Source organism: Callorhinchus milii, unplaced genomic scaffold (assembly GCF_018977255.1).
Source record: "Callorhinchus milii isolate IMCB2004 unplaced genomic scaffold, IMCB_Cmil_1.0 Scaffold1, whole genome shotgun sequence".
NCBI lineage: Eukaryota > Metazoa > Chordata > Chondrichthyes > Chimaeriformes > Callorhinchidae > Callorhinchus > Callorhinchus milii.
The window spans coordinates 4,636,800-4,780,978 of NW_024704742.1; the positions used below are offsets into that span (position 1 = coordinate 4,636,800).

Here is a 144,179-nt window from a genome sequence, read left to right on the forward strand (position 1 = left end):
GCTGAGCCGGGGAAAGAGGAGTAGTGACCGTAGGCATGGTCCAAGAGGAAGTTCTTCAGGTGTGATCTGAAGATGGATAAGAAGGGGTGGGGTCGGGTGGGGTACAGCGGAGGAATCGAGGCAGAAAGTCCCAGAGTATCGGGCCGAGTGGCGGAAAGCACAGCCGCTGATGGTGGAGCGGAAGGGACGTGCGGGAGGCCGGAGACGAGTGAGCGAGACGTAGAGGAGTGGGGTGTGAGCAGGTTGGAGAGATCGGGAGGTGGCAGGGCGTGAAGTGATTTGCACGTGAATGTTGACGATGCTGAAGAGGGAGGAATGGCGGTCAAGAGAGAGGACGTCATCTGTGACTTTGACGAGTGCCGTCTGGTGCGATGGGCTGGGGAGAAACCGGCCTGAAAGGGCTGGAGTATGGAGTGGAGGGAAAGGTGTGAGCGAAGGTGATTGGCAACAACTTGTTCCAGGACTTTGGAGATGAAGGGCGAGTTTGAGATGGACTGGCAGTTGGTGAATTTGAGGGATCGAGCGTGGTGTAGAGGTGTGGACATCCAGTGTGATGGATTGGCAAGTCATGTTCAACACCTTGTGTCAGGGTTTCTCTGTGACAATTGTATTAACATTCAAACAGTTACCAAATCTTGTCTAATTTCTGAAAATGAGATGACATCCAAATTGGTACTGAGGAATCTCTAAATAAGAGACTGCAATTCACTGACAAATACTGTTTTACAGTAAAATCCTGCGAATCTCTTTGTGACGTTCATGTGACGAGGTGTATCAGATGCAAGTGTTACTGTGAATATCTTTAGAATCTGTGCAGTATCTGGCGGTGCAATATTGTTTGATAGAGAAGTTTACGATCGAAGAGTTAATCAAAACACTTATTCTTGTTCAAATAATCAAACTATGTGGAAAATTGGAACAAAAGAAACCAGGCTATTCCAGTTAATGTACTGGAGCCTGTCCTGTAAGCGTAGTGGCTATTCTAGTTAATAAAGTAGAGGCTGTATGTAAAGAGAGGCTGAATAAATTGAGGCATGGCAATGAAATACTGCTAGTGGCGAGCATTTAAAGCAAGCGCTGCTTTATAACATTGCACTGTTTGAAAACTGAATGGAACGTTTACTCTTTGTGCAATGATTTAGTTTGTGTCTGGAGTTCCAGACCATGTTGTTCACTGTGTGCATTGCTGAATACTGTGAACAGATTTGGTACATTGCCTGTGTTTAGCTTTCAGTATTCAGTAACTAGGATATAATTTGTCACAAGACACAAGTCGGGAAAGTACCTAGTCTATTAAATTAACTTTTTGAGATAAATTTGTGCGGTCAATATCAAATGCAGTTGTAATACTCATTAATTTGGGACTGTTCTAACACTTCCACAACAAATTTCAGTTGAGAATCAGAATGATTTCAGCTTAAGGCTTCCAACAGCTGTCTGTTACTCTCTTCCTACTTGTCTTTTAGCAGCGTTCAGTGGCATATACAACCACGCGTGTCAAGTAAACAAATGTACAGTATTTGGATGGAATAACTCGGGGCTCGCTCACCCATTCACCCACCCAAATCAGAATCAAGTCGGCCCTTTGGTGCAGGTCTCGGTGCTCATGAGCCGGGCCGTGCTGATGACAGACCAGCCAGTCCACCTCGTTGGCAGGATATGGAGGGGCAGACTTGTCATTGAGGGCAGGTATTCTTCCGAAGCCAATGCCACAACTGGTAGGACGGTCCCAGCTGGACAAGCAGCGGGAAGCTTTCCAGATAGTGCTCTCACTGGCAAGCTATGGAGTTTTAAGCTGGTTAGACCCCAACGCACACTCAGCTGGTCCCCAAGCCTTGTTGTCTTGCCAAACTGCTGCTGACGCTCTCCAGACTTAGGTGAGTGAGGTGCGTCCCCTCCAGGTAAAGAGCAAACAATACAGATATGAAAATGTCCTTGTGTGGGTGGCAAACGTGTGGAACTCTCAATCTGGTTTGGATACCCTGAAGCACGTTGATGGGTTTCTGCAGGTGTCGGATACAAGGCTGACCAAAAGAAATTTGGGGGAGAAAGATAACTCATGATGATACAAGTTGTCGCATCTACTTAATAAACTACTAATGTTTCTTAACCAGCACGTTCCCTGCCGTTTGAGTTGACAGCACGCAGCGAATTTAATTAAACCAGGTATCTTTTCTGATTTTCAGGAATAACCTGTCGCAAAGTGATTTCAAGTTAGTGTTACTGTCTGTTGGCAAAGGTATATGCAGTGATTAAAGGGACATGGCAATTGATTGTAATTATGAATTTAAGTAGAGTGATTTCAGACTGTTGTAAAGACTACATATTTCAGTGGTACTTCACTGCAGTACAGCGTTTCAAATTTACAGGATATTGTATTTGGAGATGTGATGATTTTAAATCATGAGGTCTCCTAAGTCTCATGTTGAGTTGTGTTTCCATTCCACCACTGATCAGCCTTTATTACTGCTTCAATCTGTTAAACGTCAACAGTGGCAGCAGTATAATTGAAGAAAACCGAAATTTCCTTCCTAAAATAGCATAGTAAAGAGGAAAATATGATGTCCAGAAGTTTTTAAAAGCCTTATGGCTGAACCATAGAGGGTTGGAAAAGCCATTGTTTCATAACAGATTTGATAACTATTGAATGCATTATAGAATCTGGAATAAAACATCACATTTTTCGCCCACAGTGTTAGTATTTGTCACCTGCTTTACCTGTCATCCACTCGAAGCCTCTGGTGCAAAACTAGTTATTAGGACGACCACTTAATTTTCATCATCCCCGAGAAACTTTCTGTTTCAAATTGCAGTCATGGAATGAATCAATTTGTAACTGTTGAGACTTGAGCTGATAATCTAGGCTGATATTTCCGTGCAGTATCAGGTGAACCTGTCGTCTGTTGGTTGAAACATTAAACCGAGGTGTTTCGGTGGATGTTAAAGATCCTATGGCTCCATTCAAAAAGAGAAGAGAGTTTCTCCTGGCAACTCTGGATTAATTGGTCATTCTCTGGCCAATTGTGGGACCAGCAGGGACAAATGGCGGGCACATTTGCCTGCAAGAAGGCAAATTACTTCAAAGCAAAAGGTAATTGCTTCAAAGTAATTACCCAATGATGGTGAAGGGGGCTGGAGAGGGCCAAAGACCAGGAACTCAACTGGCTTTCCCTTTCCCGGGAAGGCTGTGGGTAATTTATCATCCCCATGGAGCCCTGACTGAGATCAGCAAAGTTACACGGTAATTTCTTGTTTGTGTTGGTACTGATTCTCGTGCAGCAATGATAAAAGAAGAGCGCAAGTTAAGCGTGTAAGCGCCCGCCCTGCCTTGACATTTCAAACTATTTCTTTTAATGACAAACAATTACATTATTTCAATCAGAAGATAGATTGACTCCAGTCCCCTTACGTCGCTGGAAACTCCTTTGTTGGGTTGATTCAAAATATGCTATTGTACCTGGAATGTTGAGTAAACACACCAGGACTAAATATTACAATAAACGACTCCTACGGTGAACTTGCGGAACATCATTAGTTATCCAAATATCCTATAAACGTCAATGTTTGATGCATTGATGAATTTCATATTCAGCTCATGGTGGATTACGTCAGCGCAACGTGGACTCCTCTAGCTCAGAGATGTAGATCACTCCCCTCACAAGCGAGAGGATCCGGGTTCAATTCCCGGCAGGGTGAAATGTTGGGCAAGTTTCCTTACTGCACACGCCTGATAATAATCCCTCAAAAAAAAAATCCAATAATAAATTGGCCTCTGTTTATCCAGCAGTAAGCAGGAACCCGATTGTTAGGTGGATCGCTTTTCCGGGGGTAATAATTTCTTCAAAAAGATAATATTTGTCACTCAATCCACGACTGTTGTGGGACGCCTCTGTGCGCAATTGGCTGCTGCGTTTCGTCCACAAAATATACAGTCAATTCACTTTACAGTATATTCTGTGAAGCGCTTTGAGACGTCTCGAAGGCATGATAAGGCGCTATACCAAATGCAAAGATTATTTTCACAACATACCCAAGACACCATGCTCGGAAAGTTGGTAGGTTATTTGAGCGAAGGAAGTCTGAGAGGTAAGGAGTCCTAAATCTCGATGCCCTGAGAAAAAAATATGAGTTACTGAGCAACTGAGTTTTGATTTCAAATGAGGATGCTTTGGGACAGGAATTGCAGGAGCAATACTTTGGAAGATAAAGAGGAAAGTTTGGAAGATCAATGACCATGTCATATCAACAAAATATGATAACTGTTGCAGTGGAGCAAGAGAGGACCAAAGTCAGAGATAAGAAAAGAATTACTTATTAGATGACTTGCCATTTTCGTCCACAATACAGTGAAACCTCCCCAGATATGAGGGTAGTCTTCAAGTTTTGAATTAAGGTTGAGCTTTACAGACAATAAAGAGCCGTTAAAGAGGCAGTTTATGCTTGACATGAAAGAGATAATAGAGCTTGGAAATTGCCTTAGCAATGAAGAAGATGTGAAAATTCCACTTGAGGTCATCAGAGGGCAGTGAGGTCTAGAATATAGATAAATAAAGGATTAAGAGTGGTAGCTGTTGCCTTGATTTGCAAGAGATTTGAAGCAGCTTTGTCTTAGAGGAATTGAAAGATACAATATTTGTTGGCCCATCGAAGGGATCAATGTTCAGCAATTCAGCCTCTGAACTGAGTGATGGTTGTGCACCGTGGGAATACGCTATAAAGGATATTCTCACAGTGGACTGTTGAGTGCAATTATCAGCTGAAGAGTGAAGTCGATTGTTGATGTGGAGAAGGGAGAGAGACAGAGAGAGAGAAGAGAGAACCTCCAGTTTTTGGAAGAGGAGCTTGAAGAAGCCATACAACTGGAGTAATTTGATGGGGAAATGAATACCAAGAGCAGAGCTTGGCTGGAAGACTGTAAGAATCTGTTTAGAAGGCAGCTTGTTCAGGAGTGCATCGTTTCCGAGCTGTTATTCTATCAAGTGTTACAATAGATGCTATCGATCTAATGAAGTCCCTCTGTTGTTACATCGTCAATCTTGTTTGAGAAAGCATAAAATACCACTGGCAGAGCATTGCTGTTAAGCTTTCATTAAGCTCAACATCAAGTGCTCTGCGACATTACCCTGTGGGAAGGGCACTGTATAAATGCAAGTTGTTGCTGTTCATACCTGTCAGATTGAATAACATAATAATATTTAAGCAGAAAACACCAGGTGTGCAAATGAACCTTGAAGAGTTGCTTGGATGCAGCAGATCAGAACCATTTTAGATACAGAAACACAACACTGGGTGCAAGTTGAGGAAGGCACAATGCAAATGACAGACCTTCAATGTTATTGTTCAGTAGCCATGAAGTTCAAGTAATTTCATGGTCATTAAAATGAACTTGTGAAATATCAAAACCTGATCTGGACTTCTGGAGCTCATCTTATTATACCATATTCATCATTTTCCCATGTCTTCTTTCAAATTGTACGATTAATTAATCCCAGGGCCCTTGCTTTATAGATTGGATGTCTGATGCTACTTAATGCACCTTAGGTGACAACAGGGCTCACTTGACGGCACTCTCGCCTCCAAGTCAGAATGTTGTGGGTGCAAGCCCCACGTTGCGACTTTAAACTCCAGTGTAGGCTGACACTCCCATTGCATTGAGGTGCCGTCCTTCAGGTGAGGTGTTAAACCGAGGTTCCATCTTGCTGTTCAGGTGGACGTTAAAGATCCCATGACATTGTTTGAAAGGCGAAGGGAGTTTCTCCTCATGTCCTGGCCAACAATCTCCCAAATAATATTGGTCATTCACATCATGGTTGGTTGCCTACGAAATACAGTCACTGCACTTTACAGTACATCTTGTGAAGCGTTTTGAGCCATCCTCCTGAAGTGACACTAAATCAAATGCGAGGATTATTATTTTATTAATTGGCACAAAACATTTTTATTGCGGTTCTGAAGTCATGAAGTCTGGGATGAAAGTAAACCCAGTGTTTTTAGATGGCCTCAGAATACTGTGCGGAGCAATTGAAGTTCGGTAGATACGTGGACATCTTTGCATTATCTCAGTGAATCGAGGTGTATGCACACCTATCACCCCAGTCCACGCCAGACTCCATTATCTCCCTGTCTCCCAATGGATCAATTTCAAGGTTCTCACTCTCACCTGTAAATTCCTTAATGCCCGAGTATCTTTCTGTCTCTGATCTCCTACCCCACTCCTCTGCTTCTCTCACTGCTCAACTAACTCAGGCTTACTGTGTGTTTCCTTTCCCTTCTGTTCCACGAGTCTTTAGATACAGTACTAAACCTTAAATTTCTGGAACTCCCTACCTCCAATCCTCGACCTCACCCTCTCTCTATCTGACTTCAAATCCGACCTCTTTGATCATGCCTTTGGCCACCTTTCCCTTCTCTTTTGCTAGCTATCCTACCCCGTCATTGTAAAGCACTCCGAGACGTTCTCCTTCATGAAGGGCACAATATAAATGCAAGTTGTTGTGGATGGTATAAACCAATGAAAACATGCATGAAGATTTACTTCACAACCTCACATCTGAAGCTTATGAAATGAGTCAGTGATGTGATTCAGTGCTTTGGAAGTTAAACATTATTGGCACTTAAAAACATAACGCATTTGCATGCAGAGGCAAGCCGCAAGGTAAGGTGTAATGTAAAGCGACCCAATTTCCCAGCACTATGTTGTCCAAGACTGATTTGGACTCTGATCTCGAATTGCTTCCCACTGAGTTATCTCCATAATTAAGAGTCACAGCACCGAAGCGCAGTGAGTCCAGTTCTGCAACACATGCAGTGAAGTTTGAACACCTTTCCTATCGAGTGTTGAAAAGCCCTTCATGGGAAACACGCTTTGTTTATTTAGAGAATGTTTTTGTGATGGGAACTTTGGCAACGATAAGAACACTCGAGCTGTTTGGCAGGCTGCATCAAGGATAGATCAGAGATATCATCTGGATTAAACCTCGTGTTGTATAATTTTATTTAAATGGATGCAATTGATGTTTCGCTGGCATATTAGCAGACCGGTTAAGGTAAAGTTAGTGTACGGTTTAAAAATCGGGTCTATCTACTAATCTTTGCGAGGACTATTTTCCTAGTGGGGAAACAGATGGCAGCAGTCTCGTGATCACTTCAAACAAGGAAAATATTCTGGTTTTAAAAGTAGTCACTGGTGTATATATTCTGATGATTCAAATAAATTACCACTTGGTTCCTTACGTATAATTGTTAACAGAGAATAAGCAGATACGAGCTTTCTGAGTATAAGAAGAGCGCATAATATTTTTAATGTTCGTAACTAAGGACTGGAAAATCCATAACTCAGACAATATGAAGCTGAATGTAACTTAGGATGTGCACAGACTAGTAAAACTGCACAGTTGAAAGTCTTAAGGCTGAACTGTCAGTTGCACAACCAAGTTGCTTTGCTTTTAACCTTGCAGTCCTCCTGAATCCAACCTGTAATGTTAGTCAGTTTCCAGTGTGCACGTGTGATATCAGCCTCCGTTATCTCAGATCAAGCATGCGTTTGATTTTTAATGGCGAAAATATTTTAGATTCAAGCAAACGACAAAACTTTACAGAAGGTGGAAGGAGCCACCTGAACCTTCATTTAATAATAAATTGGTCAGTTCAAACCACGATGGTTTGTGTGCAATTGGCTGTCACGTTTCTCCCACAAAATAGACACTTTACAATATATTCTGTGAAGCACTTTGAGATGTCTTGAAGACATGATAAGGCGCTATATCAAATGCAAGGGTTATTATATTTATTAAATGAAAAATATTGTTCTTCAGTAATGCTTGCATAATAATTGTAAATGCTTAATTGTATTGTATTGTATTCTTCATCAATGTATGTATTGCCAAATAAGATACTACAAAATGTTTTGAAATTGCTGTATTGAAAGATGTTTATTTCTCTTTGGGATTGAATGTGTCGCCATTTTTTAACGAGACCCTTTAATGAAGAATCCAAGTAGAGACTGAAATCGCCAAGGATTAGACACTATTGTTCCTTTAATCAGTATTATTAATTCTCTCATTGCTTCTTCAGAGGCTTGTGGTCAGTCTATAATCCCTATTTTAAATTGCATTTTGTGTTATTCTGTTTCGCTTCATTTCTTTTCATTTCTTTTGCTTGTTTCTCAATTTAACTTTCCCTCAGTCCTTCTATAAATTATAATCCTTGCATTTTATATAGCGCCTTATCATGTCGTCGAAACATCTCAAAGCGCTTCCTAGGAATTTTACTGTGAAGGCTAGTGACTGTCTATTTCGTAGGTGAACACCACAATCAATTTGCACACCATAAATGCTTCACAAACGACCAGGAATTGAATAGCCAATTTTATCTGGTGGATTGCTAGCCAGGACATCAGGCGAAACTCCCTTCCCTTTTTCAAAGCGTGTCACGGGATTTTTAATGTAGGCAGATGAGTCCACAGTTTAACATCTCATCTGAAGGACAGCACCCCTAACAATATAATGTCCTCCCAGCTCTGCCTTGGGGTGGCACCTCGCCTGAGCTCAGGGCCCAACATGAGACTTGAATGCACACCTTTTGACTCTACGATTCCAACTAAGCCAGGCTGACAGTTTTACAGTATGTTTCAGGACATTTAAGGGAATTGTAAATTAATTTGCCTGAAGATCAGCTCGAGGAGGGGTGGGTTAGTGTGGAAGTAGGTCCCCGGGTTGATTCTTGCAGTTTTTTTTATTACTATAAAGGATTAATTTCTCTGGCGTGTCGATTTTTGCCCCCATGTTTGTACTTGTTCTGGAATAGAGACTTAACACAAATTGTATTTTACGATCTTTTTTCCTTATTGTGGGGGAAAGTTAACTTATTCTTGCACAATGCTCATTTTATAGGCGCCGTGGGTCCTGCCTTTCAGTACCACCTAACTCAGCATGACCTCCCTTTCAACGAAGACAGCGATAAGGTGAGTTTGAACCTTCTGCAATTTTATTCTATTCGGTGGAATCATGCACGACCTGGTCCAGTAGCTTGCTTTTTGGTCATGGTTAAATATTATTTATTCTGTTTCTTATATTGCGGCACGTTATGTCATCGTTTCTCAAGGATAGTTTAAGCAGAGTTATAAGGTTTCTCTGGTGTGCCGTTGTACCTCCCCGTAGACTGCAGCTCGAGTAGAGCTGATTGTGTCTGAACCACAGTATTTCACGTGGTACTCCGAAATGGGGTCGGAGTGCAAGTGGCTGTAATGTAACACAAGACTAAAGCGCTAACATGCAAGTACTATAGTGCACTGTAGAAAGATCTGTGTTTTCTTTCTCGCCCATGCTGAACAAGGTTTTAAAAGAAGTCAACCTTTTGCATCTCAAATTGGCCACACTTGTGTTGATTTTAATGGGAAAGAGTTTGATGTGATGCGTCATAGGAGAGGGAGGATTGAAAGCCAAGGGGATGGTGTGCATCGCCTATTTCACAAATAAATTAAATGCAGCTCGGTCAATCTCTTCTAATTGATGGACGTTTTCCTTTTCCTCTCCAATATCTTCATCTCCCACCTCTTGAAAGAGATTAACTGGTACTGTTTTTACAGTAGCGGTTCAGGAGGCCCGAAACCTTGGCACAATAAAGAAGGAAGCCGGCAGTATTTTTTTGATCTCTAGAGTCTGCCTATAACAAATGGCGGTGATCCGATAAAGAAGTTTATGCTCAAACCCCTGGATGTCGTTGCAATACTTAAGCATCTGCACGGGTGCAGTACATTGCGGAACTCACTCGAGCCCGGCTCACTAATGTCTTATTATTGAGTTGGAGGCAACGAGAGATCTGACTTGAGAGTTGAGTTAGCTCAGCAGGGACCAGGATTCAACTCTGCACCTTCTCCTAACCCCAACCAGTACGTCAGCAGAGAGCTCGAAAAGTAATAACATTGCCCACAACATTTTTTTTTAATTTCACATTTATGCTTTGTAATGGTCAGAGGTAGCCTGCAAGTGATCAATATACTGCGAGAGCATAATGGTCATCAGCAGAGTACAGAATTATCCTGATCTATATCAAAGCACATTGCTGTTGATATACCGCTGTATATCCTTCACTTACCTTTGCAGGTAATGATATTTTGGCAGGTTATACTTGTGAAGAACCTTGTGGGTACCATCGGTTAGATCTATGATACCATTCAGACTCTTATTCTCTTAGGAGAGAGAATATTGGCATCACAGTGTTATTTTTAATATGAATTGTAAATACCATAATGTATAATTCACTAATTGTGCTCGTGGCTTCCGATTATAAATTCAAATATGACACCAGATGTTTTGATTTACATTGACTCTCTGCCATTTTGGATGGGTTAGAGCCTTCCCATTATCTGTTACTGAACTGAAAGGCGCAGCATGTGTCTAATCATACAACATACAATGTTATCATTGCCAATAAATACTTTCCCTATGACATTGCTGTTGCAAAATTCAGCAATGTGATTGGGACCTGCTTGATATTTAATACGTATGTCTTGTCCCTGATTAAAACTGTACTCTCTGGGATCCTACCCTTCGTGAGGGGTGCTATATAAATGCAAATTGTTGTTTACATCTTCATTGTTCAAATGGACCCATCATCCAAATAGCACAGAATTAAACCCAATCTACTGGTGGGTGAGATTTCCTCTGGAGATGCATGAAAGGATGTTATAGAGAAGAGCTATAATTTACATATACGACTCCTCGGTCAACTTTTGGATTAAACAGCACAGAGACATGATCTATAACTCACTCAGGCACTGATCATTGCTCACTTGTAAGTGTCACTTGTGAGTTATCAGGTCAGCTCATCGGTGGGATATAAATGTTATCTCGCTGCTGATATGTAACATGCACTTCCATCAGTTATTCCCAGTGTTGTACAAAATAAGCAGAATGTTTCAAGGAAAATGAAGAATGTAACCACATTCTTTGTTAAACAAATCTGGTCTACATGTGGGACTGAGATTGGAATTGATTTTTGTGCTCACACAACCGTTGCCAGCAAATTCAGTCCAGCTCCATATTTGTTCTGTGGACTTGTATCTGATTTGGGATAACTTCAGCTTTTCAATCAGTTATATGGAGCATTTGCTGAAAGAAAGCATTTGGTGCATTAAAAAAAAACAACAAAAACTTCCTTCCTCACGTGTCCAAGGACGTAAGAACTGCAAAACTCAGGCGACAAATATCAGGGGAAATTAAATCAGGCAGATTTTTAACCCTTTGTATGCGTACACGAGTGGATGGTGCTGAAGAGGGGAGACTTCTTTGTTTATTTTAGTTTGCATCGGTATCAATCCTCATTTTTTTTTAAGGAAGCAGATCGTGTTATTCCATGTTGATGCTACATGGCTTATAATGAAAGCATAACCGACGACTTGCATTTATATAGCGCCCTTCATGCCAAGGCAGCATCTCAAGTTCATTTTTTACCATGGTAAAATATACATTTTACACCAAAGGTGCTCTAGTCTTGAACATACCAATACTTTCAATACCAGAGATCAGGTCTGCATGCATGTATTTACATAAGAAGCAGCTGGATAATGTAATGGAAACCTTGCTGGATGAATATTCTGAAAAGATGAAATTGAATGAGCTGAAGAGTTTCTTCATCCAAACCTCTCTTGTGATTTGCTGTCTTTCTTAAATCATTCTTAAATGTTTTTTTCTCAGTTGAAATTATTTGAAATAGCTTTTCAGTACTGCGATGGGGAAACTTGATTTTATTCAAATTTGTAGTGTTTTACTGTCTGTGGCTGCTAACATGGACATTTGTACGTGTTCATTGTGTGTGCATTTTGTAACTGTGATAAAAGCTATATTTTAAGTATAATTCAATGGGAGGTACTGCAGTCGTCCTGCTGGATGATGTTGTCAAATTATTATGATTCCATCTATTGTGCAATTGTTCCAACTCCAGTATCTCGAACAACAAATGGCTTTCTAGTTTGTAAATGTAAAACTGCCTATTTATTTGTTGGAAAAGCTAAAATGACAGTACACACCTGGTTATTGCTGTAATTCATCAGCCTATTCTTCATACATCTATTTGAAATGCATGAGCTGCGTTAGAATGGTGGGTTGCAAGACAGCTGTGCAACTAAGAACTATGAATGTGTTGAGAGATGTTTGAGAAAATGCTCACTTTATTATATAATAATAATAATCGATGGCCCATGTAGTACAATGCTCCCTGTATTCCAGCTTCTTGCCTCGTCTCTTCAGGTGTCAACCTAACACTGGCTGGTTTAGGCTTAGTTAGTAGCACCCTTACCTCTCAGCCATAAGGTTGTGGGTTCAAGCCCCACGTCAGGACTCCAGTGCAGTGCTTGGGAGTGCCGTCCTTTAGATAAACTGAGGTCCAGGGCTCCAGCTGCTTGTTCAGGTGGATTTGAAAGACCTCACCGTACTATTTGAAATTTCTCTACTATTTGAAATTTCACTGGGAATTTCTCCCACTGTTGTGGCCGGTATACAATTGGCATTCAGTGTGGCTGTTTGTGGGACATCATGTGCAAATTGGCTACTGGATTTGCTTGGTCACTAAATTTCACAGTAAACTCCCTTGAAGTGCTTTGAAATGTCTCAATGATGTGATAAGGTGCTACATCAAATGCAAGCCGTTATTATTACATTTTCCTCCCCAAATATTCTATTGCTTTCTTAAATCCCTTAACTGATTTCTCATCTTTGGATAACATTTGGTGCTTACGGATAATCTGCTTAAATAAATCTTGTTCCGCGTCATAATGTGTATTGTATTGTATTTAATGCTGTCAGTCATTGATTCATGCATACACATTACTATTTCTCAAACCTTTATGAATTGATTCTCCATTTAAACAGAATTACATAACGTAGTGGAAAAGGTCTTCCTTTGAGTATTCTTTCTGCTTATAGATCGAATAAACTGGGATTTGAGTGGATATTAAGAGCAACCCCAGAAATAGGTTTTAGAAGAATTTTGTTTGAAAACCATTCCAATCGGTTAGTTAGTTATCAAAGACTATTGCTTACACCGAGATAGTGGCTTTGAAGTACCGTTGCATTTTTGAGAGATTCTCAAGCACATGCTTTTTTTTTAAAATTGCACTCCAATTTTCTCCATTCATGATAATCTTGTCATCTCCTTCACTAAACCAAACCCAAAATGGCCACGATTGTGAGTATTAATTCAACCTCTGCAGAAGGGGTGGAGGAGCATCAGACAAGTCTGATGTTGTCCTCATCCCAATTAATACTCATTGCTAATTTATATTGTTTCACCTACCATATATTTTAGTTTTCCCAAGTCATATGCGTTTATATTCCACCTGCTCCAAGACCTTTGCTCTGAAAGCAGTTGCTGTGAGATGTTCAAGAACCATCCTGAATCTGGCTTTTCTTCGCTCTGGGGGATGTTTGATTTCCACTCAATCTTGCCAGTGATGTAATTGCAATTCATTGTGAGAGGAAACTCTAATCTTATTGTGTCAAACTCCTTCACACTGTCTGAGGTGCCACTCATACATCCATTTAAGTGTAGCCGATGTCAGAATTGATCCACCAAACCCCCCAAATAACTCTACAAAAGAGATGTGATATTTACAAACTTCTGTAACCCAATAGGTTTTTTAAAGAAGTGTTAAAAATGAGTCTTAACGGACGCCTGCAAATGCTATTCTACTTGAATTATTTTTTAAGATAAATTGTGGGGTAGAATTGATAACACTCATTATTACTAACTGCCAATTAAACATTTTATAATTACATTTTGACAATTAAGGAGTTGTTTGATTCTATGTACTGTAGTCATGATGGAAACAATAACAAGTGATTGTTACTCCTTGTCTTTCTGCTAAATGATTCTGTGTACAAGATCATGTAAGAGTTCAATAAGGAATTAAAACCACACAAACCATGAAGGTCCCTAGTTAGATTTCCCCAGGACGTTTCATTTGGGTTTCTGCTCCTGATCTTCAGTGAGCTCCCCCCCCCCCCCCCCCCCACCACCCCCACCCCGCAAATGAAGGTTGCTGAATAGTTTGCCAGTACTAAACACAATTGAAAGTGGACCAGAGAATAGAAAATTAACAAGTTAATGTAAGTTGCTTGTCCAAATTAGCGTTAATATCGGTTTAAAACTTAATGAAGGTGCAGAGAGAAAGCTACCCGAGTTGGAGGGAGTGCGAGTGGAACCTGCAGAGACCTGTCTCTATCTCGCTAGGACTGGTTGAACTTGCTTTTGGTATGTGGAACATCTGTTCAAACTCAATGACCTCTTCATCTTGCGGTTAGATATATGCCTGTCATATTCAATAGTCATACCTGTTCTATTCCATTGGACCTTATTTTCAACTAAATGAAAAAGCCAACCATGAATTCTTTTTCGTAATACTCTGGAGGGTGGAGTTAATGATGAGGTTAATGATGCATGTATATTTTCTTAAAGAACGTGTTGGTGGGATGTGCAATTAGTCCTCATTGGGTTGTAGTGAATAAGGTCATTTCTCTAGATGGCCCATTACAATATGTTGGAAGTATATTGATCCAAATGTTGGAAAAATATTGTGTATCTCAGTAACATTTGTCCTCTTCTCTCACAAGTAAATGTAAATTGTTTTAACTATTATCTCGTCAAAATTCTGATGAATGTGCAAAATCAAATAGCTTGTGATACCTATTGGAATAAGTAGGTAAATATATTTCTGTCTACATGCTGATTATAAATCATTAAATGCAATCGGTCTGTTTATATACATTTAATAATAATAATCCTGGCATTTGATATAGCGCTTTTCACGTCTTCTAGACGTCCCAAAGCGCTTCACAGAATAGACTGTAAAGTGAATTGACTGTATATTTGTGGGCGAACGCGGCAGCCAATTGCGCACAGCAATGTCCCACAAACAATCATGGATTGAAAATGACCAATTTATTATTGTTTGGGGTTTTTGGAGGGATTATTATTAGGTGTGTGGAGTAAGGAAACTTGCCCAAGGTTTCGCCCTCTGCCTGGAATTGAACTCAGGTCTCTCGCTTGCAAAGCGAGTGCTCTAACCACTGAGCTACAGGACTTATATACATTTCCTGTCAGTTGTACGAGTTGCTTAGATCTTTGAATAATGAGGGCATTTCTATAGGACTCAACCTACTGTACTTCTTTCTCCATCCTTGCTTTAGTTATCTTCTTGTAGATGATCCTTGGATTGTCTTGAATGCAATACACATCAATATGACAGCAATAGCTGGCAAACATATCAGGCAGGGAGAGGGGCAAGCCAGCAAATTAAGAGATGTTAAAGGAATGATTAGGATTACAAAAATAATAATCCTTGCATTTGATATAATAATAATAAGAGTTGCAATTGGCTGGGCATGGCTACCTGTGTTGAAACACCGGATGGTATTTTGTATTTGGGGCATTGTGTAATTGGTTTAAAAAAAATCAAAACACAAAATTAAATTGTGTCTGTCTGGGATTCTGTATAATTGGCGAATGAAAGAACATAAAAAATGAAGAGAAGTAGGTAGTAACAGAAGCTAAGTATGGGTAAAGGCACATGAACAGCAAAATCAAATTATGATAAGGAAACAGCAAAGAATTTTATAAATTAGTTTTCAATACCGTGAAGTACAAATTGGTGCTAGTTTGTGAACTGAGTTAACTACTCTAATCTCAATGCACTTCCCTTCATGTTCTTCCTCTTCAAATGTTTATGCAGTTCCTTAAAATGTTGTCATGATCTCATCCTCAAAAAAACACTGTGACAAAGTGTTCATATTTTTAATAATGTTCTGACAGAACAGGAAGATGCCTCAGAAGGAAGGAATACAAAGTAAACTACAGAAGTACAATCTTATGTTTGAACATTTGCAAGCATGAGAGAAAATAGTAAGTTTTGCTCTTTGTGTATGTGTCTATTTGCTAATAGCAAGGAAGGGTGATTTACTGGAAGTGTTTGATCAGGAGTTGGGAGCACTTCATTTTCCCCCAAAAAGGATATAACTTGCTTTTGTATGTTTGTGCCCGTAGGCAGACTTTTCCTGCCAAAAATACTGGGGCCTGGGTTACAGCCTTTAAAGTGACTGTTAGGACGAGTCTCCTCCCTCTTTGACTGAATGAAGTTGCACGATCAGTCCGCAGGGAATGGCAAAATCTATATGCGCTGCATTTAAACCCAAGCTAAACTCATTTAAACTCAACTGCGTATGCTTGATCATGACATCTGGGCATTTTCCAAGGATCCTTCTTGTGTTGGGACGCTGCAGTAAAGGTTTCGGCCAATAGATGTCCTCACTGAACGAGATACACACCAGAGCTCCCACTAGAGGCAGTTAATGTATACTACGTGTTTCTGTTAGTTTCTATGGACAACATGGATATTTCCAGGTCCCACATCTTTGGATATTTCCACTTCCAGTGGGAGCTTCATTCTACACAGTATTGAGACTGAATTGACTTCTGATTCTCTTTAGCCTTATACGGTGGCAGTTGTATAAACTGAATTTGTCAGCGAAATCAATGATAAGCTATTAGGTTTTTGCTGGGTAGACTCCAGCAGTACTCCAACGCACACTCTGTGCTCCCCACGCCTTGGCTCTTGCTAACCTGCGCCCAATACTTTCTGGAATTACGTACGCCGGATGCGTCCCTCCAGGGAGAGCTGAGCACTCCATTCCAACAATCTGTCTCTTGGATTTCCATGTATAGTTTGGATACTCTTAAGCGTGGTGATGTGTTTCCACATGTGTCAGACACCCAGCTGACCCCCCAAAAATGTATTAACTGAACTGCAACATATTTAATAAGCATTTACCATGGAGCAAACTGTCCATAAGCCTAATGGAGACTATTGCTGCCAGGACTTAAGAGGAAATCTCTTTCATGAGTGGTGCCAGGATCATAAGGGAATCTTTTGCCACCACTGCAACAGAGACCAAAAAGGAATTCAGTACCATCACTGCCAATAGGCACTGAGAGAAATGTTTCCCACTCACTGGGGACCTACAATCTAATTGTAGGTAGAATAATCTACTGCTCAAATAGATTTTAAAATGATTTATGCTGTGGAGCTAGCTACGGTGATGACTTTCAGTTTGGATTATAAGAGTGAAGCCAGAATTGCTGTTTCAAGGTCAAAGTTGAAGCTAAAGACAATTTATGAAAAGAATACATTTTAGTACTTTAGGCCATATATGTAACTTTTTTTATGTACAAGTATTATTTTAATTTCTAATTATTAGTGGTATCTTGGATCTTTTGGTTCCACAACTTCAAAGTCCGAGCATCAGGAAATGTTTGTTACAAATATAATAATCAGATGAGAGATCAGAGACTTAAGATTTTATAAGGTAACAATAACAACTTGCACTTAAAGAGCACATTTCATGAAGGATAATTTCTTGCAGCACTTTGACTGACTGGGAGCCTGAGTAATTTTCTTTTTTGGGGGGGATGGGGGGGAGGTATCTAAAGATACAAAGAATGAGTTTTCAGAAGGGGTTTGAAAGCAGTATATCTTGCCTTTTCAGATTATTTCTCAGTTATCTTTTTTAAAAAAAATAGTAAATTATTATTTAAGAATGTGCAACTGCTGCATTCGCACAGTAGCGCAATAGATGATTGATCACTGATGGTGAAAAATCTCAATGAAGACCAGACTGCAGGCAATCCACAAATTCACATGCAAATTATTAAAACAAAACTTTGAGGAATAAACTTATTTTTATAATGCTTATAATGTAGAAACATCTTGAACTTTGCTTCAAAGCAAAGATTATTGTCACATGTAATGACTTCTTTTAGACAAATGTGCAGCCATTTTGCATACAGCCAAGTCCCATGGACAGGCATGAGATGAATGACCAATTAAACTGGAGGATCATTGTTCAGGCATCAGCTTTCTCTTTTCAATTAATGTGTGGGATACTTAACAATGGCTTATCTATAGGATAGCACCTCCAACAATGCAATAATCTAGAGAACTGACGAGAGGGCTGACGACTAACTTATATAAGTATAGTAACATGTTGAAACATCTTGGGGCTTTTCGCACAATAATTTGCAGCCAATGAGATAAACAACTAATATTTGTTGGGGAATTTGAGTGCTATAGTTAAATGTTGGAACAATTTCTATGTTGTGTTTCCAACCCCTGATGTGTTCTGTTGATAAATTGTAAACATTAACCTCTGTGAAGACGAAACTGGGAATTGTCACCTCGAAAAAGTAAATGCAGAAATGCATAACAAGATGTCAGGGTAGCAAAACAAGAGGGTTCAGGGTTGTGAAGGACAACTGAATTGGTGGTTTACTACTTGTATTTGATATAGCACCTTATAATGTTAGTGAGAAGTCTCAAAGCACTTCACAGGATATACTATAAAGTGGTGTGACTGCATATTTTGTGATGAACCTGCATTCAGGGGAGTTTATATGAGCACAGGTCTTTTTTTGTAAAATTGCAAAGGTGGAGCAAAACTACCACAAAATACAATCCATGCGTATGGTTTATTATTCAACTCAATAATTCAGGGTTCATGGGGTTTATTTGGTGGGGGAGCTGGAAGTGTGTGAGTCAGGATTGCTTCTCAGTGATGCCATTTAGTGGCACATTTCGAGATTGGGTGATCAAACCTGTGTCGTTACACAATTTATCTGCAATGATGCATTCTTTTCAGTGCCTTGAGGTGTCCTCACATCGATCCACTTTATACTGAAGCACTTTGGGAGATCTGATGCGGTGCTACATTGACGTGATAAGGTCCTGTGTAACTTATTGGCCGGAGCGCGCTCGCTCTGGCCTCTGCCCCGACCTCACACCCAATGCTCCCGAGTCCTGCAGCTCAGCGGTGAGAGCACTCGCCTCGCAAGCGAGAGGACCTGGGTTCGGTTCACCGTCCGGGCGAAACGCTGGGCAAGTTTCCTTACTCCCCGCGCCTCTGTTTACCCAACAGCAAGTAAAGGACCCGGTCGTTAGTCGATTGGCGGATCGCTTTTCCGGCGGTGGGGGAACAAATAACGCCTTTTTAAAACAATAATAATTTGGCGGCTCGGCCCCGCCCCGGCCCGGCCCGCGGGACGCCGCGGGGGCGCAACCGTCCGCCGCCGCCGCCCTTTGCCCCGGCAAAACCCGCGGCCCCCTTTCGCTCTCCGGTCGGCGCCCGTCGCGCGGAGGGCTTCGAGGCGGCTCGGCCGGCGTGAGGCGAGGGCGCCGGATGGGATGCAGGGAATTATTACTAATATTATTATCACTACTATTATAACTATTATCATCTGGGAACATTGCAAAGCAGTCTCTCTCTCTCTCTCTCTCTGTGTGTGTGTGTGTGTGTGTCCCCCCTCGTCCCTCTGTGGGCGAGTCCATCGCGCTCGCGGGGGTGGAGTGGGGGGGGGGGGAGAGAGAGAGAGAGTGAGTGTGAGAGAGAGAGAGAGAGAGGAAGAGAGGAACCGAGCGAGAGAGAGAGAGAGAGAGGGAGAGCGAGCGGTGGCGGTGGTGGCGGACGCCCGGGGCTCGAGCAGGAAGGATGTGGAGGGAGAGAAGCGGCCGCCGCGACCCGAGTCATTTATATTAACAATAGGTACGAAAACAACAGCGGGAGAGAGAGAGAGGGAGGGAGAGAAAGAAGGAAAGAAGGGAGTGAGAGGGAGGGAGGGAGGGGGAGCGTTCGCTTGTGATGGTGCGGGGGGTTTGCTTTGTGGCCGCGGTTTGCGGGATCGGGCGGTGCGGTGCGGGGCGGCGGGAGTCGGGGCTGAAGCGTTTTGGGTGTTGAACCCCCATGATGTCGGGTGGGGAGGGAGGGAGGGAGGGGGTGTGTGTGTGTGTGCGGTGGGGGTTGGGGGTGGGGGGGGGGAAATGGAGGCAACTTCCCTGCCCTCCTTCCTCCCCGTTTGTAGGCAATTTCCTGTCGCCTCCTTCCCCCCCTCCTCCCGCCCGCCCTCGAGAGTCTTTAAATATTAAAAAAAAATACCACACGGAGTACATGACACGACAACAACCAAAAAAAAATTGATAATAAATTAAGTTGCGTGAAGAGAGCCTCGGCGGTGGGGGGGGGGGGGGGGGGAGTATTGAGAGTCGGGGGACTCTCTGCTGTGGACTCTGCCCGTGTTTTTGTGTGTGTGTGTGTGTGTAGAGAGAGATAATAATATATAATATATAATATATATATATATATAAACAGACTGTGTCGCTCGCTGTGCTGTCATCCCCGGGTAGTGGTGGTGGTGGCGGCGGTCCTGTCGGGAGGTGGAGCGGCCGCACCGTCTGTTGAGAGGGAGGTTTTTTTTTAAAAAAAACCAGTAACGGTCGCGGTGTGGAACGTGGCTACTGGTGGCGCGAGGGGAGAGCGGCGGTTGGGCGGGAGGGGGGGGGTTGGGGCGCGCGCGAGGGGGGAGGGCCCTCCCCCCCCACCACCGGCCGTCCAGACTGAGAGACAAAAGACCGCGCTGAGGGGCGGCGCCGCGGCAGGAAGCCCCGCCCACCGGCCGGCGCCGATTGGCGAGCGCCCCGCGGTGTCCCCCGGATGTCCGTGACGTGACGCGGCGGCGGGTGGGAGTGACGTGACGTGACGGTCCGGGTGACGTCACGATTCCAGCCCCGCCTCCTCCTCCCCGCAGCCCCTCCCCCTCACACACACACACACTGTGTTCTTTCCGGTGAAGGTTGACAGAGGTTTATGCTGATGATCATCATCATCATTAATAATAATAATAATAATAATAAAGAACTGTGGACCTCCGAAGTGTTTTTGTGCATGTTCCAGAGTTAGGTTTTGCATCGGTTTTAAATGCATTTCTTTTCTCTTTCGCATCTGGGGTCCCTCATCAAGACCTTCCTTCCTTCCTTCCTTCCTTCACCTCTGCCCAATAGCTCACCTCTTTGCCCGATCTCACGCGCAACGTGTTAAGTCCTGTGGCTCTCGGCGGTCAGAGCACTCGCCTGGCGAGCGAGAAACCCGAGCTTGATCCCCGCCAGCCAGGACGAAACGCTGAGCGAGTTTCCTCACTCACTCCGCGAGCACCCCGTTTACCTTGCGGGAAGTAGGAACCCGGTTGTTAGTCGATGGTCAAATTGCTTTTCCGGGGGGCAATCATTCCTTAAAAAAAAAAGAATAGATTGGCCACTCGGTACGCGACTGTTTGTGGGGACGCTGCTGTGCGCAGTTGGCTGCTGTGTTTCGCCCACAAAATATACCGTCAATTCACTCTGCAGTATATTCTGTGAAGCACTTTGAGTTGTCTCAAAGACGCGATAAGGCGCTATGTCAAATGCAAGGATTATTATTATTGCGCTCCCTCTCTACGCCACCATCGATGATTGAACCTTCAGTTTGAACCTCTGGACCTCCCTCCCTCTGTCACTCTTGTCTCTTTTTGTCTCTTAAGTCCCGTCTCAAATCCTACACACACAGGTGCTACAAAAAAGGCACTAAGTGCAAGTATCGTTACTATTTATTCTCCATATAACTAATTCCCTCGCATTCTAACTTTGTTCCATCTCTGGATGCGTTGGTCTGTTCCACACATTCACATAAATCTCAACTGCTTGAGTTTAAATCAACATTCCTTGCTATCCAAAATCTGACCCTGGTGATGTGTGTCGATTCTTCAAACAGTACACTTAGTATGATATGAGGTTATATTGTACTAACTAATACATTTAGGCCTATGATAGGTATTCCCCATTATAAAATCACATTTCCCTTGGCCTCGCCAAAAATAGACCGCAAAAATAAGATTGTCTGCTAAAGTTTGGATTTTTAAAGGAGGGAAATGAGCAAGTGGTCTAATACAAAAAAATACTTCACCAAACATTTATTTTCAGTACTGTAGAATAAAGAGCTGAGTACCTCAGTACCTGAGTACAGCATATCCTCAGGCTGGATATTCTTGTTTGGGATATTTTTGACGTGTTTGAGATTGCAGCTGAAGATGTCTTTTGGTAAATTTTAGGATTCACATGAGGGCATCGTGCATGGGCTGATTCACAGGATGTCGTGCTAATGAAAAACTTCCCCTTTCGTTAATTTAGATGTAATATGAGTGGAGAATCGTGGGGGAAAAACTGAAGTACAGCAGGCAGCAAACAAGCGTGTTTTTTTAAAAATAAGGTGTTATTAGGGTACTGTCTTTATTGAACGGTGCCTGGTGAATTTCTTTTCCTGTATTTGTTAAACCGTGCAAACCATGTCAAAATGTGATTTTGCTTGAAACGCTGTAATGCTTCACTTTCATGTGATACAATTGCAGCAAAAAGTCGTGTAGTTTCATCACTTATGTTTCTCTCCAGCCTTAAAGAGCAGGTTTCTGTAATCATTGCTGCTTTGCCTCTGGGCTGAACTGTTGTGCCTACTTTTCAGATGTAAACTGATGGGATCACACAGACATAAAATAATAGAAGGAAGTTGGAGAAATTATGATTCTAATTGTTCGACATAGTGCAGCTGAGTTTTGCCCAGGAGGATGTCACCTGAATGTTGCTCTGTTGGGTTAACTAATTGATTGTGCCTTGTGAACATTATTATTCATAATCTTACATTTGATACAGTTCCTTTCACATCAAGAGGATGTCTCCGAGTGCTTCGTAGGGTTTACTGTAACGTGTAGTTGCTCTGTATTTTGCAGGCCAACAAAATTCTTTCGTCAGTTTATCTGTGCCAGGAAACTTGGAGTAGTAACTTCTTTTTTTTTTAAAAAAAAGGGTTGGGGATCCTTTGTTTACCTCGCAATAAGTAGAAACCAGGTTATTAGTCGATTGGCGTTATGATCCCTTTAAAATAATAATAATTTGATCAATCAATTCAGGATTGTTTGTGGGACACTGCTTTGCACAATTGGCTGCTGCGTTTTGCCCACAAAATATAGTCAATTCACTTTACAGTATATTCTGTGAGGCGCTTTGAGACGTCTCAAAGGAATGCTAAGGTGCTATATCAAATGCAAGATATTATTATTATAAATCCAGAGTACATCAATCAGCATCTGAAAGAGGAAAAGTAGGCTTTACGTTTCGGGTGAGACCCTTCATCAGAACCCAAAACGTTAACCTATTTTTCTATTTCAGATGCTGGTAGAAATGCTGGGAATACATAACAGGTAAGGTTTTATTTTACCCTTACAGCATTCAGTTTTTCCTTTCAATTCTAGTAACCTCTAACTCCAGTATTTAGAGCTCGGTATAACTGCATAGAAAAATCAGTATTCTTTGAAATCAATAATAATAATAATAATGCGGCAACAGGTTTGCAATGTATTTGAGTTTGTTTACATTTGTAGAAATGTTTTCATTGATGTACAATAATTAACTTAATAGATTTCAGAAAGGGCGATCATTTTAGTTCTTAACAGGTGCTACGTGTTCTGGCCAGGAATCTTACAAACGTTCATGTTGAGATTTTACATATGCTGAGTCTTGTATGTGATTGATTTCTTGTAGTGAAAATACTGTAAATCAGTCATTTGTTTAACTAGTGCACAAGTTATCAGTGCAAGTAAATATTATTTACTTGTCCTGTAGCTCAGTGGTTAGAGGATTATTAGAGCACTCGCTTTGCAAGCGAGAGACCTGGGTTCGATTCCCGGCAGGTCAGGGCGAAACCTTGGGCAAGTTTCCTTACTCCACACAGAGCCTAATAATAATCCCGCCAAAACAAAACAATAATAAATTGGTCATTTCAATCCACGACTGTTTGTGGGACACTGCTGTGCGCAATTGGCTGCCGCGTTTCGCCCGCAAATATACAGTCAATCTACTTCACAGTCTACTCTGTGAAGCGCTTTGAGACGTCGAGAAGATTTGAAAAGCGTTATATCAAATGCAAAGATTATTATTATTATTATTATTATTTACCAGTGTATAAAATTTAGATATTGTGTTTTAAATTCTTAGGAGCATTTTTGTTCTGTTTTTAGGTGATCAATGGGTCAAGGCTGGGTAGTTAGAGTTGAGGTACAGATCCGCCATGATCTTATAGAATGACAGAACAGGCTCAAGGGGCTGAATGGCCTACTCCTGTTTCTATATGTTTTATGTTTCTAACAATGAGGGACATATAGGAAAATAGACTCTGGAAAAAAAGTATAACCATTTTACACAGAGGTTGAGTGGTTTAGAATGAATATATAATGCACATGTATTTTTATATATGTATATATCTCAAATTGGAGCAAAAGCCCAGACCCGATTCATTTATATTCTTACCCGTTTTAAATATGCCGGTTAATTCGTACAATCCTCTGGTTAATTCGGACAAAATGCTGTGATGGACGCGCTGAATGTACTCATTTATATTTGATCAATCAAATTCCAAACCAAGGTGACTTTTTTCCTTTTAAGTTGCATAATGTGATAGTAATAATAATCCTTACATTTGGTATAGCACCGTTCACATCAGGAGGACGTCCCAAAGTGTTTTTATTTTGGTCAGCCGGGTTCTGACACATGCGGAAACCCAACATCACACGTAAGAATGTCCAAACCAAACTGAGAGCTCCACGCGTCCCACCTACACATGGAAATGATCCATTCTGTAAACCAAGTGATCTTACTCCGAAGTCTCAGACTCGATCTGCTTCTCATCATCTCTGCAGCTCAGAAAGCGTTGGTGTAGATGGCGAGCTAGGATTGTCCTGGAGACCTGTGAGTGAGTAAACATTGACTGCTCAGAGCTCATCTGTCGTTATTTTATTTTGTCAGCCCGGTGTCTTGACACGAGTAAACCCATCACCACGCTTCCCCCTTCAGCTCTCGCAACCGGCTTGAGTGCTGAGGTTTGTCGTGGTCAGCCGGGCGTCTGACACGTGTAGAAATCCATCACTATGCTTAACGGTTTCGGGCTGACCGTAAAGACCCCAGCCAGGACTGTAAAGTTCTTTGAAATGTTCCCCCGCTGTTAAAGGTGCTGTATTAATGTAACTTGTACTGTTCCGGTTAATGGCATATGGTTTAAAATTTAAACCTGGTTGAGCTTTGCCATATTTTTGGCTCCACAAACGATTGATCAAATTGATCTTCAGATCCCGAGGCTGAATCTTTTGTCGGCTTCTGGAGGTTTATTTTGAGGAGTTGATAGTTTTTTGGAGGTGAAACACTATCCTTTTCTGAAGTACGCTAGGAATTATTTTACAGCAAGTATCATAAATATCTAATATAAATAATATATAATATACATAAAAAGCATTGTATTCAGAAAGGTTTTATGTAATATTTGAGTATTTGGTTGCCTCAGATTTTATGTTTCCACTTTTATCAAATCAAAACAAAACTATGTTCACACCTAGAATTTGATTTTTTTTTCTCTCTCTCTTGGTCGCAACAACGAGGTTGAAAGGGTATTTATCTAAATACATGTTTACATTTACCATATTAAAATTGTCATGTGTAGCTGCACAGCATTCAATAGTCTAAGATCAGAAAAGCGTTCTGTTCTGAGTTACCACGCGTATCGAGTCAGGGAAAACAGAATACTATTGCCTTAACTAGAGAGATTAAGTATAGGGGTGGGTTTCGTCGTCAACTTTGCCACTTCACTGTTGAGCACCTTTTTGAGCCAAACACACGGATGTATTTTCGCTAAGTAAAAAAAAATCGCTGAGAAAAATTGTTGACATTGATAAAGTAGTTTGGGACTACACCCACTGGAGTGATTGAAAGAAACATATCAAACTGTAGATGTCATGGTCCTCACCATTTGGAACCATGTGTCCACAAGGATGGAGACAGTGCAGCCGACTCGCTTCATTAACTGACAATCCTCCTTTGTATTAAGGTTGGATGGACTTTGGTTATAATGGTTACAGAGGTGAAAATCCCAGATCAAACAGCCTCGTGCTCCCAAAGACCAAATATAAAATATATAATGAATCATATCAGAGCTTCTCAGGCAAGTTTACATTTTCAGCCCAGCGTAGTCAACCCAAGGCTGGAAGTGAAATGCAGAGGTATCAGTCATAAAGGGATTAATTATGAATATCGAACCCAAATAGATACCCTGTGTATCTGATGGTTCTGGATCAATGGTCAGTGTTTTTTTTTGGAACAGTAATGAAAAGCAGCAGTCAGTACCTGTTTGACTGGCATCGTTCCCTTCGATTGGTTTTTGTTTAACGTAAATTTGGAACATATTTCTAAACATGAAGGTTTCTTTGTGATCTTTGTAATCTTTTGAGTCAGCCAGTACCGTAACCTCATCCAGCTGCGCTCGAGCTTCAGAGACTCGAGTGTGCATTTTTAACTTCAATCGTAACCAATGTTACACAATATTTGGGTCCTGTTTACTGGTTAGGGGACATTGCCCACAGTTCAGGAAAGCATTTTTATAGAATTTGTTGGACTAACCTTGCCAGATTAATCTTGGCCCTCGATCTGAGAATGGTACAGAGCCTTTCACTGCAACTACCAGTTAGTTCCTTTTCCTTTAGGTGAACGCAGTAATCCTTGACATTTACCACTTGTCTGAAAGGTCTTAAGAGGTATTAATATGCAAATTAAAATCCGCTCTATTTCACTGGGTTGAAAAATAAAACCACCACCTTAAGCAAGTGATTGGTCCTCCAGTAGGGTTACCTATGTTTCTTGCTGCCTTCTAGGTCTGTGTGTGTAATATCAAATTTGGTGCGAATCATTGCTTCCACTTTGCCAAAGTGCATAAGGCATTGCCGTACTGTATCTGTGATAGAACATTTCAGGGATTAGATACGCAGTAAGTTATTCTGCGGTTTCATCTTTAGAACCCGTAGTTGAATTCCAAGCAATGGAATGAAGGCTTTTTCAGTCCCGTGGGCGATGGATTAGGGCAATCTCAACCCATTTCTTGTTTGCAGGTTTCAGAGCGCAACATTGCCCTTAGTTCAGCACAAATTAGCACAAAGAGCCCACAGGGTGGCTGGTGTGGGGAGCAGAGAAATCCACACTGGCACAGCAGCAATCTCTTTTCTGAGGTTGTGCTTACGGCACATTATTTGTGGGAAAGTGGAGTAACTGGTCCATGTATGTTCTGTCCTGGGAGTGCTTGATGCTGACATTGAATGCCTGAAGGGGGAAACTATTCCATTTGCTAGTTCACTGGTAGTTTTAACCCCGATGAAGACAAGAATCATCCAAAAAAAAACTTCCTGCATTAGCATTGTATGACCACTTTCATAAGCCTTCTTCCCTTGTATTTGAAATCAGTACCAGCCCTGTTTTCAATCTCATGAGGATGTGGAATGTCCTACCAAGAATAGTGTTTGATGCCGAATCCATAACAGCCTTTAAAAGGGCATTGGACAAGTATTTTTAAAAAAAGAGAAATATATATTAGAAAGTATGGGGAATGGGGCAGAGACATAGGAATAAAATCATAGCTTAAAAAGCCAGCACAGTGCTGGCCAAATGGCATCTTCTGGGTTGTAAATTTCCATGATTCATAGCAGCCACATTTTTTTATTTCTTTGTTCTCTTACCAAAACTCAGAGCCTCTAGTCTTTGAGGGGTCAACTTTGTGCTTATGGAAGAATAAGTTCAGTAAACAGCTCCTCTTAACTATTCCCTGTGAATTAAAGATTACATGAATTCTAATAGAAAATAAAAGAAGGTCTATGCACTATTCCTGTGTTTTGTGGCTCTTCCTCTGTGCTTGTACCATACCTTCTGGCATATTAACGTATGGTTTTACAAATTCCCGTGTCGTCTCGGCTGGACTAATAGTAATTTTACCCATGATGTTAAGGGGATCAATTCAAAATTTTATATTATATTGGAAGCCAGGCAAATGACATGCACACAAATGATGTCTCACCCCTCCAGGTCATGTTAGCAGAACATAAACAGTCATGGCATACACTCATAGTAATGCGATTAGGAAAAATAAACTATAGGCTACAACCCAGGCAGATTTTTTAATGCTTCATAGGCATCATCTGTGCAGAACTGTTCAGGGATATGGGATGCTCGTGCAGCTCGCTATCTCAATATTCACATCTGTCGGCGATTCTGAATTCATGCAGTTTTAGAACTCAGCATCTTAATGATAATAATAATCCTTGCATATGATATAGTGCCTTTCACGTCGTCGAGGCACCTCAAAGCACTTCACAGGATATGTAAAGTGGTTTTGACTGTATTTTCTGAGTGAAACTTAGAAAAATCTTCCACGTCTGACAGACTAATGCTTGAGGTCCCTATATAGGTGATCCACAGTTTGACTGAATAAATGTCAGCAGAAGCAGATTACATTTCATAGAATCATAGAATTATACGGCACAGAAGGAGGCCATTCGGCCCATCGTGTCTGTGCCGGCTCTTTGAAAAGATCTATCCAATTCAATCCCACTCCCCCGCGCTCTCCCCATAGCCCTGCAAACTTGCCTCCCAAAATTTGTCAGTTCTTGCGTTATCTTATTCAGTACAGTAATGGGCACTTTGCTCTCACAAGTCTTCTTTAAACTGTGTGTTGGCCTTTTTTCGCCTATAAAATACAGTCACTACAATTCGCAGTGAAATCCTGTGAAGCGCTTTGAAATAGCCATTGAACCTGAAAGGTGCCACAGCAGGTATTATTTGTACTTGCTCTGCTTTGCCCTCCTGACTTTCTTTTCCCCTATAGTTTTACATTTTTTAAATTTTATCATGTTTTCCGTGGGGCACTGGGTGTTATTCTAGGACTGGTGCACCTTCTTATTGCCAAACACAAGGGGAAATTTAGATCTTAATTGCCTGTGATTTGCTTTGGGATTTTACTGATTGAAGAAATGGACCCGAAGGTTAGTGCTGTTCGGATACTGTTGTATTGCATCCGATAAAACTATTCCTGTAATATTGTATTTTAGAGGATTGTGGATACCGCTAAACAGAATCAGAGAACTTTAATCAAATTGAGTGGTTTGGATAACATCATGGACTGTGAGAATTATGTTTGGTGGTTAATGAACATGAGATTGAAACCTTAGATTTGATTCCAAAGTGCCTTTTTTGTAATAAATATGAAAATCCTTTGAAATTAACCTTCAGCTTGTTGCACTACATAGTCTGTCAGTTATGGAGCTTTATTTTATATTTTGAAGGTGGTAGTGGCGGATGACTTCGTGCAAACGGTATGGAATTGTTTTTTATGGCGTATGGTTAAAAAAAAGTCATACATTTTGAAAGCTATTTTAAAGTATTTAAAACATTGTTTTCATCATATATATTTGGTAAGCTAGTGCAAGAGGATCAAATGCACACTATTGTCCAAAATGTGTTGCTCTAGTGCCTAACATGTAATATTATGTTTGCTTGGAATATCAAATCATGACTGCGAGGCGTTAACTTCACATTCTGGGCAGTGTGAGGCATTGAGTGTATCCTGGATCCAATAGATGCAGACACCAGGCTGCGGTGTTTGCCACTGCACAAATCAACTTGAATTCAAGATTGCATTCGTTGTCATATTTGCGATATTGTTCTGGGGGGAGACTTTTATGATTTTAGATTAAAGCATTGCTCTTTTTTTCTCACCTCTGGGATTTGAGCTGGAAACCAGACTGATCACATGAAAGTGAATATAGTTCGTTTAACTCAACGGACATCAAACTGTTCATAAACGGCACTGTTACAGTCCATTAGAGGCCTTGGCATAGAAAATGGAAGATTCACACTGATGTTCTTAAGAGAATTGGCATAAAGACACATTGGAGCAGTACACGGGCACTTATTTTAACAATCATACTAATTGAATTTGGAGAATATTATTAAGCAATATATAATATTTAGACATTATTTCAAAGTTATTCTGCATTGCAGTGTGGTAGGGCTGATTGTTGATTGGAAGGATGCTTCAAATAAATATGTATGATTGATTTCAGTAGTATTTCAGTAGGTAAAGGCACTGTCCAGTGTTAAACTGAACATATAAATTGATAAGGATTCAGGTGCATTCTAAGTCTCTGCCGAGTTAGCCGACCTTAACCAGGAAAGCATTACGGGCACTTTAATTACCCTCAGCACTAAAGCAATAACAATTTGCATTTCTGTAACTCTGCAACACTTTTCACGTGAAATAAATGAAACAAAATATCTAAAACCCGCTTTGCAAAATTAGATTCATGATACATTAAGGGAATGTTATATAGACAAACAAGGCAGCTAATCTACGCCAGCATTGCCCCACAAAAATTGATGAGATGTGTAACCAATTAATTAAAATTAGGCAGTGAATTTGGGTGAGGAGGCAAATAAGCCAAGATAACAGGGATAAACGTCATTTAGGTAAGAGTGGGATGGAAAAAGCAACTACGGTTTTGACTCCTGAGCTCAAAATCCCTCTGGTCTTAACCTGTAATATTGTTTTATTTTAATTAAGATTGTGCAGTCAGTTCTTCCGTTCAGTCCTAAATTAGAAGCTGATTATCCACAGTTCTTCAAAGAACTAGATTTCAAATAAGGCTGTCGTGTGTGTGCGTGTGTGCGTGTGCGTGTGACGCGCACATACACACTGGAATAGCTTACAGATACTCATCGTCTACACCTACTCTTGGGGGAGGTACTGCGGGACAGTCCGCGCATATAGATCCTTACCCAGTAACGTGTGTGCCTTCAGGAAGGGAGAGGGTGGATTTGGGTCCAGGGCGAGAGAGGAATTGTGTCCAGGAAAGGAATCGTGTCCGGCAGCGTGAGCGGAGTGGGGGGAGGGAGGCTCGTGTCCAGGAGGAGAGAGAGCAATAGGTTGCATCCAGGAAGAGAGAGAGAGAGAGAGGGAGAGGAATTGAGTCATTTATTATATGGCTCCGTGATTAATTTGTGCATTTTGAAAGTTCTGCACCTATTCAGTGTTTGGTTCATATGAAAAGCTCAAAAACTAGAACAAACATTAAAATCTCAGGTCCGTGACATAAATCTAAGATAACGAATTGCAAATATCAAATCATTGATTTTTTAAAAACAATATATTAATACATTACGCGGAGTGATTTTTAAAGTAGGGCAGTTAACTACTTTTAACAGATTTGCATGGCTCGTGTTTCAAAGACTGTAATTTAATATCACTTCACATTTATTATGTAAATGGTTGTGCATTGAATCTTTCTTCACTGGTTTTGTCTTGGGTACGGTCGGAAGATAACAGATTAATTTTCCCTTGATCTAATGGAAATTGCATTGAAGGAATTTAGTGTGTTAAGGTACATGTTTCATCCTGTCTTATTCTCTGTGTTTACCTATGGCTCAAAATGAAAATGTTAGGTTCCGTCTGTGCATTGCGTACAAATGATTTTTTTTTAGCAGAAATAGAACGTGTTAATTGTTGGGGATTGGGAATACAGTACACTGCGTTAAGATTTTACAGCGTGCAACATGTTTGTAGTCGATCTCTGCTTTGCATTTGATTGTGTGTTTTACATGCATCTGCTTCCTTTGAGATGTAAATACTGTAATATTTAAATTTTACTTTGACAGACTTTGATGCTGATTTTAATTCTTCGGTCCTTGCAAGCATCTCATCTTTTCTGGTTAGCATTACAAAAGAATGCGAGCCTTTTAATTGCTATCAAACATATCCCATGCTTGTATAGTTTACCGAATGCAAATATGGATTATTAAGCGTTTGTGGGGGAAAAAAAGGCTCAACCTCATTGCCAGCATGCGTTTGATTAGTTAGAGCAAATCAATTAAAGCAAATGCAGTTTTGATTTTTTTTTTAAAAAAAACTATTGTGCAAATGTACGTGTGATGAGTCTTGAAATTGAAACTTTGGATTATTGATTTTCGTACTGACGTTTGGGATTCTCTGCTCTGCATTATTAAAGTGGCTGCACATTCAGGTAATCAAAAGTCTGCAGATTAATCTTTGAATTTGTAAAGAATGAATGGAACCACAAACAGTAGGTAACCGAATCTGGTACTCCATAAAGCTACAAGCTTTGCAACTTCAGTCATTTATTGTTGCCGAGTTGCTGTCAGATTTACAGGTTAAAGCAACTGTAGTTTCCATTTATAATTTTTTTGGTTCCATTTATAATATTTACAATATTTGGTTGTCAATTACTAAATTGATATTTACCATAATAGCCCCTTGAAGATGAGACCAGCAGTAAATATTTGATTCTACGGTAAATGTTTAATATTTTGAGTATTAAAAGATTTCTTTGCATTGAATTGCTGTCTCCTTCACCCTATTTTATTCTGTAGGTCCCCAAAACAGAAACGTTTGCTTCACAGCTTCCTTCGTTGCTCAACAAAGATTTGGACAAGGAAAAGTCATTTACCCCAAGAGATTTATTTCTTCCACATAAACACAAGAATCACCCTTTTTTACCTACCTTTTCAACCTTTCTTTCTCAAACTACGTAACCTATTTTATTCTGGACTCTACCCAATCCTTTTAATCTCGAAGTGAAAACTCTCCCAATACCCGAAGACAACCGAGCAACATTCAATAACATGGGTCTACACTTCCCAACCCTGGAATTTAACTCTCGAATGACTTCACTGGCCACGCAGAAGCTATTATTTCTGCCTTGTGGAGTATTTGCTTATCTCGGTGTAATGTTTACAACCGGATAGTATTTTTTTTTGAGTTCATTGAAAAGCCATCATCAGCTTTTCCTCTGACTCTTTTCCAATATAGATCACTATATGTGGGCTGGGATTAGGACAGGGTCTATGCTACGTTTCCATTAGTGTGGGTTGGGAAGGGGAGAATGTTCCACATATCCATCACTGCATTGAGAGGAAGGGGTAGGATTTGAGGATATCCATCATTTTATGTGAGTGAGGGTCTGTATTGCATATCCATTACTGTTTATGGGAGGGCTGCAATTCTAAATTTGTGTTGCCTTTGAGGCTTATTTTTAGAAGACGTGTAAAGCGCTATATCAAATGCAAGGATTATTGTTATTATTATTTATTCTAAGCCTGTGTCCTCTTGTTAGTTACAAGGGATAAGTCAGGCTGCTGAAAAGCCTCTCAGCATTTTAAAGACCTGAATTGTATTCACCTCAATTTTCTTTCCTCTAATGAGGACCATTCTCGTAATTTAGAATCCCAAGTCCCATCTTTCTTTCTTTTTCTCTGAACTCTGTCCAACACACCGTTTGAAGGTAGAGTGATTCAGCACTGTATTCGGAACGTGGCTTCATCAGCAATCTATACGAGGTTTGGAATAATTTAATTCATCTTATTTAATTCAAATGCACTCAGTATGTATTTGACTATCACAATCCAAATCTGCCTCAGCTGCACTTTTGCTGTCGCTTTCCCCACCCCCAGAATCTACTATTATAAATAGAACTTCAGAGATCCTCTTGTTCATTGTACCAACAAACCCAAACCTGAAAAAGTGGCTTTGCTATGACTGTAATTCTATTATTGTATGGTTTATGTTTTGCTTCCTCCTCTCTGAGCATCTTTGCACTGTAATCCCTTTAACCTTTTCTGAAGCTTGAATTGAATACTGTGGATGAGAGAAATCAAACTCCTTACCATTGAACCACTAGCGAAGAAATCCCAACTACCGTTCGCGCATAAAGATGAAACAACGTGTGGAGAATGAGATGCCTGTTGCCAGAATAACCTGCCGTAATCTTCGGTGATTCTCACGTAATTTTGGCATTTTCTTGCAGACTCGTGGTTTGACTATTTGTATTGCTTTTGGTTGCTGGATGCATGGGGCATGTGGTCAGGAAGCTTTCCTGTCTTCCAATAAAATGGAAAAAAAATTTTTCGGTCTGCAGTTTTTGCATTACATCATTGAACTCGTAACAGAATTAAGTAAACTGTTCAGATTTCTGTGTGCATTAAATGCGGTACAGACAACAAGCCACACATGTGATCAGCGGTGGCTCTAAAGCAATCCTTGCATGAAAATAACAATAATATATTTAATATAATTGTAGGTTTGGGTTTATAAGCGAAATCTGATTTCATAAATATCATTGTATCATAAATGATGAGATTGTTATTCATGCTGGAGCCCTCTTTGACCTACTGGCCGTGTATTTTGTTTAAATTATTTTGATGCATTTCATCAAAAGGTTCTACGCAACACTTTTCTATTTGATCAGGCTTAAGTGTTCTTTTCTAAGGCAGTGCTACTTGGTGCGTGAGAGATAAATGAACTTTAGCTGGAAGAAGAAATGTAATTAGCTTGAATAAGGGGTTATTTATCAGCAAATGATATTGTAATTGTTTACAAGAAAAAAAGCTATCAGAAAGATTGATCACTATTTAATCAAGTCAGTTTTGTTCATAAGGTGCACACATGTTAGCTTGTGCATCTTGAAAACAGGATTGTAATTTCATTGCATCTTTAATAAATAAAGAGCGCCATATAATGTTAATAGAAATTCCAGGTTCAATTTAGTAATTGAAACGTATAAAACTCATTCAGACTATTCATTTACATTTGCATTGGCAAATGCGCTCATTCTTACCTAAAAGTGTCTTTAAAAAAATTTCTTCTCATCGCCCGCCATCGACAATCCAGTTTGTTTTAATCAAAATAACTTTCCTTTTAAAATAATGAAATGTAACTGCAATTTTTAAAATGTGCCTTTCGTGCAAGGGTAATTGTGCTCTTTGTCACTGGCTGTTAAAGCTGTACCAGAAACATGTCCAGGATTTTGTTTTCTGTGCTCAGGGACCTGTAAATCACAGCTGACTTTAAAGATTGCAGGAAACCGGGATTGTAAAATATCACTTTTCAAACATAAAGAGAGAAATAAAAGGCGATTGCACAATCTTAATACAGATAACTCTGTATTGCTACATCTCACATATAAGACCATAATGTTTTAATTGTTTTGTCGAATCCAAATGTTTTTATTCAATAACCTGCAATTAAAAATATTTGAAACTTTGTTTAATCTGTAAGAAAAATATTCTGATAAGGATTCTGTTCTTATAACTGGTTGTTTTTTGATTGAACACTGTAAATATACTGAAATTCTTTGAGCCCAGTCTCATATTTCTGCTGCAGAAAAAACATGCAGTAAAGCTATGGTCATATTGGCTCATAGGAACTGAGCTTCAGCTCAATATTTCCTGTGATCTTAGATGAAAACAAAAAAGTAGGTTTGGTCTCAGTCTTCACCTTTTGGAGTTCTTGTGGGAACACAATATAGTATGTATTAAACATAAATATAATTTCCAATTGAACATTTTCATGACAGAGTAGAAAACCCTGGAAATACATTTCTATGAACATAATTTAATTCAAGTGAAAAACAATTGCAACATGTTAAGGCTTTAACCAATTTCTGTTTTCTTAGTTGGCCAAAATCTGGTGGATCGAATTATGGGTTTTACAGACTGCAACTTTTAATATAACAGGATTACCTTATTCTTTTTTTTTGTGAAACCCATATATAGATTTTCATTTTTAGAAATGTACATAAAACATATATCTTATGTTTTTTCTCGTGTTCAACAGTGAGATAGATTTCTGTCGGATCTTGCTTTTTCATGGTATACATTATTTCATTTACCTGCAGTGGCTGTTGGACGACGGAAATTGTCTGATTTTCAGTTGAGAGGACAAACATTCTTCAAGGAAGCTCTAGTCGTCTGTCTTTGGGGCACATTGGTGTAGTAAGCCATCGAATTTAACTGTAGAGCATTAGACGGGTTTATTTTGGGAGCATTCTCCCAAAAGGCATTGGAAAGGATGGGTGATCACAATAAAGTTTGTCACTGTAGCCGGTGCCTCCACATTCCACAGGCAGAGGTTTTGTCAATAAACGTGCCACTGGGTGGGGGTGAGGGAATATTTTGAGACTGGGGTTAAGACACATTGTTGGTGTAGATTTGATTCTGCATCTGACCATGATGCTGTACTTGACCTTGGCGTCCTTCACTCTGAAACTGGGTGCAAATAGGTGTGAAATATTCCATTCCTCCATACTGGCAGCTCTTGCCTTGTGCCACACAAGATTAATTTAAAATAAAATGAATCTAAAATCGACTTACTTGTTTCTCCAATTAAATTAGTAGGAAACAGGCTTGTAAATCTCCGTATGTTAGTGGTGATAATGGCTATACATGCCGCTGCTGCCGTGGGAATTATTTTACCAACTCATCCATTTGGCCTTTTGTTTGTATAGCCTTCATTTGGTGAATCTGATGAAATCCCAGTATCTTTGGGTTACAAAGGTTAATTGATTTAGGTTAGGTGCACATTGGCTGATTTTATAGTCTACAATGAAAGCAATTCAAGGGAACTGCCTTGACAGTTTTGTTGTCTTTTCAAAAATATTGCTCAGTTCTCTTGAGAATGAAGTAGGATGTAGGATTCAAGTGGGACAGACCCTAAAGTTCGGAGACTTTATAATAGGAAAATAATTGAGTGGCAGTGGGAATGGTAATACATTCTTTGTACTTGAGCCACTTTATACGAGTGTGACAACACAGTAAATCCTTCAGTGTATTGAGATACACAGATTCAGACTTGCTTGACGTTCAACTGAATTGCAAGTTGGGTAATTTACGAAAATTCAGACTATTGTTGCCTGCAGGAATACGCATAAGTGTAACATACGAATTTAATAAGATGACGGATTGGTGTGGTGGCGAGTTGGAGTCCCGGTGTACCACGCTGGACTTGAAAGCCGCGGTTTCAAATGCGTGATCATTCACAAAATTACCGAGAGGCATGAGGAAGAGGCCAGATACTTTCCACAGGGAAGAAGGTAAAGGCGGCCTAGGATGGTCTTGAACGCCTCAGAATGACATCGATGTAAGACCAGGAACTGATTTGCTGCCTGTCCCCCAGAGGTGCTGAGTGACGTGGGGATGTAGGAAAGGAGAAATACTTTCACATGTAGAGCCTCCACTTGGAATCTGTGTAAATACACTTTTAAGATTGTGGTACATTTTACGCCAAATAAAAAACATGCCGTAGCAAGATTACACAACTGCGATATTTTAGAAGCCTATTCAGAGAATAATGGATATTCATGTCACGAGGATTTTATTAAAGCGTAAGGGTAGATGCCATTCTTAGGTTCCACTATTTATGAAAACCACCATTCAGTACAATTATACATGAGTATTTGTCTTCCACATTTAGATTTTGTCTAGAGGGGACATTTTGAGTTGTAGAACATTCCACTGACGCACTGTGGCTTTATGTTTGTCACTTAGTCATGAGACTATTTGTTACGTGTATAGACAAATTATCTTTACAGGAAGTATAGCGCACAGCATTAAAGTTTGACTGTTTTTAAATAATGATATTGGTGTTAAAGCTACATATGCCTGCAAATGATGCCAACCGTGCCATTCCATAATATTTTCCTATTCTGCAATATAATTTAGCGATGCTGGGATTTCTGTAAAGCACAGTGATAGCCACGTGAAATATTTGCACAGTTGCACTGAGGCTGTGTTTTCACTTGGATTTCAGTAAAGCTTAATGGTGGATGTGTGAAGTCTATAATTATACATCCAACAGTACAAATATAGATTTTATCCTTTTCAAACTTGAAGCTGTAAAGAGAGCTATGTATCACTTGGTAAAGATGAGAATTTTTTTGTGATTAATTAAAAAGCATCTCAACATTAGAGTGTAGTGGCTTAAGTGTTGTTTTTCTTGTAGCTTATTAGTACCAATATGCTATTAAGGTCTAGTGTGAACTGAGAAAAATCAATTTTTGCAGATATGATTTATTTGTTTTCTTTAAGGGAGTAATTTGAAAGTCATCATAGACATTCAGTACTGATAGGGCTAAAGTCAGTAATGGATTTTTAGACCATTTACATTAAATCTGAAGCTCTACTCAGGCAAAAACAGACAGCAGCTTGATTATACTGTTGGATGCTCTCATTTTTGTAAGATGTGTAATATACAGTCGTCATTTGAATTATGTTTCAAAATAGCACGTTCATTTTGTTTTACAAATATTTCTTGCAAACTTGTTGGTGTGTGTGTGACGGAGAGAACAGAGAACACAGAGAGCTCTTGTGATAAAAAACAGAAGTCGCTGGGAACACTCAGCAGGTCAGGCAGCATCTATGGAGAGAGGAAAGTGAATTAACGTTTCAGATCAATGACCTTTCGTCAGAACACTGGATGCTCCACATTAGGAAGATTGTCAAGGATAAAGAGAGGGTTCAGAGGAGATTCACTCAGGTACTCTTGGAAACGAAAGGCTAGAGAAACTGGGGCTGTTTTCACTAAGTTAGAGAAAGAATGAGAGGAGGCCTGATGGAGATGTTCAAGATTGTGACGGTTTTGGGGAAAAGCTAAATAGAGAGAAACTATTTTTCCTGGTTGGTGTGTTGATAACCAGAGCCTCTAAATGTTAAGCTCATTGCCAAATAAACAAAGGGAGAGATGAATTTCTTTCAGCAACAGAAGATTATTAGGACATGGAACGACCAGCAAAAAATGGTGGTTGAAGCAGAATCAATAATTGCGTTTTTAAGAAAATATTAAAAGATATGGGGAATGAGATTAAATGGCTAACTCATTCAAAGGCATGATGGATCGTATTCACGGCCTCGCTCCCTCCTACCTCTCCGACCTACTATCCCCCTACTTACCTGCCCATACTGCCCGTACCCTCTGGCTCCGGTCTGCTCCACATCCCCCGCCCCAACCGCCCTACCATCGGTGGCCGGGCTCTCGGCCCCCAGGCTCTGGAACTCCATCCCCCAGTGCCTTCGCCGCTTCCTCCCTTTCCTCCTTCAAAGCCGGTCTCAAGACCTTTCTCTTCGACCGTGCCTTCAGCTCCCCTCTCGACTCTCTACCCCCTCCTCGCTCCCTCCTTCCCCTCCCCTCATCCTGACCATTTCCCCCCAATGCTCGGGTCCTGACCCAACTGTCCAGCGCCTTGGGACATCCTCCCGACGTGAAAGGCGCTCTATAAATGCAATCTTGTTATTGTTGTTGTTGTATGACCTCTTGTGCTGTAAGATACAATAACGACCGCTCTCAAACTCAGTAAACGAGTGTATAATCTTGGCGTTCATTTTAATTCTCCATCCTTCCTTTTTTTTACGTTCCTGACTTTAAGACCCCTTTTATTCTCCTTTGCCACATTGCCCGCCTCCCTCCCTTTCTCACACAAAATGCTGTCAAAATCCTCATCGTGCCCTTATTACCTCCTCACTCAATATCTCAAACACTCATCCTTTTGCACCATCACACCAGGTCCAGCTCATTACAAATCGCTTGGATCCGCATCCACACCAAACTCTGCATTCCCATTGCCATAGTTGTCACCAGACTGCTCTGTCTTCCAAAGATTTGAAAACCCTCGCTCTCGCCTATAAATTCTTTCATGCGGTAGCACCTCCGTATCGTGCCTTCCTTGTATTTCATACAGCGCCTTATCACATTATCGAGATGTCTCAAAAGTGCTTCACAGGAAACACTGTAAAGTGCAGTGAGAGTATGTTGAGGGGGCGAAACGTGACAGCGAATTTGCACACAGCAGCGTCCGACAAACAGCCATGGAGTGAGTGACCAGTTTTATTTGCGGGATTTGTGCACCAGGACACCAGGAGAAACTCCTCATTCAAAATGCTGTGAAAATGCTTTTTTTTCTCCAAAAAGACGATCCAGTTTTTCAAGTTTTCGATCGCAGATTTAGTCTGTGAGTTGCTGTTTCATTTTTAAATAGAGGCACCATAACTCTCTGTAGGACTGTCCCAGACAATCACCACTGCGCTTTCCAGCCACTGTCAGCAGCTGCCTTTAAAATTTACACTGAGTGACATAGCCTCCCCAACAACTGACTCTCATGACGCTTTTCCTCACCATCTTCCATTGATGTGATTTTTACCAAGTGATAAGCCTCTCCAGACGCTGCAGAGGGCTCACTGACGTTCTTTGCAGCAGAGTGGTGAATTATTTGAAACAGGTTTGGATTGATGCTTGAAAATGGGCTGTGGAGAGTGGTGAGGGTGAGGCGGCTCGTGGAGAAACGCAATGGGCACAGGCGTGGGGGCTCAATGGCCTGTTTCTGCCCACGGACTTTGCAGGTGATTCTGGTTACAGGAATATTGAAGCTCGATTCTTCTTGGGGAACTAGTCTGGCAAAGAAACAGTCCTTCGTATCTACGTCCCAGGGAGAATCGATGTTGGGATTGCTGCCAGGACCACTTCCATAAAGATAAGCTGGTGAACACGTGTGGTGTGTTGGCCTGGGCGGCTGGAATCAAAACGATGGCGGGGAGATCTCCAGGCCTAACAGCTTGTTCTCGCTTCAGTTGCAAGTAGCTCCATCCCGTGGATTTGGCTTCTGGTAAATCCAGAATTGTAACTACCCTTCTTTTGGATGCTTTTGGAGCAATTTGCTGTGCATTTTGAGCGTTTACGTGCTTTTTATATGGATGAGAGAGTTTTGAAAGTTCATTTTGTTTTTTGTGAACATTACTTTGGGTTAAACAATCAGAAAATTTAAGGAGCCATAGTAGAAGCCAAAAGGAGAAATCCCTCTACTCACTGTAGAGACCATTGTTGAAGCAGAGTGGATGATTTTTTAAAAAAAAGATTTGGATCGATGTTTGAAAAGCAGTATTAATGGGTGTGGGGAATGATGAGCTGGGTCATGTGGCGAACAGCACAGAAGCGTTGACTGAATGGCCTGTTTCTGTGCTCGAATATGTTATGGATCAGGCAGTGACGATGTAGACTTGCAAGCGAGAGTTTCTCTTAAGGTCATCTGTAAGGCAGCAACTGGTAGCAATTTGCTCGGTCTTAAAGTCATATCTTGAGAACTAAAGTTGATGGACCTGCTGTCTGGCCGATGGATAAACCTCATTTGTGTGAAATTTTGGACTACGACTATTTATACGAAAGTGGAACAAATGAGGACAAATAATAAATGACTTAAAGCAGGAAGAGTCTTTCTCGATTCTTTGAAAATCACAGAACTTCTTTCACGCTAAATACCCTCCTCACCCTAACTGTGTTTTTCGATCTAACCTGGTGTGGCTTCCAGTCACGCTTAATATTTATTTATCTTAATACTGCTTTCTGTTGGGTAGAGAACCATGTTCATTCACCTGCATTTCTGGATTGAAGCCTTTCTATAAGAATGTTTTGATGAATGTATTCTACATGCCCAATGATTGTGAAGCTGGGGTATAGTTCTATGCCCACCAGAAGCATTGAGAGCATTTGTAGTGTCCAAACAGATCTGCAAAGGCAGATTTGTTATCATCATTAGCAAACTCAGCACAGACTTGGAATCGAACGTGAGATCTATTGTGTTTAGCTCAGCGTTAGAGTGGGCGGTGTTTTAACCACTGAGGCGTCAGTAGTGCCTGAGAAACTGATTTTTAATAAAGTTGTGCTTTTCGGTTTGGTTGATGTAAAAGAGATCCCAACGAAACGGATGTAGATGTGCGCAAAGTAGTCCCAATTGCGATGGTAGTGCGATAGTTAAATAACAGGGCACTGTAGATGTAAGTTGTTTTTCTCAATATGTTGATAGGGTTGAAATATGTTTTCCCCACTATAGTACTAAAAGTCATTCTCGGACACAATCAATTGTGAGGGAGCTGACCTTTCAAGTAAAATTGAGGAACGTGCAATATTCATGCCCTGCCCTCTGTTGTCTGACTCTGGAATGTAATTCTGCGATTGGCATAAATCCAGTCTGAGGTCAGCAGAACGAAAAAAATACTGCCTTCTGCAAATTGACCTCCAGCGCAGAAATGTTAATATTTTCAAAACAGATGGGATCAGAAAGGTGTTTTTTTTTTCATCCGCTTCTGAATATGTTGTGAAATAATTCATTGAAAACTGAAGGGTATTCGGCTTTGAGATCACTGCTTGAGACCACATTGTGGGAAGTATGGAGAGAGATACAAGAGCTTTTTTTTAAAAAAAAAGCAATTTTGCCAGACGACAGAAATCCGATTACTAGAGACAGTGTTGCAGTGATGGGCGGTAGTGTTGTTGCCTTTGCACATGTCTTTCCATCATCCTATGTTTCTAAGCAAGGATTCAATAAACATCCTGAAGGAAAAATGTTGATAGGAGTCGGAAAGCTAAAGTTAACAGCAAGGGCACTGCATCACTTTACTTTGTACAACAGCATTGGCCTTAGTCCATTTGTTTGTGATTGTAGGAAGATTTTATCAATATAATATTAATAATCCTTGTATTTGATATAGCGCCTTATCATGTCATTGAGACCTCTCAAAGCGCTTCACAGAATATAGTGTAAAGGGTAGTGACTGTATTTTGTGGGCAAAACGAAGCAACCAATTGTGCACTGCAGTGTCTCACAAACAGTCGTGGATTAAGTGATCAATTTCTTTTTAAGGGATTATTACCCCCAGAAAGCGATTCGCCAGTCGACTTAACAACCAATCCTATATACTGCTAGGTAAACAGAAATCCATTACTTATTCATTTGAAATAGGTGCCAAAGTAGGGCAGGAAGAAGGAAGTATAATAATTAATATTTTTATGTTGAATTTTTTTATTATGATAGACAAAGCAATTAAATCTTCATTGGGGTCCAATTGTGCTATTCTTAACAGAATTCTGAATAAGAAATTGTAATTATTGAACTTCTAAATCACCCAAAATGCTAAAAAAAAATCAAATTTCTAAAACATGGAATGTGCTTAAGAGTCTTTTTATATATTATACATATAAGGATACATGCATATACGTACTTGAAACCGTGTATTTACATATATACATGTAAACATAATACATTATTAACAAGTGAGCCCAGGTTTGAATGCACCAGCAGTTTCCAGGCTCACTTGTGAGAAAGCTACACATGGACCTCAAGAGTAGAGATAATAGGGGTAAATTTTCAATTACTGTAGTGTTACCATCTTATTTTACACTGCCAGCAACGCTGCCGGTTTTCATCCTCAATCAACGCGTTGGGAGTGGTTGTCCACCTGCCAATTTGTGTGGGGAGTCACATTAACTGCACAGCTTCAAAGTGCACCAAATGTATCAGCGGCGGAGGATCTTCAGTGCTGTTGATTGGAACGGTGGTGATGGCAGCATTGTTAACGGTGTAAAACGGCGTGGAAAAATTACAGCGCTCGGTTCGGAGCTCAGGCAACATTATTTTATCAAAAGATGTGTTGTTTTATTTTCTTTGGAACAAACTGGGAAACAATAGGTTCCATACATTCCTCGCTATTGATGGTGCAAATTTGTTCAGTTGCGAAGTGAATTGGTTTCTATTGCTTCCACTGAAAGCCCTAACTTGTCCTGAGGTGCAGCTCCGTTCTGTGTGAATCTGAAATGAATGTTGACAGGATATTAGGTTGTAGGGGATATCACAGCTGTGTCTGATCCTTTTCTCTGTCTGTCGTCTGTGCAAGGGCATTTTCCAGCAAAGCTCATTGAAGGGTAATCTCAAGTTACAAATCTGGTTTATTCCCCCTTATCCCCTTTTGGTACTGCATTCCTGGAAATATGTTGTAATTATGTGGCGGTAAGTTAAGGTATGTGATAATGCACTGTAAATAATGACATTTGAGAGTGCAAGGAGCAAATGTGTTGTGGTTTTCGTAGCTTTTTCTTATTGAGCAGCCTGTAGACCTGATGAAATTGGGCTTGGACTTCTAGAAGATCAAGGTGACCCGTTTAGGTCCTCCACTACGTTGAAAATAATATCCATGAAATAACTGATGATAATAATAATAATAATCCTTGCATTTGACATAGCGCCTTATCATGTCATCGAGACATCTCAAAGCGCTTCACAGAATACACTGTAAAGTGAATCAACTGTGTATTTTGTGGGCGAAATGCGGCAGCCAAGTGGGTACATCTGTGAAAGAGAAAGAACTGTCTTGCTCCCTCCCTCTTGGCGAAGTCATCCGCAGACTCGGGGTAAACTTCCACATGTATGCAGATGACACTCAAATCTACTTCTCCTCCTCCTCCAGCTTAAAACCTTAACAAACCTTAAAAAAAAACCTTAATGAAACCTTAATCCTTGATTCCATTCTTGTAAATCTCCTCTGTACCCCTTCCAAGGTTTTTAGATCCTTCTGTATATGAAGTGCTCACAACTGAACTTAGTACTCCAGCTGCATCCTTGATTAGCATTATTTATTGCTTTGCTTTTGTACTCTCTCCCCTGATGTAACAAACTGAGAATATTATTCTTTTTCGCAGCCCACCTGTGCTGCTTCTTTCAAAAACCTATGTACCTGCACTTCCAAATCCCTTTCCTCCTCTTGCTCCTTGCAAGGTACTGCCATTCAATAAATTCTCCCGAATCGTCTCACATTTTGCTTCATTAAACTTCAACTGCGAGCTGATCTGTCAATTGGACTAATTTATTTAAGTCCTCCAGAGGTCTCATGCAGCTCTCCTCACTATTCACTATACCTTCTAGCTTGGTATCATCCACAAACATTGATACAATATCCCCCCGAGTCAAGGTTATTAATATACTGTATATGGAAAAAGATATTTTTGATATCATCCTCAGGAACAAACACTGCACATAGATCCACTATCCTTTCTTCCAGTATTCCAGCTGTGGCTTAATCGATATCTTACACAAATTGATCATCACTTCTTTTTGTATTCAATGGCTCTGTAAAACCCAGAACTCTTATTGCCGATCTAACAGCCTTCTCTATTTAACAAACTATATATTTATACCCCTATTTCGCTACTCCATTGAGAATGTTGCTCTCCATTCAGGGTATAATTCTGCTCTCTATTATTTTTACTTTTTTCCCTGCACTCTTTGTTATAAAGTCTCCTGCACATTGTTTTTTTTCCAAAAAAAAGCCACATTGACGAGAGATTTGTTTAATTCCATGTATTTTTCTTTGCAACATCTGTGAAATATTTTCTAGAACCTACTTGCGTGCAACATTTCATTACTTCTGCACATGGCGAAGTGATTGCAACACTGAGAATTGATTCCAACTCTGGTAAACTTAAATCATAAAATAAAGAGCTGTGGGCAGGCAGGTGGTGCCAACGCTCTCACTCATTTCATGCTGAGCTGTGTTCACCAAGAAGCTCGGAAGGGAAGTCCTGGTACCTATCATCCACCGAGTGAGGGCTCAAACCCACACTTTGTCAGTTGAATGTCAAATAACCAACGAGTGGAGAGGTATGTGGGGCCTCCTTAGCCCTGAACTGACTCCAAGGTGACATATTTGGTAACAGACTGTCAGAATCGAGCCAGCCTTCTGCGAGGATTTCAGTAATCCAGTTATTGAGCAAGGCAGGTCCGCAGTATTCCAGGGGCACTGATGAGGACAGCACAGCGAGGCTGGCTCATCAGCAGGACTCGGAAGGACGGATCGGTCAGTACGGCAAGGAGTCATCCCACTCAGGTCCTGTTAACCCTACAAGCCAAAGCTCTAATGGACAGGGTGGTCCTAGCTGCACAAGCGGTGGGAAAGCTCGCCAGACAGTGCTTTCAATGGCAAGCTATGCGGTTTTAGCTGGTTAGACTGCAGCAGTTACCCCAACACCCACTCTGGGGTCCCCAAGCCTTGGCTCTTGCCAACCAATGCCCAATACTCTCTGGAATTAGGTAATCAGGATGTGTCTCTTCAGGGAGAGAGAGCGCATTGCATTCCAACAATCTATCTCTGGGATTTCCATGTGTGGGTGGGATGCATGTTTGTTTTGTTTTGGATCCTATTAAGCATAGTGATGGGTTTCTGCGTGTGTAAGACACCCGGCTGACCAAAAAGCAACTGATTGTATAGTAGATTTTATGATTGGTGTAGTCTATTGAAGCCTATTCAGATTATCAAAACTATCTAGAACATTTCCACAGTACAAAAACAGTTACATAACTCAGGTAAATACAGCTGCTTTATTGTGTCTGTCAGGAGGTTCGTATTGTTCAATTGCCAAGTGCCTATAAATGTATTGTGATCTCCGTTCATGTCAGTTTGCATCACAGAAGTCTTGTCTGTTGAATTGTTTATTGCATAATGGTTTATTGCATTAAGGTTCTGTGCAAATGGAGAAGGTACATGGGAGATTCACTGTAGTGATACCAGGGATAGTTATTGTTGTATGGAGAGCTATGAAAATCAGGACCACTTCTGCTTGGGCAGAGATGGTTGAGGAGGGGATCAAATAGAGGTCTTCAAAATTATGAATTGTTTTGATAGGGTAAGTACAGAGATAGGCTGTTTCTAATGATCAACAAATCAGCGATAAGAGGGCATGAATTCTGGATTATCATTAGGAGTAAAGGGAGGTTAGAAGAATGTGAAGTGGAACAGGGAGCTAGATAATTATTTGAAGAAGAATAATATTAAAGATATTATAAGGAAGGAGCAGCACAATGGGATCAGGGCAGATAGCCGCAGAGGCGAACACTAGCCCACTGGAAGAGGTAGACGGGCCCTCGGTTTTAACATCTCATTCTGTCTGCTGTAAATGTTTTGTGATCTATGAAATGATTGTCTTACTGTACAGTACTCACGCCTGAGAGTCAGTTTTAGACCAGGTCTGAGAGAATGAGCACGAGAAGAAACACCAACACGTTTGATTTTCATCATGGTAAGAGTGAAATTCCTCCCGCGGTAAACGTAGTGACTATAGGAGGTTGTTCGTTCATAACAAGAAAATCCTATTATGAATAACCATCAACAAAGTTGCTAAACTTAGTGGCAAGAGGAATTTCTCATCCGTGTGTCTTTGTACCACAACATGAATCAATATTTGCCTCGACAGTTCTATGCAATATCAGTTTCACGTCTTCCAGCTTTAAATATCTCTTGATTACATTTAAGAGCGAGTTCCAAAACTGCAGAGCAACCCCGTTTATACTTTTGTTATTTCTTGCCAATTCCTTGTGAAATTCATCAGTTTCTCATTTACATGTGGATGGAATAAAACGTTAAAGCCAACTACGTGCTTTCCATCTTTGTGCTTGAGTGACATCATCCGCAGACATGGGGTCAACTTCCACATGTATGCGGATGACACCCAACTCTATCTCTCTGCCTGCACCCTTGACTCCAGGACCACTGTCGTCCTCAAGGAAGGTCTTGTCAGACGTCAAGTCCTGGATGAGAGCTAACTTTCTGCAGTTCAAGGTCAACAAGATCGAGGCTCTCCTGATTGGTTCCTGTCAGCGCCTCCATACCTCAGGCGCTGACAGCATCACCATCCAGGTGTGCACACTCCACCTCACTGAGCAAGTCAGGAACCTTGGCGTCTTGTTGGACCCTCAACTATCCTTCTACCCCACATCCGTGCCATGACCCACTCTGCCTTCCCCCACCTCCGCAACATCGCCCGTCTCCACCACTTGGATTTATATAGCACCCTCCACGCTTACTTGCTCCCCTCTACCTCTGCAACCTCCTATCCACCTGCCAGCCTCCCTCCGCTCAGTGGGCTCAGTGCTTCACATCCCCCAGCTTCGCCCGTTCTTCAGCCACTCTGTCCCCACACCCTAGAACTCCATCCCGCAGTCCCTCTGCCTCACCTAAACACTAAATTTTGTTGTTATATTTCTATGTTTCTAAACTGACAAAGAAAGCTAACATCATCAACTTGAATGTAAACAAGACCAGTGACTTTCAGTGATTATTACTTGGAACAGTGAATATCATTTGTACACGATACAAGTATGAAGAGTTAGATGCTACAGTTAGTTATCTCTTTTTCTAAACGCTATAAGACCTAGCGTACGTGAAGAGCGCTATATAAATGCCAATTGTTGTTGTTGTTTCAATACTGTTTTAATCACATGAGTGCTTGTTTTTGAAGCGTGTCAAGAATGGACTTGTAATAGCTAATCCGCTATCGAAAGATATTGTACTAAACTGCACGAAAACCTCTTTAAAATATCAAATGAAAGATGGATTACGGTTGGATAGATGGAAAGTTGTAGTACAAAAACTATATAACATTAAAAACCCTTGCATTTGATATATTGAGATGAGACGTCTCAAAGCGCTTCACAGAATATACTATAAAGTGAATAGACTGTGCATTTTGTGGGTGAAGCACAGCAGCCAAATTGCGCACTGCATCTTTATGCTTCGACTATATTTATTGCTTTCAGTGCAGAGCTCTGAAAGTTTATTCTGTAAATATTTCAGCTTTTGTGAACCTTTTTAGGAAGTAGGGAAGTATAGATATGTACGCCCTATTATCCAACAAGAGTTTACTGTTTCCCTAAGCTTCTGTGTCTTCATGCTTTATAGTTTATGAAATTTCATAGTTTCCCTTTTGATTTTGATTGTCCCTTTTGTACTTTTGATGTTAATGAGGAACTATTCTGATAGCCAGTGTTCATTATTCTAAAACAACTGTTTTAATTGAAGGCCCAGTGGGAAAGGGTAGTTCATTGTTGGGGAAACGAATAGGTTGACGTGAGAATGTGAGTTCTATGTTCCTGTCTTCACTTTTGATTTATCTGTTAAAATATGTGAGACAGCACCCTCTGTAGAAAAAAAAAGTTGTAAGAATAATTAGAATCCAAAATGTTCAACACTAAGCACATCTCTGTCTGCCGAATACTTGTTGAATATTTTGTATTTGATCTAACACCTTTCATCTCCTCCAATCCAGTCCTCTCCCTCAATAGTTTTGGAAAGAATGGATCTTTTTAAAAAAAAATCTTTCAGATCAGTTTTAATAATGAGCTCTCTCTGTCTCCTCATCCTTCTTGATCTCTCCGCTGGTTTCGACACACTCGGGCACTTTATTTTTCTCTTATTGCATTTCCTCTCAGCTCCACCTTCATGGTTGTTTCCTTGCCTGGTCGTGTGCTTACCTTTCTCATCCCAGCCGTTGTATCCATCAACAGCTTCTCCTCCAGCCCTCGCACCATCAGGTGTGGCATTCTCCAGGGCTCTGCCCTTGGTCTTCACTTTAATATTTTCATGCTCCCACTCGATAATACCATCTGCAAGCATGGGGTTAACTTCCACATGTATGCAGATGAAACCCAACTCTATCTCTCTGCCTCCACCCTCGACTCCAGGACCACTGCTGTCCTGACGGAATGTCTGTTAGCCATCAAGTCCTGGACGAGAGAGTTTTCTCCAGTTGAATGTTGACAAGACCGAGGACTGTTCATGGATGCACACTCCACCTCACTGAGCCAGGACAGAAACTTGGTGTCTTGTTTGACCCTCAACTATCTTTTAAATCCCACATTGGTGCCATGACCTGTTCTGTCTTCCCCCACCTCCAAAACAATGCCCACCCATGCCTCAACCTCTCCCCTCGGGCTTTATTCATTATATCCAGGCTTGACTACGCTAACTCCTTGCTTGTTTGACTTCCCAACTCTTTCTGGCCTCCCAATCCCCCAGAGGATCGAGTTCAAGATCTTCAGACACGAGCCGGCTCCGTATCCCCTACCCTGCCGCTCCACCATCAGCAGTTGGGCCATCAGTCTGTCTGCCCCCACCCTCTGAAACTCTATCCCTGAACCCCTCCGCCTCACCCCCTCCTTTGTCCCCTTCAAGATCCATCTCAAGATCTTCCTCTTCAACCATGCCTTCGGTCATCTTCCCACCCCGGCCCCTTGCCCTCCACCCCTCTTGAATCGAATTCCCAGCTCAGATGCAAACTATTATTAAATTGTCCACTCTTAATTTGAAATCCGCGTTTCCACAATTCTTTGAAAAAAGACTGTACGTTAAGACTGAAGTTACGAATTTTCCACAGTTTTTGACACTCTTAAATTTTAAGACTGAATAGGCTAATATTATAAATATAAATAGGCTTTATAGGCTAAAACCAGTGGAAATGTCAGGCCCCAGATTGCAGCACGTTAGCACTGAAGTGGCACTTTCGCAGTGTCATAACGCAGCATATCTAAATTGGAGGTGTTGAATTCCTGTCACCATTTTCCTTTACGCCCACCACATAAACGTATCTTCAGTTTCCACTGTATATCAGTGTGCATGCTCCCTACCGGGTTTAGATTCCGTTTTAAAATGTACATTGAAAATAGCAGTTATCCAACATTCAAGACTCTTATTGAATTTGCGATGCAGTCATTATGTTACTCGACTGTTAAGAGAGTTCTGGTTGACGGGAACTCAATCTCATTTTTCTTGTTTTCTGGATTTAATTGTGATTGGCTGGAAAGATTTTCCAGGTGGTGGAAAGCAGTGGATTTACTACCTTTGGCAAACCCCCTTCTGTTATATTTATGTCCCTTATGATTGGGAACATTAAAATGTCAAATATCCATCCAAGCTTTGCAGGGTTAATTTTCCTGATTGTTGCTTAATTGCACCGGGTGATTTGTGTGCACAGTGGGTAAAACGCAGAGATCGATTTTTACTTTTATGTTTTTCTTTACTGGGTCCTGTTGCCAATAGCATAGGAATCCACCTCTGATTGTTGAAGGGTAAGTATAAAAGCGATTCCAGAGATGAGAGAGTGGCTTCCAACTGCTCTGTGCTCTTATATCAGAAGCAGCAAAAAAAAAACAGAATGGGAAATTGGTATTCTTCTCTTTTGCGATCCTTATGTTGCTTTCTTTTGATATTAGTTCCGCACTGTAGTTTGAATAGGCTTAAGAGATTGTGCTATTACTGATAATTACATGCCCTAAACGGGAAAATCTAGTCCTGTGTCTTCAGAAACATTTAAATAGAACTGTTATGGGATGCCTTAAAAAGTTCAAGTACAATTCAAATCTCGTAGCCATAAATTAACGTATTAAAGTAAAATGTTAGACGATTTCTGCAAGAAAATTTGAATGTTAAATCAAGATATTCTTAAGCTATGCCTTTTAAACGTTCGCGTTCGAAATAAACCGCTAAATGGTATTTTCTGCTGTCAAATCAGTCTCTTCTGTCAGCAACTAATCCGGAGGTATACTGGTTCAGCAGCTTTTATTTCAAACCCTGTTGTTCAGTGGCATGAACATTTGCCACTAATGTCAGAGATGCTCAGCAGCAGAGAAATCCAGCCATACAGTGAAAGTGACTTAATCAGGGCAGTGCTTGGGAATAACATTCAGTAGATTGACTGCACGTGAACAGATTTTGCTTGCCACAGGGAAATTATATTAACTTTTATTTCCTAGTTAGTATTGGAGGCAAAAACTGTAAATTTAACTTTAAATTTAAAAAGCCTACATGCCGGATACGTTTTTTTATAGTAATTTTCATATTTTCTGTTACTTTTTAAATTTTCTGCAAAATGTTCGATAGGATTTTTTTGAAAACCACAGCATTTATATTGTAGGCGGTTTTACCGTTCCGTAATAATCCTTGCGTTTTGTGTGGTGCCTTTCGCATTGGAGGATGTCTCGTAGCGCTTCACGGGATTTACTGTGAGGTGTAGTGACTATATTTTGTGGGCGAACGAACGCGGCAGCCAAATTGCACGCAGCTTTGACCCGCAAACAGCCAGGAATTGATGACCAAGACATCGAGAGAAACTCTAGGAGATGGCCAGGACACTGTAGAAACTCCCTTCTCTTATTAAATAGTGCCATGGGTGAATGTCCATTAGAATAGGCATGCTGGACATTAGTTTAACTTCTCATCTGAAAGATGGCATCTCCAACAATCCCCCACCACTGTGTTGAAAAGTCTACCGGGGCTGTGAGTTCTTTACCACCAATGAATCAAGGCTACTTGTGATTCAAAGTCCTATTTACAGCATGACTGCATAATTGTTCTTTCACTTCTATTATGAAGCATTCAGGTTGGCATTGAGCTGATGAATATTGCCTGTCTGTGATAATTAACAGTCCAAAGTGAACAGAGTTTTGATAGTTGCTGTCTGGTTCTTTTGCCTTATTTGCCTTATTTGAACTGCAGCGTTATGTTGGTTTGATGCTGTTTTCATATTGAACCTACGCTATAATTGAAGCTGTAGGGGATATTCATTTGATTCTGATTTCATTCCTGATGAATTTGCCTTAGTATGTGAGTTCATGAATCAAATTGATGCTGTTTGGCTTTCAGAGAATTCCTCCTTTGAACTAAGAGGTAATTAAGCAGTCTCCTTGTAATACGTTTCAAACAATTGTCTTTGAATGCGGGGTCTAAGCTGCAAAACACTTGGAAAATATTACTGGATAAAAAGAGCCAACATATTTCTTTTCCCAACACTTTTTCTCTGATTGCTGAGATTCAAAATGTCGTAGAGAGAAAATTAGGTTTGCTTTGTTGTTTTTTTTTAAAAAGATGGCATGACAGCAGATGGAGACAACTGTAATAATTAAAGACTGAAAGTATGAAAATAGGATTAGACAACAGTTTTAGCACAGCCTAATGCATGCTCCAGAAATCACAGCTCATCAAGGGATGTTTGGCTCTGTAGAACAGATTGAGTTGACAGTGATGTGATGACAGTGTCTGGGAAACAGTTTCACAGGGAGCAGAGGTCTTGTTGGAAACGTTGGCACTGGCTTTCTAGGTGAAATAAACAGCGTTTGCAAGAGCACTATTTGAGGAGGCACGTAACATTGTGGTCCATCTTTCTGACTAGTTGTTAACTGGTCACATGAAGATTTTTTGTTATTGAGATAGAGATGAATACTGTTGATTTTATCGTCGTTCTTCCTCATTTACAGGCATATTTGTACTTTTTTGGTTTGGGTTACCTTATTTAAAACAACGGCTGATCGTTGTTTAGCTGCTGCAAAATAGACCTATTTGTTCTGAGTCCAGATAAAGTCTAGGTTTTCAGACAAGTAGTTATGACGCCAGTCTATGATGGTTGCATGTTAACTGCTTTACTTGTGCTGATTTTTAAGTTCTTACACTTGTCATTTTCTCAGGCTTGCTTGCCTTCCATGGTCTCTAACTAACGTGGAACACTCTTTGTAGTGATCCTAAGAAATGTAGCGTCCTGCCTTAATAATAATAATAATAATAATAATCCTTGCATTTGATATAGCGCTTCTCACGTCGGGAGGACGTCCCAAAGCGCTTCACAGACCACACTGTAAAGTGAATTGACTGTATATTTGTGGGCGAACGCGGCAGCCAATTGCGCACAGCAATGTCCCACAAACAGTCGTAGATTGAAAATGACCAATTTATTATTGTTTTTGGTTTTGGAGGGATTATTATTAGGCTCTGTGTGGAGTAAGGAAACTTGCCCAAGGTTTCGCCCTCTGCCTACTAATGGGCCATTGGCATAAAATCAGGTCTACATTAAATCCAAATCATGGCGTCTGATTTACCCCACATTTCCAAAGTGCAGAAGTTGTTCAGAGACCAAGTAAGACCTTGTACCAATCATCGGTGGCTCTCAGCCATTTCACTGTATTTTGTGCAATAAAAAGCTTCATTATACTCCTTGGGACGTCTTCCCAACCCGAAAGGCGCTCTACAAATGTAATTTCATGTTGCAGTTTGCACCGTATACAATACTTTATAAATTGTACAGTCCTGAGAAAGCAGTGCAGTTTCTATTTTGTAGCTGGTGGGTTAATTATGCAACCAGGAACATTCTAACTCTAACCCTGCTCAGAGGCCCCTTTAAATCAGCCAGATTAATACCTCATTTAGTGCTGATCCAGATGTTGGGTTTGTATATGTTTCCAATGTTCTTGCTGGGTCATGGGACGATCTGTGCCGCAGATTCAAGTTTTGAGTTTTTAGCATTCTCTCACACCACAGAGTGACTTGGGAGTGTTCGGAGCTGTATCCAAAGAACTCTAGGATTTCTACTGCAAATCATCTAACGGTCACCACAGTTTAGCGAACCGTCACTTCAGTTTTTTTTAAAAGACGTGAGAGAGGTTTTATTTACAATATCAATACTGCCGCTGTTGTACAAATACATAATGCAAATAAGAGCGATTCATGAATGTTCAGAGTTAAGTGTACACACTCTATATATAGACGTGATTGGAATACTGTACTTATCTCTGAAGCCTCTTTCCCTTCCCGCACGGTTTATATCATGTTAGGAAAGGTGAAGGAATGCAATTTCTTGCCATGGCAAGTACGAGTTGTGATTTCAAGTGCTGTAGAAAACTACTCTGCGTGAGAGGCAATATGTAAATGCAAGTTGTTGTTGTTGTCCGTATGCTAACAGAGTCCACTATTCACTAATAGCAAAGTCAATAGGCAGAAAAGTAGGTATTGAGCGGATCCAAAGGCTGACTTAGGTTTCCGTTTCCCCTTCTCAGACCAGGTAGCTATTGACGGATTCTCGATCATTTGTATTGAATGGTTGGATTCGGGGTATGAACTGGAGATGTGAAGAAACATGTCTGGCTCCAACCTATCTCATCAGCGAGGGATGGAATCTCTGTAGTTAGTTGCGTGTGATATGTTTGGTGCATGAGTTTGAGTTATTTTGCTGTTTATGGAGGATTGATACCAGATGTTCCCACATACTGTTATTGATAGCCGACGTCTTCCTAACCTGCTTTTCAACTTTCTACAAAATCTGCTGAATGATCACATGGTGGATAACTCGGCTATGGTTTGCGAGGGCGAGCTTGTTTTAGAGCTTTTTGAAGTATCAGCTGAGTCTTCCTAGAAGCAGTTCTCTTTTGTGTGAGAATTTGTCTACAAGCTACAAAAAGCAGAATCTAACTCTTGTAGAATTGATGACCTAAGCTTCTGTTTCTCCTCTCGGAACAGGTTCAGAATGCCTCCTTCACCAGCAATGTCAGTTAATAATAATGATCCTTGTATTTGATATTGCACCTTATCACATCTTGGAAGCATTTCACAGAATATACTGTGAACTGACTATATTTTGTGGGTGAAACAAGGCAGCCATTTGCGCACAGCAGTGTCCTGCAAACAGTGGTGGATTGAGTGACCGGATTATTATTATTTTATTTATTTTCCATTCACGTATCTCAAGAGGTTACAAGAACAGCACCACAGCTTTACAATGGCAATACCTTTCCCTGCAATTCTTTCTTACCCTCCCCATCATCACAGCTGCTAAACTCGAAGTGTCAGCCCTGCCTCTCCAGTGTATGTATAACAGCAGGCTCTTGTATAGGCACGTGCTCCCCAAAACACCGTTTAAGCAAAATGTACAACTGTGCCAGTAAATATACGCTTGTAAAATTGAGAAGAGTGTTCACTGGACAATTACGTTAGTCACCATCAGTGGCATTAAAAAAAAAAGTCACCTTTAATAACCTGCCTGTCATATTTTCATCAAACCTTAGGGACTTTCTCTCATGAGTTTCTTAATTCCTTTTCGTGCCAACTGAAATGGAAACCATACTTACGTCCTGATGTGAAATTCTTGTTCGTATGCCAAAGACATACAAATTTACAGGACATGTAAAAATAAAGCGCAGCTACTCTGGGCACAGGAAAGGACCTGCCAGGTGATATTTTCATTTCAAAAACATGGAAAACACAATTGTCTTGTTTTTGTTCAGTTGCTCATGGCTCCTGGTCTTGCATATCTTATTTCTAGATTTGTATGAGATTCGAGGCACTAATTTTGACATTTCTCCTGTTCTTTCAAGCCAGTTTGCCAGCAGGATGCAATTAGCCTTTATAGTACAAAAAAATCTATTGAAGCCATTCCTCACCCAGATTTTTAAATTTTCCTAATGTATTGGTAAGGCATTAAAGGGTAGAAAATTAATCCCAGGTTTAAAACAGCCCAATTTTCTTCAAAGTGCTATTGACTTGCAACGAAAGAAAGAACATGCATTTTTATAGCTCCTATAAGTTTGAAAAATGTACTGACTAGTGTTGTGATTTTTTTGGGGGGGAATGGGTGTGGGGGAGCAAACACGACATCCATTTTGAACACGAGCAAAGTCCCGCAAAAAAACATGAGTAGAATGAGCAATTAGTTGTTGGCCAGGATACCAGGAAAAACTCGCTTCTGTTTTTGAAGCATTCTGAGACAGGACTCTGGGTGGAGAGCGCATTATAAGTGCAAGTTGTTGTTGTTGTTGAATAGTGTTGTCCTCCTGAAGAACATGCCAAAGAGGCATCTGGTTAAAGTCACATCTGACCCAGAGGCGAGAGTGCTACCAACTGAGCACGCTGAACTAATTGACCATATAGATTGGGAAGGGGTTACGTGGGCAAAAGAGGTAACACTAAAGAGAGAAACGATCGTCAGTGTTGGAGGGGGTTAAGCTATGACAGATGACTAAATAGGCTAAGGTCTTCAGCGGAATCCGACAGAGGTCTGTAAGAGGCTGAACTGAGAAAGAAAACTTTCAGATACTCGAAGGTCGCAGGACGAGGGCTCAGGTTCAGGGTTGTAAAGGGCAATTTTAGGACAGATATTATTTCTTTACACTCGAGGTCATTGACAGCTGGGATGGGTTTTCAAAACGAGTGGTCAAGCTAGGAAACTGGGTTTATTTAAGACATTTAAGAAACAGCTTGCGATAAAGAAACTTTTAAAAACATGCTTTATTGGGAAGACTGTGGCGCAGATATTATAGAAGAATGAGATGTTGTAATGGGAAGACTCTGCTGTCATGGTAATTAGTTATTATTGTGGAAGGATGATATAAAATGGGCTGAAAGAGCCATCATCCAAATCTTCTTACTGATTCAATTCAGTTTGCTGTCATCAAAGTGTATGAGTTTTTCATGAGAGTAATATAGATTAATTTTCAAATGTGGTTTAACATACCAGCAACTACGAAATAAGGTCAAATGCGCAATAGCTGCATTTTGCTGATGTTTGTGTAAATATTTTTGTTCCGTTTTATAATGTACGCTGGAGGTGCAATATGAGCGACAAGGGCCTGCCTGAAACTTCCTCTCTTCATATTCTGCTCAGGAACTATATGCTCTTGGTGGATTAAAACTGTTAACTCTACATTAGAAAATGATGTACTGCGTGGTTTCAAAATATTGCTGACACACATATTACACTTGCATAGACGATGGGACTGTGCATTATTGCGTTACTAAATTAGACATCTTTTTCTGATGTTTTTCTAAACAGAGTGAAGACAGTCCAAGTCCTAAGCGCCAGCGCCTCTCTCATTCGGTTTTTGAATACACAGCAGTATCTCCTGCCCCATCACCACCAATGCGACCATGGGAGATGACATCTAACAGGCGACCTCCCTCGGCTCGACCCAACCAACACCACTTCTCAGGGGAAAGATGCAACACACCTGCACGAAACAGAAGAAGGTAATGTTTTAGTTACAAATAGGATGCAGTTTAGTTTAATTTAGTCTCCTCTTCAGGAGGACGACAAGTGAAAATACATATGTTTTGTGGAGTGAAAGCAGATGGAACTTGAAATGTACTTCAGATTGAAGGTACCCTTTGAGATTTGGAATAACAAACCTCTCAAAGCGCTTCACAGAATACCCTGTAAAAATGAATTGACTGTATATTTTGTGAGTGAAACGTGGCAGCCAATTAGTTCTACTTAATTCTACTTAAGAGTAGACCGTCGGCCCTGAAGACGCTGTGTGACAGAAAAGAAACGAGTATTTTGAAAGATAGAAAATAAATCAGTTATCAAACGTTTTCAGAAAGTATGCAGTAAGGCAGACGTGGGGGTGAATGCTGTTTACAACAACAGCAACTTGCATTTATATAGCGCCCTTCACACAGGATAGCGTCCCAGAGCGTGCAGTGGCAAAGCCTGACTCTTAACACTGTCGACATTTGATATATCACAAGAAAACATGTGATAAAAAGATCTGGTATCCAACGTAAGAATGAAGAATCATAGAAACAGAAAGGAATCAGCAACTGAAAGGAAAAGTTATTTTAAAGTTTCAAGTTTCTTTCATCAGAATTGGAATGATGGGCTACAGAAGCCCCTTATGTCTGTTATCTTTGCTTTCATGTCTAGACAAACTTCTTCTCCCCAGTCCAATAAAATGGCCATTGAAGCCTGGTTGTTGCAGTTCTGACTCACAAGGAAGTGTAGTAAACGCTGATTAATTTCCTTAAATTAGATACTACAAGAATAGTCAAATGAACAGTCATCAGTTAATGTGAAAATCACACGATGAAGCAGATGGTATACCAGCTAAAAAATGCACTTCCTTTTAGAAATTAGAAGATTAAAAATATCTCACTTCATAATATTAACACCTCGCCTACAATATGCAATTAATGAAACATTGTAAAAATTACCACTTGTTTCTTCAGAACACTAAGCAACGAACACCAAACCGCCACCAAACGGAACTCGACTTCTTTACCACACTCGCACCAAAAGTTATTCTATTCTGTACCTCACCGGCTCAGCCTGAATTTATTGTATAGATTTTCCCAGAATCCTGAAGATAATGATGATCCTTGCATTTGATATAGTACCTTATATCCTCAAGATGTCCAAACAACATAGCACTGCATTGGGGGATCAGCTGAGACTATGAGCTTGAAGTCACGGGTATGGGGCTTGAACCCATAACCTTCTGACTCAGAAGTAATAGTCTAAGATAATCAAGTAGAAGCTCCAGATTGTGCATCCAGGCTTCAATGGCCATTATTATTATTATTATTATTATTATTATCCGTGTCCTCTGTTGTACCCCACCCTCCTTCGCAGACCACATCCAGGAGTCAAAAGCAACCGCAGGAATCATTGCAATCTGTGGAGTATTTATTCATTTTCAGTTTGTATCGATCTCTATATCCTCATGACTTTTTTGAAGCGGATCCTTATTCAGTTATTTTTTAAAAGTAGTTAATTCCTGTAGTATTAACTACATTTGTTGGGAGTCTGCTCTACATATCAACTATTAAGGAAACAAAATCTTCTAATCTCTAGTCCTACTTGAGGTTCTTATGATTTAAATCTATGCTTTCCTAGTTCTGCACTAATAGCCTGCGTATATGTGTTTCATCATCAATGCCTTGTCAGTTCAAAGGTCTGAACAGCACAGCCTTCGATGATTTTTTCTGATGAAAACCCAGTGTCTCCTTATGACTTAGAACTCGAAATCCCAAGTCATCCTTATTACTCTTCTCCAACTCTTCAGTGCCCTTTTTTGTTAGAGTGCCGAGGCTTGCACATATTATTGCAGATATCCTTTAGAGTACCTTTATTTGACTGACAGTCAGCTACCCTCAAGAAACAGCAGAGCATTTGGTTACCCTTTGTTGACAACAGCTTGACGTTGGCTCTAGCAGCCACAAGAAACAACCGTGCAAGATTCCAGCGAGGGCCTTAGTTGTCATGAGAACCAATGTCTCATATAGGGGCATGCCAGGAGAAAAGGCTATTCACCTCAGGTGCTTTTTCCAGCTGTCACACAGTGGTGACGTGCTAGTGTGATTTATTGATCCTGTTGTCTTGGAAACATTTGGTGAACGATCAGTAACCACAACCAAATTCATTTTGTTCATTTCATGAAAGATTACCTCTTTACGTTGAACGCTTTACTGCTCCAATGAACCTTGAACACTAAATTCTGTCTGCCAGTCGTCCTCAATGTTGTTTATCCTCATGAAAATAATCCTTGCTTACTGTAGTTTAGGATTGTCATAAAATTATGCAATATTGCAAGAGGATCCTGATTTCTGTGGCACTCTTTCAGTACTTGCTGAATATTTGTAAAACAGAAACTTTCTATGTATCAATTAAAAAATATTGTAATAATAATAATGATCCTCGCATTTGATATAGCGCTTTTCACGTCGGGAGGACATCCCAAAGCGCTTCACAGAACACATTGCAAAGTGAATTGACTGTATATTTGTGGGCGAACGCAGCAGCCAATTGCGTACAGCGATGTCCCACAAACAGTCGTAGATTGCAAATGACCAATTTATTATTGTTTTTTTGGAGGGATTATTATTAAGCGGAGTAAGAAAACTTGCCCAAGGTTTCGCCCTGCCTGGAATTGAGCTCAGCGAGTGCTCTAACCACTGAGCTACAAGACTCTTACAGTCCTACAGGACTGTACAATCTTATTATTTACTGCATTTGTTGGCAGTGGACGATTAATGTAACATAAGCATTAAATGTCTTGCCCTCTCCTACATCTCTGACCTGCTGATCTCTGTCAACCCGTTGGCTCCCTCTGCTCAGCAGGATCGGGCCAGCTTGCTCCAAGTCTCCCGCCCTACCATTGACGGCCAGGCTTTCAGCTTCTCTGTCCACACCCTTTAGAACTCAATCTCACAATCCCTTCGCCTTGCTCCCTCCCTTGCCTCCTTCAAGACACATCTAAAGACGCTCCTTTTCGACTGTGCCCTCAGCCGCCCTCCGACCTCTCTGCCCTCCCTCACCTCAATCCTGCCCTCCCCCACGCTCAGGTCCTGATCCCCGACTGTTCAGCGACTTGGGATGTCCTGCCAGCGTGAAAGGCGCTTTACAAATGTGATTTTATTATTGTGGTGTACCTGATAATAGACGTTGATTAAATTGATTCAGAAAATGTAAAAATATGAATCAAAATACATTTACAAATTTAGAATAACTTGGTAATTTGGTGTGATGACGTGCTATGTGTTAATGTGTGTATATGTTGTGATCATGCGGTACATATTAGTTGTGAATTATGTGATGAGTGTTAGTTATGATCATCAGAGTGTGTGGTAATCCAGTGCGTGTCAACAACAACTTGTGCCTGGGGTAGTGTCTTGGATAACTTAAGAATGGCGGAGGTTGATGCCGAACCGGGGTGAGAAGGGAGGTAACATCCGCACGGTCAAAGTGGAAGATCTTCAGACAAGCAAGGAACAGGCTAAGGCGAAGGGATCGAAGCAGAATATTCCAGAGTTTCGGGGCGTTGTGGCTGAAAGCCCAGCCACTGATGGCAGAGTGGAGGGGATGAAGGACACTAGAAGGCCGGCGCCAGCTGAGCAAAGTGTCAGGTAGCGGAGTGGGGTGTAAGCAGGTCGGAAAGGTAGGGAGGTGCCAACTAGGGTGTGAATTGATTTGTAAGCGAGGGTAAGGCACTTGAAATCGACCCGTTCTGTGGTGCGATGGGGATGCAGAGTTTGGTACGGGTGACGATAAGGACAACGGATCGTTTGGATTTTGTGGGTGGCGGAGCTGGGGAGACTGGCAAGGAGCGTCTTGGAAAAATCAAGGCAGGAGGTGATGAAAGCATGTCAATTGTGATCGTGCAGTTAGTTGTAATCCCACGCTACATGTCAATTGTGCAAGAACACATTAATTGTAATCGTGCAATGTTTATGACAAATATCAATGTATCACCTGTGATTACCATGACTCAACAAAGCAATTTAATTATTCCAAAAGGCAAATATTACTTGTGTGTAGTGGTGTTGATTTTTTGTGCTGTTAGCACCAGCTAATGTTTTGCTTTACTGCAAAGGTCATGAATGATAAAATATTCAGGCCAGTGTTATTCAAGTACTTTTTTTTTCTGACTACGATCTTGTTTGGTTCAGTCCTCCAGTCAGACGCCAGCGAGGGAGACGAGAAAGGCTAACCAGACATAGTTCTATGAGCCAAGATGAAAATTATCACCACCACCCTTATGGACAGCAACCAGCAGTAGAGGAGCCTAGAGCATTTCACCCTCCGAATGTATCTCCACGAATGCTGCACCCTGCTGCACACCCTCCCCAGCAGAATGCTGCAATGGTTGACATCCATGATCAGGTACGTAAATTCAGTCAGAACCGCATATTTTCCCTCGGCACCAATTACAATTGGGTTACTATGGGGCCGGGTTCCAAAAGATAAATCATTCTTTATCCATTCATTCTTATTGAGCAGTCAAAACAACGTATCTGGAATTCATTTTAGAGCGCCTTTCACGTTGGGAGGACATCCCAAAGCGCTGAACAGTCAGCCCGAGCATGGGGGAGGGGTGGTGTAGAGGTGAGGGAATGTAGTATCTTTAGTTGTATCCTTTAGTACATGTGCATCCTGTGATGTAAATTTAGTTTCTCAGGCATGGGAAATTTTTTCAACACAGTTCATCTTTGTTGCTAAGCAAAACTGATGAGAGGAGGTTATGCATTTAGATTCAAACTAATATGGTTGGGGGATTAGATGAATTAGAGAGATAAAAGCACTATCATTTCATTTCTGGAACCTGAATTTGTAAGACTGAAAAGACTGTCTTCTCTCTCGCTGCTTTTCCATCTGAAGTGTTACTATCTGAATTGAATTTAGGTAATTGAACTCCATGTCCTAATGGATGCAAATTCCCAGCATAAAATTATTATACAATTGTAATCTTGCTGTTGTTATAGACTAGCACAAAATTGGCAGTGCTCCCTGGAGAGGTCAGAGGAGTATTTTGAGGCCTCAAATCTCTCAGGACCTTAGCCTTCATTTTGTAAAAAAAAATTTGGTTATCCATTTGACTCAGTTGGTAACACTCTTACGTTTTAGTGAAACATGAATGACTCATCTCTAAAGTCAGACTTGTTTTAGTCAGCTGGGTGTCTGACACATGTTGGGAACCGGAACCCATCAATGTGCTTAATAGTAACCAAACCAGACTGAGAATTCCACATATGTATGTCACTTAGTTCCCCTGTGGAAATTCCCCTGTGTCTGGAATGGATTATGAACTCTCTCCCTGGATGGATGCACACTGTTTACCAAATCCAGACAGTATTAAGCGCAGGTTGGCAAAAGCCCAGAGCCCTCACTAGGTGGAGAGCAGGTAACAGGAACTCCCAGAGCCTGCCTGGGCAATGCAGCTCAGCATGAAACATGTGGGAGCATTGTCAACATGCTCGTGCCCACAGCTCATACGTGGTTCATGATATCAAGCAGTGGGTATATCAATGTGTGTTTGCAAAATTCAAGCCTCAGAGTTTCTTCATCAACTATTCAACAAACAACTGCCTTTAACAACACCAATATTGTATTTATGAAGCGTCCTTCACACAGGATAGCGTCTTAGAGCTTTCGTTGTGGTGGGAGGATTTTTACAGGACACCTTGATGTTCTCGAGGTCCATATCCAGTGAAACATAGCAGACTTACTCAACACCAACTGCTTAATCCGGGTTCTTATGTGAGGGGCCTCAGCAAATAGGCGCCTGTAAAGCCGTCTCCAGGGTGTTCAACATGAGGTCAATGTAGGCTGGAGTCTTCCCTCACTGCAGCTGCTTCCCTGGACTTCACAAATGAGATCAGTTTGGTACACAACGTAACCCAAAAGCCTTCTTTGGCAGGACGTGCTTATTAAAATTTATCTTAAAATTAGAGAACGGGCTAGAATGATGTCTTGAGCTGAATGCTACAGGAACATTGGAATGTATTTCACTCCTTAAATGCAAAACACTTCATTTAGTCAGTCTCAAACTGATGAAATAAATAAAAATGGCAGTACACTCCAATAGAACTTTGTCTTTCACTCCTCAAATGAATTCTCTGTCAAATAGATAAGATGCTGGAGTATTATAAACACAGTATTTGGGCCCTTAAACTAGGCCCTGTTATGAGGCTCTTATAACAACTTGTTTTTCAGTGACTGGCGTTTCTATCAAACTAGTCAAGTAATCTGCTGAGCTGTAACAAAGTTTAGCAGATTGTTCAAACTTACTCTTGAAGATGTTTTGTCTCAGTTCCAACACAATTAGCACCTTTTAACCATTTCACAAGTGTTTGTCACAGCTGCTGCTCGTATGGTGTTTACACCGTGTGAATTTGGCCAAATGTTTTTGAACAGAATAAAAAACAGATTTCGAGACTTAGCAATAACGGTTGACACCGCTCGGGTCTACATTTCTGCCAATGGCAGATCGAGAGGGAGTTCAGAAAAAAACACTTTCACAAAGAGGGTGGTGAGAATGTGGAACTTGCTGCCAGAAGCCGTGATTCACCTGATTAAAATGACTATGCAAGGGTGCAAATTCTTAAATGGACAAGATTCCCTAAGTTATTCTTTCCTGTCGTCTATGAATGATGAGTCCTGATTGTATGTGATGGTTGAACATATGAAGAATGTTGCTGTCAGAGATGGAAAACTCCCATGTCTACCCAGGCCTGAAAATGTAACAAAAAACTCATTCCCTTAAGTATTATCTGTCAGTCCATTCATGAAATTAAACTAGTCTGGTTTAAGTGAACTGGTTATGTCATTTTTTTATCGAAAAAATAATTTATATTTTAATTTGAAATGGCAATCATGATTTTAATATTTTTTATTACTTAATAAATTGGAGCAATCAGACGTGGATTAGACCATGCATTATTACACTCACCTTTCACTTCTGGGACCTGGGTTGAAATTTGACCAAAAGGATTGGATGAGATTCTGTCTCCAATGGTCCTAATTTAAATGGATTTAGGCAGTTTAAATGCTATTTCTTCTGGGCAAAAGTCCACAGCATAAAACTGCACGAATGTAACATAAACTAGTGTATCAAGGACTGTTTTAATCTGTCTAGGACATGCCATAGCCTTGATTTCTTACCAAGTTCATACTGTATCCTACCCCAGTTTCATAAAGCAAAAGCATTTTATTGAGACACAAGGAAATCAGATTATCCACAGTTCAACTCAGGCCATAAACCACCCTGCAACATTGCAGTACAGAATGATGGAACCAATCTTGACTACACACAGTTCAGCCGATTTCTATACACGCCAACTTTCTGTGGCTGAACATGTGCATTCCTCCCCGTTCTCTCCAGCTTCAACATGAACAAGATCCAAATCATTCAAAACTCTGCTGCTCGTTCCTCACCCATATCGGGCTCTACACTCCCTTCACCCCAATTCTTGCCAGGATCCACTGGCTTCCTAATGCAGAACTAATCGATTTTAAGTACCTGACTCTCATTTTCAAATCACTTCACGCTCTTGGCACTTCCATACTTTTCCGATCTGCTCAGCCGGTTTGCACATAACTTCGTCCCCTCCTCTCCAGCGTTGGCGGCCGTGCACTCAGCCACTGTGCCCCGAATCTCTGGAACTTCCTCCCTTTATCGCCCCTCTTTGCCCTTCTTCAACTCACATCTGACTTTTCGACTGTGCCTTGGGTCATCTCCACTCTCATTCCAGCTCGGTGTACAACACACAGCACCGTTAAGCACTCTGGGATGTTACTTGCATGAAGGGTGCTATATAAATGCAAGTTGTTGTAAGTCATAGTCAAACGTTTGTTACCTACAGATATATTTAAGCTCTCGTGCATATTTTCATTATAATAATAATAATCCTTGCATCCAGCTCATTCAGAACTCTGCCGCCCGCATACTGACCCCAACCAAACTCACCAGCTCTGGCCCAGGCTCCACTGGCTCCCCATCACCGAACGGATCGACTTCAAGATCTTCACACTCATGTTCAAATTCCTTCACTCTCGGGCACCTCCCTTACCTCTCCGACCTCCTCCACCACCCGGCGCCTCCGCTCGACTGGCACCGACTTCCTGCTCGGCCCTCGAACCCTCCGCCCCACCATTGGAGGTGGCGTTTTCAACCCGAAACCCTGGAACATTCTCCCTCAATCCCTCCGCCTTGCCCCCTCCCCTTTTCACGTCCCGCCTGAAAACTTTCCTCTTCAACCGTGCTTAAGACCACCTCTCAACACCCTCCCCCCCGCTTCACCGCTGTTAAGAGCTGTAGCTCTGAGACGCTAACCTGCGTGGAGGGCGCTTTATAAGTGCAAGTTGTTGTTGTACGTTGAATAGCGCGTGGCATATGCTGAATAATAGAGAAAATATCAGCAAGGATGAAAGTGCTGTTAATCCATCTTTGAATAATAACTAACATTATATTTTCTTTCCTTCTGTGCAGATTCATCAGGGCACCGTTCCTGTTTCATATACCGTTACCACAGTAGCACCACATGGGATCCCACTTTGCACAGGCCAACATATCCCAGCATGTAATACACAGCAAGTTCCAGGGTGTTCGGTTGTATTTAGTGGACAACATTACCCTGTATGCAGTGTACCTCCTCCGGTCAGTATTTTTATCATATGTTCTTAAATCACATAAATTTAGAATTAAATCAAACTGAATGCATGGTATTGCATGCCTCCGTGCATTGTTGATCATTAAGATTTCGGAAAGCATTTTGCAACAATGAATATAAAGCAGTTACGTAAAGAAAAATACCACACGTAGAAAACAGCGGCCAGTATTGTATCCACCTGAATGGTCAGGCGAGACTTTGGTTTAACGTCTGATCGAAGGACAGCACCTTTGACAACGCAGAACACCACCAGCACTTCAATGGAATGGCAGCTTAGAATATATTAGTTCCAAGTCCTTCTGCGGAGCTCAAACTCTCAACCTTCTCTGACTCAGAGGCAAGGATGCTACCAACTGAATCAGGCGGTCACTTATTGGTGTGGAAATGGAACTGCACAATCAGGGTTTAAGGTAGCATATTAAATGGTGATATTTTGAATTGATTTTGAAAGTTGAGTTAAATCCCCAGCCTTTCCACTGCTGAGAGCTGGGTTTGAATCCAACCCACAAACAATTTTATTAATGAAGTGAACAATTTTAACCTCATTTCATGTGCTACCAAGTGTGCAGCGTAATATTTCCATAATTTAACCGATCGGCCATCTCATTCAAACAAGCCATTAGTAACCAATTGTATTTGGGTGATTGTTGACCAGGACAAATTCCTGATGTGTGAGGCTTGAACCTTCTGCTCAAGAGCGCGACCAACTGAGGCAGGCTGACAACTCAGGCTCTCTCATCTACCCATTCCTGCATGTCCTCACCCCCTCCCTACCTCTGCATGACCTTTTCTAGCCTCCTCCGTAAGGAGACTCGAACCTGCTGTGGATTCCTCGCCCTCACTAAATCACCATCGGCGGACAAGGCTTCAGCCACTATCCCCCTCTTGAAGCTCCCGCCCTAAATCCCTCTGATTTTCACCCTCTATTTGCCTTTAAAGCTTCCTGAAAAACCTACTCTTTGACCATGCCTGAGGCGGTCACTCAGATGACCACTATTAAGGAGGGAACCATTAGGTTCAAAAGTCAGGAAGTTATGATGAACCTTTATAAAACACCAGTTAGACCTCAGCTGGAGACTGTGTTCAGTTCTGGGCCCCACACTTTAGGAAGGATGTCAAGGCATTGGAAAGGGTACAAAGGAGATTGACCAGGATGGTACCAGGAATGAGGGACTTCAGTAACCAGGAGAGGCAGAGAAGCCGGGATTATTCTATTGGAGCAGAGAAGGTTAAGAGGAGACTTCATAGAAGTTTTCAAAATTATGAGGGGATTCGATAGGGTGAACAAGGAGAAACTATTCCCACTGGCGGGTGGGTCGGTAACCCCGAGAACGCCAATTTAAAATAGTTGTTAAAAGAAGCTGAGGGGAGGTGAGGAGAAATTTTTTCACACAGTGAGTTGTTCACATCTGGAATGCATTGCCTGAAAGGCTGGTGGAAGCCAATTCGATAACAACTTTTAAGATAAGTAGATAATTATTTGGGAAGGACAGGTTTGCAGGGCTATGGGAGAGAGCGGGGGAGTGGGATTGGTTTGGATAGCTCTTCTCAAAGAGCTGGCACAGACACGATGGGCTGAATGCCTCCTTGTGTGCTGTATAATTCTATGATTCTATGTACAGTAAAGTCTCTTAGAGATCTTTGAGATGTTGCCCTACATGAACGGTGCTTTATAAATTGAATCTGTTGTGTTTCCGTATACAGTTTTGCCAGTAATGGGCGTTTTTGAGCTACTTTATCATTGTACAGTGGTGTTTAAGGTTTGTGAAGATTTATCAGGGCACGATTCCTGTCTCATACACTGGGATATGGTGTCAATTTGTACAGGCCAACATACAGAGATAATTATTTTTCTGAGATAGCTCAGATCTATTTAAGCCAGTTTATGACAGTTTATTTTCTGTGTTTAAAATAACTCAAGTTGCTGCAAGCACAGAAATCTAAGTAAAATTGTCTAATGTTTTCTTTCCCCTCCAGATGCTCCAAGCATGTTCTGTCCAACATCTCCCAGTTCCTTATGCTGCATTCCCTCCACTTATCTCAAGTGATCCGTTTATATTACATCCTCCTCATCTGTCGCCACACCATCACCCCCATGTGCCTCCACCAGGCCAGTTTGTCCCTTTCCAGACACAGCAATCGCGATCGGTAAGTAATATTCGTATCATCAGTGACATTGTACAGTCTTGTAAAAGAAAATGCAAAACTTAATTGATAAGCTATGTTCTATAACCAACAGAGTTATCATTTATTAAGCTGAATGGTTGAAATTTTTAGTTTACATTTAGCTGCCATTTTTAGATTTGAATTGTTTTTGCTAGTTCTACAAGATCATTTAAATTGTATTACAAACAAAGGTTTCTTAATGGGTAAAGGAAATGCATTGAAGGAGACTTCAAGCACGATGTACTCCTGATACAATTCAAAATGTTCAAGGAACTTTTCTTGAATGAGAAAGTCAATGTAATGCTGACTTGCTTAATCAAAAACGTAATACACCTATTCTTGGTCCTGACTGGCTGGCTTCCTGTGCTAAAAAATCTCATCTAAGTCTAAGTTGGATGCAGTTGTCTGTATTGGCTTTCAATAGGAAACTAGAGAAACAGCTTAAGATTTAATTTGTAGGGGTATGGGGAGAAAGTGGATAAATAAAATTGAATTCAACCAGCGCAGATACAGTAGTCTGAATGCCCATCAATACTGTCAATTTCCATTATGCTTCAGTCTCTAGCAGAAGATGGGAGTTATTCTAATCTGAATCAATCTTTAGCCAAATATAACATCAGATAGGTACAGTGACAACTATTACAAAAGCCTTGCTTGGGATCTATAAAATCCCAACCCACCCCAACCTGTAATGAAGTGCAACACAGGAAAACTCCCATAAATCGCATAATTGTTCTAAGTTGTGCATGCACCTGAATCCCGTTCAATTTCCTACCAAAAAACACTTAGATTTCTTTGCACTAGTCAACTAAATGGTAATGGTTTCTTGGTCCCAAGTACATCCTAAATCCCACACAAAACATCTGCTAACTCAAAATGCTGCTAACTCACTTACCAGCTGCATTGGTGTCCGCATGCGCAGTGCACTGAAACGAGTGCAGGAAACAAAAACCTTGACCCGACACAGCACGCGCACTTAACGGCTGCAGTAATGAAGTAAGTACAGTGTACTCTCTTGAAACAATTTGAAATCGTCCGATTTAGTGCGAGAGTCTACAGGCGTGGGGGACTTGCATTTATATGCAAGGCTGCGCGCGTGCACAACGAATAGGGTCCACATTGCAGCCGCATTATAAACGAATCCACACTGTAAAGAAGCATGTTATAATGGACGTGACAATGAATCCAAACATGCACAAGAACACACGTACTTTATCGAGGAGAACTAAAAAGTCCTTGGTTGATTTTCACGGTTGACTTATTTACCCGAGTCCAAAGAGATGGATGAAAAATTAACTTTCTTTAGGAAGTAGGAAAGTCTTTGACATCAGACCTGCGCTCACTCTCCAAATGAAAGCTGATGGTCAAGCTGCTAAAATAACGTTTGTTTTTTTGATCTTCGTGCACCAGAAACCTTCAGAAAAATTCTTTGTAAATGAATTATTTAAAGATGAGTCACTGTCTGTAGGGTCGGTACATTTCAAATATCTCGATTTTTCCTCAATATTCAAAACTGCTGGCCCCAGAATGATGATTCTGTCGTGTTTGAAACATCTACTTAAGTGAGCGATTTTTTTTTTTTTGTCCATCGCTTATCTGACACATCTCGGTGTGTTTAAGAATAACCGTCAGGGTTATGCTGGAGTGTAACCAGCTAAGACCTTGCCATTGTCTTGCGAGCTTCCTTTTTGCTTGTCCAGCTCGCACCATCCTACCCGTTAGCTGCGGCTTGCAAGGTTAACAGCAGTCAAGTGGGACGAATTACTGACCTCAGTGATTGCTAATTCTAGTGCATGCCTCTCCATAGTCTAGCAATGAGCCAAACTGGTTGGTCTGTCATCAACAGTGCCTTCGAGTACTGTAGAATTGTCTGACTGTGGAACTACCGAGATCGCCGCAGAGGAGTGACTTAATTCCAAAATTCCATTTCCAGACATGTCACCTTGAAGCCTGAACTCCACCCTGAGGAGATCCTGCTTATGTCTCTCTTTCTCGCCCCCCCCCCCCCCCCCCCCACACACCTCCCACAAGTAGTGTAGAAATGTAGGAGGCGTCAAAACTGTGGGTTTTTTTGTGTGCTCACGAAATATACAGTCGATTCACTTTACAGTATATTCCGTGAAGCGCTTTGAGACGTCTCAATGTCGCGATAGGGCTCTATATCAAATGCAAGGATTATTATTATTATTATAATCAGGTGAGCAAACTGAGTCCAGACAGATGCAGAGTTTCATTAGCTCAGAGTTTCATTACTTGCGCTACAGTGGCTACCTCCCAGGTCGCTAGGTTGCCACTGACATGTCTTGAACGCTGCATATGCACAGCCCACAGGAATGACATCGGTTGAGATCTGGTGACCCAGAAGCCGGCTGTTTTGTTTTCAGCATGGAAACCAGCTGGCACAGGGAGCAAGCTGGCACAGCTGGGATTTTATAAATCCACACCACCATTTCATAACAGGGATTCACTGTTGTGTTTTTGACAAGCCTATAATCCTTTTACAAAAAAAAAACCCCTTCTCGCTTCCTATCCAACAACTTGCATTTATACAGCTCCCTGTTATGTAGCGTGGCATCTGGTGGAGCTTGGACCACCTATGTTCCCCTTGTTTAGAATTGTGTTCACAGATAGATTTTATCACATTTTCCAAACACTTCAGAATTTCCAAACTCCTCCAGCAAATCTACTCTCAGTTTTCTATTTTTAAGAGAGAAAAGACCCAGCCTTGAGGAATCATTGCCGGTCTCCAAATCCTTTATAACAAAAATTATATAAAAAAATATTGATCCCACTACCGGTTCCTGTGATACACCACTGAAAACTCGCTCCGAGCCAGAGCTCACCATACACCACAACGCCTGTGTTTTAGGCTTGTGTGCCTCTCGATCTCTATTCAACCACTTCTTGACACATACATGAAATGTGTCGTCAGAGCAGGTTTCTTGATGCAAGGAGAAATTTGAAATGGCAGAGGTTCAATTCAGTAAATGAAAATAGAGTAACCTGCAAGGTAGCAATCCTTACTTTAGTATATATATCACTTAGATTGGGGAAGCACTTCTATACAGAAAGTAATTTTCATTCCTAACCCACTCCACGCTAGTTTCTTCAAAATAAGTTTCAAATTCTGCAATTGACTACACCATTTTAAATTGGGTTTTATTTGCAGGGTGACATAGAGCAGGAAGATTACACATCAACTGCTGTAACTATCAAAAACCTGACACTTACATATTTTCCAGTTCAGCTGTTATCTCTTTTGAGTACTGATTTCCCTTCTTACTGCATAGCTGGACATGCATCAGGCACTAGATTCTAACACCTGAGCTAGAATGGACATAAATAAAAAATATGGATAGATTTTTTTAGTGATATGTACTTTAAAATTAGTCCAAGGTAAAAGGTCTCAGGAGGATTAAAATCAGGAAATTATACAAAACACATTTATTTAATCTTCTGTCAAACTTTATGTAATAATTTGTTTATTGTTTAAACCATAATCGTTTGTACTAAAGCTGTTTTTTATAATGACCTTAGAAGTAAGCTGGAGCTATTCCTGTTATTCCCTGTCTTTTTCCATCTGAAACTATGCTTGTCTTGAAAATGATAGTTATCCACACTCGCCTCCACTGTACTTTTACCTCTGTTCCTTCATAATAATAATAATAATAATAATAATCCTTGCATTTGATATAGCGCTTTTCACGTCGGGAGGACGTCCCAAAGCACTTCACAGAACACACTGTAAAGTGAATTGACTGTATATTTGTGGGCGAACGCGGCAGCCAATTGCGCACAGCAATGTCCCACAAACGGTCATGGATTGAAAATGACCAATTTATTATTGTTTTGACTTGAATTCACATCAGAACTCAAAAGATTACATCAACTGGCTGTATCTTCTGTATCTTCTGGCAAGAAAGTTGTACGAAAACATCTGACTTCCTTGTTTAAAAAAAACAGTCTTGTAATTTATCAATAAATCTCCTGTTTTTTTAAAAAAGATATTTTGTTACTTTCTAAATGTAAGAATATCAAGTGTTCTGAGACTGAGGCTGTTTGGGTGGTGGGGGGGGGGGTGTTTAAAAAATTGCAAAGTTCTAATTTTCATGGAAATTCAGACAGGTGAAGAGGCAACAATTTGTTATTGTGGACTCCCCATAGTGTTTAGAATTGGCGCTGAGTATCACATCAATGAATAAGCTGAAATACCTCAACATGAAAAAGTTTTACTATCATTGTGTGTGACACATACCAAAGAATTGTGTATGTCAATGTACATTACTTAGTTTCTATATATGACTGATTTGAGACTCCCAGAGATAGCTTCTGGGAGATAAGGTCTATGGATTGTAATCCTGGCTTTTAATGCCAGCATGATTCAACCCATTGCGATAGAAACTAAATGCATCTTGCAAAGAGGAACAACAACTAGCTGCACACTTAGTATTTTGCAGCACTGACTCAGACACTTCGACCGTTCGGATGCTGTCCATTTGTATGAGCCAGCGAAGACGTTGGGAGTTTGAAGGAGTGCACTGCCGACTGCACTGTTTAGCCATAACCAGCGGAACCCACCTGGACACGAATGAAGTCGTTGCTTATGACTTCCAGAGAGCTGTAGGAACCTGTTAAGTTAGACGAGGACCAAAATAATGATGGAACAGTCTGGTAGCATCTTTTCAGTAATGCTCTATCTTGGTATCCCTCGTGATTACGTCTTGGTTTAATCCCATGTCACTATACTGGAATTGTCTCCCAAGACACATTGAATGTAACCTACAATGCTCCCATGGTTCTGCATGTGAACCAATGCTTGTGATTACTCTCCAGCCTGCAGGCTTAAATATCAACTTTAATAACTTAGCTGGGTTCTCTATATTCCACAATTTTTTTTTTTACTGAGTTGTTGGAATTATCGTCTGATCCGCTTCCGTTTCATTTTAAATCTCCAGTTTACAGCATTTCCAATCTGTTTACTGGTGCATCAACTGTCATTTTTTACATAAGTTTTCAGGTTGTTCCTAATACCTTCTTTTCTTGAGTGTCCATCCTCAGTAGACAGCTCTCAACCCACCATTTCAGGTAAAAGGTGTTAACTAAAATAAGTCAACCTGCAGATTGATTTAATAATAATCTAATAATCCTTGAATTTGATATAGCCCATTATCATGTCGTTGAGATGTTTTCAAAGAGCTTCACAGAATATATTGAAACGTGAATTGACTGTAGTTTGTGGGTGAAATGGGGCATTTTCAGAATTTTCCGTTTTCAGATTCCAGTATTCATTTTCTTTTATTTCTCCACTTGTATGTCTGCTTATTAAGAGCATCCGTAACAACTAATTAAAAATGAAGCCAAATGAGCACACCAATTCTGCAACTGGGGTAGCATTTAAAAGGGAATTTGATCAACACTTGAAGATGACAATGCTATACAAAATAACAAATAATAACACATAATACACAAAACAAATCATTTGTAATACAAAAAATATATGAATTTATTGACAAATAATGTGCCAAATGTGAGTCCTTCCAGATCTTTTCACCATCTATGACTACTGTGTGTGTGTATATGTATTTAACATATATAATATATATATATTGTTTCTCTATTTGCTTTGCTTCCAGTAGTACTGATTTACTTGGTTAAATTGGCGAGGATGACTTTACTCGGGGGGATCTGAGATACTGATATAGTCGAGGCTGGTTCTATCTCAACAATTTTACTTGACTTTCATTGGGATGCAGCATATTTAACTTGAGTTCATTCCTGTTTATTTACCTTCAGTTCAGTACCTGCGTTTGGACTTTGAGCAGCCAGGAAATATTGGTAGTTTTAGTTTGAGCGCAGACACTGCAGTAAAAAGAACATCCTAAAAGAAGGAAGGGAGGAAGAGATATTTTTTACTTAGATGTCCTGTTATGCCAATACTGTAGATAAGTGAGTTAGAGGGCCCAATGGATCAACTGACAACTGCTCTGTATAACATTTTTAACCTAATTGCCCAAGTGGAAACCATGTCAAATGTTCGTGTCAAATTTTCACAACGCCAAAATATTTTCATTCTTAGTTTCACAATACTTTATTTATAGAACCATAGAACTTTATGGGATTGAAGAAGGCCATTCGGCCTACAGTGTCTGTGCCAGCTCCTCTGAGCAATCCTTTTAGTCCCACTTACCTTCCCTTTCCCCATAACCCTGTAGCTCATTCTTTTTAAGCTTTCTGTCTAGTTTCCTCGTAAACGTCCTGGAATATAACTGCTACTTCCATAAATAAAGCAAATATGAACAGAGAGCACGATATATATTTCTGCTACCTAATCGCATTGCTTAAGAGAACTGCATAGAGTGACATGGTAGGGAAACAGGCAGTTTGACCAACTAGTCTGTGTCGGTGTTAAAACTTCAAACAAGCCCCACCTCTTCTATTCCCTTCTCCCTCATCTGCCTCCTATCTCTCTATTGCCTACGAATGCATTGGTGGATTACACCAAATCAAGGCAAGGTCTACAAGTTCATAATGGCACAGTGAATTAAATATTTAATGTTGTTTAAGAGCATGGCCAGCTTTTTAATAGCATTAAAAATAGTCCTTAATTTTTTTTATTTATCTGTCCCAAGAACTTTTAATGGGCCATTTTCGAATGGAGCTTGAATCAATTCACAGCCTGTGTTTCCACTGTGGTGGTTCAGATCCATGTGTTCCCGAAACCATCTTAGGGCCCTGTTGCAGTTTATTTTGTTCAACCTCAATTTATAACCTCAGATAGCACCGTGGAAATTGGATACAAAAATACTGATTTTGACTAAAATCTTTGAAAAACGGAACAATTCCAAAAAAACATGGACAGGGAGCAAGATGTATTTTTTTTTAGCTCTGAGGGTGAGAAATGCTACTTACTGAGTGTACTGGCCAAAGAAATTATGTTTAATGAATTCTGTCATTTTTTTTGCCAGCCTTTACAAAGGATAGAGAATGAAGTGGAGTTATTGGGGGAGCATCTCCCTGTTGGAGGTTTTACCTACCCTCCGTCACCACACCCTCCAACTCTGCCTCCATCTGGCCCACTCCAGTTCCTACCACATGATGCTCTTCACCAAGAGCTGCCCTTTGGAGTAGTGAGTATTCAACTGCTTCTATGTCTTATTTGTTTATGATATTTGATTGTTATTACAAAGCATGTTCAAGGCAGAAGTGGAGTTGTCCACGGCAAGAACAAAGACTCGACAAATGAGTCAGGTGTAATGTTTATTTTAAATTATTGTTTTGCACTATGAGAGGGATTATTGGCCAAATGCCTTTCATACCTTAAGTACTGTTCCTGCTTCTTTCTATTCCACTCTCCACAATTTGCCACATGAGAGTTGTTTATGAGTGGAATTGACAAAAAGGCCAGCACATTTGTGAGGTTCTGCAGCAGGGACTGATTTTGACTGCTGTTCGTTCCAAGAAAACTCCTAGTGCTTGCGGTTAATGTACTACAATTATCCAGACAATGTTATTTCAACTGCCAGTGTAGACTTCAAACATGTGTTTTGGACTATGTAGAGCAGTTAGGAAATAATACCAATTCTGCTGAACAAGTACTGATCTTATGTAGTTTTGCTCTTCTTACAAATGTCGAATAAGGGCACGTTTGAAGAGATTATCAACAGCTTTTGCTAGAAAATCTATTTGGAAACGTTCTTACTCAAAATGATGCGTTCAGATCCAATTTACAGATTAATTTGGTGGCTTCCATTTTGAAAGTGAGACTAAAGTTATGCTAAATTTCTTTCCGATCTGATAGTAAGCTGTGTCAATCATTCTAACCTTTAAATTGCGTATTTATGACGTGCACAAATTACATATAGATAAAATTTTATTTGGGAATCTTTGAAAATATGGTGTGTTCCCGTTAAAGTAGGAATCTGCCATTGTACTTCAAGGTGATTGTAAGAGAAAAGCTAGTTGAATGGAATTGATTATGTATCATGCTGCATTCAGACTACTTGGATTATCTTGACTGAAAATGGTCGTAAACATTTAAATTAAGAAAACATTAACACTTATTTAAAAAGTTCCAATTTACAAATAGTCCATTGTTTGCACACAAAAATGCTTCGCAGTCTTTAGAAAATGTAGTTAAAATTAGTTGCATAGAATTTTAATATGGAATATCTTAGAAAAGGTTGCAATCCTCTTATTAATTTTCCTCTGTATTTCTTAAGATTGGTCCATTATCTTCTGGGTGAAAGTTACTGGGACAGTGTCCATCGAGGAGTTCTATACTCCATTCCCAGAATGCATAAAAGCCATCCCCAAGGACCAGTCCTCAGTTCCTTTTTCCCCTGTTGTTCTGCTCACTGAGCATTTCTACTCAATTGTCTCAGCTGCCCACTATAGAAGAAGAAGCTTATATACTGGAAGTCAGCAAAAGATTTGTCAAGTGCAGGATTTCACAAGATCATGAGAGGTTTCAATGAAGTTGAAGGCCCTTCATTCCATTTGCTCTCATCCTTCCAGAATGCCCAACTTCCATCTTACCATTACTGTCTCAGATGTTTCTTACAGTACAGGCTTCAAGCACCCTTCCTGGCAACTTAGTCCAGTTGTTAATTACTCTTTGTGTAAATAAAGAATTCCTGATGTTAGTCCTGAAATTGAGCTTTACAACCGTCGACCTGTTGCCTCTTGTCTTTGCTGCATTGGTTTGTCTAGAAGTACTGTTCTGGGTTTGATTTTTCAATCCCATTTAGCATCTTGCTGAGATTTTTCTTTACAAGGCTGAAAACCCTTGCTTATCTTACGGTTCTTCATAATTCACCTCTCTATCATTGGAGATCATCCTCATTGCTCTGTATTGCCTCTAGCACCTGGGCAGACCCCTATGTCGTGGCAACCAGAACTGAACGCAGAACTCGATGTGCAGACAGACCACCACACTGTACAGCTTGAAAATGACTTCTGAGGACCTGAACTTAACTGATTTAGCAACATAGCCTAGCATCCATTTGTCTTGTTAATTGCCAGCTCATGTTATTTTGAGATAGACCAGAATGATTCAAATAACTGGGTTTATTTCAGCTCCCACTGTAGCAAGTTCTATCACATCCACGTGCCTCCTGTTTTGCTTCCTCTGTGCAGGAACCTTGCGCTTATCTCTATTGAATTGTCAGCACGGGATCATTTATTTTAAGAATATAGAGTATTCATCATTGTCAACACGGGATGAATTATTTTAAGCACATAGCTAAAGGGCACAAGTTTTGCATGACTTGAAAGAAAACTTCACACCCAAGCAATTATTCCACACCCAAAAAATCACTTAGGCGGCTCATGTTATCTTATGGTACTGAAGCATCTGCACCAGAATACTCTGAGGAAGAGCACATATTAATTACATCAGGCGATCTCCAATAAGTTTGCTTTCCCTAACCAGAGCTTATAGTTTAAGTGATCTGTTAATCAGTGCCATTGCACTGGTTGATATATCAGGGCTGGAGATACTAGTAGGAGTTGTAAACAGAATCCTCTACATTCAAAGAATGTAGACCACATAATGATAGAATGAGCTCTGGGTTAGCCCTGGACAGCAATATGCCAGCTCATGATTTGAAATACTTGATTATGCATTCAGTGTCGGCAGATAACATGGTTGGTTGACGTAGCTGTTTTAAATAAAGCTGTATATATAGGGCTTGGTTTTGGCCATGACTTCTGACAGCTTATTGAGTCTGATCTTGAGAACTTTTAGTGCTGCTGTCTCCATTGTGCAAACTCTGCCTTAAATGGTTTAGCTAATGTACTGATTTCTCATAGATCTTGCTGGCTCAGTTTCTTAAGTTTTGTGCTTCAGAAAGGAGGATAGGGATACAACGCCTTCCAAAATTCATGTCTCAACGTCCTGGGCAGATGTCTTTTGACAAGTTTAATGCTTGTTAGATAGCATTAAGTTTGGTGATGTGGTGCAGAAATTCTTCCCATCAAAACAATCCTCGGAGATCAAACATAGTTTGTACTACAACATGGCTTTAGAGGTTTGGCATGCTTCACTAGCCAGTATCACAAGTTACTCTGTGTTCATGCTTTGACTTGGCGTTGTAGTATGGTTTTTCAAAGATGCTCATTTCAGCATATTAGTCTTTAAAGCAGACTTTAAATTGCAAGATGTCATCTAAATATTTTGGCACTGCAGTGACCTTGTCCTAAGGTGTATAAAGCCTAAACAAGTAGAAAATAAATTTAAGGTTACAGGTTGTTATTTTTTCTCTCTGAGCAAAGTACTGTTCATCATATTTTTCTCTATACCTCACTCCTATCCTCTTCCACACTGTTTGAGCTCTTATTTGGAGGGTTTATAAATTAGTATTTTTGAAATTGTTCCCTTCTCTATATAATCTAAATGTCTGTGGTATTTCCTCTGTCTGAAAGAACTGAGGACTAGTCTTAAGAGTGAGTTTATATGCAATGCAATATGTGAGGGGTAGGAGCTTACATAACATTGGGCCTATCATACAGTATATATGTTGGAGGGTATACGTTGAAAGAATGAGGACACTTCACCAAAGGTAGGTAACCTTTAGTTCTCATGTTTAGGTTTCCATTCATTATTGTGGGACAGTTTCATAAAGCTCAAAAGTTGTGATGGGGTAGAAAAGTAAATCATGTAATGAAAAACCTTTTAACTTTTAAATTTAAACTTTAAAAAATGTTTACATTTGCTTTATATTGTTAAATAATTTCATAAGCTAACTTTACTTCAAAATATCTGTTTACCTAATGTCTTGAACTCGGGAAGTGTCATTAACTTCCATGTAATACACTCCACAAAACAAATGAAACATTGGGGATACTAAATGTTGATTTTTTTTCTCTGAATGAAGTCCTTTTTCTCTTTTTCGAAGCATCTTCCAAACTTTTAATTTTATCTCATTTGTGCATGCGCAGTGTCAGAATTTTTTTTAATTTACAAGCACGCTCCATACATTGGTCCTTGCAAGATGGGTATTGACACCTCCTGTAAGAACTGTGCCCAACACTGGTAACTCAGTTCTTTTCTCCCATCTGACAGTACTCGTTGGGTGTGTTACTCCTTGAATCTGTTGGGTTTTCACTGGAAGACTCCTTGCTGGTAGGCCAGTTCATTTTGTTACTATATGTCCAAAACTCTTGACTTTACTGTGTTTTCCAAAAGAAAATTTAGAACTAGTCTTATTAAAAAAAAATTTATTGGTTATCTTTTTTGTCCCTTTCTAGGAAATGTCTGATGGTTTCCATTTTAACCCTACTGTTGCTCAAATCTCCCAGTGTATGGTTTGGCTGGGGGTTTGGTTTGCATCTCTGATATCTGTACAGGGTTGAACTTGAAAGCTACAGGTGCACTGTAAAGATACTTTGTGGCAGCGAACTATTAGAATAGGAAAACACTTCAGTCTCAGAAATATAAGGAAAATTTATTGGCAGGTTACTCCATTACCGTCAGACTTTGAGCTAACGTTGAAGAAAATAGGGTCTAGAAATCCATAAGCTTTCTCACCATTTCTCCCCCTCTTTGTGGAGACATCTCTGGCCACCAGTTAGCTTAGATCACATGGCTTTTAGAAACCAAAAGGTCTCAATGAAGACTCCATGGTTGAGACATGTCCAGATTGTCACACCATTTCCTGAGATGTTCCTTAAGTAATGTTTGTCCAATATTTCATTACCAACTCCATGACTTTGGCATTGGCCATGACTGGGTTTCTTCTGCTCTTTTGGGGAATCGAATAGCTTGTTTCTTTTGACTCCCATACATAGATAGCAATGACATCATGGTCTCAGTCTCTAGTTGACTTTGTGGAGCCAGCTGCTGTAAGCTCTTCTCTATTTCCCTTTTATCCAATACATTATAGACTACTGGTCTGAACTTTCGGTACCCAAGTAAGTGGATAAACATCTGTAAAACCATTAAAAACTGCCGTCATCACTCCTATCCTTAAAAAACCCTCCCTGGGACCCATCTCTACTCTCAAACTACTGCCCCATCTCCAACCGCCCTTTCCTCTCCAAGGTCCTGGAATGAGTTGTTGCTTCCCAGCTTCGCTCCTTCCTCGCCCACCATTCCCTTCACGAACCCCACCAATCGGGTTTCCGTGCCGACCAGAAACAGCCCTGGTCAAAGTGACAAATGACATTCTGTCCATCTGCGACCAGGGCTCACTCTGCCTCCTTGTCTTCCTTGACCTCTCTGCTGCCTTCGACACCGTCGACCACTCTATCCTCATCCACCGCCTATCCTCTCACCTCAACCTTCATGGCTCTGTCCTTGACTGGTTCAGATCGTACCTCTCACACCGCTTCCACTTCATCTTCACAAACGGTTTCTCCTCTAGCCCCCGCACCGTCTCATGCAGCATTTCTCAAGGCTCTGTCCTTGGTCCTCTTCTCTTCAACTTCTCTATTCTCCCTCTTGGTAACATCATCCACAGACATGAGGTCAACTTCCACATGTATGCGGATGACAGGCAACTGTACCTCTCTGCCTCCACCCTTGACTCCAGGACCGCTGCTGTCCTGACAGAATGTCTGTCAGACATCAAGTCTGGATGAGAGCGAACTTTCTTCAGTTGAACATCAACAAGACCGAGGCTCTCCTGATTGGCTCCTGTCAGCACCTCCACACCTCAGGTGCTGACAGCATTACCATCATGGTTGAACACTCCACCTTACTAAGCCAGTCTGGAACCTTGGGGTTTTGTTTGAGCCTCAACTATTCTTTCTATCCCACATCTGTGCCATGACCTGCTTTGCCTTTCCCAACCTCCGCAACATCGCCCGGCTCCGCCATTGTCTCACACCACAGGCCGCAACCCTAATACACGCTTTCATTACATCGAGGCTTGACTTTGCAAACTCTTTGCTTGTTGGCCTCCCCAACTCCTCCCTCCATAGGCTGCAGATCATCCAGAACTCTGCCGCCCGTGTCGTCTCCTGCACCAGGCTCAGTGACCCTATCACCCCCATCCCCGCCTGACTCCACTGGCTTCCCATCACACAGAGGATACAGTTTAAAATCCTGGTCCTCACCTTCAAAGCCCTTCATGGTCTTGCTCCCCCCCCCCCCCCCCCCCCACCTCTGTGACCTCCTAACCCCCTACCAACCTGCCCGCTCCCTCCGCTCAGCGGGCTCCGGCCTGCTTCACATCCCTCGCCTCGTTCGCTCCACTATTAGCGGGCGGGCCTTCAGCCACTCTGCCCCCTCCCTCTGGAACTCCACCCCGCAGTCCCTCCACCTCGCCCCCTCCCTTTCTTCCTTCAAGACCTGTCTCAAGACCCTCCTCTTCGACCTGCTTTCGATCACCCTGCTTTCCCCCCCTTCCCTCCCTGATCCCGACCCCCAGCTTGGGTCTGAAACTCTTGACTGTCCAGCGCCTTGGGACATCCTCCCGATGTGAAAGGCGCTGTACAAATGTAATGTTGTTGTTATTGTTGTAAAAGATCCACTAACCTCAGAGGGATGAAGAAGTTAAGCCAAATATCCAGTATTTGTTGATGAGGATTTCCCTTACTTAAGGTGTACAGTTATGATTTTAAATATTTACGCTCAAGAGGATCCCAGGACAATATTGCATATCTCAGTTCAGGTTTTCTCATTGCTTTTTAAGGTAAATGGCACTTTGTGGCTAGGATGATCAAGGCTCATTACTCGCCATTCGTCTGCCATTAAATGTGTCTTGAGTTTAGTCAGCTCTTCACATAGAAAAAGCTTATCATTGCCAGTCATACCAACACTGTTTTATTGGCTGGAAATGTATGACTGGGTACATAGTTCAGTCATTGTGCTTCTAAAACAAGTTGTACATCCTTCCTACAAGCCACTTGAGGCAACTTGATTTGAGGAAGCAGCTTCAAATGCCAAACATCCTTTGGCGTTGGGTATAACATTTTTATTACTTCAACACTAAAAAATGTGTTTCTTATTTCTAAGATTATTGTAAAGGTAGGTTTTGCAAGTATCCAGCAAAGGAACATTTTAAGCGGGTGATGCTTTATGATTACAATAAAGAGGTATTAAGATTGTCCTATGTTCTAAATAAGTTGCTTCAACTGAAACTCTTACATCTAGCCACTGTAGTTCCTTCTCTGGAATACTGTCTGCCTTTGTGCTTATCTTACCCCATCTGCAGATGAAACCCATATCTATAACGATGTTACCTTGAAGTTAGACTTTTTCAATTCTCTCCTCCATAACTCCACCCTCAAAACATACAAACTTTAGCCCATTTCCTCTCCTGAACTAAGTTCCAAACACCCATTATTCCACCATTACCAAACCTCACTTGCACCAGTAGCCCAGCAGTTGAACTTCAAAGGTTCTCATCCTTTGCTTTAAATCCCTTCAGTTTGTCCTTCCCTAGCTATGTACAAATCTACAATTGACTGTATATTTCACCCACAAAATATAGTCAATACATTTTACAGTAGATTCTGTGAAGCACTTTGAGACATCGCGAAGACATGATAAAATGCTATATCAAATGCAAGGATTATTATTATGTGAACACCTCCAGCCTTTAAACACTCCTCTCAATGTTTAAATGCTCTGAGACGTTACCCACATGAAGGGCACTATATACAATAAATGCAAGTTGATATTGTTGCTTCCTTTAAGCATCCAAATCTAGTTTACATCACAATTTTTTCAGATGCTCCACCCTCCTTCCCAGCTCAGTGGTCAAGCCTTCTCTGGAACTCACTCCCAATATCCCTTTACCTTGCTCCTCTCCCTTGTTTAAGACCATTTTAAAAATCTAGCTATTTGATTATGTCCATGTTGCTTTTCTGACAATGTTTGAAGCCCCAGTTCTGATTTTTGTCTTCTATCAGTATGCCACTGAATGCAGAAACCTGACCAGTGATACAGCACCTATTAACATTGGTTTGTATTTGAAAGACCCCCAACCACCCTGTTAAACTGTAGTTGTCAGGTCAGTGCTATTTACTGTAGTGAATGCTGGTAAAGAGTTTATTTGATATTTTTTGCCCTTAAAAACAGTCACTTAGCCATCCATTTTTAATTGTATGCATTTGACATTTTAACCAAATACCTGAAGTGTAGGAATTACAATTTGGAAATAAAACACCCAAGATGCCTCCTCTCTGTGTGGCAGGTGTATTTTGAGATCCATTATAAATCGAAGTATGTTTGACTAAGTAGGGTAATAATAGAAGTTCATTATTATTGACACAGAATAAATAACATTAAATAAAAATATTTTTTGCATTTGGTATAGCACCTTTCACTTCAGGAGAATATCTCAAAGAGCTTCACCAGATTTACTGTAAAGTGAAATAGCTCTGCATTTGTAGGCAAATGTGGTAGTCCATTTGCACAAAGCCGTGTTCCACAAACAATCATGAAGTGAATGATCAATTGTAACTGGGGGATTGTTGGTCAGGACACCGGTAGAAATTATTTTTTCTTTTCAATTAATGCCATGGATCTTTCAATGTTTCATCGGAAGAGTGGCACCTCTGACAATGCAGCACCCCCAGCACTGCATTAGATTATTATCCGGGACTACATGAGTTCAAAGTCCCGACGTGGGACTTGAATCCGCAACCTTCTGCCTCACAGTGCTTCCAACTGAGCCAAGCCATCAAAATATCTATAGAGGCAGCATCATGTCCATGTAGTACTAGACACCGAAAAGTACAGAGAGCCTAACGTATTACATAAAATTGTAATATATTTCCTATGCATCAACTTCAGACCAGAGCTTTATTATATATGCTTTATCATAAATAGGCTTGTAGAATGGGCAGATAGGTGGCAGATGGAGTTTAATATAGGGAAATGTGAAGTGATTCACTTAGGTTGTATCAATAAAGAACTGACTTACTCTGGGCGGTAGGAACCTGAGACGGGAAGAGGAATAAAGCCATCTACAGTTCTAGATTCACAGACTGTAAAAGTAGCAGCACAAATGAACGAGGCCATAAAGAATGCAAATGGAGTCCTTGGTTCTTTGTCACGAGAAGTAAGTGTAACGTAGGGAAATAATGCTACGTGTATTGGTTAGATCACATTTGAAGCACAAGATACAGTTCTGGTCATCATATTACAAGAAAGATATTGCAGCATTGGAGAGAGTACAGCATAGATTTACAAGGATATTACAAGGGATGAATGAATAGAGCTATACAGCAAAGTGAAAAAATGTACAAGTTAGACGTTTTCTCTGGAATTATAATAATATTATCCTTGCATTTTACAGCGCCTTATTACATCTTCTAGATCCCTCAAAGCACTTCACAGAATATACTCTAAAATGAATTGGACTGTATATTTTGTGGGCGACATATGGCAGCCAATTACGCACAGCAGTGTCCCACAAACAGTCGTGGATTGAGTGACCATATTATTATTTTTATTTCAAAGGGATTATTACCTTAGGAATAGCAATCCGCCAATCGACTAACAAACGGGTTCCTACTTGCTGCTAGGTAAACAGGCATGTGGAGTAAGGAAACTTGCCTCCCGCCCAGGAATCAAACCCAGGTCCTCTCGTTTACCAGGCAAATTCTCTAACCACTAAACTACAGAATTGAGATGTTTTAGAGAGAATCTGATAAGCGTTTAAGATGATGAAAGAATTCAATAAGGTGGACGTTGATTGGCTGTTTCCAGTTGTTGATGAGTCCAAAACTACAGGACATAATTATAAGTTAGTAGAAGTAGATCCTATAGGGAGTTTAGAAGGAAATTCTTCACACAAAAGTTGGTGAGAATGTAGATTTCACTGCTGGCAGCTGTGGTTAAAGCAAAAAGTAACAATGCATTCAAAAGGAAACTTGAAGCAAACATGTGGGAAAGAGGAATAGGAGGAGTGGGGCTCATAAACACTATCACAGACTAGTTGGCAGAAAGACCTGTTTCCATGCCACATAAAGTAACTTTTTCTACTACTAGATCTTCATGCCATATAATTGTGAAAGGCAGCAATACTCTCATCAGCAATAAAATGGGACCCTGAGGGGTTGTTATGGCGCACAAAATCCAACCGCATGGCAAAGGCTGAACACATAGCATTTCATAGTTTTACATGAGCAGCTACAATCTATATAAAAAAGGCCAATGGGTTCTTGGCTTTATATCCAGAGGGATAGAATATAAACATGAGAAAGTGATGTTGAATTTATACAAAACCTGAGTTATACCACATTTGAAGCATTGTATCCGATTCTGGTCTCCACACTATAGGAAGGATATGACGGCATAAATATACGAGTCCAGCATAGGTTTACAAGGGTGAAACAAGGGCTGGCAGGTTACTACTATCAGGACAGATTGGCTAGGTTAGTCCCGTTTTTTTGCGAGAGAAGACACGTTTAAGTGGGGACTTAATAGAAGTGTTTAAAATTATAAAAGGGTTCGATAAGGTTAACATAAATTGTCTGTTTCCACTGATTAGGTAGTCCGTAACCAGGGACACAAATATAAGATAGCGAATAGGGGATGAAAAAGAGAATTTAGGAGGAATTTACTACTCGCAGATGGTGAGATTGTGGAAATCGCTGTCTGGAGCAGAGATTGAATCAGATAGTGTAGCAGCATTTAAGAGGAAGCTAGGAAGGGGGGAATAGAATTGTTTGGGAAGAAATAAAGGAATGGGTGGAGTATAAACACTGTCCGAGTGGCCTGTTTCCGTATAATACATTCTTTGTAAATCTATATTCCTTCCCAGTTCAACTTCAGACTTGTGTGAACTTGTCCCTGTGAAAACAATCTATAATGTTAGTGCGAGTTTTAAACAAGTAATAGGGCAAATTCAAAATTGAACAATACTTAACAGACCCGGTGGCTGGTCTTAAGAGTTAAGTGAATAAAGAGGATTTTCCATGGAGCCAACAGTGCTTTCAGCAGTCTGCTGGAATTTTACAGCATTTGAATTAGCTGTCCAGGTGTTCACTGGTGGTCACTTAGACCTCTGACTTGGCCTCATGGGATGCTTACAAGCATCTGAGCATCACTTTGACCTTTGTAGAAAAGCCTGCATTTTCCTCTACACTTACAGAACCTCTGCCATACCAGCTATACATACCCCCATATTTCTGAATATCTTGCAGCTAGTTCTCTGAGGTTGCACTAAACCTATAATATTCGCAAAACGATTCAGTAGAAGTGTTACCCAGGTTACTTGAGGAGGGTTTTTATATATTTGCCATTCTTTTTTTCCAGGTAGCCTGTAATTTAGACAAGAGTTTGGAATTCTGCTCGTACTGTGATTTTTATGTAGATTGGGACCAATTTATTATTATTATCTTTGAAGGAATTATTACCCCCGGAAAAGCGATCCACCAATCGACTAACAACCAGGTTCCTAGTTACTGCTAGGTAAACAGAGGCGTGTGGAGTAAGGAAGCTTTCCCAACGTATCACAGGGTTGCCCAACATTTCGCCAGCCCTGCCGGAAATCAAACCCAGGTCTCTTGCTTGCGAGCCAAGTGCTCTAACCACTGAGCTACAGAAATCCACAACACCAGGACACTGGGAGAAACTCCCTTTTCTTTTTGATTAGTGCCATAGGATCCATAATATCCACCTGAACAGGCCTCGGTTTAATGTTTCATTTGAAGGATGGCACCTCTGACAATGCAACAACCCCCAACACTGCATTGGAGAATCACCTCAGACTATGTGATTCCAAGTCCGGAGGTGGAGCTCGAACCCAGAACCTTCAGACTTAACGGCAAGTGTGCTACCCCTGAGCCAGGCTGACACCTAGAAAATTGTCTTGTTGCACATGAATGCTTACTTGTTTTGATACTTATTGAAACAAAGCCCTTATGAAATATAACATTTGAAAACATTACTATTGTATTGCACAATACTACTGGGGTCATGTCATTAGTTTCCTGTGCCTCTTGTTACATCAGTTATCACTTTTCTTTAACAGATATCCACATACTTTTAACTATTTCCAAAGCACAGGAGATGACTCCTTAACACTTCACTACCTCTGAGTGAATGAGTTTTTTTCTTTGCTTGCTCCCTGGATGTAAAGCGCCAAATTATGTCCTTGTTCAACTGTGTTTCATACTGTGGATCATTTAATATCATTGACCTGTCATTGCACTGTGGATGCGAGTCTTATGTTGCTGCACCTGTAAAGTGAACCTTGTGTTTAGCTTTGTACTTCATATGAGATGTTAAACTGAGGTCTCATCTGCCTGTTCATGCGTGAAGGGCACCATATAAATGCAAGTTGTTGATGGTGTTTGGATGTTTGAAGATCCCATGACACTGTTTGAAACGAGAAGGTGCCTGGACAATCTCTCAAATACAATTGGTCATTCACTTTGTGGCTGTTAGTGGAACATTTGCTGTGCTCAAATTAGCTGCTGTATTTTCCTACAAAATCTATAGACGTTACACTTTACAGTAAAATCCTACCAGACGCTTTAAGTCATCCTCTCAACTCTACATCGAATTCAAGGAATATTATTCTTATTACCGGCTGGTGTACAACTGCATCTTTATATATGCCTATATTCAGTTGCTGTCATTTTGCGTGGTTTAAAAACTGTCTGAAGTCATGGAAACGAAGGTGCAAAAGTCGACAGTTATCAATCTACTATTCATGCTATTAGTCGATGAACTGTTTTAGAGACATCACACACTAAACATTGCTCCACAGACGATCGCAAAAACACTTCCATTTTTACCCATCACACACATGTCTTCTTGATATTCCATTTACATGGTGTGTTTAATAAATTTGGTACATATGGTATGTGTATGTTTAGATTCTTTGTGCCAAATACTAGTTGTGCAAGAACTCCATTCCTAATACATTATTGATTTGGTGCGTTCTTATCGGAGTGGGAAGGAGAAAGGATAGAGAGCATTGGGAGTGTTGTGTACAGTCCTTCAAAACTATCATAGGTGTATTTTGGCTTTACATCATTTATCTTTGAAAATGTCTATCATGGCACCTTCCTGCCCACTGAGTTCTCTGTTACGAGAAGGAACTGAGGAAGTAAACTCTCAAAACAGTAGCCATCGCTAATGATGCAGAGCCTTTCTGAAAATATTTGATGCAATAAGTATGGTAGTAAAAGTTATGGTAGTAACTCTGGTTAATTTACCATGGAACATGCAGCGAAATAAAACTGAGTTCAGCTGCAGCTCAAGTTCAGTTCAAGCTGAATGGTGCAGTTGGGGAAGCCTGCTGTCAATTGCTGCTGATGGAGGGAAAAAAACACACAAACAGATTGCAAAACAAGCCCAAAACAGAATAAAATCATCATTGGAACTCCACCTATGCAGTGCAGAATGATACCCATAGCATATGTTTCAAGGGCATAACATCTTAGTATTAAGATGGTATCGTTAAATCAGTTATAATAATCCTCGCATTTGATATTGAACTGATACGACAGCTGTGACTGGTGGATGCCCTATAAATCTGACTTTAAAATACTTTTAAATATTCCTGATAAAGATCTTCAAAGTACAATGTCCCAGGTTTCCGGGATGTTACCACATTCTGTGTTTAAAGCAGACTGTTTAAGGAGAAAGGAGTACAATTCAACTCCTTACTACAATCCACTTGTAGTTTGAGTATGTAAGCAGAGGAAGCATTGCTGATGAACACCGATGTTACATGAGTGTAACAATGCTTGGTGTCTGTACAGTTATGATTACCATATTTAGGCAACTATTAGAGACAATTGAGAGAAGGAGAACATCATTTTAGGTTAAATCCCTTACCTACAAAGCAACCTGACCCGAAGGAGCTCAGTTGCTTCTTAATGGTGGATAAAAAGATTAAGAGGCCATTTAATCCAAGTTTTTAAATTTGTTCTTTTAGAATAAAGCGATCTACATGAAGACCTTCCTCTTCGACCATTCCTACATTTTCTGTTTATTCTAAACTTAGTAAATTTGCAAATTTACCGCACTAAGAAACTAGCTTTCCATTGAGCACTCTCTAAATAGACTTGTGTGATGGTTGTTTTAAGAGTGCGGGTTACCAGCATCTAAGTTCAGTCTGGTAATGATGCTTGAAATTCCTGGAACCATGTAACTAGTATTAACCATAAGACCACCTGACAGTTTTGTAGTTGTAGTTTTGCTTCCATTCCAAATAGAGGATAGTATGGGAAGCCTCTGGATACAACATTAAGTCCAGGAGTAAGGTGGGACTGAAAGTTGCAGCTTGACTTGCCTACGTTTTCCTCATAAACTGAAATGAAAAATGTTTCCTGTTAACGGATAACCAAATCTCAGAATTGTGCCTTGGTTTGTGATGTTGGCAATATATTTTCAGTCATCTTTCATAATCATGCAAACATCTGCTACAAGACTTTGTAGTTAGGTCATTTCTGACCCAAATTAAAATGTGCAGGTGTGTGGGTTTTTACCTGTCAGTTTGCCACCATAAATTAGAGGTGATCCAGATGCCACAGAATAACATCATTAATCTGATTATTTTGAAAATAAAATTGGAGGTGATCAACTAGCACTGATAGATCTACCAGTCTTATATCAAGTATAAGGTTAAGTCACTTTCTCAGTTTAGTAGTTTAGATGATTTATAGTTGTTTATGAAATGTTAGTTACATTCATTGTTCATTCTTTATCTCCTAACAGCCGTACCCTCACTTCATGCCTCGAAGACTGACAGGACGCAGGTATCGTTCCCAGCAACCTTTACCACCACCACCTTATCACCCCAGCTTTTTGCCATATTTCCTGTAAGTGCATTTACTGTATTCAAAATGACATCTAACCTTTGCTTGCAATGTGTCACGTTAAGCAGAAAATTCTTCTATACCATGTAAAGGATTTTTCTCTAATGTTCACTCACCAGCTTAACCTGAAGATACAAAAGGTGGGCAGAAGAGAGCTTTTATTGAAGTTTATGCACCCTGGATTTCAGGGACTTAAGCTCATAGTTTTCCTGTGAATGGGGGAAAAAATCTCAGCATCGTTTCTTGGTTTGTGATATTGGCAGTATGGTTTCAGTCACCTTTTATAAACATCTGCTGCAGACTTTGAAGTTAGGTCAGTCTGATAATGTTTCTGATCTAAACTTAAACATGATTTATATAATTGCTACTGCAAATTACAGTGAACATGTGATCATGTCTGTTCACGATTTTCTTGCATCCTTTTCAGGCCCACTTATCTATTAAAATACAGTGGAATCTCAATTATCACTTTCCCGATTATCTGCTATAATCAGAAGAAAATCCACCCGTGTCCATGAGCTCTGCCCTGCAGCACAGAAAAGGTTAAATTGTACCAAGAATTCAGACAGATTCTTTGCAGCAAAGTGGTTAAAATCAATTGAGGGTATATAATATACTGTTTTAGAGAGCATAAACTGTCTTTCTGAAGTAAATAGAAGGTTTCATCCATAAGTTGAAAAGTCAAAATGTTTAGTTGCATTACATAATGCAGTATAAAATAATGAATTGTAATTGTTGGGAATTCTTTGGAGACAAGAAAGCTTTCCTTTATAATGAATATGCTATTAAAATGAATGGCAGTTAGTGCTGAAGTCACAGCACATTTTAGGGAACGCTGGAACTTCAGTTATCTGCCGTTTCTAATTACAGATCAGAAAGGTGGGTTTTTCACTGTATAATTTGTAAGAGGCACAACAAAAAACATTTCATTCCACATCTTTATTCAGTATAATATAGATCATATTCTAGAACCTTGTTGGGAAAACGGGGATCATAAATGTAGTGCTTCATATCGAGGGTTGATCTCATTTGGGTTTGGCCTCCTACCTTGACTATCATGCAGTTTTGCATGAGACTCAGGAAAAATGCATTGCCATGTTATATAACACTATGTTCCATTGAAATGGCTCCTGGAGTTTATATTATTCTCTTTCAACATGTCGTGCCATTTGGCACAGATGTAAACAAAAAAAGCTATAATTTATAGAACCGTATTTTCCATGACTGATATATTTTCGGTTTGCTGGTATTTGACAATAGTCTCATGAATCTTAATTTGCTGTAGGTGTCGATTTTTTAAAAAATAAATCAACTCCATGTGATACTGCTGATGCATTAAACCTTTTCTTTTTCAGTTTTAAAGCAGTATTATGGGTACAAAAGCCAACTGAGGAAAATATCCACACGGATATAATAATAAGATTTTGTTCAGTTGTTGATAAACTAACCATTAAACTAGACACAAGGCACAGGTGTTGGGGGGCTACGGTGATCAGTCAAACAATGCTAATATGATAATGATGAAGCCATACTGCAGTTTGTACGTAGCAATTCACTCTGTAGTAATTTAAGTATCTGGGACGCCATCCTGTGTGAGGAACACTATATAAATGTAAGTTGTTGTAGTAATAGCTAAGGCATGCTGCTCTGGGTCGCACTGCAAAGAGTAAAGGATAGAAATGAAGAAAGGAAATAAATCAAAGAGATTACAATTTAAAATTAAGAGAATAAGTAAATTACAGTGTGTGGGAATTTTTTTTGATTACATCTTTGTTGTAGTTGTAAGTTGATCAACATGTTGAGCACAGAAAGGCTTTTTCATATTATAGATTGCACTCCTGTTCTCACATTTCAAAGTACTGGACTTATTTTACTGAGTAAGTAGACCTACGCTTTATTTAGTGTTCCAAATGGCTGCTATTCCATTTGGTAGCAAGAGAATTTAAAGGGCACAACTCCAAATTATCAGTCTGCTTCTAATTACCGTCCAGTGATGCTCTGCTGGGAAGTGTACTTGTGGCCTTTGGATGACAACAGGATCGGGCTCAGCTGTGATGTGATGCCCACTTGGTCTAATGTAATACAACAAAGGAAGAGCAGAGGGAGGGAGGGGAGCAAAATGGCCAAAAGAAACACACATAATAATAATAATAATCCTTGCGTTTGATATAGCGCTTTTCACGTCTTCTAGACGTCTCAACGCGCTTCACAGAATATGCTGCAAAGTGAATTGACTGTATATTTGTGGGCAAAAATAGCAGGTAATAGTATTTAAGTTTTTAAACAGCAGACCTTTTGTAGCAAGGCTGATGGATGGGTTCTTTGCTCCACACTAGTCTCCAATGAGGACTGTTTTGCAGCTGTCAGGATTCTCTAGTTTTAATGCAGATGTGGACGCGCTATAAATGAAGGGTTCATTTGCAATATAAAACGATCATCACTGGTAATTTTCTATACAAGGCGTGTTTGTAGGAAGAATATAGTAACAGAAATAAATCGAAGGTAACTCTTATTGTCTCCTAATTCTAGACTTTGCTGAAATATTATCCTCATCTTTCTCACAGCTGGCAGTTGATAGCATCATATTTATCCACAATATGCTTTGTTTTAGTTTTTTGTATTCTTCCACTTCCGTTCTTTTGCATTTTGTACCTAACTGACTGCTTAGCAATCTTGCAGGATTATTTGATGACACCTGCCTCTATAATTAGCAATATAAAATGCATATTTAATTTAAGCCAACATTTGAAACATTAAAAAAGGAAAGCAAATGGATTTTGATCTGTCTAAATCATTGTGTATCACAGTAAACGTCACTGACTGAGTCTTTCTATCTATAATTCTAAAGAGGCTTTTGGTTGATGGAAGATACAGAATTATAGAGGGCAACGTGTTATGGAAAGGAAGTGATATCAACAGCGACCTACCGACCTGGACGTTTGTTAGTTTCTAAAGTTCAACCGGGGCACGATATAACATAGCCAGTCTGTTGAAAGTACTTTTATCCAATGTCTTCCACGCTTTAGGAAGTGTTATCTCCATTGCAGTGTTCTCAGTACCATTGTGATAATTAAGGCAATCCAGCTTGAGAACAAAATCTTGCTTTAAAACTTAACAATCGTTTTACTTATCACTTAACATTAAAATGATGATTTGAGTTTAGTGGATTAACACGCTGGCCTTTCACATCTAGGACCTTGGTTCAAATCCAGCCCAGATTGCTGGATGGGCTGTTTGTTAGCTGTAAGAGCCCTATGATTGGGCAGTCATTGCTGACTTTTCCTCGTGGATGTGAAACCACAAGAGTAAAACTGCTTCAAATTTGGCCCTAAACTGGCAATCGCAGTCAGGCTGTGAAAATGCTGCATGAGTGGATTATGGGGTTTCTTAAGATCCTGTAATAAAACTAAACTAACATACATTAATGGTGACACTTATTGGCAGAATTATACTGTATCTGACCTGGCAATGCTTTGATATTGTGTGCCCATCCCATCATCAGACAGTCTTCTTGTCTGGTGTACAACATTCCACTTATCCCATAGGAAAAGGCGCTTTATAAATGCAAGCTGTTGTTCTATAGCTGAGCTGTAGTCTAATATATTCATTGGATGAGCATAGCATTTTTTTTAAAAAAACATTTCCACAAAACACCTCATTCAATTTGAATGGGAGATAACTATAGTTAATTTTACAAAAGGAAATGCAAAGCAAACTAATTTAAACATACAAATTATTCTTGAAGGTTAATTATCGATAAAGTGGGGCTTTGGGTATTTTTTTTGTGCTCTTCAGGATGATGGAAATGTGGACGGCACTTTTTTCTGCTTTGGATATATCACCCAGTGTCAACATCAAAAAACAAATCATATAAGCATCTTGAAGAGCACAAAAAAATACCCAAGCGCCCATTTTATTGATAATCAACCTTCAAGAATAATTTCTATGTTTAAATTACTTTGCTTTGGGTTTAAAAGCAGAATAAAGCTTCCATTACTCTGCCTCAACAGTGCCTTAACTCTGACCTCAGAACACACACCACTGCACCAGTGTGTCATTTCAAGTTTCCGTGACAGCTATCATCATAGTTTTTTTTAAATGGGATTGCCAATTTGTGCCAGAATATGGGTACTATTGTATTGTGCACTCATTCCCACGTTGAACAGAGGTTGAGATGACCCAATCTTATTTCACATAGACGCCTAACAGGCAGCAGAGCAATGAGCCTTTAATTCCGTTGCAACCAAATATCCAGAAAGCAAAGCACTTGCATTCCAGTTCACTGTGGCACTCAGTTCTTCTGATGGTGCCAGTGCTGGTGCTAGCTGTTTGACTGGAGCAATCTACTCTAATCCCATTACCCTGCCCTCTTACAATGACATGCAATATCTTTCTCAATTTGTCTACAATTATTTGTCTACAGTTTGTACCAAATTATATTTATGCGTCATTTTGATGTTTCAGAGCATCAAAAATGCCTGCGTTAGCGCTCCAAGCCACTACCCTGCAATAAGGGCATTATATGACCGGAAATTGTTGTAAATAATAATCCTTACATTTGATATAGCGCCTTATCACGTCTTCACGACGTCGCATAGCGCTTCACAGAATATACTGCAAAGTGAATTGACTGTATATTTTTGTGGGCGAAATTGTTTTATTCTAACATTAAATAGTTCAGCCACATTAAAATAAAATTGTTTTATTAAACTTTCCTTATAACACAGTTTCACATATTGTAAAAACAATCTTGAAATCTTCGGAAACTAATGGCCTGATCTTTCTTTTTATACAGATCAATGCTTCCAGTACCACCTACAGTGGGACCAACCTTTAGTTTGGAATTGGATGTGGAGGATGGTGAGGTAGAAAACTACGAGGTTAGTATATTCCATATGATATGATCTTTACTCAGTTGATAGTACTCGGTTTTCGGTCAGACATTTTGGGGGTTTAGCACACATTAGGATTTCAGCTCAGAGTCTAGGCTGACACTACAGACTCAGCCGAAACACCAGTCCATGCCTTCTTCACCTCCCGACTTGACTTCTCAAATGCCCTCTTTGCCGGTCTCCCTGGTCCACCATGCACAGGATCCAGCTGGTACAAAACTCCGCCATCCACATGCTCACCCCCTACTAAACTCCATAACCCCCATCACACCAGTTCTAGCCAGGCTCCACTAGCTCCCTATTGCCGAACAGATCGATTTCAACATCTTCACACTCGTTTTCAAACCTCTCCAACCTGCTTAACCCTCCAACCCACTACCTGCTGCCTCCGTCCGACTGGTTCCAGCCTTCTGCATATCCCTCATGCCCTCCATTTCACCATCAGTGAATTGGAGTGAGTGGCTGTGAAGGTTGTGCGAGTAGGAACCAGAAACAGGAGCTGAGGCTTTCATTGTGTTTAGCTGAAGAAAGTTACCAGCTGAACCCATTCAAAGCACGAGGTATATGCTCCCTAAACTCTGCATAGAATCATTGATACTAAGAGCTGCCAGCAATCCAGGTGCCATGAGCCAAATGGCCATCTTCTGTATGGTAAACTTTCTGTGATTCTAAACTGTCTACTGTAGTCCGATTACGCTGCTCTTTTTTTTCCCATTACATACATATTCTGTTTTTCTGTTTGACTCGAATCACGCTAAACTAGTTTATTTCGTGTATTAGTCACCTTCAGCCAAGATGCGGTTAACGTTTTGAAAAATGTATTATTTTAAAAATGCATCAACAATACGAGCAACAACAGCAAACAAACTTACATTAATATTGGGCCTTTCAAGTCAGGAGGACGTCCCAAGGCACTGACCAATCAGAGTCTTATCAACTTACAAAACCTTGTGCAACTTTAAATTTTCTGCCAGACAGCTCGCTCGATCTGTTAGGAAGTCGAGAAAACCTCTGGGCCTGAGCAAGATGAAACTCTTCTTAAAAACAAAATAAGCGTGCATTCTGTTCAAGGATCTGCCAGACATCCACAGGAATGTTCAGACAATATTTCAAATCGTAAATTACTCCTCTACCATGTTCCTAGGCAAGACGATTGAAAGTTAGCAATCACTACATGTTGTTTCAAGATGAAACTTGAACCGTGGCCCAAGGAAAATTTTACCCCTCCCTCCAAACTGCAGAGAAGTTTATCCTGTGCACATCTCCTAGATACTGTAATCCCACAGGTACATATATTTTTCAGTAGAGAAGTTTAATGTAAACCAATCCATTCATTTTTAACTTTGGATTTCCAACCTATTTGTATGAGCCCTATTTGTATGTTGAAATGATCTGGTGCTTCTCTGAGTTCAGTGGCCTGCATTTGTCCCTGAAAGGAATGCAAGGAAGTACAGAATGTACATATGTTGTACATTGAACTTTGTTGGATTGCAGAGCCATAATAATCAACTACTTTATTGCTTCTAAATAATTATTCTTTTATGTGCATGTAGTTGGGGAAGTCAATCAAGATCCTCATCGGTCCAGTACTTTTGCCAATATAAATAACATTGATATTAAGAACAAATTCTGAACCATAAAATAGCCTTATATCATGTTACTGGGCAAGAGAATCGAAAGCCATGTTGGAAATGATTAAAAAATGTGTGTTTTGTTTGCAGGCGCTGCTCAATTTGGCTGAAAGACTAGGAGAGGCCAAACCACGGGGACTTACAAAAGCAGATATTGAGCAACTTCCATCCTATAGGTTTAACCCTAACAACCACCAGTCAGAGCAGACGTTGTAAGTAGAACCACTGAATTTCTAAAGATAATAAAGACGGGGTGCCTTAGAATTATAAGTGATCAAGTTCTTCAGACCTTGTTGCTATCTGTGCTTAGACTTGTCGATGTGAACACAGTGTGGCTCTCGGGCCATTGCGTGAGGTTTCCTGGGCGTGCAGTGGATGGGTTTACACGGGGCCATTTGTCAAGTCCAGGACCGAGCAATGAGGTGGATTTGTGGTAAACGGAAAGCAGCTGCAGAAAGGGAGGGTTGAGGCCTACACTGATCTGTCGCTGAGCTCTCGTGGAGGCAGAGTCAGCTTCACAGCTGGCAGAGCTATTTGCCAAAATCCCTCACGTGAGTCCTTGGACAAAACAATTAGTGCTGAGTAAGTCTGGTAAGTAATATGATGCACTGTAAAGGACAAACCAAATATTTCTTCCAACTATTTTCTTTTTCCCCCTCTCTATAAGCAAATACAACAACAACAACGACGACAATTTACATTTGTAGAGCGCCTTTCGCGTCGGGAGGATGACCCAAGGCGCTGGACTGTCAGGGAATTGGATCCGAGCAGGGGTTTGGGATCGGGAGGGGTGGAGAGCAGGGAGGGTGGGGGTAGGAGGGTGGCCGAAGGCGCAGTCGAAGAGGAAGGTCATAAGACGTGCCTTGATGGAACAAAGGTGCAACTTCAAGCACCACTTGGAGTGTAAAGTACTGGGCTTGGCGTGACCATTAATAACTGGATAACTGTGTGCACATCACTTATAGTTCCATGCAACTTCTCATCACCTATACCAATCATGAACATATGTAGAACTTGTTCATTTCACACGGCATGTCAGAGTAACATGGACTGTCCAAATTAGACAAAACATTTAGTTAACAGAACAAGAAAATGCTATCAAGCTCCTTCCTTCCATAAACCACGACCAATTTACCGAATTCTTTTGAACCTACAGGTAGACGTGCCATCTATTATTGTCAATGATCTTAAAATACATATTTTTGGCTATTTTATACAGGTGTGTAGTGTGCATGTGTGATTTTGAATCGAGGCAACTACTTCGAGTCTTACCCTGCAACCATGAGTTTCATGCCAAGTGTGTTGACAAATGGCTTAAGGTAAAATGGATTTATAGTAGAAAACTTTACTTTGAATTAATTTTTTAAAAAAACTAATTGTAATTAAAAATGCTTGGGTATTGATCCTTTATTTTTTGCATTTATGGTGTAAATAGATAGATAGCACTGCACTTACTCTCTGTTTAATCTTGTTTGTAGTAGCAAAATTGTGAGAATGATTATCCATGCTTTAAGGCTAATTAATGCCTCCTTGGAAATCTTTGATAACTTTTGATAAGTTATGAGTTGAGAGCTGTGATATTTTAGGAAAGTAAGAATCGTCTTGTAATATAGAATTTTCCTCACCCCCTCACGACATCTAAAGTAGCACTAGACTTTTATTGTCAATTATTATGTTCATATTTTTTAATTCATTGATTGTACAACAGTCTTTGAGGCGTCTCGAAGATCTGATAAGAAGCTATACCAAATGCAAGGATTATTATTACTACTGTGTTACAAATGTTATTGCTATTCAAGCTATACACTTTAAAGGCAAGATTTTATGTTGTAACTGATTTAATATCATTTATTTGTTTAAATAAAAAAAATAAAATTTAATTTTTACATTGTTTCATGTTCATTTGCTCAGAATGGATCTAAAATTATCTTTGAGTTCAGTAACATTTCAATACTGGCAAATGTACTGATACACTTCTTAATAACAAGTAAATGACTCACTGAAAATAAGTATTATGTTTTCCTTTGACTTGATGCCATCTAGAGGTAAACTTTTGCTGTGCAATATAAAAAGTGTCTCCTAATTTGAAAAGTAGGCAGCAGCTTGAATGGCAATAACATTTGTAATGCAGTAGTAATAATAATAATCCTTGCATTTCATATCGTGCCTTATCACGTCTTCGAGACGTCTCAAAATGTTTCACAGGATACACTGTAAATTGTAGTCACCGTGTATTTTGCGGTCGAAATGCTTTAAGGCTAATATGCATTTGGAGAACTGTGGTATATGTTTCACACATTATTATATGCGCTATACAAATAAAAAATGTGGTTAAAGGGAATCCCAGAGGAATTTCGGTACATTAGTAAATAAAAAATCTGGAAAGTATCTGTTATAACAATGCATAAATACACCCAAGCTCCTACATTTGACAAAGTTCTCTGGTTACTGCGCTTTATAAATAAATGTTTGAAGCTGAATAAAATGACGTCATTTGTGGAATCAAACCCTCTTAAAGAGGAGATTGGTTTTAAGTGACATTTGTCTTGTATCATCACTTTTAGTGATGCAAAACTATTTAAATTTGAAGAAATTGCACTCTTGACACCATTGGTTTGTTTGCAGCATTGGCTTTTTTTTTTCTTCGTAAACTGTACAATTTCACAAATTATGAAATGGTACAGTCCATGAAGGAAACACATATTCTAAATGGAGCTCAATGGGAACTGCAAATCCAATCTCAATCTCAATTTGCAGTTGTGAATCTAATTTGTTCCATCTTTTGGCTGTTCTGTAAATTAACTGTCATCTGGCTCATCGGAAATGTTGAACACACAAAAGTGTTTGCAGTTAAACTTCTTATAATTATAGTTTCACATTTTGAAGTGATATTTTTTACTTCATTCTCTAAAATAAATAATTCACTGGGGTGGGCTGGGGGGCGGGGGGTGACGTTGTATAAAATATCCTATGGGGAAGATCAGGCAAATAACTTGGAACAAAACTGGGTTATGAACAAACCCTGTCATTATTTTGGGTTCTGTTTCTCTCTCAACTTGATTATCCAGGAATACAATAATTAACTTCTGTGAAACTGAAAGGAAAAATAACCATCAGAAGTTATTATTCGTTGGTTTGCGTTAGTCTTAGAACATTTTTTAAAAAAAAACAAATGTAAATTCCTGTAAAAATAACAGCAGCATTTGTATTAGTGAAAAAAAACAGTGCAAACAGTTCATCTCTGATTTGAAAGACCATCAGCTATGATGGTATACAGGTCTGTACAACAGGACACCATCAGTGATGTGATCAGTTTTGTTTTATTACGTCTATTAGATTTGGTGGTATATTAGAGTTGTAATTAATGTAAAACGTATGCCAGGGTTCTCTATTAATATATGCACTATACAAATAAATATTGTGGTTAGGGAATCCCAGAGGAATTTCTATATAGAAATAAAAACAATCCGGAACATTTTTTTGACAATGTCTTTAATGTTTTCTTATAATTCACATTAACGATGCTTTGCTTCTTCAACGCATAGTACAGACGTATAAAACAGGCTTTTCTATCTGTTTCCAGGCAAATCGTACATGTCCAATTTGTCGAGCTGATGCTTCAGAAGTTCATCGTGATTCAGAATGAGACCAGACTAATAGCACAAATTTGGGTGTTCCTTGTCACTTATGAATGAACTATCCATTGAACTTGCCTATTGTGGCTTCCAGCCTTCCCTTTATATTAAGGGTCATGATGTGATGCAGTCATATGACCTCCCTTTGCACTGTGTGATTTAATGACTTATAAAGCTTATATAGTCCTCACGTTGAAACAATTATGGGATTGTTATACTAACAGTGTGATTGGAACTCCAAAGATTTTTTTTTTCAGCTTAATTTGTGTGTGCACTAACATTCCCTGGTTTTTGTGTGATCATTCCCAGTGTTGCTGCAAGATTACAGTGGACGTAATCTTTTAGCATGTGCGCTTATTCATTTATATATACATATATATATGTATGTGTGTGTATATATATATATATATATATATAAATAAAGGTAGTTCAACCATTTTAGCATTCTACCTTATAGAGCCTTCAGGTACTGTGAGTGAGAAAGATTGTAGGCGTGCGAGTGTTTTAGCCAAATGTACTTTGTGTGAGAAACTTAGTACTGGCATGATGCGAGATGTATGTGTGTAGTCTTAATTATGCTGAAATGTATTCCTGTGTGTTATTTATACAGTCCTAGTACTGTACACTGGTTTGTTTCTTTTTGTTTGCGGTTGCACACTGTATGCAAAGGGTGCAGCAATTATTAGAAATTTTATTAGCCAGTTGCCCCTTGGTATTTTGTAAAGGCAGATTAGAAAATTTTATTTATAACACACCCACATCTAAAATAATAAGGGTGAAAATTTGTGCCAATCAAAATATGGTATATTACTACCCTAAGAACCAAAGCAGTGAGTCTCAAAAGTACTTTGCTAGGAATCTTGTCATGTACAAAATGTGAGAATCATATGTGAGTCTAATGACAAGAGACTGGGTGTGCTATAAAAATACAATATGTTACAAATTGTCATTGGCATGTCAAATAATATGGGTCCTCGTGTGTGAAAACAAAACCCTCGTCGCGTATCTAGACTTAAACTGGTTTGTTCAGTTACTCCAGTGCTCCAAAATACGTCTCCCGGTATCATCTTCAGATATTCATGGAACCGGCCATTTTAATTAACTCCCATTTGTTAAGCTAAACTGAAGCCCGTTTTGAGAGTACTTAATTCAAGTTCAGCGCAAACTGAATTGTGTTACCATTTTGCTACCAGCCTCCAACTCCCATTTCCTCCATTGTGATTTAATGTGTACTAAATTTCTCTTTCATTCCAGCACAGTTCCTTTTATTTTTATCATTTTGCAGGATCTTGCTCTGGCTTTTTCTCTCTGTTTCTCAGAAGGTGTACAACATAACAGCACAGGTTAGATTTATAATATTACATTTTATTTTAATTTTCATCAGTCTTAGCAACGAAAGGGTATTTCCCATTATTTGTTCTGGAAACTGACCCCAAGTAAAGCAAATTATTCTTATTAAATAAGAAGGGTTAGGGACAGAATTAAGCACAAGGGTTTTTATTTTTAAATATTGCAGGAGAAAACAATGAGTAGTTATTAGAAAATACGTCTATTTTGTAGTAGTCAGACAACCATTGACAATCCAAAGAACTCTTTGACATCAAGTACGTGTATTTGATTCAATTTTATAGCAAATTTTGTAACAATATTTTTATAGTGCTACAATAGGGATTGACAATGGTAGTCACAATGGATAGAAACACTTTCTGGAGAAATTAGGGCAGATGCGGATTTGTAGTGACAGAAAAAGATTGTAGCTGTATTTTGATCCTCCCTTCTTCCCCCAAGATTGTATTTATTCAGTGGTCAGGCACAAATTCACACTGACGTTCTGCCATTTTTCTGTTAGGAATTGAATCGAATGTTTGATTCAAATATTGATTGAGGTCAACATGTTTGTTAGCTGTGGTATCGGATACATGATTTGCTTAATAGAGATAATCGAGGAGCAAACCATTCTTAAAAACATGGATGAAGTAACTTCTTAGAATTGTGGAGTGTTCAAGCTGGATTAAGAACCTAGTAGTGCCACGAGATTCGATTCACCCGACATCTGGGCGTTACTGGAATTGGACACAGAATGGGAGCGAATTTTGTTATTTACAATTTGGTTATGTGATTTACATGTAGTTGTAATCGGGCCCTTTCAAACTGTACTTTCTCACTTCTAGTCCAGATCTAGTGTGTGCACCCACTCTGAACTGGAAGTAACCCTTCCCTGGCTTGTCGGGTTGCTTTTGACATCACTTTCTGCATGTCATCACTTCCTGCTCTGCCTGCTACCCCCAGGCGTTACCGTTGACATCAGTTGGCGAAGGAATTGGTGTGAGCAGTGTTTCCTTTCACAGGGCACATGGTGTCGACAGCAACCTGACCACCACCAACTCCGGCAGATTGCATTTATATAGCGAGTGTCATGTCGGGAGGATGTCCCAAGGCTCTGACTACCATAAGCCCATCATTTCTCTCTATCTCGCATATAATGTGGGTGGTGAGATTTTAGGACCAGCCACAAGGTTTCCCACGATCTCATAGAAATCTACAGCACAGAAGGAAGCCGTTCGGCCCATCAAGCCCACAGCTCACAGACCAAGGAGGTTGTTTCAATCCCAATGGCTCCCTTATCCTCAAATCCCTTCAAGTCCCTCTCTTTCATATGCCTGTCTGCTTCCCTCTTGAAAGCTACAAAGGTCTCTATGCTTCCATCACCCAACTCAACAGGTCATTCCACATCCCAACTACTCTGGGTGAAAAATTTCCTCCTAAGTTCTCCTATCGCTCTTCTTGTGGCGATCTTATAACTGTCCCCTTGTTACTGACTTCCCTATCAGTGGAAATAACTTCTCTCTATTTATCCTAACAACACCCCTCATGATTTTGTACATCTCAATCAGGTTCCCCTCTCGATCTTCTCTGGTCCGACGAAAACGCGACCAGCTTCTCCAATCTCTCTTCATAACTGTAGCCCTTCATCCCTGGAAGCATTACATTTCACATGAGTAATTTGCAAAAAATAATTACAGCCTATGTTAATTTAAGATTTGTGCACCATTGCCTATCTGAGCATTAATTCATATCCTGTCTGCGGTGTTTGTATGTATCCTGCTGCTTCGCTCTGCAGCGTCACTTTCATTCTACAGAAATAGTTGAATTGCTTTTTTTGTTTGAAACTTGCTGTTATATTAGAGTAATTGGAGCACTTTTCACACAGATGTAGAAGAGAAGACATTCAAAACAAAGAGCTATTAGTACTGTTAGAATGTTGTTTTTGTGTTTCACATTACGCTAATATTGCCAAACAGTGTTAATTTTTTCACACTTTGCTGCTGATTGTGAGTTGAAGGCTGTTTATAAGATATATCCGGCATTTCTAAAAGACCTAACTGTCAAACTGCACGGACAACTAAAATATATTTACCGAGGATATAATTGTTTAAGTCTGCATACATAATGAGCATTTTAATCGTGACTAATCATGCAGGAATACAGATTAGGTGGTTGAAATGAGAAGCATTAAGGACGTGTAGAAGAGGGTTTTAAATATTGCATGAAAAGTTTTTAATCCGTAACTTGTGTGACCTTAAAGTCAAGTATATTCATGACAAATTGTTCTTATTTAAATTATTTATATGACCTATCATTTAAGAATCATGAAAATAAATTGGAATTGCAGGTCTTTTAGAAATACTTGATTGTAACAGTTCAGTAGCAGAATTTTTAAAAAAAACTATTGGGCACTGAAAGAGAAAGTATAGTAAGAGTTAAATTGAGGGCTGAGCGTTCCTTAAATTATTAGTCACTTCATATTTAATACAATGTCTGTGATATTCATCCGTTCAAAGAAATTTCCTTTGTAATATCTATAGAAAGGTGCGACTTCCAGCCCTGGAGCATATTTGATGTTTTATAGAAGACATTATCCATTTTTTCCTACAATATTACCAGTTTAGAAAATGTTACTTCAGTGCATAAGTAAAACATCTCACTCCTGCAAGGATCCGCCGCTTTAATGCTGAAACGGAGAATCAACCACAGTATTAATTGGCAAAAACAAACCAAGGGTTTTATTATTCACACAGGCGTTAAATGTACTAGTTACCTGGACTCCCATTAGAAAAGTAAAATTAAAATGTTCGGGGTGGGGGTTGGAGTATTTTTTTTGTTTTTTGAAGGGAATAATTTCACATAACTTGGTTCAATAACGATTGGGAGGTGGTACAGTAACAGTTAGGTTTAGGTCTGATTATTGGCAAAATTAATTGTTGCACTCTTAATGCTAACCACTTTTGAAATGTTTCTTGTGTTGTTTGCATGGAGACTCTAGGGCAGATGTGTGCAGACTTTGCTTTCTGTGGTCAGTGTGTAATAAGCACATGTGCATGTGTATCAAACCAGCTCCTACCGGCTGCAGCTTTTTCTGCCCGACTGGGGTTGGTTTGGGTGGGAAAGGGGATTCATGCTCAGCTGTTAACTGCCATGAATTGTAATGTGCATTTATGTATTTAATCCCACAGTCTGTATGGTGGAAAAGAACAACGACATACAGTAGGATTTGTTGTGTGTTGGTTGGCCCTCACTAATATTGGGTTTACCAATGTGTCCAGCTCACCATTTTGTGTTTGCATGAGTTTTGGTGGATAGTTTTGAAACATGTTAATTGTAACCAAATTCAGCAAGACCTAGGGATAGCCCAAGTTTTACTCATCGTTATTTTGACAAACTATAACACTAGACTGCTCAACTGGTAAATGTTTACTCTACTGATTTTCTTTTTAAGAATTACTCTCACTTCAACAATGATAGGTACAATGTCATTGGTTCTGAATTGCTGGGGTTTCAATAGCAGTCTTCCCATTGAGGAATAAAAAAATATGAAGCACATACACTCTGGATTATCTTTAGGTCTTAATGGAAATCTAGTGGGGCTTTTCTTTGGTACATATACAGTTACCTCATTTTGCCACTTACGTATTTAAAAATCACAAATGAATCAGAAAAAAAGCAAATGGATTTTGTTGGAATCATTTCTGAGTGTTTCATTGAATCATACACACTATTGTATCATTTAACATGACAAGTAGTTTTCAGTGTTGTATTATAAATCTATCTGTAACCAAATCATTTGAAGGCTTGATAAATTTTTAACAAAATTTGTACATTTTTTATGAAAGTTACTAGTAATGCTTTACTAAGTAGTGCAATGAATTTTTATTTTTAATCCCTGTGCCCAATTTTGGAGTTGAGAGGGTTGTTCATTAATAAATGTATGATGTATACTTATTGTTGGTCTGGTAGTCTTCATCTAAATGACCTTATCTACTTTGTATTACTTTCCAACTTATTTCCACATCAGATTTATTTATTTCAAATTTCACCAGGACAAACATGCTATTATGCCTTATTACATGTTTTCCAATGAACAGTAAAGTGAAAACTAAATATCCCTAAATAAGGGATCTAAAATGTGGCAATTACCAACAGGTTCATGTAAATAAGGGCTCCCAAGGGAAAAGGAGACGATTCCAGTAACAGAATGAATGGCACCCACCCAGATTAACGCCCTGCCAAGACGATCTATTTCTGGAGTAGAACTCTTGTGGGCTGGTGTGAGGTACTGCTGATTTTGAGACGCCATCACCATTTGCCACTGGGAAACCTGTTGAGGAACCTCATTCAAAAAATGATGATGTAGATTTTCGGAGACAAAAAAATGATCATCAAACTGGGATGCGTTTCATACTTAGCTGGGTTTCCGACTCGCACAGAAACCTGCCACCCTGCTTGAAGAGTATCCAAACCCGAATTCCACAGACACGTGCCACCTACACATGCGAATTTCTGCGTTTGGAATGGAATGTGTACTCTCGTTCAATTCCAGGCAGAGGGCGAAACCTCGGGCAAGTTTCCTCACTCCACACAGAGCCTAATAATAATCCCTCCAAAACAAAACAATAATAAATTGGTCATTTTCAACCCACGACTGGCTGTGGGACGCTGCTGTGCGCAATTGGCTGCCGCGTTTCGCCCACAAATATACAGTCAATTCACTTTTCAGCGTATTCTGTGAAGCGCTTTGAGACGTTGAGAAGACATGAAAAGTGCTGTATCAAATGCGAGGATTATTATTATTATTACGAGGACACATCCTGCTTTACCTAATTCTGGAGAGTGTTAGGTTGGCAAGAGTCCAGGCTTGGTGATTTAGGGTTACTGCATATATCGCCCACAAAGTATACAGTCAATTCACTTTACGGTATATTCTGTGAAGCGCTTTGAGACGTCTCGAAGACATGATAATGACAAATGACATTTGTGTAGTGCCTTTCATGTCAGAAGGCGCTATATCAAATGTAAGGATTAATATATTACTGTTTAGTCAGCTAAAACAACAGCTTGGACAACAGCTTGCATTTATGCAGCACCTTTCATGATGAATAGCATCTTGGAACGCTTTACAGCGGTGGGATTGGATTCCAAGCAAAGAGAAAGGGGAGGTGATCATCGATGTAGTCAAAGAGGTAAGTTTTAAGGTGGGATTTAAAGATAGATAAAGAAGGGAGTGAGGTGGAAGGATTGAGGTAGGGAGTTCCAGATCTTAGGGCAAAGTGACTAACGGTACAGACACCAATGGAGGCGCAGAGGATTTGGGGGACGAGCAGCAGGCCCGTGCCAACATAGTGACTGGGGGCAGGCAGAGGAGTAGAGTATGAGTGCCTGCATATATAATTGCATAGGATTAAACTGTTCAGCACTGGTAAATATACCCATCCTAATTACCCACCCTATCCCCCTCCCATACCCCACTGTTCCCTATATGTTTTATATTTACAAGTTCAACCTACATCGGGACTTCGCTGTCATTCAAGGGAGATGCGAATGACCATTGTACCCTTTGACCCACAGTTAATTCCTCTCATCAGACTGGCAATATCTTCTTATATGCTAACATGTTATAGGGGTATGGGGGCAAAGGCAGGTAAATGGAACTAATGGGAAGAGCATAATTATATCTTTAAAAGAACATCACAGACACTAAAGATGTGCCATGGGAGTCATAAACGTGTTGTAGAGCACTGGACTTGTCTAAGCCTAGAAAAAACACTCCAGCCATGACCACTGACAGACCAGCAATGGAAATATATTTGGGATCATATCCAGTTGTGATTCCTTACCGAGCGATGCACCCGTTGAATCGGTTTCATTCCACTTATAACCCTCTTAGCCTAATATTGTACTTAGTTCTAAGCTGCTTTTGCAGATAGTCCACACTTGCTCTGAGACATCTTCTGGTGCCCCTTTAAAGTGCCTCCACGTTTGCCTTAAAGCTCTCCCCTTTGCAGTTACCTTGACACGACCGCTGCAGAGATAATTGTCCTGCAGGATGGGGTTTCAGTTTGCTTAGAACCTCACCTTCAGAAAGCGATTGGCCTCATCATCAGCCGTCAGGTCCCAGGCTGTCACTTCATAACAAACAGTACTTTTTATCAGTGAGAATTCTCGAACCTTTACACAAACATAAATAAAGCACCGAACTGCAGTGAACAGCTCCCACGAACGAACCAGCAAGAGCCTCTATCATCGATACCCTCTATCGAGAGGGTTTGACTGAAATGTCCTGGGACTGGAACGAAACTCTCACGTTAACTGAAATAAATTACTTTGACCTTCATAGCTTTAGGTTATGGGTGGGATGGGGGAGGAGGGTTGGCCAGCCAGATGCATGGCACATCCATCACCATGCTCAAGAGTATCCAAGCCTGTGAGTTCCATGTATGCCACCCGCATGTGGAAATTCCTGTGTTTGGAATAGAACGCGCACTCTCTCTCCTCGGTGGGAGACATTCTGCTTACGTAATTGCTGACGTTCAGAATTGGACGTGCAAAGGTCCTCCGTGTATATGTTGAAATGGACCCCTGGCTGCAGATGATGATAATTATAATAATCCTTCCATTTGATATAGTCGTTTCGAAATCTCAAAGCGCTTCACAGAAAGTGGATTGACTGTATTTTGTGGACGATGTATGTGTGTATTTGTGGTGATGTCGTGAAGGGCGCTATATAAGTGCAAGTTGTTGTTGATGTGACCAAAGAGGATCCTTTAGATCGGGAAAAGAAGACCGAGGATAGAGCCCTGAGGAACAGTACAAGTGCGGGTGCTGGGGCAGGACGAGAAGCTGTTAGAGGAGAACTGATGGAGATACTGGGACAGGTAAGGAGTAAAAAGTGCAGAGCTGCTGGACTTGTACCAGGAATGAGAAGCAGCGGAGAAGAATAGAAGGTCAATGTTATTAAAGGTGGTAGAATGGTCTAGGAGGGCAAGAAGATATCGGATATCCTGGGCACCGGCAGAGAGGATGTTATTTGTGGCTATCCAGAGCTGCCTCAGTACTGTGAGCGGGGCAGAAGCCACACTGCAGGGTTAGGTACCTTGGGGAGAAAGGGCCAGTCGGGTGGGAGGTTGGATAGAGATCCAGTTTGGATTTTTTTAAAGGAGGAAATGAATGGTGGTGGTTTTTCGGGAGGAAAAAAAAGATGTGTGGGAGATATCGGGTCCGAACAGCTTCTGTTTTAGTTTTTAATGATGCTTTCCACTGGTTTTCTGATTATGAATCAGGCTGATGGGTCTGCGGTTATCCAAACAGGTCCTTCTCACTTTTCTTGGAATCTATGTTGCAAATAAGATCAAGAAGCACTTTCTGAACATCACAGTCTTGTAGGGCATTAGTCACTGCGTTCAAACTCTGGGACAACAAATTTAACGCGGAATAAGTCAATCCCAGTTTAAAACTTCGTTCGAACGAAAAATATCCGGCAACTTTGTCGCCTTCGGAGAGTCTCAGAAGATAAGAACAGTTTAGTAAATGTTCCACTAGAGGGGGCTGAGTATCTACTGGAACCACAAACGTTATCGGGCAATTCAACCCATTATCAAGTTAGTGTGTGTTTCTCCAATGAAAGCATCGAGTCTGATCCCGATTCCTCTATTCTCTCAAATGACCTTCTTCCACATTTGCCCTTTTGAATGTTCCCTTTCGTCCGCTCCCAACAACTGCCCCTGGCAAACCATTCCATATTCAGACAACCATCTTTTTATTTAACTATTACCTTACAACGTCTTGTGTTTTAGCTCTGAGCCCAGTGATAACCATTGACTACCTTTGACTAAATTTTTGGATGATATGACAATTATCATCGATGGTAATAGCATATGCTGCCCTTTTGCTGCCTACAGTGCTATGCAATTAACTTTTATTTTTGTTCAGCTGGATGTCTGACACATGTGGAGCCTTTGGAGTCCCCTAGCATAGTGATTGATGCATTCGCCTCGCAAACGAGAGGACTCGGATTTGATTCCCGGACGGGGCGAAACCTTAGGCAAGTTTTCTTACTCCCTATGGCTCCCACTGTTTGTGGGACGCTGCTGTGCGAAATTAGCTGCTGCATTTCGCCCACAAAATACAGTCGATCCACTATACAGTGTGAAGCGCTTGGAGATGTCTCAAATGACTTGATAAGGCGCTGTGTCAAATGCAAGCATGATTATTATTATCATTATTATAGACTTACCGTTTTGACCACCCTGCCGTCAGCTTTCCCCTCCCCACCCACCTCAGCTTCTACCCCAAGCTAAGGTGCCATTATTGTTAAGTGTCTGCGGGCATCCTCCCAATGTGAAAGGTGCTATATAAACGTGTGTTGTATTGTAAAAAGTGCCATATCAAATGCAATGATTATTCTTCTTATAAATTAACCTGAAGAGGCACAGCAGAAATTCGCGCTGGACCTTTTACTTACGACTTACAACTCCATTCCCATAACCAGTTTGCAGGTAGACGTTGTATGGTATAGTATTTCAACATTGGGTGGAGCTCTTAAAAGGATTAACAGTCAATAATTAGTGTCTGGGATCAGACACAAAGGATTTATAGTCTTAGTGTCTGATCCCAGTTCCTTAAATCTAATTTCTTATGATTATCATTTTCCTGTATCATCAAAGAACAGAAGTGAAGGGTTACATTACAAAACACTGTTTAAATGTTGGTGTCACAAAATAAAGTAAAATGTACATGTAAGAGTTGAAAATGCCACAAAATCACTGACTAATAATCCACTGGAGGCAACATGTTTTGACTATAAACACCTGTAACCGCCAGACCTGTAACCTGCAGCTCCTTACGTGCAGGTTTACACATGGAAAAACATTGGGAACGTTTCCCAGCTTGGACTAAGAATGTACTGGTCATTTATTTAGGAGTGGTGCAGGCACCAGTTTCAAGCGATAGACCTGGGTTCGATTCCTGGGAGGGCGAAATCTTGGGTCAGTTTCCTTACTCCACAAGCCTGATAATAATCCCTTGAGGGAAATAAAATAACAATTTGGTCACTCAATCCACGGCTGTTTTTGGGACGCTGCTGTGCGCAATTGGCTGCCACGTTTTGCCCAAGAATATAGAGTCAATTCATTTACAGTATATTCTGTGAAGCGCTTTGAGACATCTAGAAGACGTGAAAAATGCTATATCAAATGCAAGGATTATTATTATTATTACATTATTAATGAATGACTTTTATGCACAATTTTATGTCTAAACGTTTAAAACTTAAATGAGCATAGCGCTGTCAACAACAACAACAAGATTCCATTTATAAAGCGCTTTTCACGACAGGAGGACGTCCCAAGGCGCTGCACAGTTGGGTCATGACCCGAGCATTGGGGGGGAAATGGTCAGGGTGAGGGGAGGGAAGGGAGGGAGCGAGGAGGGGGAAGAGAGTCGAGAGGGGAGCTGAAGGCTCGGTCAAAGAGAAAGGTTTTGAGACCGGCCTTGAAGGAGGAGAGGGAAGAAGCGGCGAAGGCACTGGGGGATGGAGTTCCAGAGCCTCGGGGCTGAGAGGCTGAAGGCCCGAACACCGATGGTAGGGCGATTGGGGCGGGGGACGTGGAGCAGACCGGAGCCGGAGGAACGGAGGGTACGGTACGGTACGGGTACGGCAGGTAGGTAGGGAGATAGTAGGTTGGAGAGGTAGGAGGGAGCAAGGCCGTGAATGGCCTTGTAGGTGAGGATGAGGATCTTGAAATCAATCAATCAATCCTCTGGGGGATGGGGAGCCTCGGCTTTGATATATCCTGCTTATGAGTTCAATGTTTGGACTCAGCTGTGAGCCTATGATATCTATGTCCAAGGCTTTTCAAGAGTGTAACTGTGGATTCAGGCTTCAATCATCATAGGTATTTTTGTTAAACAACAACTTGGCATTTATGTATCACCCTTCATGTAGGATAATGTCTTGGAGAGTTTCACGATAACAGGGTTGGACACAGGGGTTGAGATGGTGGGGCGAGAGAAAGAAGGTTCCCAATCAACCCATCGTGCCTCTGATGGCAAACAACTTCACTGGACTTTTCTGCTTTAATCTCTTTCCACTGCTCTTATCCTGAATGATTCAGTGATGAATGTATTTTGGACCCGGCTTCAATGACAACTTGTGGTAAAGCAGCCAACGTTCTAACAAAAAAAAATAAACATTGCTTCTAACCTTCCCCTATTCTTTCTTCTGTGTAAAAGTATGTCAACATTTCAATGTGGTTGGAGATCAGAAATCTATGTGTTCAAATCCCATTTGGTCTATTCAATCCACCACCCTTTCCAGATTGATAAAATCTATCTCTCTAAAAAGTAGGATCTCCCTAGGGTTCGACTGCCTCTGAGGAGAAATGGCTGCTCAGCCAAGAAACAACATATGTCTATAATATAATAATAATTATGCATTTGATACAGGACCCTATCATGTTGTCAAAAAACTCTTTTTACTCTAAATTCCACTTTATTGTGTAATATACTGCACTGTGTGTCTGTAGGCAAACAGGGCAGCCAATTTGCCTGAAGAAATGTCACAAAAACCGCCATGACTCAGAGTTGAGAATGCTACTAACTGAGTAACACTGAAACCTGAGCCAAACTGACATATGGTAAGATCCAAAAACCATTGGTGATTGATCAACTTGTGTGTTTCATCAATGAGCCTTGGATGGGCATGCAAATACTGTGAACCAACGTTGGGTAAGGTAAGAACAACAAGACAACAACAACAACAAGATTCCATTTATAGAGCGCCTTTCATGTTGGGAGGACGTCCCAAGGCGCTGTACAGTTGGGTCAGGACCCGAGCATTGGGGGGAAATGGTCAGGGTGAGGGGAGGGAAGGGAGGGAGCGAGGAGGGGGTAGAGAGTCGAGAGGGGAGCTGAAGGCTGAAGGTCAAAGAGAAAGGTCTTGAGACCGGCCTTGAAGGAGGAAAGGGAGGAAGCGGCGAAGGCGCTGGGAGATAGAGTTCCAGAGCCTCGGGGCTGAGAGGCTGAAGGCCACCGATGGTCGGGCGGTTGGGGCGGGGAATGTGGAGCAGACCGGAGCCAGAGGAACGGAGGGTACGGGCAGGTAAGTAGGGGGATAGTAGGTCGGAGAGGTAGGAGGGACCGAGGCCGTGAGGATGAGGATCTTGAATTCGATCCTCTGGGGGGTGGGGAGCCAGTGGAGGTGAGCGAGGGCGAGGGTGGGAGTGATGTGGTCGCGGTGTCTGGTGCGGGACAGTACACGAGCTGCAGAGTTCTGAATGACCTGCAGTGTGGAGGGAGGGCCGGGAAGGCCGACGAGGAGAGAGTTCCCATAGTCCAGCCTTGAGGTGATAAAGGCGTGGACCAGAGTTTCAGCCGCGTGAGGGGTGAGGTAGTGCCGTAGTCTGGCGATGTTCCGGAGGTGATGGAAGGCGGTGCCAGGTGTGGCGCTGATATGAGGGAGAAAGGACAGCTCAGGGTCGAACAGAACCCCGAGGTTCCTGATGGCTTTGAGAGGTGGAGAGTGCAGCCTTGGATGCTGATGCTGTCAGCGCCAGAGGTGCGGAGGCGCTGACGTGAGCCAATCAGGAGGGCCTCATAATCATATCATAATATCATTATAATAAGATAGGATCAGGAGTAGACCGTTCGACCCATCAAGCGTGCCACCATTTTATTAGGTTATTATTTGCCATTTTCCTACCCTTTCACTCTTTGCCTTCGTACCCCTTCCAACCAAATATTCATCCAGCTCCTTAAATGTTTCATTTGACCTGACATCTACAATTTTTGCAGGTAGTGAATTCCGCATTTCCGCGATCCGTTGCATGATTTTGTTTTCTGGTTTCCCTCTTAATTGGTTTAGCTCTCATTTTAAAATGAAGTTCTCTTGTTCTGGATTCCTCTGTTAGAGAGCGAGGTTTCTCGCTATCCAGCTTGTCAAATCATTTTATCGCCTTAAACACTTCAATCAGATTGCGCTACAAGCTTCTTGGCTCAAGGGAATGTATCCCACGTTTGCCAACCTTCCTTCGTAAAGAATATCTGTACAGCGCATTCTCCAAGGCCAATAAAACTGAACAAAACTTACTCCAAATAAGATGTGAGCAGCGCTGTGTACAATTGATGCATCACTTCATTGTTTTTGTATTTCGACTCTCTCAAGATAAAGGCCAAAACAACAGACTTTTTGATTGTGCTCAGTGACTTGTGAACTAACTTTTAGTAACCTGTGGATATGGACACCTAAATCATTTGCTCATCTATCTAGTCTTTCCCCATTAAGAATATTTTATTAACGTTTTAGCGTTATCAAGGGATATGGGGCAAGGCAGGGTAATTGGCCTTGAGGTACAGATCAGCCATGATCTTATAGAATGGTGGAACAGGCTCGAAGGGCTGATTAGCCTACTCCGGTTTCTAGGTTTTTATGTTCTGATTTGTCACTCTTAGATCCAAGGTGGACCACCTCACACTTCAGTACATCAAACTCCAGCTGCCATAGTTCTGCCCATTCGTTTAATCTGTCTATATCCCTTTGCAATTTCTTGCTTCACTATTCGTTGATTGGCTTGCCGGTGAGCCCAAAGTAAGGTGGCAGAATTAGGAAAGCTTAGCAGTAGATTTAATTGGGCATTTAGGAAGAACTTCTTTACGCAGAGGTGTGGTGAGAATGTGGAAACCCATTGCCTGAAACTACGGTTGGAGCAAAAAGATCATTCTATTTAAGAGGAAACATGAGGCAAATGTGAGGGAGATGAAATATAGTGGTGTAATTGAGGAAATTAAGAGGGATGGGAGCTTGTGTGAAATATAAACACCAACATGGACCAGTTGGACCAAATGGACTGTTTAAATACTATATACTCCATATAATTCTATGTAATTTATTAACCCTCCTTACTTAGTCCCATCTGCAAACTGAAATATATTTGCCTCTATTTCTTCATCCGTAACATCAATACACAGATTCAAGACTGAGATTGATAGATTTCTTGTGGATAAAGGGATTAAGGGATATGGGGATAATGCGGGTAGGTGGAGTTAGAATAGATCAGCCGTGATCTTATTGAATGGCGGGGCAGGTTCGAGGGGCCGAATGGCCTACTCCTGCTCCTAATTCTTATGTTCTTATGTTCTAAGTTCTCGCGTTCAAACTTAGAACTTTCCCATGTGCTGAATTATCTGATTGTAACTAATTGTGGGGTGTTGCAATCAGTCAGAATCTTTGGGCCAGAGAGAGACTATCAGACAAGTTCCTGTTCCTGATCTCTATGCAATGATTTATACTGAAAATGATGTGTCTGTCGTCAATGGAGAGGTCAGGTTCGAGTGTGGCTTTGATAGCCCTCGGAGAGTTATAACCAGCCGACAATCCCTGGGGAGGCTCACAGCGAAGAATGACAACTTGGGCAAAGCTTTGGAGAGCGATAGAAGCTCGTGGCACAGCAAGACCCGGTGCAATCAGGAGAGGAAGGGGAACACCAGAGTAAATGTAAACCGCACGTGAAAATTTAGTTGAAAGTAGAAACGACACATTAATTATTACGGATAATAAATAGAATACATTTTATTGATGCACCAAATTGAAGTCAATATATACATTACAACAAACTCCTGACATAATGTCACTCCAAGCAAGGGAAAAGAGTTCAATGACTCTATATCTAGAGTGACTATTGTAGGTATGGATCCTCCAGGGCCACTGGGCGGTATTATTAGCTAATCATGGCTCACAGAAGACATATAATTGTATCAAAAGATAAAATAATACTGGAATAGCATCGAAAAATAAATAAATAAAATACAAAATGAACCACTATATAAATTGCCTTTAATTGAAATGCTGGATTTGATTGTGTAAAATTACATTGTGTAAAACTGCATTAAATAGGCACAATATGGGCAGTGATGACAATAATAATAATAATAATCCTTGCATTTGATGACATTGAAACATCTCAATGAGCTTCACAACAGTGCAGTGATTGTGTAAAGTGTAGTCACTGTGTAAAGTACAGTCACTGATATATATATATCTATATATAGTCTATAGATCCAGTTAATGACAACCCTACCACCAAAAACAATGCTTAGATAATATAAATCAGAAATTGAAAATCCTAGATGCTAATCCTTTTACACCTACATTTCAAAGCTTCTACAAGTTATGTATAATGTTTGCATCTTAACATGATTGTGTCGAAAACACTATTTTGCAACTGTATTAAGTCTAACCATTATTTTGTGAAATAAATCGAACTCTCCAGTAAATTATATGTGATATAGTGGTGTAGGAAAAAAATAAATTATGAAGCTTGTTTCTAAGAATAACTGGTAAAATATTAAATTAATAAACACAGAATCACAACAAGTGCAGGATAAGGTTGACAGTAATCCCTCTGCGTTAAACCTCTGTCAGTTCTCACTAGTTCCTCTCCAGAAGACCAACTATAAAGAGCAATTGAGCAATTCAAACAATAATGTTCGTCTCTGAGCAACATAGTAATATTGCCAATGCCTCCTCGCATTAACACAAGAGGATCAGACTAGTAGAAGGAGACACAGGTGAATCAGTGATCGCGCTTGACAAGACCAGACAAGAAGTAAACTGTTCTCTTGCTCCATTTAAACCAGTTTTACCCTGAACAGGTTCAGCCATCTAAAGTCACAAACAGTGCAACGCAACACCTAAGTGTCAGCGTAGAGGATGGGTTTAACTGACGCTGGATAGTTTCAGCAAAGTCTTCTCACGATCAATCTTGATTTCTGCCAAATAAAGAAAAAAAAATCAGTAAATAGATGAAACCTGGATTATTGGGTTTTTTCAGAGAAACGTTCAGAAATAATGTTTGCATTCCCTGCTTAAAGTTCAATCCAAAACAGTGTTTCTCTGAAAGTCTACAAAATAGAAAAGTACCTTAGTTTGCTGTTAATTATTTTCTTCACCCAGCGTTTCTTAATATCTAAGCAGATCTTTACTCCACTTCGAAGTACGGCACTAAAATGAAAGGAAAAAAGGGTGGATTAATATTGATGCTGTAGTAAAAAGAGCACATATATACAGCCAGTACATTCACATTATAATAAAAATAATCCTTGCATTTGATATATAGTGTATGCATTTGATATGCCTTTCATGTCAGGAGGAAGCCTCAAAGTGTTTCACAGGATATATTGGAAAGTATAGGGATTGTGTATTTTATAGGTGAACATGACAGTTAATTTGCACACAGCAATGTTCCACAAACAACTATGATATAAATGTACAATTTTATCTGAGGAATTGTTGGCCAGGACACCGGGAGAAACTCCCTCCCAATATTTTTTTGGGGAAAATACAATCACACCTACAACTTTACAGTACATCCTGCAATGCACTTTGAGGTGTCCTCATTGTGCGAAAGGTGCTAAATCAAAAACAGGGATGATTAGTAATTATTATTAATTATAATAATAAATATCTTCACAGATGTAAAAAAATTCAAACATTGCAAAATATTTCTTTAATTAAAATAAAAATATTGTTTTAATGGGTTTAAAAAATACTGTTTCAGTAATATAGGAATGACCATGGACCGGAAAACATCATTGCGATCCAAATGTGGCCAGGGCCAAAGAAACTAAATCCTTCACTAAATCCGCTGTACTCTTCAACTGGATTTCTTTGCCAAACAGCTGGTTAAGGGACATTGTTCTGTGCAAATTGGCTGCGTGTTGGCGTATGCTAACACACTTATTGTAATTGTAGAGTGTAAATGATGTGGGCCACATCCTCATTTTTGGGAGGTAAGTCACCTTGGGACATTATTCAACACTTGGCTTTGGGCAATGAGTCAGAGGCGAGTGATGCCATGATGTGCAGCTTGTGAAATGCCAAAGGCGCTCGCAGTAGTTGGGAGTTTTTAGAGGTCGAGGTTTTTGGTTTTGGTTGGAAATCTGCATTGCGTGAAGGTAGATGCACTGAGCAGTGCAATGCTCTAATGCTGTTGCACCACTGAAGAACGTCATCACGTGCAACCACAAGTCTCTGCATTACAATTCCCAAGGCAGAACCAGCAGGTCAGATTGCTGGATTGCCAAACTTGTGGTTTGGGGGAATAGATTGAGAGTTGATTAAGAGCAGCTTAACTTGGTGGCGCAACTTTGCAATTATCTTCCAGGAATTCGCAACGGTTCAATAAATAGCTGTTAAAACAGCTAACACACAAATTTCACTGAAACATTTGTATTATTCACAAACTAATTGAAAAATTCTACGTCTAATATTAACATATTTTAACATTAAATCCCCCCTCCAATCTTTCCCTTTCCTGAATATACTGTAAAGTGATGTTTCTGGGTGTATTTTGTGGATGAACGCAGCAGCCAATTTGCACTAATATCCCACAAAGAGTCATGTAGCGAGTGACCAATTTTATTTGGGGGGATTGTTGGCCGGGACATCAGGAGAAACTCTCTTCCCTTTTTGAATAGTGACACGGGATCTTTAACGTCCACCTGATCAGGCAGACGTGGCCACGTTTTAACATCTCATCCCAAGGACGGCACCTCCGACAATGCACCACAGCCTGCGTTAATATCAGCTTAGACGAAGTGAGTTCCAAGTCCCGATGTGGGGCTTGAACCCACAAGCAGAGGTAAGAGCCCTACCAACTGCGCCAAAAAGTTTCCCGAATTCTTCACAATCAACCGTTTCAAGACTGAAATTTAAGACTTAACACATTTGGTCTTAAAACAGAGAACGTGAGAAATGTTGGGCAACTAGAATTTTCTGTAAGTATAACCCCCTCAAGCCTAGTAATGCGCTATTTTCTATTCTATAAGTAGTGACAACGGGGCTGAAAAGGCAATGTTAGCCACATTGATTTGCAAATAGAGACAGAAATTGCAAATAACGACTCCTGCCGGAATCCTTGTGTTCGCAGAGTGACACAATTCCACTTAGCGGCGGAATTCGCTATTCGGATCTCTGAAGAAGCATTCGCCGAACCAGGGAGCAAATGTTTCAAACTAAATACCACAGCCACGTAATGCACATAAATGCAAAACTTGGCTGAGATATTTAGTTAGCCCACACAATTCACTCAGCAGTATATTGTGCGAAGCGCCTTGAGATGCCTCGAAGACGTGATAAAGCCCTATATCAAATGCAAGGATTATTTATTTATTTGCATGTTGTTTAAAAGTTCCTGTGCCTGTCATTTTACTCACATGTATTCGGTTTGTGGGCAGTGCGGCCCCGGATTAATGATGATCAATTCTTTTATGAACTTTGGATGGATGAATTCACTCGTCGTTTTGATGCAATGGCAACGCATTATGGATACAGCTGTAGAGAAATATTATAAAGTATTAAACGTCTGCTCTTAAACAAAGTTGTGACTGTACGGAGTTAGCAATGCAATACTTTTTGCAGGGTCAATTACAAGATTCCATTCACCAGTGTTATATATTATATATATATATCTATATACCTTTCTTTTAGTTAAGAGTGACAACAACAATAAATTCCTCCTTCATGGAGCTCGCTATATAAATCCATCTTGGAGCGCTGTGTTCAGCTGTTGTCTATCAACAGAAACTCACTGACAGTAACAAATAAATGCTAAATAAAAGCTTATCACGAACAAAAGCTTAAACATAAAAAAAGAAAGAAAATTTGCAATTATGCTTATCATGTTGCAAGCCTCAAAGTGTTTCACAAATACTGTTCTGCACTGTCAAATATGGGGTAGGATATGGGGTAGGAATTCCACCTGGCTCTAGATTTACTCTGTTACTGTAACATTTTAGAATGGGCAAAATTTGGTAAACTCGTAAACTCAGCCTTAATTTGGAAAACGGTTTCCAGTAAGTTTCTTCTAAGAAGTTCCACCTATAGCTTGAAAATTAAGAGTGAGTTCAACAAATTATCAAATTCCAAAAGACCTGAAATGTCACACAAGTAAAGTAAGTCTCGCCCCAGGAGGAATTTCTCCCCCAAAATTTGTTGGCAAAAACAGCAGCTATCTCTCACAAAAAGCCGGGAGACAGTCCCTCAAACATTCCCCTTCAATGTGATCCGCTAAATGCCTAATTTAACTGATAATTCTAGCTCTTTGTGCTCTGAATTGTTAAAGGTATAACACCATTAAGATAAGAGAACAGGAGCACTAGATGTTCAATAAAAGGCTCCCAATAGGATGTGAAGATTTATTGAAGCAAATTATTACAAGGTTCGGGAAGATCTGATTTTCTAGGTACTGTATTTGCCTTTCAAATGATTACCTTTAGAGAAGTAAATCCATTTCACTGTACATCTGTCTACCAAAGTGGGAGTTTTTGCAGTATTTCATCTGTTTACGCACAATACTGAGCTATAAAGGATTCTGGTTGGCCTGTCAGAAAGAGACGCTGAGTGAAGAATGAATGGGCTGAGATATTGAGGTTTGTACAACGCAAGGAGTATGAGTTTGAGAATCCAACGTGGTCTACCAATGGGCAGACCTGAGTTCTCTCTCTCTCAACAATTCAATCACCAAGAAACTCTGGTGTCCTCAACACTCTTATTACTGAGCAACTGGTCTGATTGGGAGAGATAGCGGTAATACAACATCAGCCTATAGTTAAATTCAGTCTTAACAATTCAACAGTTTGTTTCAAAACCTGTTAATGGAATTAAACTAATGCAATAATCAATACAGCTAAATATTCACAGCAGTTCTCTTACCATCTATCAGAACTGCAGAGAGGAAAAGGACATTCAGAAGGATGATAGTAGTGCTGTACTTCATGGCTCTGCTTGTCTTTAGCCACCAGGTTTTTCTTGATACTGATATGTATTGGCTCTCCTTCTTCTGAACCAGGATTGTTACGGTCGTGATATTTATAGGCAAACCGTGGAATTACACAGCAAGAATTTTGCAACACTTGGATCTCAGCCAAGTCATGACACAAATGCAATTAAAATACTGCCAAATAAGAATGGAGTAAACTGACAGAGTTACATTTTCAATTTATGTTTCTCTCTTTCATATCAACCATCATATACTGGGTTCTGAATTTAATTCAGGTTTCAAGCACCTTAACGATCACAGACACTAACAAAGATAAGGACGATAGAAAGAGAGAGATGTAACAAAGACAACGAAATGTTGAAGCAGTTACTATGTTTTTCAGGAGTATTGATCAATTCCCTTCAGCTGCTCACCGTATGGAATTGGGACACATTCAAAAGATTCAACACTCCATGCCTACAAGTAATGGGGTTTTAATATTCATCTAATATATCCATTCATTCATAGTGTGTTAAAGTCTGTGTAAAGGCTACTAGTTTGCATTTGCTTCCATCAAAATTTGTTGCATTTATTTTTGTTGAATACTCAATTAGGATTAATTGTACAGTTGACGAGGAGCCAATGTGAGGAAGTATAACAGGACCCCTGGAGTAGGACGAGGTGGGGTGTGATGTAGAGTGGTGCTTTACTGAAAGTTGAGAAAGACAAAATAAAGAAGATACTGAGACACCTGTGACTTGGAGAGAGTCATATTACAATTTGCTACAACTCGGATGTTCTGTGATAAATGTTGATAATTAAATGTGTTAAATTAAATCGTCAACTGGTTTCAGGACTGAACGCGATGTTTTGCTCCGAAGGAGCTTTGGAACGTTGCTTAAAACTGCTGCACTCCAATTACTTGTGAGGTACTTGTTGATGCTCGAAAAAGAGCTCTGAAAGCACAAGTTACTTATTATAAATCAGAACAGTTTTGTTTTTGTTTGAACTGTAATTCGGTCCAGATTGGTAGAGGGGAAAAATGTTGTAAAGTTGGGCAAGGATGTGTAATTTAGAGCCTCCGTGAAAAATTGCACTTTCCAAGAAGGGATGAAATGTATAGTCTCAACAGCCAAACAGTGACCAGGCAGAGGCCATGTCTGAGCCCACTCAACCCCGAAATGTTTTAATTTTTGGACAGTGAGCGTGGATTTCATCCCTTCTCGGTGGATCAATCACAAGAAATAAATATTAAACAAAAAAAGCTTACGCCCCGCTCTAAGGTTTGCATTTTTTTTTTGAAGGTTTACACCTTGCTGCTAATGTCAAAGAAAGGTGGTGGTAGGGGTTTTTGAAAAGGAAGAGAGGACAACATGTATAAGAACAGAAGAATTTGCTTCTGGGCAAAAGGCGAAAAAGGTCCATCCAATTTGCCTTCCACCATCCTGCCCACCGCTTGATGTGTTGTCTCCCGAAATACATACTGTATCCCGCGATATTATTTTCTAGTAGAAATCTACTGAGTTGGTTCTTGATCTTGAAAGATCCTGGTCCTCACGTACAAAGCCCTCCATGGCCTCGCCCCAACCTGCCACCTCCTAACCCCCTACCAACCCGCCCTCCGCTCAGCCGGCTCTGACCTGCTCCACGTCCCCCGATTGGTGGGAGAGCCTTCAGCCACTCTGCCCCCAACCTCTGGAATTCCATCCCCCAATCACTTCGCCTCGCCCCCTCCTTAGCCTCCTTCAAGTCCCGCCTCAAGACCATCCTCTTCAACCATGCCATCGGCCGCTGTCTCCCTAGGGAGCCTGTTCCATAGGTTTATTACTCGCTCACCGAAGTAGTGTTTCCGCAGATTTGTTCTGAATTTACCTCCCTTCAATCGTAGGCTGCGTCCTCAGGTTCTAATGTTCAGCACAAGATAAAACATCTTATTTGTGGTCTACGTTAGCTATTCCCTTCAGAATCTTAAAGACCGTAACCATCCTCCCTCAACCTTCTCTTCTCGAGTTACTAAGCTTTACAGAACTCGCCCTAAAGTGCTTTGAAGTGTTCTGACATATTAAGGCTTGTTATAAAATATCTATGCTGCCACTTGACGGCTGAGAGTTAATGTTGCTGATAGTTGAGACACCCTGTAAATATTATCCCAAAATTGGTCATTTCATTAGTCGCTCAGGCGTCTGTGGATATTTACCACTCTGGGTGGCTTCATTCCATTATATTGCTCCAATAATAATAATAATCCTTGCATTTGATATAGCGCTTTTCACGTCGGGAGGACATCCCAAAGCGCTTCACAGAACACACTAAAGTGAATTGACTGTATATTTGTGGGCGAACGCGGCAGCCAATTGCGCACAGCAATGTCCCACAAACAGTCGTAGATTGAAAATGACCAATTTATTATTGTTTTTGGTTTTGGAGGGATTATTATTAGGCTCTGTGTGGAGTAAGGAAACTTGCCCAAGTTTTCACCCTCTGCCTGGAATTGAACTCAGGTCTCTCACTTGCAAAGCGAGTGCTCTAACCACTGAGCTACAGGACTCCACAATGATGTAGGTTCCAGTTCAATTGACAATATGAAATGTTTTACATTATGAACTGCCTGAGTCGCGTGTGGATTTGTTATCTCATTCGTAATGCTCCAATTTGAAGTCAACACTATGTAACTAAACAACACAAATGCTGAGCACTGCCTGGCAAGCCCCACACATAAAAAAAACCTAGAGCTGTCAGGAAAATGAAGGTGGATTTGCCGAACCCCTCCAGCGTTTGATGTTTGTTAAACTTTCAAACCAACCGCTGGCGAATGTTTGAGAAGCAGCTGCACTGGTTAAGATGATCCTGAATAGGATGTAGGGTTCACTGAGTCAGAATAATTATAGATCTGGATTGTTCCTTTCAAAGTCAAGAAGATTCTTGTTGCAAAAGTCAGAGCAGTGTTGTGCAGTTGAAAATGCCCTCCATGTCGGGACTTTGAAGCTCATAGCGTAGGCTGACAATCCAGTGTGAACTGGTGGAGCCCTGCGCTGTTGATGGTGTCCTACTTTGGATGGCAAACTGAGGTCCTGTCGGCTTGTTCAGGTGGGTGGTAAAGATCCCATGTCACTGGTCAAAAAAGAAGGGAGCTTCTCCTGTGTCCTGGCCTTCAGTCCCCGAGATTCTATACAAAAAAATATGACTTCGTGGCTGGACGTTGCTATACACAAATTGGCTATTGTGATCGCCTACAAATACAGAGACTACGCTTTACAGGATACTCCGTAAAGTGCTTTGAAGTGTTCTGACATGATACGGCGCCATATACAATGCGAAAGTTGATTATTATTGTGCATCGTATATGGTCTAGTTGTTTCTCAGTTGACTGAGGATACTCAGAATGCTCTCTCATACTGAAACGCTCCCAAAGCTAAGCATAAAATGTGAAGCCCCCCCCCCCCGCCCACCCTCATTGGTAAGCAAAGTCTTATTGGAGCTGAACTGGCTCTAAGGTGATGTGTTCGACCAGGTGAGGCTCTGCAGTGTTCCAAGGCACTGCTGATGACAGCACAGCCAGCCTGGCTCATCGGCAAGACCGGGAAGGGTAGATCAGTCACTGGGGGCAAGAAATCATCTACACTAAGTTATAGTGTATCTTGTTAGCCCTGCGAGCCGAAGCCCCAACAGGTAGGGTGGTCCTAGCAGTGGGAAAGCTTGCCAGACAATGGTTTCAATGGCAAGCTATGTGATTTTAGCTGGTTTGAATCCAGCAGTTACCGCATTGCGCACTCTGAGGTTCCCAAGCTATGACCTGTGCCTAATACTTTCTGAAATTAGGTCATAAATCATTCTCTTCTGGGACATTAACATCTCTGGAATTTCCATGCGCAGTGGGATACACGGAACTCTCAGCTTAGGGCTGCTCAATATGGTGATGTGTTTCTTCACATGTCATACGCCCAGCTGACACACCAAAAATTTTACAATTGATTCCTGACAAACAGAAGTGTATTAGCTTGACTCAGTTGGTAGCATTCTCACCACTGAGTCAGAAGTTGTTGGTTCAAGCCCCACATCGGGAGTTTAAACTCACATGGCCAACACTTTGGTCAAGAACAAGATGGTTGGAAATGCTTTTTTGTTTACAGTTCAAAGCAATAAAATCTATTGCTTCATTCTAAGTTATTCAAGGGCATTAATTGTATTTGGAGAAGGAGGGAAGCTGGGGAAGGAGGTTTGGGAGGAAGCATTTGCAGGGCTGCGGGCAGAGAGCGGGGGAGTGGGATCGATTTGGGTAGAGCTGGCACAGACACGATGGTCCGAATGGCCTCCTTCTGTGCTGTATAATTCTATGATGCACTCCAGCTTACTGAGCTCTGAAACTTCAGGCTCAAAATGCCATTGGGACGGCAGTGGTGCTTAATGACATTATCTTAAGGGTTCAGAATATTCTTTCTAAAACATAATAATAATCGTTGCATTTGATATAGCGCTTTATCACATCTACGAAACGTCTCAAAGCTCTTCGCAGAATATACTGGAAAATAAATTGATTGTACATTTTATAGGTGAAATGTGAGAGCCCCAAGTGCACACAACTGTCCCACAAACAGTTATGGATTGAGTGACCACATTATTATTCATTTATTATAAGAACTGTTGTGAGCCTTTTTGGCTTAAAAATATAAGGTTACACAATCAAATCGTTAATTAATCACATTTTCCTGCTTACTCAAGTGTTTACTCTGCAAATTCCTTCTCAGTGTCTGTGTAAAGACATGGTGTTCACCCAAGAAACACACAGTCACTACACTTTATAGTGTATCTTGTGAAGTGCTTTAAGGACATCCTCTCCATGTGAAAGCCACTATCCCAAATGTAAGTATTGTTCATTATTATGGCTTTTACTTGTCGCACTAACATTCTGGAGGTTCTTCTCACATGGTTGGAAGAATTTACACCATGTTCCTTTAAGTATAGAATATATTTTTGGGACAATCCATAAATTTATATCTCTTCGAAGCTCAATCTGCAGGTACACAGATACATTTTACCTCAGCTGTACTCAGAGAGTAGTAGACTTGTTCCGATGACACATCCAGTCCAGCGTTTAAGTCCTCTATACCTGGTAGGAGTTTAGGAATTTCAGCCGCACAATCGATAAACAAGATTTTTTTTTTGTTCTCTGGCTATCAGACACATGTGGAAACCCATCACCTTGTTTAAAAATAACCAGATGTGACTGAGAGTTCCGTGAGTGTCACTTACATTAGGGTTATTTCCTTCCTGGAGGGGTTCCTCTTCCCCTCCGCTTACCTAATTCCCGAGAATATTAGGTGCAAGCTCTGAGGGGAATAGAGAATAGGAGACGGCTTGGTTGAAGGGAGGTAAATTCAGAACAAATCTGCGGAAACACTACGGTGAACGAGCAGCAAACTTATGGAACAGGCTCCCGAGGGAGACAGTGGAAGCAGAAAATGCGGTTGGTTTCAAGAACAAATGAGAGATTTCTGTTAGAAAATAATACCTCGGGATACAATATATAGTTTGGGACACCACGTGTCCTAGCGACTGCCAGGATGGTAGAAGGTCTTCTTCCGCCAGCAAATTGTTATCCAAATTGTTATGTTTCTTAAGTTGGTAAGATTCAAGACTTCGGGACCCCAGAATGTGTAGTGGGGTACTCCTGGAGTTTAACCAACTAAAATCGTAGTTAATCGAAGCATTGTCTGGCAAGCTTCCTCTTGCTTGTCCAGCGAGGACCACCAATTTGCACTTAACTCCAATACGATGAGTACACATTCCATTCCAAACATTAGAAACTTCTGTGGTGTAGGGGGCATGCATGACCCTACTAGTTTTGTTTAGTTTGGATGTTCTTGAGTGTGTTGACAGGATATCACACATGTCAAATGCTTGGCTGACTTCAGCAGAGGCTTTTTGCTCTGTAATTGAGCTTGGTATCACGTCATCAAGATGCTTCACAGGATATTACTATGAACGTTCCTCCTGACGTGAAAGGCACTATATAAAGGCGAGTTGTCAGTGTTGTTGAATTGTAGTGACTGTGTATTTGCAGGCAAACACAGCAGTTAATTTACGCACAACCAAGGTGCCACCAAGAGCTATGGTGTGAGAAAGTTTTTTTCGTTTGGGAGATTGTTGGCCAGGACATTAGGAGAAACTCGCTACTCTTTTCAAAGAGTGCCAGCTTTAAGGTCTACCTGAAACGGACAGATAGTTTCACGCCTCAGCAGCAAATAATCCTGGTAAACGAAGTAAATTATATTAAGTTTAAAAACCCATCACTTTTGCGGTCATTTCCTCATTGCGTCAAACATTAAGGAAATAATTGGAAAATATGCCGTCAAACATTAAGCAAATAATTGGAAAATATGCCGAATGCTGAACTAATTTCTATAATGAGATAGTGACGCACCTATTTGTCATGACATGATACATCAGCTAATGCGATTACAGATATAGGAAATTTATGATAGAAAGGAAGTATTAAAAAAAAAGTTGGATTAGTTTTCTCGCCATGATGTAGACATTGCCAGGAAAGGTTATTAAAACAAATCATATAAATGGGTTCTCGAGGCAATTTGAAGAAAGAAAAATAAGGGACATCAGGGTAAGAAGATTAGGCTTTTTTGTGGGGAGTGGCGGGTGGCGCGAAGGGCTGGGGGTTAGCCCAGTGTCTGTGTTAGATTATAGAAGTTGTAGTCTAATAATAATGAACATTAAACAAGTGTAGAATGGAGAAACTACTGACAGTCATGGGATAGGACACATCTGTTTTTCTCTGTTTTTGAAAGAATAACAGGACAGCTTTGGAAAAGGGCAGAGGGTCACCTCTTATCAGTAAATGACAACAAGCCACAGAGGTAACGGTCCAATGTACCAGTTGACACAGGACCTCGACTTAGCAATAAGTCGCTAGATTCTGACAAGGCCAAGCGACGGAAGGCAACCCTCAAGAATAGCAACTAATGAGCAAGTCGCTTAAACCAGAGGACCTTGGTACCATCCCGGAATACTGATAAGAAATAACCAGTCACTTAAAAGGATGTACTAATGATTCCACATAATAAAATAACAAGCACCAGATACAGCCCTAAACTGATCGATCTCCTATCTTAGACAGGAAAAAGGGAAGACCTTGTGGAGGCTCAGTCAGGCTGGCGCCAAGCCAAATGATCGATTAACCTGAGTAACCCTAGGAAGGACGAGGCGGTTGGTCGACAAACCACCGAATAAGGCGAGGTAAAATACGTAGTGATTGGATATGTAAATATGGGATGTAATGGCAAGTCAGGCGACTGACTATAAGTAGCCGAAAGAGAGAAGTGGGAAGCAGTCAGGAACAGCGCCAACAGACGGTGATGGAAGATCCCTCTGACAAACTTTATCTACTAAAAATTAGTAGATAAAGTAATTATAACGGGAACAGGCATCGGTCTATCGAAACCGACTTGGGGAAAGGGTATAACTATAGCACGAGTTTTCTTTAGTCACAAAACATTGTTTTGCTGGCAGTTGCGACCACTGAACCCCGAATAACCCACCTAAGAGAAACGGTTCAGGGAACCAGGCTCCACGGATCCGGCATGATCAGACCTTTTTGATATCTAACATCTGACGTATGCGGAAACCCATCACCACGATTAAGAGAAATCTCAGAGATTAGATTGTTCGAATGGACTACGCAATCTCTCCCTGGAAGGACACATGCTGCTTATCTAATTCAAGAAAGTATGAGGCACAGGTTGTCAAGTGCCAAAAGGATTCATGTGTAAGCCATAGCAGCCCACACACAAGTGAATCCCTATATGTGGAGCCAATCCCCTATATCCCCCTCCCCCATCACCATTTTGATGTAGAGAAAACAGTTGTGGGACATAGCCCAGGTAGCAAACAGGACCTCCCACCTCAGACAAGATACAGTCCAGAACACATGATCCCCTTTTTACCCCACAAACTGGAGCCTTACACAATAATTATAATAAAATAACCGTCCTTGGATTCGCTATAACATCTTTCACATCAGAAGGACGTTTTAAAACTCTTCGCAGGATTTACTGTAAAGTGTAGTGACTGTGTATTTGTAGGCGAACACGGCGGCCGTATTGTACACAGCAATGTCCCACAAACAGCCAGGAACACCCGTCCACCAGAAACAATAACCCTGAACCCTCAGCAATTAACCCAAGGACGTAAAAAAAGCTTATTTCTGATCCCTTCGCATCTTCCCTCTGACAAATTTGCTATTCCGCCTTGAGCCCCATCTAAACTCTAAAGATGCCAAATGGTAATACCCCTCATACAGAAAAATAGAACTAAAAGACGGCCAATAACTGTCTGCTGTGCCCAATTGGCTGCCACGTTTAGCCCACAAAAGACAGTCAATCCACCTTACTATATATCCTGTGATACATCGGGCAATAATAAATCAAAATGATCCTTGCATTTGATATAGCGCTTTTAATATCTTCTTTTCGTATGTAACGCTCACACCACCTCTGTTTACCTGGCAGTAAGTAGGAACCCTGTTGTTAGTCAATTGGTGGATCGCTTTCCGGGGGTAATAATCGCTCCTAAATAAATAATAATTTGGGCACTCAATCCACAACTGTTTGTGGGAAACTGCTGTGCGCAATTGGCTGCTGCGTTTCAACCACAAAATATACAGTGAATTCTCTTTACTATATATTCTGTGAAGCGCTTTGGGACGTCTCAATGACATAATCAGGCGCTATATCAAAATATTATAATAATTAATAGTTATTATTATCTACGTGTATTTGCGCGTGGTTAACCCCATCTGCAAACTAGACCACACTGAGTTCAAGGGTGAACCCGAAATGTAAGTCAGAAAGGAGAATTATGCGGTGGGAAGACAAGAAATCTTGGAAGTGTTATGACATTTCCATTTATAGAATCGTAGAATATTACAGAAGGAGGCCATTCGGCCCATCGTGCCTGTGCCAGCTCTTTCTAAGAGCCACCCAATCAGTCCCACTCCCCCACTCTTTCCCCATATCCTTGCAATTTCTTTCCTTTTCAAGTACCTATCCAATTCCCTTTTGAGAATTGTTATTGAATCTGTTTCCGCCACACTTTCAGGCAATGCGTTCCAGACTGTAACCACTCTTTATGGGGGGCAAAAAAAAATATTTCTCCTCATCTCCCCTCTGGTTCTTTTGCTAATTATCTTAAATCCATATCCCCACCTGCCACTGGTGAGATTGTATCCCGCAACCTCTACAAAAGGATCCCTTTGTCAGGCTGAATGAGCAAATGGCTTAATCATTGTTGAAGAGGGTTGAAATGTGAATTTGCACAGGTAACAGTTCCAATCCACACAGTGAAATCATTCTCAGACAGGAAACAGTTGAGCAAGATTCTGTTGCAACAGTCTAATACGCACAAATCAGCAGCTATTGTCTGGAGGCTTTTCAACAGCTATTGAACAGATTTCATATAATAACAAAGAAAATTTAAGTTAATTTTCACATCTCGAAGGGAATATTTTTCCGTGCTATTTCATCCCACGTAAACAGCAAGTCAATGCCGTGAACCGCCACTCCAAAGCTTCGTAATGCTGTATATTACTCACATCCATATCAGATTCGATTAAATATCTCGAAGCATTGACATGATGATATAAAAAGGAAATGAACAAGCTTGACCATTGTATCCGTTTACGGGCGGATATCTGTGTCTCAATCATGCAATTTTCAACGCTTAGAACTGTTAAAAGGAGAGATTTGTTTGTGGCACAAAACCAATCATAATAATAATAATATAATAATCCTCGCATTTAATGTAGCCCCTCGTCAAGTGCTGAATCAGGCTGACAAGAAGCCAAGCACTTGCAGCATGGAATCATTGGCAAGTCTAGACACATATACCACTGAAGGTACCTTGCATGAGTTTAACAAGTGCCTCAGTGACACGTTGCAGCACTGAAAATGTACGTTTGCGAGCACAAAGGTATGTAGACAAACTGTTCCACTCGGCATCTTGCTCATTTCCTTTTTATATCATCACATCAATGCTTCGAGGTAATTAACCCAATCTCGTATGGATGTGAGTAAGATATAACATTACATATAAAACAAACGTGTAATGCTTAATGCCCAAGTTTATCTTCATTTCAAATTATTTTTAAAGCAAGCGAATGGTGTAATCACTTATTCTATCCTGTTACGTGTTTACAGTGACCATTTTCAGCACACTGAGAATCTACCCCATGTAAATGACGCTATATAAATGCAAGTTACTGTTGTTGCAGTGCTCATATCGTGAGTCCAGCTGACGTAAAGTAACAGCAGAAAATGGAACCGTGTCTGTACAACATAGTTTCACAGTGGGTAGTGGCTTTATAAAATGAGTGATTGAGGTAATCAATAAATTTCTGCCCACAAAATATAGAGTCAATCCACTTTACAGTATATTCTATTGAGCGCTTTGAAACGTCTCGATGACTTGATAAGGCACTGTGTCAAATGCAAGGATTATTATTAATATATGTGTATCAGATCAGTTGGCAGTGCTCTTGTCTTTTGAGTCAGAAGTTTGTGGGTTTAAGCCTCATGTCGGGACTTGGAACTCCTACAGGCTGAGCTGACAGGTGGATATGATTTAGATGAGATGCTAAAACGAAGTCTAGTCTGCCTGCCAGATGTTAAAGATCCCACAGCACTGTTCAAAATGAGGAGCGCATTTCCCCAGTGTCTTGGTCAACAATCCAAGGGATGGCGGGAAGCAATGGGAGGTATCTGACTGCAAACAAATAAAAAAAAGGACTCTAAAGCAAAAGTACTAACAAGTCGTCTCAATTATTATCTCTCTGAATCTTTGCTCAACTACCTTTGAGCAATATAACAATTCATTTCGTTTTTCAAACCCTTCGACTAGACGAATTCAGGAACTTTTGTTGTTCAGGTTAAGTTCATTCAGTGAAGGGAGTTTCTCTTGGGTGTCCTGGCAACAATCCCTCAAGTAAAATTGCTCATTTACTTCTTGGTTGTTTGTGGGACATTGGTTTGTGCAAATGGTTTACTCCAAAATCCATAGTCATTCCACTTTGCGAAGTATCCTGTGAAGTGCTTTGAGATATCCTCTTGTAGTGAAAGGTGCTGTATCAACCGTAAGGATTATTTATATTGTCTCTTTACATTTGAATGAACACTTGCCAAATGAAACCTAATTTTTAATATTTCTACATCCTAGCATTTTTTATCAAGACTGGAAAACCAGCAACCTGCTCTTTTGCAGTGATCCGACTTTATTTTATGGGCTCTCAGTTTATGATAACAATAATAATTATTATTATGATATAGAGCCTTATCACATTGTTGAGACGTCTCAAAGCGCTAGAATTTACACATTACACATTTACCATTACACATAGAATCGTTATCAGGTTTTGTGCAAATAGATAAATGGCAGAATATTTCCATACTGAAGTATAATTTGTGGTATTTCTAAATTGGTTCACAAGTCCGATTCTTTCTAGGAACTGGAAACACCCAAGTGGAAATATACCACACCTATCCATGGAAACTGTTTCTATAGCAGAATTGTATGAAATAAAGTGAAAGGTTAAGAGATACCTTGGCTTATAGCCCTCTGTTCTATCCCTTTCAGTATATCATACCATAAAGCTTCTCAGTATCACTGTTCAGTTCTCTTTACATAAATATATATCATGGCAATTTCACACGTAGCAAATTAGGTGTGGCAAATTTGTACAGAACCATTTCCCTCAGAGATTCATAGAATTATACAGCACAGAAGGAGGCCATTCGGCCCATCATGTCTATGTCAGCTCTTTGAAAAGAGCTATCCAATTCAATCCCACTCGCCCGCGCTCTCCCCATAGCCCTGCAAACTTGTCCTCCTCAAATAATTATCTAGAAGGGAGAAAATAATAATAATATATTATAATAATCCTTATATTTGGTATAACACATTTCATGTCGGGAGAATATGCTGTAAACAAAGACCTTTCTCTTTGACCGAGCCTTCGGCTCCCCTCTCGACTCTCTACCCCCTCCTCGCTCCCTCCCTTCCCTCCCCTCACCCTGACCATTTCCCCCCAATGCTCGGGTCCTGACCCTACTGTACAGCGCCTTGGGACGTCCTCCTGACGTGAAAGGCGCTCTATAAATGGAATCTTGTTGTTGTTGTTCTTGTTGTATTACTGTTACTTCAAAGGTGCTTTCCTTGCATTTGCCTCCACTGTCATTGCAGTGGACAGAAATAACCTGTAGAGCACTTCGAGACATTTCAACATTTATCAGCATATCAAATGCAAGGGTTAATATTATTATTATTTTGTGATAATTGCGTGGAGAAAAAAAAAAGATACGAAAAAGCGATGCTAATTGTTACGAGCTTGGCACATTTGTCCCTTGTGAGTTTTTGGGCTTGTCGTATCATAGAAACTTAACAGGTGTCAGTCAGCCTGGCCCAGTTGGTGGCATTCTTGCCTCCGAGGCAGAAGATCACACACGATCACACATGCCCTTCGCCCAGTTGATCTCATCCCTCCAGAATGCCCACCCACTAGTTGCGCGAGTTTCACTAATGTTTTTTTGAAGTCAGAAATCGGGACTGACATTCCAACAAACGTTCCAATATTACATATTTGTTGGAGGTGCCATCCTTTGGATCAGACATTAATTAAACTGCGATCCCATCTCGGATAGAAATTTAGTTTTTATTATTATTATTAAATCGAGACCCAGGTGGAATTTTACTCCTTACGTATATTTGACATAGAAACAGCAGGTCTGTCCTATATAATAATAGCAATAATAATAATATTCCTTGGTTTTGATATAGTGCTTTTCACGTCTTCTAGACGTCCCAAAGCGCTTCACAGGATATACTGTAAAGTGAAATTGACCGTATATTTTTTGTGGGAGAAACGCAGCAGCCAATGGCGCACAGCGCCGTCCCACGAACAGTCGTGGATTGACGTGCCACAAGTTCTTTTTCTTGAGGGATTATTAATGGGCGTGTTGAGTAAGGAAATTTACCCAACGTTTCGCCCTGCCGGGATTTGAACCCCGGTCTCTCGCTGGCGAGGCGAGTGGTCTACCCACCTGAGCTGGAAGATAGACAGAGCCCAAAATGAGTAAGAAAATGTCAGTACCAAGGTGGAGGATGTCCCCACTCCCTCCAATTGGATCACAGTACAGATTTGACTTTGTGTTAAAACAGAATAAATACAATCCCTGCATCAGCGTAGCACCTTTCGCTTCAAGAGGACGTCTCAAAGCACTTCAGAGTATTTTGAAAAGTGTAGTGACTGTTCTTGTAAACGGATTGCAGCAGCCCATTTGTAGACAGCAATGTCCCGTAAGCAGCCATGAAGCGAATGACCCATTTTATTTTGGAGATTGTTGGCCAGGACACCAAGGAGAAACTCCTTTTCTGAATGAATTTAATCTGCACAAAAAAAAAAGGCTCCAGAAGCTTCGAGACGGAAGGTTGAGAAAAATAATTTGAGTTGTGATTCTTGTCCAATTGCTCAAAGCCACTTGAGCAAAGGTGCGGGCAAACGTTGAAATAGACAACTTGTTAGAATTTTTGTTTTAAAGTCCTTTTTGTTTAAAGTCATTATTTAAAGTCACTTGCCTCGATTTCAAACATTTTCCTTCGCGTAATTGATACCTTGACAAGTAAAGTCTTGTCGTTTCTGGGAATCTTACAGGCTGGTACTATGACGCAGCAGCATGCTATTGAGGTGCTTGGGGTGTGGTTTTGTATTGACTCTAATCTTACGAGAAGTTTGCACTTAATCGGTCGTGCTGCGTACTTGCAGGAAATCTTTAAGTAATCAGTGATGTGTTTTTTTAAGGGAGAGAAAAAACACGATTCCCAGCCAGTGTGATAATAAATTTACCACCAATGTAGCTCACTGTATTTGCTGCTCACGATGTGGTCTCCTCTACATTGGGGAGACCTCTACATTGGGTGACCGCTTTGCCGAACACCTCCGTTCCATCCGCGAGCACAACCCTGAGCTTCCGGTTTCTTGCCGCTTCAACTCTTCCTCTGACCTCTCCATCCACGGTCTCCTTCCTGCGCTGTTCCGACGAGCCACAGTGCAAGCTCAAGGAACAGCACCTCATTTATCTGCTCGGGAGCTTACAGACCTCTGGCCTCAATATCGGTTTCAACAATTTCAGACCATAACAGCTCACCTTCACCGTTCCCCTTGTCTGTGACCATTACCACATCATCTGGGTCCCAGACACACCTTTTCTCTCTCTGGTCTGCCTGTTTTGTTGCAATCCCCCACTTTGTTTTGCATCATTAACATTTCTTTAACCCAACATCCCCTGTCTTCTACCCCATTTTCTCCTTGGTCTTCTTTGCCCTGCCTCCCCCCACCCCCCCTCTCTGTTAGCCCTTCAAAGCTTCTCCCTCGCAACATGCCCCAGTTCTGACGAAGGGTCTTGGACCCGAAACATTGACTCACTTTCCTTTCTCCCCAGATGGTGCCTGACCTGCTGAGTGTTCCCAGCGACTTCGGCTTTTGTTTCAGATTTCCAGCATCTGCAGTATTTTGCGTTTTGATAATAAATTTGTTGCTTCCTCTCACGACTGAAAATAAAATTGGCATTGGTTTTCTTCAACTCTGGCCTGTCTCATGCCTGTGCCCCATTCATCCGCTCCAAAGAGTGGCGAGCTATTTTTCCCCAAATTCCTCTATCTTGCCCACACTCTCTCCCTCTCTCTTTCTCTTGCTCTCTCTCGCTCTGCTTTCAAAATCCTTATGACGACCTGTCTCTTTGACAGTGTTGAGGTTTCATTATCTTTATTAAGTGCTTTGAGCACTTGTCTGAAATGTGCTTTTCAAATGGAAATTGTTTGTCAGTTAAACTTTGCATAACATTATCATAATGAAAAAAACTTTATAGGGCCTTTCTCGTGTAGAGGATGTTTCGAAACACTTCATATGATTTTCTATGAAGTGCAGTGGCTGCATTTTCAAACTGCAACTGTGTGTGTGCGCAGAGCACAAAATTAACATTATTTCACCACTGCATTCACTCCGATAGGCCTCCAGAGGACTTGAATGCAGTAATAGAAAAAGCCATGCTATTTAACCCTCAAAGGGTTCAAGAGAAGAATTCCACAGTTATGAAACATGGAGAAGGTCAGTGGTGACTGGAAATTATAATAGTGATCAATCCTTGCATTTGATACAGTGCCTTATGACATCTTTGAGATGTCTCACAACTCTTCACAAAATATACTGTGTATAAGTTAATTGACTGCATATTTTGTGAGTGAAACACAGCAACCAATTGCGCACAGTAATGTCCCAAAAATAGTCGTGGGTTGAGTGACCAGGCTTTTAAGGGCATTGGAATAGTCCACTCCAGGGAAGCACTGAAACTCCAGGGTTTTGCTGCGTTGGTTGTGAGGTACTGATGGAGGCGGGTGATGTGATGGAGGTGGAAAAAAGTGGTCCTGGTCAGGGAATGGATGTGTGGTAGAAAGTAAAGCTAAGGTTCGAACCTGATGCCTAACGTATGCACGGGTTCGGAGAGTCAAGGGGTTGGCCATTGTTGTGGGTCCGGGAATTAATATGGAGAGTAAGGTTTAGGGTGGAGGGCAGTGAAGTCAATGAGATAAGGCAGGAGTTGAGGTAAGGTCAAAGTCGCCCATGATGAACAGTCGTTCAGTGCAGAGGGACAGGGATGAGAGGAGACATGAGATATCCTTGAGGAAGGAGCCACAAGGTTTGGTGGGTCAGTAGACTAAGAGAATTTTGAGGGAGAGAGAAAAGGGATGGTACAGGGTGAGGGGCTCAAATGAGGGGAAACAGCCAGAGGAGTAAGGGGATAGACCGAGGGAGGTTTGAGAGATGAGAGATACCCGACCACCATGACAGTTGGGGCAGTGGGTGTTTGGTGGAAAGTATAGCCATGAAATGACGGATTATCTGAAGTGAATTTTATAGTAAATTCCCCACGGGTTTGGACTACTAGAATTGCAATTAAAATTGGGGAGGACAAGTTTGCAGGGCTATGGGGAGAGAGCGGGGAAGTGGGATTGAATTGGATAGCTCTTTTCAAAGACCCGGCAAAGATAATGATGGGCTGAATGGCCTCCTTGTGCTGTATAATTCCATGGATTCTATGAAAATACTGTACTTTGATTACAAAATCACAAGTTTGATCAGCAAATTTGAATGAAAAAGGCCCTTCAGGCCAGCTGTAGTGAATGCTGTAGCGAATAATGCTTAAAAATTCAGATGGATTGGGCAATTTTGAAGAGTACTGTAAATTTTTTATAGGGGAAAAGAAATGTGTTTTCAATTGCACTCTTACGTTGGTATAAGAAAATACTTGTGGGTTGCTAGACAATGGTTCTTATGGTAGATCTAAAATTATTTACCACTGAGCTATCAGTTGCCTCACTATAAATCTTGTATAGTGCATTTTAATTAAGACCCTTACCCATATCCTTGACTTTTAAAACCATTTCTGGTGTTATCCAGGAAATGATTGTCCCATTGACAGGTTTGCACAATTACTGTAGCATGTTTCCTTCTTTTACTCAGAAAGGATAAAAAAAAAGTGCTAATTCAGTGAATTTGTCTGCAATCGACAACAGGTTATACAATAGGAAGCAATTGTGTATTAAACACTCACCATCCAGTTATGAAATCACCAAAACTCCAAACTACTGCAAGTTTATGAAATAATCACAAATGAAATTTCTAGGAAAAAATTTTACTTGTCTCCTATACATCTATTTCTTCTTATTTTTAGGGAACTGGGGAAAAAGTGCCAAGACTCAGTGAGCAACTTTAGTTGTTCTAAAATTGAAGAATTCAACCCAAACTACAATTTATATATCTGACTCAGTAAGCATGACATAAGCTTATTTCCACAATCACTCTGATTCAGTCAGAACAGAATATAAGTCATCTTGATAAATCCTCAACCCATCAAAACAATGGCACATTATTGCAACTTATAACTTCAAACGTTGGATTGTTAAGCTACTTATCACTGACCGCAAACATCCTCTGAGAAAAATAAGAAGATTCTTGAAATTATATTGAATGTCCACACACAAAGATGTTGCAACAAAATAGTTAATTTTGAGGTCCATGAGAATGATTTCATCCAGTAATTGTGTTAATTGTATTATTGTGTGCTGGAACTTCCATTCTAAGCCACATTTGCGGTGCACTGATTGTGCAAGCTGTTATAACAAGCTGTGCATTCAGTAATAACCCGGACCCCTTTCAACGCACAGGCACAACTGGCTTTTTTCCACTAAAGTGGTCTATATCAAATGGGATTGGGATTGCAGTCTTTCTGTTCCGTTCGGAGCGTGATCTGCCCTCACCCAGAGGAAGTGGAGACACTGGAATACAGAGCTGACTTGAGCACCTGGTCGCTGGGCTCAGGCCAGGCTTGTCCTGCCCAAGAGGGCATCCCATCGCCTGACCTGCTCAGGTCATGAAGACAAATATCAGGTCTGTGTTGTCCTTTGACAGTTTGGGGCCGAGAAGAGTTTGGTCGGTGGGGGGGGTGGGGGTATTGTCTGTGGGGCCAAACCTCGTTCCCTAAGTGGAACATATTTGGTCCAGTTTGGTTAATGAGGATGAGCTGGCCTTAATCTCACTCACCAAAAAAAAAAGCTGTGTAAATGCATAGTGAAATCAGCTGTCAGGTCTCTCTCGAGGATTAGGATGATATGATTCTAAGCACCATGTTTTAAAGAAGTTCCACTGCATTTCCAAACAGCAAAACATTATTCAGCTTTTTGCATGTGTTTATTTTTTTTTAAAAAATCCCTCCACAATATGTTTCTATGCATTTTTATAATTCCTCAGCATTGTGAAACGTCTCGAAGCACTTCGCAGCAATTAAAAAATATATAATTATTTTATTGGGAAAATGTGCTACTTACTCATTTTGTGCACAGCAAAGACCCACCAACTGCTTTGAGATTATTCAATACCATGGTTCCCTTTTTCATTTTGAATAGTATTATGAGATTCTTAACATCCAGCTGAACCCTAAGCCTACTCATCCTCAGCTTAACATCTCATGCAAAGGTATCACCTGAGTCCATGCAGAACAACCCAATACAGTACTGTGATAGAATCATTGGAATGACAGCCGGCATTGTGTTCTCAAGCACATTTGATACGTAGAAGACTAATGCTGTGTTTGTTTGTAAGTTTCACCATGTCATGAAGCCTCCAATTCAATAAGCAGCGTGATTCAGGCTTAGTGCCCCTCTCCTAACATCACAACAACAAATTACATTTGTATAGCGTCTTTCACATCAGGAGGACGTCTCAAGTCGCTGGACAGTCAGGGGTTTGGACCCGAGCAGGGGGTTGGGATCAGGAGGGACCGATAGCGAAGTAAGAAAGCTGTGACTTGGATTGTGAGAGCAGAGGATCTTTCCCTGGGTGTAAACTGATGGATAGAACCATGTAGTTCTCCTCGGCCATTTTCATCCTATATTTTCCAACCTCTTGTACTCCCTTGGGTCAGTCTGGCTCAGATGGTAGCACTCTTGCATCTGAGTAGAACACAAATAAACAGTGTGAGCACATTTCCAACAGAACTCCAACAAAGATGGTTCAAATCCACCTGAGCAGGCAGATGGATTATTGGTTGAACATCTCATCCAAAGGATAGCACCTCCAACAATGCAGTGCTCGCCGTAGCCTCTACTCAGAGGCAAAAGTGCTACCAACTGAGCCAGACTGACCCATGGGAGTACAAGAGGTGACCATTTGCTAACCCAGTGTTCATCTTCTTTGAGGAAGGTACTGTACTTGCTTAGTTCAGGAGCTCATCATTTAGGAGAGAAGGAGCCAACTTCTTGATGGAGCTATACCCTCGATAAATATATCTGAATCAATTTAAAACCAAGCCATTAATATTTTTTTTCAAATATCAAAGTTATTCCCCTGAATTGTACACAGTGTACTGTGCAATCTCATAGGCCATTTTCTGCCATCGGGCAGAGTGATGGACTTTGGTCCTGGTTAGCAAATGCTTAAATCTTCAGAAACACCTTCCCACAGTGCAAGACACATGTCCCATTAAAACCTTCCACCTGAAAAAATCCCACAACGTCACTGGTCTCTGCTGAACTTAGTAATGAAACACTAGTCATCAAGTATGCTTCAATTTATTGACAAAACAGCATGCTCAGTACTTCTTAAGCTAACAGGATGCAGGCCAAAAAGGACTGTAGCAAGCACGATATAGTATTTGGAAATTTGATTTATCTTATCATCGCGGAAAGTGAATGCGCTTTCAATTTACTGATATTCCCTGATTACGTAAATCACTTTCAGTCAGAAAATGTTTGGGAAATGATCAAAAATATGTCATCATCAGACGGGGAGACGAGGACGTGTAAATTGTTGGCATTCACATCAAAGTAGCTGCGTGCTCAGATCACAACTTCAATCTAACTCAGGAATAAGATTTCACCCTGCAGGGGTAGAAGAATTTCAACATGTATGCAATGTCGTCAAAGCCCTCTTGCATCCTGCAGATGTAGAAGAATTTCAACATGTATGTAATGTCGTCAAGACTCTATGCCCTCTTGAGTTCAAATATTTATTCAAGCACTGGTCACTTTTGTGAAGAAAATAATGACTAAAATAATGACTAACTATGGTAACACTTGTTCAATTGTTCAAACGTGCTAAAAGTGGAAAAGCTCAGTTCATTCAAATGCAAGTTTTGTTTCAGTAAAGGTGATCACACAAGAAGAGTTTCCATTTCCCTTCCCCCAGATTTGATCACATTAATCTTCCCTCCAACAAAAAGAAGTATTGAGGGTCTTTAACTCAAATAATGAAAATCCCAATTCACTGTTATACGTTGAAGAAAGGAGAACCATCATGTCCCAATTTATCCACATCATTCACATCAATTTAATTTAATTTAATACTGAGAGTGGCTGCTATTCATCAGGGCATTAGTTGACTCATCAATCACCTTGTAAACTGTGTGAGGCAGCAATAAATGAGGCAGACAGGATGGTACACTAACTTTATTGCTAAATCAGTTGAATTCAATTCCCATACCCAATTCAGTATGTTATTTTCGAGATGCAAAGTACCTCATTGAATTCTTTGGAAGGGGTAAACAGAACGAGTAGACAAGGGTAATGCGGTAGATGTAATATATTTAGATTTCCAAAAGGTATTTGATCAGGTACCACACAATAGATTAATGAATAAGGTCAGAGCATGTGGAGTCAGGGGAAAAATAGCAGAATGGATAGCAAGCTGCTGCAAAACAGAGAGCACAGGTAAAGGGCGTCTACTCAGACTGGCAGGGGGTGGGCAGTGGTGTTCCACAAGGATCGGTATTGAGACCCCTGTTGTTCACAATATACATTATCGATTTGGATTCGAGAATCAGCAGAACAATTTCAAAATTTGTGGATGACACCAAATTGGGGGGAATGGTTAATACAGAGGAGGACTGCAACACATTGCAGCAAGACATGAATACACTTGCTGAAAGGGCATTTAAACGGAAAATACATTTCAATGTAGAAAAGTGTGAGGTGGTACATTTTGGTAGAAGGAATAAGGAAGTCACATGCATCCTGGAAAATAAAAACCTAAATGTGGTAGAGGAGTAAAAAGGACCTAGGGGTACACAAACACAATTCAGTAAAAGTAGCAACGCAGGTTAATAAGGCGATAGAAAAGCAAACCAGGCATTGGGGTTCATTTCTAGAGGGATAGAAATGAAAAGCAGGGAAGTTATGGTAAACTTATATAGAAGCTTGGTTAGACCATACTTAGAATATGTGTGGTCTAACCAAGGTTCTATGGAAGTTTAGTGCAAAGGGTGCAAAGGAGATTCAGAAGGATGATCCCAGAACTGAGAGGTTATACCTATCAGGAAAGGGTAAACACGCTTGGACTCTTTTCTCTTGAAAAGAGGAGGGTAAGGGGTGACCTGATAGAGGTCTTTAACATGATGAAAGGTTTTTGATAGGGTAGACATAGGGAAGATGTTTCCACTTGTGGGGGAGACCAAATAGAGAAGTTAGAAGAAATTTCTTCACACAGAGAGTAGTGGGAATGTGAAAACTGCTACCACAGGGAGTTGTTGAGGCAAATAGCGCAGATGTATTTAAGGAGAACGAGATAGGTACATGAGGGAGAAAGAAATAGAAGGTTATGCTGATGATCTTAGTTGAGGAAGGACAGGAGGAGGCTCATGTGGAGCATAAACACCGGCATAGACCAGTTGGGCCAAATGGCCTGTTTCTGTGCTGTATATTCTAATGTATTCTAGTGTAAAGTGTTCTGGTAAGGCTGTACTTGGATTCCTGCATATAGTTCTGGTTACTGTGACATAAGGATGAAGTCCAGGGGTAGAGGTAGTGAGTAGATCCCCAGTGTTAGAGAAATGAGCTGTGAGCAACGACCCGAAAGGTCAGGCTGTTCAGTCTTCAAAGTACATGCCTCAGAGAGACCCTATAGAGATGTATAAGATTTTAATTGGGATTGAAAAATAAACCCAGAGCTTTACTTTTGGATTTACCAAGATTGCAAAACAAAGAGGATACAGGTATGCAGTTGAAACAGGCAATTTCAGAACAGTCACCAACATCTTTATCTTTATCTGAAGAGTAATTAACGTCGGGCACAGGTTACCGAGAAGAGTGGTTGAGGCAAGGAGGCTGGACTTATTTTAAAATAAAATTTAACGCTATGATAGGAGGAAGATACGATAGGTGTGCTGGAAGGATAAGATCATCTCACATCTCAAAATACTGCGCAGGATTTATCTATAAAATGTAGTGACTGTATTTTCTAGGCATAACAATATCCCATCAAAAGCTGTGAAGTGAATGACCAATTTTATCTCGGGGACTGTGGGCCAGGAGTACAGTGGAAGCCATTTTAGCTGGACTGCAGTTAACCCCTGGACGCCGAGTAAACCGGACAAAACTCCCGGCCCTGATTAATTTGTGTTCTCGGCTATTTTAAATATGCCGAGTAATTCGGACAATAATCCAGTTATTCCGGACAAAACAGCATGCTGATCGCCACTCGGGCAATTCACTGCTCCAGACTGTCAATCACCTCGGAGCTGCCGTCAATTGGTCCCCTTCCCCTTTCAGCCAAATTAAATAAAAGGCAGACTGATTTGGGTAGGGGAGGTACTAAGAGCAAGACATTGATTTTAAAAGATCTACCAAGATTCACTAGACTGATGGAACAAGCTTGACGGGCTAAATGGACTTTTCCAGTTCATGGTTTCTTAAGTCCCTAATTGGTTAAATTGCATCGAGAGGTTGAAATTAGGTTACATTTGCAAAAAAAAAACCAAAGCCATTTTGCTCCGTTGTTTTTCTTTGCTCTTTATCAGCAGTTGGATGCTGTGCAATGCTCCAAGACTCTATCCTTCGTGAAGGGCGGTATATAAAATGCAAGTTGCTGTTGTTGTTGTTGGGATTAACAATCGAACGTCTTGTGAATCTCGCAATTTGCTGTTTGTGGGACACAATTTGATTCACGAATATCGCAAACTAGATCACAATAAATGCATAAACCAAATCAAGTTTGTAGCGAATTTTTTAAGACGAGAAGCCAGAATTAAAGAATTAATTGATCAGATAATTAATTTGTGTCAGTTAGAGTTTCTTTTTAATGGATTTCTTTACTTTTTAAAGCCGGTTCGATATTGAAATAAGAATACACTGCAGAATTTACTCTCTGCCAGCAGATGTTGCTATTGGACGTAGAAAATGGTCCACTGGGGAATATTTTCCAGTTGTATAGATCTAACAGTAATGATGTTATAATAATCCTTGCATTTGGTACTACGCCTTTCATGTCAGGAGGATGTCCCAAAGTGCTTCACAGGATTTATTGTGAAGTGGAATGACTGTATATTTGTAGGCAAATGCAATAATTTTGGGGGGTCAGCCAAGCGTCTGACACATACGGAAACTCATCACCGTGCTTAAGAGTATCCAGACTAATCTTAAATTTCCATGCGTCCCACCTACACGTGGAAATCCCACCTACACAGGGAATGGAATGCACAATCTCTCCCTGGAGGGACACATCCTGTTTACCTAATTCCGGAAAGGATTAGGCGCAGGTTGGCAAGATCCAAGGCTTGGGGACCTCAGAGTGTGCGTTGGGGTAACTGCTGGAGTCTAACCAGCTAAAACCACACAGCTTGCCATTGATATTGCTATCCGGCAAGCTTTCCCGCTGCTTGTCCAGCTAGGACCACCCTATCCGTTAGGGCTTTGGCTTGCAGGGTTAACGGGAGCTGAGTAGGATGACTCCCTGCCCCCAGTGACTGGTCTGCCCTTCCAGGTCCTCCTTCTATGTCCACCTGAACAGGCAGACAGGACCTTGATTTAATGTCTCATTTGAAGGACAGGATCTCTGACAATGCAACCCCCACTCTCTGTCCCTAGGATTGCAAAGGAATGTCATCTTAGACTATATGAGTTCAAGCCCTGATGTGGGACTTTTTCCCGGTGACTGAGCTAACAATTAATCACTTACTTCCTGGCTATTTATAGGGTATTACTGTGTACTAACTGGCTGTCATATTTGTCTACAAAATGCACAGTCACTAAACTTTTCAGTTAATCTTGTGAAGTGGTTTGATATCATAATAATCCTCGTATTTGACATGGCCCTTTTCACATCGTCCAGACGTCTTAGAATGCTTATTGGAAAGTGGGCTGACTGTGTACTTTTTAGACAAAACACGGCAGCCAGTTTGTGTCCAGCAATGTCCCACTGACAGCCACGGAGTGAGTGACATCCAACTGAACAGGCGGACATCTCAGTTTAACATCTCACCTGACGGACAGCACCTCTGACAACCCCCAGCACTACATTGGAGTGTCAGCTCAGACAATGTGATTCCAAATCCCGAGGTGGGGCTTGAACCCACAACCTTCTGACTCAGAGGTGAGAGTGCTACCCACCACTGAGGCCAGACTTAGATGCATGTTTTGACTACATAAGGCACTGGATTGTTAGAATTTTAACTCCCAAATTGGGTTAGATTAACATTAGCGAGGAAAAAAAATTCAAGTTTAAAAGTGTGAAAGTAGGTTACACTTGGGAGAGAAGAAACTATAAAGGAGACATAAGTGCAAAAGGGTGTTCAAAACCCAAATGTTTTAATTTTGTAATATTTAAAGATTAATATTCCATTAACAAAACATTCTAACTCTCAGCCACCCCCCCACACCCCCCCCCCACCCCACCGCCTCCACACCCCCAACATTGAACGATTACAGATCGATGTGACTGACTTTGATTTGATAGCAAGGGGGCAGCGTATTGCATTGTG

At 40.6% G+C, this 144,179-nt stretch overlaps 2 protein-coding genes across 7 annotated transcripts; one reads left to right on the forward strand and one right to left on the reverse strand.

Moving 5' to 3' along the window:
- Positions 1-8,895: 8,895 nt before the first annotated feature.
- LOC103182148 (E3 ubiquitin-protein ligase RNF38) lies at positions 8,896-105,010 on the forward strand. 6 transcript variants are annotated; one of them, XM_007899026.2, is made up of 13 exons: positions 8,938-8,962; positions 23,072-23,103; positions 56,787-56,980; positions 61,178-61,391; positions 65,497-65,664; positions 67,655-67,825; positions 74,809-74,970; positions 78,906-78,965; positions 89,472-89,575; positions 94,368-94,452; positions 96,186-96,307; positions 97,315-97,414; positions 99,679-105,010. In XM_007899026.2, exons 3-13 carry the CDS (start codon positions 56,874-56,876, stop codon positions 99,739-99,741), a joined length of 1,356 nt encoding a protein of 451 aa, XP_007897217.1. In that variant the 5' UTR covers positions 8,938-8,962; positions 23,072-23,103; positions 56,787-56,873; the 3' UTR covers positions 99,742-105,010. The 6 variants fall into 6 exon arrangements, with proteins under 6 accessions (XP_007897219.1, XP_007897220.1, XP_007897217.1 ...); XM_042336528.1 differs by lacking the exon at positions 8,938-8,962 and adding an exon at positions 19,468-19,586; XM_007899028.2 differs by lacking the exon at positions 23,072-23,103 and having other exon boundaries at positions 8,896-8,962.
- A 9,866-nt stretch (positions 105,011-114,876) lies between these two features.
- On the reverse strand, positions 114,877-119,900 carry LOC103182147 (interleukin-8-like). Its single transcript, NM_001292347.1, is given in 4 exon segments — positions 114,877-115,828; positions 115,980-116,060; positions 118,274-118,391; positions 119,772-119,900. Coding segments are annotated over 4 exon segments (276 nt in total). The 5' UTR covers positions 119,836-119,900; the 3' UTR covers positions 114,877-115,815.
- Positions 119,901-144,179: the final 24,279 nt, after the last annotated feature.

What these genes read in the sequence shown, in the direction of transcription:
- LOC103182148 (XM_007899028.2), top strand. Translation starts at nt 56,874, where the DNA reads ATGCGACCATGGGAGATGACATCTAACAGGCGACCTCCCTCGGCTCGA. An exon ending in TGGTTGACATCCATGATCAG is followed by an intron (nt 61,392 to 65,496) that starts GTACGTAAATTC and finishes CCTTCTGTGCAG; the next exon opens with ATTCATCAGGGCACCGTTCC. An exon ending in GTGTTGACAAATGGCTTAAG is followed by an intron (nt 97,415 to 99,678) that starts GTAAAATGGATT and finishes ATCTGTTTCCAG; the next exon opens with GCAAATCGTACATGTCCAAT.